General features: G+C 48.8%; 4 protein-coding genes across 9 annotated transcripts in view; 3 read left to right on the top strand and 1 right to left on the bottom strand.

The window, feature by feature from the left end:
* The window catches only part of Spata21 (spermatogenesis associated 21), a 25,279-nt gene extending 11,985 nt beyond the window's left edge, over nt 1-13,294 (top strand). The window contains exons 7-14 of the mRNA XM_032895219.1: nt 2,259-2,713; nt 3,189-3,277; nt 4,789-4,926; nt 7,483-7,554; nt 7,668-7,785; nt 11,913-12,088; nt 12,633-12,816; nt 13,200-13,294. Of these exons, the coding sequence (XP_032751110.1) occupies nt 2,259-2,713; nt 3,189-3,277; nt 4,789-4,926; nt 7,483-7,554; nt 7,668-7,785; nt 11,913-12,088; nt 12,633-12,816; nt 13,200-13,257 (1,290 nt within the window). The 3' untranslated portion in view covers nt 13,258-13,294. The remainder of the gene's footprint in view (nt 1-2,258; nt 2,714-3,188; nt 3,278-4,788; nt 4,927-7,482; nt 7,555-7,667; nt 7,786-11,912; nt 12,089-12,632; nt 12,817-13,199) is intronic.
* A 258-nt stretch (nt 13,295-13,552) lies between these two features.
* On the bottom strand, nt 13,553-38,388 carry Szrd1 (SUZ RNA binding domain containing 1). 5 transcript variants are annotated; one of them, XR_004386995.1, is made up of 5 exons: nt 38,307-38,388; nt 20,675-20,724; nt 18,889-19,143; nt 17,037-17,139; nt 13,553-16,437 (listed from the first exon to the last, which is right to left on the bottom strand). XR_004386995.1 is itself a non-coding variant. In XM_032895200.1 (4 exons), the coding sequence occupies exons 1-4, from the start codon at nt 38,355-38,357 to the stop codon at nt 16,335-16,337; spliced, it is 459 nt and encodes a 152-aa protein (XP_032751091.1). In that variant the 5' UTR covers nt 38,358-38,388; the 3' UTR covers nt 13,553-16,334. The 5 variants fall into 5 exon arrangements, 4 of the variants coding, with proteins under 4 accessions (XP_032751091.1, XP_032751095.1, XP_032751105.1 ...); XM_032895200.1 differs by lacking the exon at nt 17,037-17,139; XM_032895204.1 differs by lacking the exon at nt 17,037-17,139 and having other exon boundaries at nt 18,889-19,140.
* Nucleotides 38,389-46,449: 8,061 nt separating this feature from the next.
* Nucleotides 46,450-106,392, top strand: Fbxo42 (F-box protein 42). Its single transcript, XM_032895194.1, has 10 exons — nt 46,450-46,514; nt 67,369-67,635; nt 70,214-70,330; nt 79,323-79,457; nt 95,098-95,251; nt 96,424-96,534; nt 99,192-99,288; nt 99,730-99,786; nt 101,238-101,354; nt 101,796-106,392. Exons 2-10 carry the CDS (start codon nt 67,386-67,388, stop codon nt 102,909-102,911), a joined length of 2,154 nt encoding a protein of 717 aa, XP_032751085.1. The 5' UTR covers nt 46,450-46,514; nt 67,369-67,385; the 3' UTR covers nt 102,912-106,392.
* A 6,169-nt stretch (nt 106,393-112,561) lies between these two features.
* Cplane2 (ciliogenesis and planar polarity effector 2) lies at nt 112,562-117,924 on the top strand. 2 transcript variants are annotated; one of them, XM_032887967.1, is made up of 6 exons: nt 112,562-113,062; nt 116,025-116,177; nt 116,416-116,538; nt 116,666-116,790; nt 117,130-117,266; nt 117,458-117,924. In XM_032887967.1, the coding sequence occupies exons 1-6, from the start codon at nt 112,951-112,953 to the stop codon at nt 117,705-117,707; spliced, it is 900 nt and encodes a 299-aa protein (XP_032743858.1). In that variant the 5' UTR covers nt 112,562-112,950; the 3' UTR covers nt 117,708-117,924. The 2 variants fall into 2 exon arrangements, with proteins under 2 accessions (XP_032743858.1, XP_032743866.1); XM_032887975.1 differs by lacking the exon at nt 116,416-116,538 and having other exon boundaries at nt 112,564-113,062.
* The last annotated feature ends 7,076 nt before the right edge of the window (nt 117,925-125,000 follow it).

Here is a 125,000-nt window from a genome sequence, read left to right as displayed (position 1 = left end):
AGAATCTGGGTCCTGCACAAGAATAGCCGATTGGGAACGAGGCCCAGTTGATAGAGTTTGCTTGGCATGAACAAACTCCTAGGTTCCACCTGCATACTCCCCAAACCAGGCATGGTGACACGTGCCTGTAACCTAAGCGCTGGGGAGCTGGCTGAAGGAACCCCAGACACTCAAGGGCACTCCCCCATCTAGAAAGTCAAGGCCAGTTTGAGCTAAAGCCAGAGAGCCATCAGAGGGACCCATAGGTTGGAAGGAGAACCAACTACTACAGATTGTCCCCCGGCTTCCACATGTACACCATGCCACCTGAGCCGCCTCGTGAGAATGCACACACACAGATCAGTTTAGAGGTATCCTGGCAGAGCAGCTCATGCCCTTTTTAATCCCAGTACTCAAGAGGCCCGGAGTTCTGGGCAGGAGAGATGGCTCAGTGGTTAAGAGCACTGACTGCTCTTCCAGAGGTCCTGAGTTCAAGTCCCAGCAACCACATGGTGGCTCACAACCATCTGTAATGAGATCCGATGCCCTCTTCTGGCGTGTCTGAAGACAGTGACAGTGTGTACTTATATATAATAAGGGACAGAGTCCGTGGGCAGCCTAGTCTACATAGCGAGTCTGAGACCATGTCTCAAAATCAATCCATTAGTCAATAAATACGTGCATTGCTGAGGTCAACCCCAGGACTCACACTGTGGAGACAACTGATTCCCCAACTTGTCCTCTGTCAGCACATGCATGTCCACATATGTCATGCACGCAAAGACTTTATAAAGCTATTTTGCTGAGGCTCCCCCTCCCTCCCACACCCATCTTCCCTGGGCTTAGAGGCCTGACCTCAAAGCCCTTCCTTCTCACAGCTGGCTCTTTCCTAGTCTCCCTCCGTGGTGTTCTGACCCCTCCTCTGCCATCCGTACTTCTTCTGGAGGACCTCAGTCAGTCCCTTCCGGTGACTCCCAGATCCACATCTCCAAGTCAGACCGTGCCTTGAAACTCCCAGCTCATATACCCAGCTGCCAGACGGAGTGAATTCACTCCTCAGACTGCAGACCAGAGCAGCGTCTTGTACCCTCCACTTCCCACTTACTCCTGACCCAGTCTTCACTTCAGTAAAGGATGCCCTAGCTCTTCACCCAGAGGCTCATGGGAATTGGCTTGACATTGCTGACATTGCTCCTGATTCCTCTGATCCCTTCCCAGTACATCAGCAATCCCTCTCGGCCCTACAAAGCCGTTTCTGAGTCCCCGCCCCCATCGCCTAGCCCAAACTTCTCCCTCATAGAACAAGACCCCGAATCTTCAACCAAGCACGCAAGGCTCTGTGTCTGGCCACTCCGGTGGGATTTCTATCCTGTAGATAGGCCAAATTAACTTCCCTTGGACCTTTGCACATGCTGCCCACTAAGCCTGTCTGTCTCTCCACAGATAGAGCCATGGCTAAGTCCCTGTCAGCCATGGGCACTCTATTAGCATGTTCATATTTTCGTTGTCTTTTGGGGTGGTGGGGGGCTGTTTGCAGTGTTTGCCTGTATGTACCACATGCATGTGGTTCTCAAGGAAGCCAGAAGAGGGCGACAGATGCCCCGGAACTAGAGTTACAGACTGAGGAATGTCGTGTGGGAGCTGGGATTAAAGGTGTTATGCCCAATGGTGCCTTGCTTCGGCTAAAGGAGGAGTGAGTTAGGGATGCAAGCACTCCTATCATCACTGAGGTTTCACGTTCGATCCTTAGCACCGAGAAAAGGCTGCCAAGGAGAATAAGTGAGGGAGAAAGGCAGGTCAGGCTGCCTAGCTCAGGTTATCCTGACTTGGAGATGAGAGGGACCAGATGTAGGCATGGCTGGCTCTAGGTAATGGATGAGAAACAGTATCTGAAGTGTCCATTACGTGCCGGGACACCTGTGTGACCCAGGCATCCAGAGTGAGAAGGTCACAGCTGTGTGGGCTGCTATAAGGGAAATTGGCTCATTCATGAGTATAGCCTGCAGGTGGGACGTGGTGAGTTGCTGGTGGGTCAGAACCCTCCAGATGGGGCCTGGAGTGGTACTCGGAGATTCGGAGTACCTCCTCCAGGCCTTTGGAGAGAAAAGGACAGTTTGAGTATCCCCAGAGGCTCTGCGGGAGGCTAGAACCGCTGTAGGCCAGACTGTCTGTCTGTCTGTCTGTCTGCCTGCCTGCCTGCCTGCCTGCTTATCTGTCTGCCTGCCTGCCTGCCTGCCTGCCTGCCTGGAGGTATCATAGGTGTCCTCCCCTATCCTCAGGAGGAGAGAGATGTTGAGAAGAAGGAGCTGGGCCAAGGGCAGAAGCAACGGCAGCCGGCCTTGGCAGCTGCAGGCACCCAGGGTCCTGTGAACTTCCGACGGGGTTTCATGAAGTGCCTACTGGAGGTGGAGGAGCAGGAGGAAGCCACCCACAGAAGGACTCTGAAGTCCCGGACCCTGACAGCCAGGAGGTCCCCCAAGACTGTGACTTCTGTGCCCACCTCAGGCCCCATCAACAGCTCTGTTCCACCCTTACCTCCGACCCTGCATGAACCTTCCACCTCAGCTCCAGCCACTGTCCCATCCTGGGTCAAACCACCAGCCCCTGGGCAAGCCCCCATCCCTATGGGGACCCCTAGCTCAGTCCTGCCAACTCCTGCCCAGGACCAGAGCTGGAGATGGCCAGAGCTCTTGCCCCAGGGCAATGAGAGAAATCTCAACTATGCCAAGACACGGTAGGAGCCACCTCCACTAGCCTGCCACCTTACCAGGGCCCGGCCTGCAGTCTGTCTCCAACATAGGCCCTTACACTCTGGTCCTCGCCCACATCTCTGCTCATCCCCTTTCAGTCTCCTTTCTGTACTTCCCAGCAGGGTGTCCCCCAAGTTCCCACCCCTTTCCACTCTTCCTCCCTCCCTCCCTTTTCTTTCTGATGCTGGGGACTCATACTAGGCAAGCACTGTACCCCTGCACCGCACCCCCAGTCCTCCCACAACCACCAAAGGGACCACCTGTGCTCCTGTTCTCACTCCCTTGGGTCTCTGTCACTTGTAGCTTCTTGGCATAGTAGAGTCCCTCAGGGAAGTTTCCTGACAGTCTGCTGCCCTGTCTTCCTCTCCCCTGCCCCTGGGGGGCCTTGGCAGGGGCAGGAGCAGGAGCAGAAGCAGGCAGGAGGTGGTTGCAAGCTGTCCTGGGCCCATTCTCCTGCAGGCAGGAGTCAGAAGAGCATGGCCTCTACAAACTGTATCAGAGCTGGGAGGAGAGGACTGAGGAGCACCTTACTCTGAAGCAGGAAGAAGGTGAGCACCTCGCATTATTAACCTGCTACCCCACTGCCCTACACCACTGTTCCACTGTCCCGCACCACTGCCTTCCTGACCCATACTGCTGCCCTCCTGCCCTACACCGTTGCCCCACTGTTCCACACCACTACACTGCTGTCCCACACCACTACATTGCTGTCCCACACTGCTGCCCTGTTGATTCACACTGCTGCCCCACTGTTACACACCATTGCCCTGCTACCCCACTGTCCTACACTGCTGCCCTGTTACTCCACTTTCCCACACCACTGCCTCACTACTCCAGTATCCCATACTGCTGCCCGACTGTCTCACACCACTACTCCACTGTCCCACACTGCTGCCCCACTGCCCCACTTTCCCACACTGCTGCCCACTGCCCCACTTTCCCACACTGCTACCCCACTGCCCCATTTTCCCACACTGCTGCCCTGCTGTCCCACACCGCTGCTCCACTGCCCCACTTTCCCCCCCTGCTGCCCACTGCCCCACTTTCCCACACCGCTGCTCCACTGCCCCACTTTCCCACACCGCTGCCCACTGCCCCACTTTCCCACACTGCTGCCCTGCTGTCCCACATTGCTGCTCCACTGCCCCATTTTCCCACACTGCTGCCCCACTGCCCCACTTTCCCACACTGCTGCCCTGCTGTCCCACACTGCTGCTCCACTGCCCCACTTTCCCACACACTGCTGCCCCACTGCCCCACTTTCCCACACTGCTACCCCACTGCCCCACTTTCCCACACTGCTGCCCACTGCCCCACTGCCCCACCCCACTTTCCCACACTGCTGCCCCACTGCCCCACTTTCCCACACTGCTGCCCCACTGCCCCATTTTCCCACACTGCTGCCCCACTGCCCCACTTTCCCACACTGCTGCCCCACTGCCCCACTTTCCCACACTGCTGCCCCACTGCCCCACTGTCCCACTACAACAAACAGTGTCTCCAGGGGTCAACTGCACTTGGCCCTAGGACATATAAAAGGTGGGCTGCCTCCCCCACTCCCTAGAAGAAGCCTGAAAGAGAGGCAGGGTTCCCCAAGAACCCTACCCATCTTAGACAACCCCTTTCCATTTAACAGGGCCGCCAGCTTTGAATAGGTCCCTACTGCCCATCACACCCTATCCTACCAACAAAACTGAGAAGTGCTCATCTCCCATCCTGGCTGAGGTCTCTGTGGACCCTGTCCTCCCTGTCTCTACTACTCATTGTGGGCTGGCCCTATGAGAATGGGTGTGCACCGTCCTACCTCCTACTCCTTCCTAAGGTCTAGAACCTTGTTGACCACAGCGGCTCCTTTCCTCAGATTTTCTACAATGTTTCACTGACCCAAGTGAATAAAACAGACACTCGAGGCAGCTACCTGTTGCCCTCCTCATAACATGCACTCACAAGCATTCACCAAGCACACCACGCGTGCCACAAAAAAGTCGGAGGAAGAAGAGATGATGTAATGATGATGTTGCAGGAGCGTCCCACTTAGCAACCCTGTCTCCCTTGACAGCCTTCCGAAGCTACTTCGATATCTTCAACGGTCCTGGTGAGGTGGATGCGCGGAGCCTCAAGAACATCTTACTCCTAATTGGCTTCACGTTTACTCCAGCCCAGGTGGAAGAAGCTCTGATGAGTGCTGATGTCAATGGTGAGCCCTGGAGAGGGGCTTCCCCTGCACGAGGCCATGAGGCCACGTGGGCTCCTTCCTGAAAGGATCCCTGCTTGGCTTAAAGGTCTGGGTCAGAGTTTAGTGTCCCTAAGGTCTGAACCCACTGTGCCTGCCTTTTCCTTCCACACTGGGTCTCACCAAGTCTGTAGCAGGCTCTGATTCCAGAAGCTAATGGTCCCCGAGCCACGGTGCAGTGGCAGTTTCTGGGGATGCAGAAGTGACCAGAATTGTGTTGGTGACCTCTGGAATCCTTTCCCTCAGGCCCTACATACCAAGTATTCTTTCACGACTCTTAGACTTCTTCCTTTCTTTTGTTTTTGTTTCTCTGGACAGCATTTCTCCGTGTAGCCCTGGCTGTCCTGGAACTTGCTCTGTAGACCAGGCTGGCCTCGAACTCAGAGATCCACCTGCCTCTGCCTTCCGAGGGCTGGGATTAAAGGTGTGCGCCACCCAAAGCGCCACCACTGCCTGGCAAGCCTTGCATTTCTTTTTACCGGCCTTCTGGCTTTGAGCAAGTCCAGCAGTTTGCTAGGCCTCAGTTTCCCTGTCTATAAAATAGAACCAATGAGCTAAAATGGAGGAAGCAGGCAAAGGGTGGGGCAGAGCCTGTGGGGCAGGAGACAGCAGCTGCTAGCATTATCCGTGTGGGATGTCTGCTGTCAGTGTTCCTGCCCAAGGATAGAGACGTGTAAGACACAGCCCTGCTATCCTCCAGGGGTTCCCAGGCGATAAAGGTTGGCACAGAAGTTAAGCGAAGCGTGGAAACCGTGGTTACGGCACTTTGGAAGAAGGCTTCCTGGAGGAGGTACAACTCAAGCCAAGTGGTGCCAAATCAGTTGTCAGGGAAAGGAGAAGGAAGTAGTAGTCCCTGAGAAATGGGCACGAGACACTTGCATGTGGCAGGGTGTGGCCTGTCAAAGGGAAGGGTAGGGCCACGTAGAAACTGAGTCCTGACCACTGCTTAGGACCGTTCTGTCTGCCACTGCAGACTCCTCACACATACTTGAAGGGGTGCTGCTGAGCCGTATACTGTTAATCTAGGAAGACAAAGGTTCCAGGCCTCAACCCTCACTGACCTAGCTCTGCGTGGGAACTAGGACAAGAACCTTTTCTCTGAGCCCCAGGTCCCACCCGTGGCCAGGGTTAAGTCCTAACTAAGCATTCTCATGCCGGTCTTTACGGATTGGAGATCTCCTGAGTCCACTGTTAAATTAAGCAGCTCAGAGAACAGGAACTGAGTTCCCACTGGCTTGAGCCTTGGGGCACAACGTGGGACAAACTGTCCTGTCCTTGTCTCTCAGAGTCTCTTCTAGAGGCTTTTGGAGACAGTCTAGAAAGGGATCTTACCTGGTTTGAACTTCTTTGGCTTAAGCTGGTGAAGATGCTTGCTGCCTGGGACACTCACGGTGGAAGGAGAGAACAAACTCCCAAGAGACCTCACCTCCACACCTGTGATGTGGCAGGCACATTGGTGCCTCCCCTCACAGAAAATCAATAAAATGTGACAAGAAAAAAAGTTAGATGCCAGGGGTTGGGGATTTAGCTCAGTGATAGAGCGCTTGCCTAGCAAGCGTAAGGCCCTGAGTTCGGTCCCCAGCTCCGAAAAAAAAAGAAAAAAAAAAGTTAGATAGCAGGCTATGGTGGCACATGCCTTTAATCCCAGCACCAGGGAGGCAGAGGCAGCTGGGTCTCTAAGTTTGAGGCTAGCCTCGTCTAGAGTGAGTTCCAGTATGGCCAAGGCTACACAGAAATCCTGTCTTGACAAACCAGAAATAAAAAAGAATGTTGGAACCTCTAAGGATGTGATGGGGGTTGGGAGGCCATCTGTGGCCAGCTAGCAGCACGTTGAACAGAGAAGAACTTGGCCTTCTGGGAAAACCGATTTAGCAACAGAGAGCTTGGCAAGAGATGAGACTATTGGCTCAGTCTGGTGGGGCTTGCAGGGCCCTCAAGTCTAGCCAGAATATTCTCAGGCAGACACCAGCACTCAGTAATGACAGCTGCTGGCCTTTCGTGCGCATGCGCCATGCATGCAGCTGTTAGGACCGTCTCCACTCCATAGAAACGAAAGTTTCCTGGGGCTTGAAACTTAAGCAGGTCGCATAAACGGGAAGTGGTGGGCACGGGCTTTGAACTCACACAGCTGTCTCTCAAGAATGCAAGGCCAACACTGAGTGGTTTTCTTACACTCCACAACAGGGTTGTGGAGCTGGCTATGTAGCCAGGATGACCTTGAAGCATTAACCTTTGCCCCTCTACCTCCAGGTTTATTCGGGAATTGAACCCTTGCACTTTGTGCATGCTAGGCGAACACTCTACCAACTGAGCTACAAAAACCTGTCCTGGCCCAATAGTTTCTAACCCGGAAGACTAATTTTTGGCTTTTCCATCCCACACTTTCTGCTGATTCAGTATCGATGTTACAGTCCTTGGTGGGTGGGAGGGATGTCCGAGAACGCCAGGGTCACTGGATTTCGATACCTGGCCTGCTGCAGAAGGCGGCCCCTGGCCACTCTCATCTCTTTGCCTCTGCAGGAGATGGTCATGTGGATTTCAAAGACTTTTTGGCTGTGATGACAGACACCAAGCGCTTCTTCTGCTCTGTGGGTGAGCGGGGGTCACCCACTGGGCCGCTCAGAGCCGGAAACGGGATCTGGAGGCTGATGGGTTATATTGAGGGGCACCTAAGAGTAATGGCGGCTACTACTTCATGATCCCAGAACAGAATGTCCTGATGGATATGTCGCCCCCGAATCCTTACACACTGTTCTTTGAGATCCTCTCTCTGCTGGTGGAAATGCTGGCCCTGCCAGAGGTGGCCCTAGAGGAGATAACGAAGTAAGCGGGAGTACTTTGTCAGGGGTGGGGTGGGGTGGGGTGGGGCCAGTGGGCGGGCAGCTAGTGCTGTGATAGTTGGAGACTTTTGAGGGTTTGGATTCTCGGTTGCAAGGAAAAGAAAACCCCAATAAAACTGCCTTGGGTGGAGGAGCAAGTTCAAATGATCAGCCAGGGATTCAGGAATGGCTGGATCTAGGAGAGTAGACGATACCAGGAAAGTTTTACTTCTCTACCTCTCCATCTGAGACAGGGTTAGGGGGGTGGCTTGTGGGGGGGGGGGCTGGCTAGCTGGCTGGCTTCAAAGCTCAGCTAGGTTCTCCCAGTGTTAAGGTTAAGGTAATGGCAACCCCACATGCAGTCTTCCAGGTTCAGAGGTTTCAGCCGGACTGCAGCGATCCTTCCCTATAAGACTCTTAGAAAAGGAATCGGGGTTGGGGATTTAGCTCAGTGGTAGAGCGCTTGCCTAGGAAGCATAAGGCCCTGGGTTGGTCCCCAGCTCAAAAAAAAGAACCAAAAAAAAAAAAAAAAAGGAATCATCTTGCATGCCTCCAGGAAGGGCAGTGGGTGCGTAGTGGGTGCTCATCCTCCAGGAAGGGCTGTCGGCGCACAGTGGGTGTTCAGAAAGAGATGACTACAGCCTAAATAAACACGATCATTCATTCTCAGGCTAAAAGGTGATGGACGGAGGTGAAGGCCCAGCTAATCTCACAGAGAAGCCTCTCAACCTTGCCCTCTACTTCCTGTCCTGACTGACCATACTATAGTATTTGCTCAGTCCTATGGTAGGGTTGTCTTGGGCCTTTTGTGTCTTCACACTGTTTGCAGAGTGGCTGCGCCAGGCTGCAGTCCCACCATCAGTGAGAACCCATAGCCTTGCCGGCACGCTGCCAGCTGTTCTCTTGAGCTTTGCCATTCTGACTAGGGCGGAAGATGAAATCTCAAAGTTGCTTCAAAGTGCATTTCTCTACTTGCTTAGGATGATGGAGACATTTTGAAGTCTTTCTTAGCCTTTTTTTTTTTTTTTTTTTTTTGTTTTTTTTTTTGGGGGGGGGGGCCGAACCCCGGGCCTTGGGCTTCCTAGGCAAGCACTCTACCACTGAGCTAAATCCCCAACCCCTCTTAGCCATTTTTATTTCCGCTGAGAACTCTGTTTAGATCCTTGTGTTTTGAGGTCAGTATATGTTCTGGTTATCAGTCACTCCTGTGAGACAGACAGCTGGCAGTCTCTCCCTCTCTGAGGGCTTCCCCTGCTCTCTGCTCTTCCTTGCTCGTGAGGAAGCTTCAGCCAGGATTCCAGCACCGGCTTAAGACAGATTCCTTTTTCTCTGTATAAGCAGCCAGTGCAGTCAGTGGTTGAACCTGAAGAGGTCAGCCAATGTCACTCATTTTTGAGAAAACATCTACAGAACACAAGGACGGCTATCCTCCTGTCTGAGTAGACTGTGCTTCTCTACCCTTGGCGTCTCCTGAACTGTTCCTCCTCTTTCTCACCATCAACGATCTGATATCCAGCAAGGAATCTATGGTTCTTTATGAGCTCATTTGTGAAGGTGCTTTTTCTTGAGAGCAAAAGACCTTGACAAAACACTGGTGGGCCCTAGGAAGCTGTGAGAGTTAAGGTTTTTCTTCCTTGTTAAGACAGGATCTATGGAGTTGGGGATTTAGCTCAGTGGTAGAGCACTTGCCAAGCAAGCACAAGGCCCTGGGTTCAGTCCTCAGCTCCGGGGGCAGGGAGCAGCAGGAGGTGGGGGTGGGGGTGGGGAGACAGGATCTGTGTTATCCCAGCTGGGCTGGAATCTGAGCTCCTCGAGCATCAGAGATTAGGGGTACACCTCAATGTGTTCATTAACCAACGGCCAATCATTTTACGTTTGGCCACGTACATACGTAAGGTAGTCCATGCTTTTGATACTTGTACTCAGAGGCAGTCTACACAGTGTAGTCCAGGGCAGTGGGGCTGTAGAGTGAGACTGTCTCAAAAAATAAAAATTCACATTTCACTAAGGGGCACATGTAGCTTAGGCTAGATTCCGAGTTGATATATAGCTGAGGATGCCCTTGAGGTTCTGACGCTCGTCTCGTATCTCCTGAAGTAAGGGTGTGCACAGCCATGCTTGGTTAGTTTGGTTAAGGCGCCTCGAGTATGCCGGGAAAGTCATCTGACCACCCACCCACCACACATGCTCTTTTTTTTTTTTTCTTTTCTTTTTTTTCGGAGCTGGGGACCGAACCCAGGGCCTTGGGCTTGCTAGGCAAGCGCTCTACCACTGAGCTAAATCCCCAACCCCCACACATGCTCTTTACACTCAGGGCAAACAAGTTCAAGCCATAGGCTCGATGACCCCTACAATTTGTTGATTTCTTTGATCCTCTCACAGATACTTCTGTGGCCTCCATACAAATGCCAACACAGAGACCTCCTATTCCCACATTGCTCCGTTCCCTGTTCCTTTGCATGCCCTTCCCAATGAGCTATTCGGCACAGCCTAACATGTTATTTTCCTGAAATTCTCATCTTTTGCTTCTTTGAGAGTCTTCAAGAGAGTTGTTTTTAGGGGCTAGAGAGATGGCTCAGTGGTTAAAGAGCCACCGGATCCTCTTCTAGCACATGCAGGTTCAATTCCTAGCATCTAAGAGCTGGAGGCAGGGGTATTGGGAGCTTAAGGTCACCCTTGGCTACACCGTGACTTAGAAGCCAGCCTGGGTTACATGAGACAGCCCCAAGAACAAACAGCCAAACATATGCTGGCCATTCACAGGCCTTTGTAGTCTGCATCAGGCCCTTTTCAGGTGTGGTTCTGTGTGTATGCCCACGCTCAGGTACCCTCACAAGGCTAGAAGGTGTCAGGTCCTCTGTAGCTGGAATTACCACGAGTTTTGAGCCATCTGATGTGGGTGCTGGGAACTAAATTTGGAACCTTTGGAAGAACGGGAACTGCTCTTAACCACGAGCCATCTCTCCAGTCCTGTTCTCCTTCTGCATCCCTTCTACCGTAGCACTTCTGTTGTCCATGGGTATACCTTTTTTTGGTTTGTACCAAAGCTTCTTGAGAAACAGTATATAGGAGGCAGGGTTCCTGAGTGTCCACAGCTTCCAGTGCATGTGGTCTTTGTTCCCTAGGTAGTCTAGCTGGGTATAGAAATCTGGTGGGCGTGTCAGTTAGGGAATGGGCCTCCAGTTCAAACCGGACAGTTCATGTCTAGAAGCAGCAGGTAGGGAGACAAAACTGCCCAGGCACCCAAGTCAGAAGCCACAAGAAAGCAGAGGGAGGAGCCAGTGATGTCCTTTAGAGCTGTATGCACTCAGTAAGATAAGAGACACTCCCACCCACCCACTTAACACTGTTGACACTGATCAGGACAAGGTGGCTCATGCATATGTCAGCACTTAGGAGACAAGAGTTTTTAAGATCACCTTGAATTTGAGGCCAACCTGGGCTAGAGCCAGTTCCAGGACAGCCAAGGCCTGTCTCCAAGTAGGAAGGAAAAAGAAAAAAGGCAAGCAAAGCAAGACTGGGCTGGGAGCCTGGCTAGTACCCAGACAGCAGGCGTTCTGACACCACCATAGACACTGCGTCTTGGATGAGGCCGAGCTAGCTGCAGGCCGGGGTTTGAAGTCTGTCTTGTTGTTCTGACGCAAGGACTTCATGTATCCCAGGACAGCCTAGAACTCAACACTTAGACAAGGATGACTCTGAACTGAGCGCCCCCACATCCACCACATCCTGAGTGCTAGGATTACAGGCACGTGCCACCAAACTCAGTTGAGCTATTTACCAAGGCTTCCTGCATGCTAGGCAAGCACTCTGGCAACTGAACCACACTCCCCAGCCCTGCACAGCTGGTTTATAGGCAGAAATGTTACCTAAGTGAAGGTATCAGTAACAGAAATGGTGGGTAATACCACTAATCTGTATGCACATTCGCCCCTCATCTTAGTGGTGGGAGAGAGCCTCAAGTCCAGATGTCAAGTGACATGCGGTGACACAGCAGATAAAACCATTTCCTCATATTTCCTAAGAGGACTGACTGCATCTCCAGATGCAAATGGCCAGCTAGAAGGGGGCTCAGGAGGAAGGGGTAAAACGTCCACAACCAGGCTGAGCTGCTGGGCACTACATCCCTAGCTACTACCAGAAGAAGCTGAAGGAAGGTTCTTCCAAGGCCCGAGAGATGGAAACGTCGATGGGCGGGATTCGGCAAAGGAAGAAGATTCCTTACAGCTCTCAGCAAGTAGAGAACTTGGAAGTCCCAGAACGAAGGGTCCTCAGGATCCTGAGCCGGCTGAAGCAGCAGAACTATGGTGAGGGCCAGTGAGCCGGCCAGACTGGCAAGCAGATCCCTATGTAGCCAAGTTCCCCTAGATGGAGCCCATGGCTTAGCTTGTGGGAGCCATTACCAAAATTGCTGCTGTATACTGTGAAACACCCAGCTCCACGCTTGGACTCTACCTTCCTGCCTTAGCCCAGTGCCACGGCTGTCCCACCAGTCAGTCCTACTTCAAGGTCTTTTGTAGATGTGTCCTACAATCACCCCACTTGCAGAGATGTGAACCCTAGCTAGTATGCTGACAAGGGCAGTCTGTACTTCGGTCCATCCCCAAATTGTGTGCTTGCACATCCTCCTGGGCTAGCTTCTCTTTAAGCTGTAGCCAGCCCTTCACCCAGCCTTCAGCCTTGTATATCATCCTTGCCATCATCTACTCTGCTCAGCGGGTACCAATATCCTCTCCAACCTAGAGGCTCAGATGCTAAGTATTTGCCTAAGCCCACTCTGCTGACGATGTGGCCAGACTAGGATTTCTCCAATGTGGCCATGCTGAGTTCTCTTGCTCCTTCTTACTCCAGCTGCCAACCTGCAGAGCCCCTATGCCCAGGTACCCTGCATCCCACTCTGCCCGAGGCTGGACAAGAAGGCAGTCCGTCGAAAGCAGGCTAGCCATAACCATTCTGTGCTGGATCAGTGTGTCCCCACGAGCCTGGGCCCTGACCTCCATGGCTTCTTCCTCCAGCCAGGACAGCAAGGAAGCAGGTGGGTACTGAGGCCAGAGCCTCTCGGGCCCGTCTACTTGCAGAGGCCTCTGGCCTGGTAACTGGGGAATCCACTAAGACTGTGGGGAAGCTGCTTGCTATGGAAGCCACCCAGGGTAGGGCAGAAACTGACCTTTGTGGAAAGCCGGATACCACTTTCATGGAAGCCTGCGCATCAAGCATCCCTGGACCCGGGACTCAGTGATGCCTACCATCCTCCTTAGAGTGGTGTCAATCCTCCTTTCCTAAGTACGGGAACCTCTGAGTCCTGGGAAACTTAGAAACTGGGAAGAAGCGGGTGTTCCCCGCCGAGTCCTCAGGACTTGGGAACTTCTGGCTCCATTGACTGCTTCTAGAAGCCTCTCCCCTCTCATGTCTTCCCAGGGAACACAGCTCCGACGGTAGAAAGTGGCTTAGCTCCGTGCCAGCCCGAACCCACTGATCCTCGGGAACTCTGGCTCCACAAGTTCAAGGTCTGCAGACAGTAGACAGGGCCTGGACTTGGGAGCTTGCTTTCATGGCCTGGTAAGCCAATAAACACCAAGAACCTCGGCCTCTGTGTTGGACGTCAGTGAAGCCCCCCACACCTCCAGGTTTGAGGCTGAGGCAGGAGCCCTACAGTGATGGCTTTAAGCTAAGTACCCCAGAAACCTCAACCTCTGCCAGAGCAGGGACCCCTCAGGGCCGGACAAGCAGCCACAGTATGAGGTAGGAAGCCAGAAATGAGGACAAGTGTCTGACAAGTTTAAAACATGTATTTAAAATACAATTTATAAAATGCTTAATCTGCCGACTCAGGAGCCCGCGGTGGGGGTTAGGGTGAGGAGCTGCCTGCTACACCAGCAGAGCAAGACTGCAGGGTGCGGCCCTCCCTCCCAGTCCCTTCTGTACAGACGCCCAAGGGCCCGCCCCCTGGGTCATATGACCAGAAGCAGGACCCCAGAGGTTTTCTTGAGTCTCTGCTTACCAGGGAGACTGGATCAGCCCTGCCGGCCCATCCCTGAGCACAGCACCCCCAGATGGGGCAGAGCAGGGTATGGCAGGGCAGGACAGGGCTGGGCGGGACAGGTAGGCTCTGGAAGGGGCTGATGGCAGCAGATAGGGTGTTGCCTCCTGCCTGCAGGTGGGGAGCACCCTGATTGAGGGGACTGAGAAGGGCTGGTCACCAGACCCGGACCCCCAGCTCCTTTGGTTATAGGCTGACATCAGAGTAGTGGCTCATGGGAAGCGGTTAGCTGGAAGGGCTGAGGCCTGGCTCATGGGGTCCAGGAAGAGCTGGGGGAAGGGACAGTACCATGAAGGCAGACAAAGGGGCAGCAGCCTCAGGGTCCTGCCCTTCATCCCCCTGGGGATTTCCAAGCCAAAGCCTGCAACTTACTCAAAGACAGAAAGAGAGAAAAAAGAAAAAAGAAAAAAAAAAAGCACTTATGGAGTTATAGACAACTACAAAAAATGGAAAACACACACACACAAAAATAAACCCCACAAACACACACACAAAATCCAAACCGTTTCCCGCGCCCCCCACCCCCAACACCAGTCTGTTTTCCTTCTTTCCTTCCTTCCTTTAGTCTTGCCCGGCCACCTCTCCATCTAGAAGGCCAAATGCATGACTGCTGGTGGGCTTGGGAGGTGCAGGGGCACTGTGGGCGGGGCCTCCTTTGGCCAGACTGGGATGGGAGAGCCACTCTTGCACGCTCTCCATGTGCAGACGCTGCCTGCCCTTGGCTTCCACTAGAAGGGACCAGGCAAGCAGGGTTCTGCACCCTTCTCCAGAGAAAGGACAGTCTGTCCTTCAACCAAAACCACTAGCCCCTGTGGGCGGGCCCTAGACGCTGAGCTAGCAGCCCTCCTGCTGAGGCTCTGTTCCAGCTCACTCACAGATGGCCCCTGGTTTCAGGCAAGTCTAGGGCTGTGTTGGGGAAGGGCTCTTCCCAAGGGGAAGGTGATGTGGGCCATTGCTACAGGGCACAGGCCAGAGGAACCAAAGGCGGTATGATCCTGCAAAACTCAACACCTTGGCTGCTATGGCTGCCCTAATCCCACACCACACCACCCACTCCCAAACCTGAGTGCTGGTCAGGAGAGGGGAGGCTGTCAGGCTGGCTGAGGGATAAGGCGAAGTGCATTGGAAGAGACTACAAAGCCAGAGAGCACCTAGCGGGACACAGCCGCCCTCTCAAGCCTCTCCCACCAAGAGCCAAAGCAAACCTCCAGGCTCGGGAACAGAAATGGCCTTCATGTCAGCCTTGCTCTGCTAAGGGAAGGGCAGCCGAGCCCTCTGAGGAACCTGTCTGAGGAACCTGTTGGCCATCTGCCTTTGCAATGCAGTTTGTCTTTTCCGATGCTTCCCCAGCTGCTCTCGTCCACTCATTTCACCCAGGCTATGCTCCTGTATAGCCCCTGAGCCAGGACTGTCCATAGACGTGGCACGCCACAGATCCTTAAGCGTTCCATCCAGTCTTGCTGGAAGGGACAGGCCTCTCTACCTTCTGAGCTCTCCAGGCAGAGGCCTGGAGTTCTGGAGCCAGACTCTCTCCTGGGCTTGGGCTGACAGCCAACACTGGACAAGTGTCACCACTGCCTTGCTGAGCCCAGAGTCACTCTGTGCCCTCCTCTAGAAGCAGCAAACCTGGCTGGTAGGGGGCCAGCCCACCCTGAGGGGTGTGGGAAGGGGAAGCTCACCACTTTCCCCATCTCTCACAATACTAACGTGGGGTCAGCCCCTCCCCCAGGCTCTCTGAGCTATCTCTATGCGACTTAGCTGGGACTTAGCTGGAGGAAGGTGACTTAGGCACAGATGCTCATCTATGGGGGGCTCCCGAGCCCGGCCTCTCTTCTGGGTGGCAGTAGGAATACAGAAGCTAAGCTCATCAAAATCCTATTGGTTAATGTTTCTAGCAAATTTCCTAGAAACATCTTTTAAGTGACTACTAAACTACCCTTTCTCAATTAAAAATTCATTAAACTGCTAAACCCCTTCCATGCACTTTTTCTTGCAAATCAGGTATTTGTATTAAACAAACAAAAATAGGAAGAAAAAAAAAAGTAAGGATATTTTCAATGGAACTTACTTTAAGTGATGGCGACATGCACTTGGGGTGGGTGGGGGAGTTCTCATTTGTGTTTTGAAATCCCAAATTAATGAGCATGATAAACTGTTATTGCTGGCACTGGCTTTACCCCAAGTGGCCAAGTGGCACTGTCTGACCCTCTACTCTGAGTCCTTGGTAGGTTCCCCTAATCCTCCCCTAATCCCCACCCTTTCCCTTTCTATTGACTTGGGACAGCCCTTGTCAACATGCCAATCACAGTGGGAAGGGGGGGAGGCAGAGGTCACAGTGCATGGGGTTCAAGGTCACAGTGGGCGGAGCAAGGGGGATCACAGTGCAAGTAAGTCAGGTTATTCCCTCTGCTCAAGTCCAGACGTCTGCCACAGCAGTGCGACCCATGGCAGACAATCCAGGAGGCGGTGGTGGTGGTGGTGGCGGCGGCGGCAGCAGCCTTTCTGGCCTGCATTTATCTGCGCTGTTTGAAGCCTTGTGACCCGTCAGGACCCAACGGCTGTCTGATCACATTACTGGGCTGCCTGCTGTCTTCGGGTTGGGAGATCCTGGTTGGCCTAAAGGAAGATAAAAGGAAGGCTTTGAGGATAGAGAACATGCCCAGATTCATTTGTGTCTGCCACACTGAGTGTGGGACACACGTGCATAGGTGCATATGTGTGGCCAGAGACCATCAGGTACCATCCTCTATTCTCCACTTCTTCAAGACAGGGTCTTTCACTGAACCTAGAACTCACCAGGGATCAATTTAGGTACCCCCACGCCCGCTGTCCCCCATGCCCCCCCACGCCCGCTGCCCCCCAGTGCCAGGGATACAGTCACTTGTAGCCTTGTTTGGATTTTATGTGGGTGCTGGAGATTCAACTGGGGTCCTCATGCTTATCTTATAGTGCAGGCACTATGGAGCCACGCCCCAGCCTGAAGTTCCTGAACCTTAAAATCAACCCATGGTTGAGGCTGGGGATAGCAGCTGACTTGAGCTGCTGTGCCTGCTTTGACAAACAGGCTAGGGCATGCACTTCCCACTTTGACAGCTCCGGTGGGAAGGAGGAAGCGGTCAGCAGCCGCCTTTCAGGTGCCATTGCTTATCTGTAGGCAGACAGACTGTTCCAGGGTTGGGCCCCTAGCCATGAGCTCAGGAGTGAGCTGCACCCACCTGGCTGACTCCTGTTTCCCTCCAAACCACGAGGCTAGCTGCTGACTCCTAGTACTAGAGAAGACAGAAGGAGATGGACTTTCCCACTCCAGACAGGTGCAGACTAAGAGGAGAGAACACAACGGACGTTCCTTCAAAACAACGACGGCACTAGACACGGCGGCGCCTGCCCGTAACAGTGCAAGGGAGGCAGCAGGACCCGAGTGCGAGGCTGCCTAGGCTACACGGTGAATTACGCCAGCTTGTGTAAAAACTTGGTTTCAAAAAGCCAAAAGCAAACCAGGCATGGTGGTGCAGGCCTTTAATCTTAATCCCGCACCTGGGAGGCAGAGGCAGGTGAGTTCACAGCCAGCCTGGTCTACATCAGGGCTAGCCCCTGTCTCGGGAAAGAATAGCCAGAGAAAGCCCTCAAAACTAGAGGACTGGGGTACGCTCAGAGGCTGGCTGCTTGCTTAACAGGTTTGCACCTAAGTGTACAGTCCTCAACAATGGGGGGAAAAGAAAGAAGAGTCTATTGTGGTGTGGCTGTCACTTTAGCATCAGAGAAGCTGAGGCAGGAGAACTGCCAGGCCAGTCCAGGCTACAGGGTGAAACAGTGTCTCAAACACCAAAATTATGGGTTGGCCCTGTGCCTCCGCGCAGTGCCTGCCAGCATATAGAGAGCCCTAGGTTTGACTGCAGCCCCTGCAGGCGGGGGGACAGCTGTAAGCCCAGCAGACAGGAGGTAGGGCAGAGGGATTGACATTCAAGGTGGTTATTTCTACAACACTGAGTTTGAGGCTAGCCTAAGCTAAATGAGAGCCTGTATCAAAAACAAAAACCAGGCTTGTGTGTGCCGGCATCAGCATCCCAATCTTCAACCACATCGTCCTCATTTATTATGTGCAGTGTTCTGTCTGCATGGATGTACACGCACTCATGATGCCAGGAGAGGGCACTGGATCTCATTACAGATGGTCATGAGCGCCAGGTGCTTGCTGGGAATTGAACTCAGGACCTCTGGAAGAACAGGCAGTGCTCTTAACCGCTGAGCCATCTCTCCAGCCCATCCACACTTAAAACCTTTTAAAACTTATTGTACGTAATACATGCGCACCCCAAAGCACAAGTACCTCCACTGTCTGTGAGGGTTCCAGAAACTGAACTGAGCCCAGCTTGGAGCTGGGTGCTGGGATCCTAACGCAGGTCCTCAGGACAGCAAGCACCCCACTGACTGAGCCGCATCTCCAGTCCCCAAAGGCAGGGGCCTTTTTGTTGTGGCCAGGTTTCTCTGTGGCTCTGGCTGTCCTGGACAACTCACTATGTAGACCAGGCTGGCCTGAAACTAACAGAGGTCTAACTGCCTCTGCCTCCTGAGTGCTGGGATTAAAGGTGTGTGCAGCCACTGCCTAAAGGTATGTTTAACAATTACTATTTCATCAGAAAGTAACACAATACAAATCTAAATCTAAAAAGAGTAAGAAAATTGAAAAAGACACAAGTGACAATTACTGCAAAACTCACTGGCCTGGGGCTGCTGGAGACCCAGGCACATACTGGGCTTTTCTGGGGCCTGGGCAGAATTCAGCACCTCACAGTCATTTGCTCACTCAACGCTGGTGGGCAAGGCGGAATGACCCCTCCCCTACTTCTGAGATCTGCCATCAGGTTAAGTGGTTGTAACCTGTGACAGAGCCTGACTCAAAGCCCATCGGCCACCACACTTAACACCTGACAGCGCCCTAGGATGGAGAAAACTCTGCTACTCCAGTGCTTGGCTCTTAAGCTAAGGACCTCAGTTCGATTCCCAGAACCCACATAAAGGTGCCCAGCAGGCTGGTCCTCCCTTGCCACTGCTGGCACCTACACTCACCTGTCGAGGATGGGTTTCTCCTGCTCCTCCTCAGGGCTGGCACTGCCTAGGATCCGTCTCCGAGCCTCTGCGTACTCTGCCTCCCGCTGTGCTAGGGACTTGACAGGAAGGGCTGGCCTGCTGGTGGAGTTGGGGCTGCTGACCACACCGTTGCTGGTGGGCCTCTTGAGGATGCGGATCTGTGGAGGGGGCCCCGTGGGAAGGCTATCGTCTTGAATCACAATGGGCACTTTGGGAGGAGATTTGGATTTCCTGCTGACAAAGAGCAAACACAGCTTCATAAATCCCACAGTGAGCAGAAGGCCCATCTGAGCCCCACGCCCTCCTCGCTGTCTTCTCCCTTCCTACTAACTCTTCACCTGGCCTAGGACCAGACAACTGGACTCCCACACATCAGGCAGGACAGCAGCCTTGCCTCCAGCAAGTACTCCAGAGATCTAAGCCTGCAGGTCACCACCCCGTGGTCCTGGGACTTCCTCTCCACGTGCATAACAGACCCAGCAAGCACCATTTTGCCCTCGAGGCCAAAACATTTCACACCCAAAATTCAGTGACTTTGATGAAAACCCCAGCTTCCTTACAGAGACCAGAGTGTAGGAGGTTGGTGAACAGGGAGCCCCTCAGCCCAGGTCTCCCACAGCATGTGCTCGAAATGAGACAATACACAGTTACCTGCCGTGCCACTCAACCTGGCAACAAGCAAGACAAGATTTACCAAACTCTGCCTTCTGGCAAGTGACCTGTGCCTCTCAAGAGACAGGCTACACCAGACCAGCAAGTTACCGCCACACAAGAGCCTTTGAGCAGAGAAGTCTCCCTTACTGGGGCTCTCTGCTCTAATGGGCAGCGGCGGGGCTAGGATGAAACTGCTTAGCAATGCTCAGAAGAGAAGCACTGTCCAAGGCTGGGAGATGTGCACATCAACGCCAGGTGGCCACAGCAGAGGTCAAACTCCCCAAACACAAAGAGGACCAGCAGCACAGGGAGGGAGCACACAGAAGCCACAGATGAGAACAGGAGCAAGGCGAGAACACCTTCACCAGCCACCGGTGCTTCCCCAGCTCCTGTTCACAACCATCCAGACAAATGCCAGAGCCTCAACTGTCAGGAGGGTGGAAGCTACATGCTCTGTACCAGATGCAAAGGCCCTAGGTGTGTGGGGATGATGGGGAAAGGGTCTGGGGCCCTGGGGAGTAGCTCCTGGGAATCTGCAGAAGCCAGTAGTCTGATCACAACAGCAGGGAGTGTAGACTCCCAGAATCCCCTGGGGGATGAATTAGTCAGTTCTCTGTTGCTTGTTCCTGGGTTACCTAAGCCCAAAATCACCCTCTGAAACCCACTAACCGTGCTACACAATGGTGAGAAAACAATCCTTAAAGATCTCCAAAGAACTTCCTAGAATCTTCTCTTCCAAGATATTCTCATAATACCCTAAGCTGCCAAGCCATCAAGGACACAGACTCTTCATGTCACAAAAGACACCAATACCATAGGAGAAACAACTACCCACACCTTGGAGCCACTGGGCACAGCCACACATAAACCCAAATCTTGTCGCCTCCCTCTTTCCATCAGACAAGGGTCCAGTGAGGCGGAGACAGCTGCACCGGTCTCACCTCAAAGCCTCCATCCAGTGTCCTCATGGCCCGCCTACTGGGAGGAAGTGCTAGCTGCCCAGGAACCTAACACCTAAGGCTACCAGCCAGCTGGAGAACACGGCCTGCCCGGCCTGCCCAGCTCTCCAGTGGCAGAGAGCACGAGCCCTCACGCCAGACAACAGCCTTACCTCTCCTTTTGTGTGATCTTCAGTTTTTTTTCCAACCGTCTGTCTATTTCCTAGAGGAAAAAAATGTATATAAAAGTGGAAAAAAAATCTCTCTCAAATAAAACCTTAAGTCTTTATTTTTCCAAGCTAAGGGCAGTGTTTTCTCTCTTGTCAGGGACTTGGCTGTGCCCTTCAAACAGCCCTGAGGTTTGGGGACCTGGCTCCCTCTGAAGGTCCATCTCCCCTTAGCCCCACGAGCACAGCAACAGCACAGATCATCGTCAAGTGGGTTATTTTTTGCACAGCCTCCAGCCAGTCTCCTGTTGTCTCCTTCAGACTCACTCCAACGTTCTCAACTCATAGCTAACCAAGCCACCTCCCAGCTCAAGTGCTCGAGGGACCACATCTGAGCTCTGCCTCTCCCATCCCCCGAATCTACCCTCCTTGTTTGCACTAGAACAGGACTGAGCTGTCAGTGCCCAGGCCCCACCTGTCTGCAGCCTCCTCAGACCCGGGAGCTCCTCCTCCTCTTCTCAGATCCCACCAGTGCGGTGAGTGCCTGCCCCCTGGTGGTTAGCTCTCCCTTTTACATCCCCTCACAGCCACGTGTGTCAACTAGTTCATAATCTAGCACATGAGCTTTCCGTGGCCAGCACTTAGGGCAAGAAGCCTGCTCTTTGTCTCCATGGAATCTGAAGGTGAAGCAGAGGAGAGAGTTCTCACCAGAGCTGTCACGAAGTCACTATTGTAGGAAAGGTAAGAAACGAGCCTGAGGAAGAGCAGGTGAGACTCATCAATACATGGAGGAGCTCAACTCTCAGCACCTGAGCCTATGGCAGCCTCTACCTAGCAGAGGAACTCCAGATGCCTGCATTGAGAGCACGGAGTCTTAATCCCCAGGCTGTGTCAGTCCCTCCCTCTGACAACCAGAGAGCAGCCAGTTCCTGGAGGGGAAGGGCTATGTACTCAGCAAACGGCTCCCTCAAGAGTGGCCACTGGCTACTTCGCTGGCAGGGGATCTGGCAAGGTCAAGACACTTTTTTGGTTGTGACCACAGTGGATGGTGGCAGTGGGGGCTGTTCCTGGGTGGAGACGGAGTACTGTTAAGTGCCCTGTAACACAGGACTGCTGTGCTCTGCTCAGCACTATGTGCTAATGTCGTGTGGAGACAGTTCAAGCTGGCCAGTCCCATCCGTCTAAAGCTTCCCTGGCTCACCTAACTATTGCCTAGGGAGAGAAACAGTGTTTAGCACAGACAGCTGATCATCATGGAGTGAACCTGGCGTTCAATCCACTGGTAGAGAGTCAGACAATCAGGCCAACTTTCTTTAAGTGTTTTCTAGAAGGTTCTTTCTAAATTTGTGTCTCTTCCAACAATACAAAATTATACTGCCTGAAGCTACCTTTAAGTTTGAGCATTGCCTCTCATTTCCGGCAACACAACACACTGTGCTGGGGAGGCACAGCGAGTCTCCGGGGCACCTGGAAAGGCGGGAAAACCTTCCGCCCTGTGCCGGCTGGAGCACACTGTGCCATGAAAGTCAATGCATACATAGAAGACACGCACAGCAGTAAGAAAGTAGCGAGAACGCTTCTGACAAACACACTGATCCTACACCATGTCAGTTCAAGGGCAAATCCAAACGTCTTACACTAGCCTAATGCCTGCCTATTCCTCCTGCTTTCTCACAAGCAACCTCTTTATTTGTGGGTGCCAGCGTGTCTGAGTGTATGTGCAGACATGTGCTGGTGTCCGTGGAGTCCAGACAGATGATGCAGCTGCACTTAGATGTTTGTGAGCTGCCTAATGTGGGTGCTGGGATTTGAACTTTGGCCTTCATGGCTGAGCAGAAAGTGCTCTTAATCGCAGAGCCACCTTTCCAGTCCCAACCTTCCTTTGCTAACTCCCCCTGCTGATTCCAGTCTCTCCATCTTAACCACCTTCAGCATCTGTGAAATTTAACTTTCAAACAGGATTGAAAGCCAGCACCTGCAACAACCAAGGTAGGAGCGCAGTTTTATTTGCAGGGACAAATATGGAGCAACAAAGGGGTGGCAGATCACAACTAAAGACAGGGACAGGCTACTGCCACGGCTTGGATGACAAGACTTAGCACACTATTTTAAGAAATTCTCAATTCATAATTATTACAGGGGAAAAATATGAATCAGGTGATTCTTACTTTCCTATCACCACAAAGGTCACAGGGTACAGACAAAGGCAAGCTGCTCAGACACCCTGATGGAACCGAGCTTCCTTCTCCTCTAGGGCTATAGGAAGTCATCGGACTGCCCAGTACCTGCACACAGACCTGCATAGAAAGAAGCCTTCCAGAGGACATACGGAGCTAGCTCTGAGTAAACTCTGTCCCATTCTGTCATAATGAGCACATGCTGCATACAGTATTGCTGTTTCTTTTTTTTTTTTTTTTTTTTTTTTTTCCCGAGCTGGGGACCGAACCCAGGGCCTTTCGCTTGCTAGTCAAGTGCTCTACCACTGAGCTAAATCCCCAACCTCATATTGCTGTTTCTTTAAAGTAATACCCCGACCCTGAGGCGAGCTGCTGGCTGGGAAGGTCTTTAGATTTGATGTGGTCATTCCCCAAGCCATCACTGGCACTGCAAGAACTAAAACTGTCATAACAGCCATACTGTCAAGGCAGGGGAGCCAGGGTGGGGGCGGGGTCTCCTGTCAGGTCACAGAGTGACACATCAAGCTGAGCTGCTCTGGTGGAGTGGAGCTAACTGTCCACAGGCTATTCAGGACAGTGAGAAGGGAGCCCACTCTGCACGCAGCTGGAGAGGGAGGGCCCTGCACCAAGTGTCTGTCAGTCTGCTTGCTCATTCTGGGAAACTGAGCCCAGGTACAAGAAGAACAAGCAGGTCTCCTCCAGAGACACAGGCCTATCTGTTGGGTCACATGGGGAAGAATGAGCTTGGAGGGCCCTGCTAACAGCAAGGACCAAACTACCTCTTCCTCTCTCCCTCCCTCCCTCCGTCCCTCCTTCCTTCATTTAAACAATGTCACCAGCCTCCGTGGCTAGGGCAACAAAACCTGCAGCTCTGACCCTGCTCTGAGTAGACCCAGGACAAGGATGAGAGTATGAACATGCATGTGAGCTGAGGGTCGTCTGTGGTGCTGTGCCTTCCCCTGGAGAGGTCTCTGGTGACAGGAGAGGAGACTGCTCTGGAGAGTGAAGTGGATTCCTTTTCTCTGGGTTCACACCCATGTCAAAGATCAGTGCTGAACCCGAATCCCGCATGCTGACAGGCTCTCCGCAGTGAGCGCTGAGCGCGCCTGTGATGCCAGTGTGCGGAGGTTGAGGCGGGCTGAGTTCTGGCTCTTCCTTGGGTCAGTTTCTCCACGGATAAAGCAAAAGATTTCAAAGGCGGAACAACCTAGAAGTAATGCAGCCTACACAAGGCAACCGGGTCTCAGAGACAATGAAAAGGACAAAACCCAGGCTGCTCCCTGGCCGAAGAGTAACAAAGGCAGACAAAGGGGAAGCCTGGTCCGGAGGCAGATGTTTGGGCAGGATGGTCCTTTGGGAGGTAATCGAGTGTCTACACCCCCAGGTGAGTGAAAGCAGACACCACCATCTCCAAGTTCGCTCCTCTGAAGGGTAGCACAGCTTCTCTGGCTGTTGACGCTCTCTAACCTCACAATGATGCTTGTAGAAAGCCTGGCTGGAAGCTGTGGTGGAAGGCAAGAGCATGAAGGGGAAAGGATCATTCGAGGAGGGCAAGGCTATGGAAGGGCCTCACATAGCCTACCTTCTTATTGATATTTTTCGTGTGCTTCGCCTGCATGGACCGTGTCCTGGTGAAAGACCCCCTCCCAGAAAGAGAATTGTACAAGCCCAAGGCCCTCAACTATGAAGTAAAAAGTAAGTTTTTAGATACACAGAGTCAGAACTAAAATAAGCCTGAGAAAGTTCAGATGTGTCCAAGCTTTGTGGGACAAGCTGACCCATCATTTAGACGAAACAGACCATAAAAGAAAACAAAATACAGAAACCAGACTAAAATATGGGCATTGCTCCATGGGCCACCTGGCAGGGAAAAAGAATTGACTGGGATGCCCACAGATACCTGTGCTTCCTGATCAATAAAAATCCTCTTGCAGATTGCAGCCTGTGGACTCGGACTGGTCATTGGGGCTAGAGGATCTCCCTCCTGAGGGAAGATTCTCTCTGAGAGTCTTACACTGGGAAGCTGGGGGTGGGTTTGAGAGGGGTGAGGGGTGGGGATGGAAAGGCAATGCTTCCGCTGTTAAAGCCCTGGCTGCTCATCCACAGTCCAGGTTCAATTCCTAGCACCTGCACGAAGGTTCCAACTGTCCCAGGGGATCTAATGTTCCCTTCCTTCCGCTCTCCACAGGTACCAGGTGTGCACAGTGTACAAACACACCGGCAAAGACACCCACACACATAATAATTGGCAGAGTGGCACACACCTTTAGTCACAGTCAGAAACAGGTGAGCCAGCTTGGTCTACATGGCAAGTTCCATGAGAGCCAAGTGTAAGTAATAAATAAGACTTTGTCTTGACAAATAGATTTAAAAGCTTAACATTTACTGTGTGCACATGCTTGTCATGGAGCACGTGCAAAAGGCAGAGACTATCTCCAGGACAGTCTCTTCTCCCTTCTCTCCTCTCTCCCTACCATGTGGGTTTATGAACCGGTCATTACCTGTGTAGGAACAAGGGAGACAAATGGGACAGGTCTGTGTGAAAGGAAAGGACAATTAAGACCCAAGGTTTGCTCCTGTAACATTAAGAGGTGGCCAGAGCCAGGTATGGCAGCCTATGCTTGCAATCCTAGCACTGAACAGGCTGAGGTCAGATGCTCATGAGTTACTGGTCAGCCTAGACCACATAGTGAGTCCCAGGAAAAGCTGGGCTACAAGATCCCACATCAGAAAAACAAAACAAAAAAAGCAAACAAACAAACACCCTCCCCCCCCAATGAGCTGTAGAGATGGCTTGATGGGTAAACTGGGGATTTGAGTTCCAATCCCTAGCACTCAAGAAAAAGTCAGGCAGTGCTACAAGCCTATACCCTAGTCCCGGGGGTGGAGATGGTCAGATCCTAGGGACCTGCTGGGCAGCTAGTCCAGCTGATATGGTGAGTTCCAGGTTTAGAGAGCCTGTCTTACAGAAAGCATAAGGTAGAGGCTGTGGACCAGACACGGGGGCACAATGTGTAATTTCAGCGCTGGGCTTGGGAGGAGAAAGAGTTGCCATAAGTTCCCAGCCAGTCCTCATGGCCAGACGTCACAAAATTAAAACTGGGCTAGAGACTGCGTGGCGCTTCAGAGTGCCAGCTGCTCTCGAGGAGGCCGAGTTCTGGTATCCACATCAGGTGGTTTACAACTGCCTGAAACTCTAATTCCAGGGGATCTGAAGATCTCTTGTGACCTCTGTAGGCACCTGCATGCATGTATTCATACTGGTTACACAGATACACACACATACAAGTAATAAATCTTAAAAAATAAAAGGGGAGCCAGGCAGTGATGGGCTACAGAGAAACCTTGTCTCAAAACGCTAAATAAATAAATAAATAAATAGATAGATGGATGGATGGGGGGGGCTGGGGAGATGGCTCTGTGATTAAGAGCATTGGCTGCTCTTCCAGGTCATGGATTTGACTCCCAACACCCACGTGACAGCTCACAACCATCTACAATGTAGTCGCATGGGATCCAATCAATGCCCTATTCTAGTACGCACACATAAATACAGACAAAACGCTCGTATGGTCTCGGTGTGGAGTGCAGCATGGAGACCGCCACAGTGCATCTTAGATGGGAAGCTCGGTTAACCTAGGGATGGAGCCCTGAGCCACGCTCACAGGAGACGGTGAGTAAGCTCCCCACTTAGTCCACAAGGGTAGGAGGGAGTGGCTTGTCCTTTCAGGAGCTTGAACTGCTGTTGCCAGTTCTCCACCCCTGCCTCAGTGTCCAGCCAAGACGGTAGCTGCCCCAACCTAGTGCAGAGCTAACATAACAGGACCTTCTCTCGTGACTACTGCAACCAACCTAACCCAGAACAGCCCCATAAACTGCTTCCAAAGAAACTCTGGCCCTAGATTAGAAAGCATCCCCTTTTTACTGGCAATATAGGCAGTAAGTAACTCTTCTCAGATAACTTCTACCTGTCTGTCAGTTTCTGGCTTTCTCTCACACAGTGAGTAGTTCCACAGCTGGGTGGACAGGAAGCACGTCTCCGAGCTGACCAGGCAGGGCTAGGGAACCGGATGTGTGAGGCGAGATGTAAAGAACAACAGGGCTGGACTGGTATTGCCTTTAATCCTAGCACTGGAGAAGCAGAGGTAGGCGGACGTCTGTGTGCTCTAGGCCAGCCTGGTCTATGTAGCTAGTTACAGGCCCACAACAGACATAGGTACCCGTGTCCCTGGTTCAGGGTGGCCAGTGTTAGAATTCAGCAGAACTGTGTTCCTGGTCATGGCATGTCATGGCATGTCATGGTATGTCATGGCATGTCATGGTTCCCAGGAACCTGGGCAGGATTCCGGCTCTTCCTGAGATCCTCAATCTCACTTAGGGACAAAGCAAAGGAATTCATAAACTCAGATGGCTCATGGCTAAATTCCTAGGATATGAGAGCCCGAGAAAGGAGGACTACTATGAATCTGAAGTCAACAACTTCATAAGGAAGAACCCATGTGTAACCCATTTGTAATCACAAGAAGGTTGTGGTGCCCTTAAAGGAGCATCTCTACTGCAAATGTGCAATCCAGAGCTCTCCAAACACCTGCAGAGCCCGTCCTGCATGCAGTCCTACAGTTCTACATGTCGGCCAGCAGCAGACACTGGCTCAGACTGGCTGGGTTGGCGGCCCCATCCTTGGGGGAGTACCCAAAATTCTGGCACATCGGGTTCAAAAATTAAGCAAAGGTCCAAATGGTCTAAATTATAAATACTGATGTATGTGGTTTTGATGCCTTTTAAAAAAATATTACGAAAGCTCACTTGTGGGGAAAAGTGAAACTACATACGGCTAAGTTCAAGCATCCACCAAATCAAAGCATCCAGAGGGGATTAGAGATGGCCACTGTTTGCCTCTGACCGAGTGAGCCTGTTTCCATTCCATCCCCACAAAGCCCTCCCTCCCTTCTCTGTTACTTCCGGAGAGAGAGAAAACATGCCACTTAATTAAGTGGGTCACACAGGTCACAGGATCGGCCCCCTCTGAGGAAGTCTAGGCTTTGTCAGTGCCTTCCCTCTGCGTCCACCCTGCTTCCCTAAGGAGGGAGAGAGCTGGGGAGCATCAGTTGTGGAAAACGTGCTGCAGCAGATGTCGTCAGTCCTGGGGCCTGGAGGTGAGCAGGCCAGCTGGGCTGCTGGGCAGAGCCAGAGAGTGGGAGACATGAGCAAACCACAGAAGCTGTGTGCTGTGGCCAGACCTGTGCATAGCAAGTGACCCTGCCATGTAATGCACAGCACATGGGTCAGATAGAAGCAAGGAGAAAAGGAGCTCAAGAAACTGGGAAGAGGATGAAAAGATTAATAGAGGTAAAGTAGAGGAGACGACGCCTCCCCAAGGGTGACACTGCAGAACAAGTTTCCTTAGCTGTCAGGGGAAGGTTTCCCTGAAACCCCCTTCCCACCAAGGCACACTCAGCTCTCAGGGTGTCTACTCTAACCTGGTACTGGGGGAACTCTGACACTCCCCCTGCCCTAGATCTAGTTATACACCTCTTAAACTGGGGGCCACACTGAGGTCACTATTAAGTGCCAAATGAACACCAGATTTCCCACTTAATTCAGAATGTGAATTAGTATAGTTATAATAGTCTAATGATTAAAAAATTAAATTTTGTTTATTTTATACATTTGAGAACCTACATGGTATGTATCTACCATCCGGGTGTCTGGTGCTTGTGGAGCCAGCAAAGAGCATCAGATCCCTTGAGCGGGAGTTACAGGCTATTTTGAGTCACCACACGGGTTCTGGGAATCAAACCTAGGTTCTCTGCAAGAGCAAGTGCCACTGAGTCGGTTCTAGCTCCGTATTTAAAAATCTTTAACATGGATTACATGATGGAATATTATTACTTTTGATATATAGAGTAAAATTTAAATTATTAGGCTGGGTATGGTAGGTGCTTTCTTTATAAGTTTAAGGTCAACCGGGTCTACACGGCAAGTTCCAGGGCTATATAAGTCTGTCTCAAAACCATAAATAAACAAACAAACAAATGCCAGGAATGATTGACACACACCTTTCATCCTAGTACCAAGGAGGCAGAGGCAGGTGATCTAGGCAAGACAAGCCTGGTCTAATTAACAAGTTTCTAGACAGCTAGAAGAATATAATAGAGAGCATGTTTCAAAACATATCAGACAGACAGACTCCCGTGGCTCACAAGTACTTTCCTCTGAACGTGGCTTTACAGTCTAACAGTATAAGATACAGTCCACCACAGGGGGAGGGCACTGTTTACTGAAGGCCGCAGATCTGCCTAAAGCAAGCAGCACTTCCCAGGTACCCACTGCTGGTGTAGGCCCTGCCTGGCTTCAGTCAAGCCGAATTCCTACTCAGCCAAGGAGTACATAGCTGCCAGACTCATAGATTTTTGAATCCTCAATCCCTCAGCCTCCCAGAAGCACTGACTATCCACAGCTTCTTCCTGAAGAGCTGTTTCTTGACCCATATACTACTCTCCAGAGCCTGTCTCTGCCCCCAGAGACTCTTTCTCACCCTCCTGACCCCTTCCCTAATGGGCAGGTTCCTTTGCTCTCCTGACCTCTCAAGGCTGGAGGTCCCAAAGTTCAGACCCCTCTGCTACATCCTCCTTGGGCTTGGCTTCTTTCATTTATCTGTTTGCTTGTTTGTTTTATTTCAAGATGGATCTCACTATGTAACTCTGGCTGTCCTCCTGCCTCTGCCTGTCAAGTGCTGGGATTAAGAGCCTGTGCCACTGTGCCTGCCTGCCTTTCTTTGTTTTAATTATGGTTATTTATCTTACACAGGTGGAGGTTAGAGGTTAGAGAAGGTGAGCCTTCTCACTGACCCTGAATTGGTTTCTTTTTGAGATAGGGCCTTGCCTGTAGGGGAGACAGATCTTAAACTCACGGTAGCCTCAGCCTCAGCCTCCTAAATGCTGGGATTATACAGACACCTGTTACAGTGGCTATACCTCATCTACTCATCTAGGTCCAGAACTTTACAAACGCTGACAGATATTTTAGACGGCAGATGGGCTCTCCCACTCTTAGGAGGTATAAACCTAAGACTCTGCCCACCCAAGCCTGCTTCTTCCACCATCACAGCAACACAGACTTACAGCAGATCGGGCCAAAGTCCTGGCCACTACAACTACTGGTTGGTTCTGCTTTCAAAATACACACTAAACTTTCTTCACAGTAGTGGTTCAAGTCATCAACAAACCCTGGCTCCTGCCCATTCCACCTGAATTCTCCATGGCAGGCAGAGTGAGACTTAAAACTGACTGTGGCTTCCTGCTGCAAGGCAGTACCACACCTAATGTCCCCACCAAATCTGGAGCCCCAGTGCCTTTGACCTCATGGGCCACTTTCCCTCCCCATTTAGCCGCCACATGAGCCTCCACTGTTCCTCAGACAAACACAATTCTGCTCCAGCCTCGAGGCCTCCAACCACACTCAATGTCCCCTGCCTGGAATGCACTGGTGGGGCACAACTATTTCTATCCTGAACTCTCATCTTTTATTTTGTCCTGGTAATTTTGGTTTTGGTTATTTAAGACAGGGTCTCTACATAGCCCTGGCTGTCCTGGAACTGGCTATGTAGACCATGCTGGCCTTAAACTCAGAGATCCACCTGGCTCTCTGGAACTTAAAACACCCCTTCTGCCTCAGCCTCTCCAAAGCAGAGTTTCAGGTGTCTTGCCATCATAGCAGCCCTTTGACCTTTGACCTTCTCAGACCTAGCTTTACGAAAACGTACTCTGCCCCAGCCATTCGTGCTTCCTGTGCCTCTAAATCCATTTGCCTTTCTCTGTCAAGCGTTCGTATAAAACATATGCCGGGGATGTCACCAACAGAGCTTTGTGAGCAGACACGTCACACTGGGCCCAGGAGCCTAAAAACAATGCCCTACACACCAATCTGCTAACAGTCCTCATGGAGCAATCCTGGAGCTGCCCCAGTTTTACAGATGGAAGAGAACCAATTCTGAGAGGTTATGTCACAACACAGTTCCAGTGTGGACTGGAGCCAGGATCAACTGGGCTTGTCAGTGTCCAAGGAAGTGACTACACACTTTCAAACTGGAGCTAAGGCTGCTGGGGGTGCAGCTCAGAGGCAGAACATGAAGCAGGCCTGGATGAGACTGTTCAATATTCTCTGTTACGCATGTGGACCGCGTGTATGTACTCCTCGGTGGGACAGCAGGGTCTGCAGTCTCGTATGTGGCACATCCTCTGGTCACCATCTCCAATCCCTGCTGCAACCATAGGTGCAAATCAGCCTTGCGGCACACTCAAGAGACAACTTGACAAAGGACACACTAGTGATGGAACCAACCGGCTTCTGCACCAGGCAGGTTCCCGTGAGCCCAGGTTTGTTAAGAAAGGGCCGATGACTTCATGGCCAGCCAGGCAGCAGCAAAAGGAAATCTCTCTTCAGCAGAAACCAGACCCAGTAATTTAAAAGGACCCCAGCTGAGGTCTTGCAGCCCTGACACAATGGAATGCTTGCCTTTGGACACTTCATGGCTCAGTGTGGGAGGGAATCCATGCAGGTCAAATAAAACAGGGCAAAGTCTCTTGCACTCCGCTTTGTGGGTTTGCTTTTCTTCATTGTTTTACTAGTTTGGTTTTCACACAGCACTGGGCAACTGTACGTTAGTACTCAGAAACATGGAGCAAGAGAACCCCTAGACAGTCTCAGGACTTGTGAGCCCCCAGGGTTTGGAGGGCAGTGACTTACACACACACACACACACCCACACACACACACACACACACACACACACACACACACACACACACACACAGCACAGCCCTCACACCAGCCTTCACTCTCCAGCCTCTAGGCCAAACCCATCAATTCAGGTTTACAACGAGAAGGAAGCTAAAGAGGAGGCAGGAAGCTAGCTGCCCCAGATCAGACCTGGCACCGACCCCCAGGCTAAGTGGCTTCTGTGGCCACACTGGGGGTGAAGAATCCATTCTTCCTAAGGAGGCATCTCCACTTCTCCCAGAGACACTGACAAGTGGGTGGGCTTTGGAGACTGAATCAAGTTACAATCACATCACCTCCAATTGTATTTGACCCAAGGGTGCGCTTATCAAGTCCAGCTTAGAATCAATCACTTCAGCAGGCAGAAGTGAACACAAATGAGTCACAAGACAAAGAGGGTCCAGAAGAGAGAGCAACCAGGACCCACAGGAAGGCACTCAAACCTAATCATGAGCAAAAAATATTTCAATCTCTCTTTTCATCAGGTCAAGTGTTAAAAACGGTATTTCAGGGCTGGAGAGATGGCTCAGCGGTTAAGAGCACTGGCTGCTCTTCCAGAGATCCTGAGTTCAATTCCCAGCAACCACATGGTGGCTCACAACCATCTGTAATGAGATCCGATGCCCTCTTCTGGTGTGTCTGAAGACAGCGACAGTGTACTCATATACATTAAATAAACACATCTTTTTCTTTTTTAAAAAAAAAAAAAAAAAAGGTATTTCAAGCCAGATGAAGGAAGGCTGAGGCAGAAGGATCACAAGTTCAAGGCCCACCTGGGCTACACAGTGAGACAAAATAAAGGACTGTCTTGTTTAAGATTTCCAGCAGCCAGCACCTCACTGGCAAGTCACTGTTGTGGGCGTTAAAGCTGCTCACCCCTGTTGAAGCAGGTCAAGCTCAGGTGAGAACACGGGAGAACTTCAAAGAGCCGACAAAAGAAGCACGCTGAAGCGCCTCACCGGTTAATTACCGGTGACAAGCAAACGGAAACAACTAGAACAAGGAGCAGGACCCAGGGGTTCTGGGGCTAGAACTGACCTTCCTTTCTTGGAGCAGGGACAGAGCAACTTCCACCCTCTAGGTTGGTGACGATGAGCACTAAGGTACAGTTAAGGTACAGTCAGACTGACTAGAGTGAGCTCATGCCCCAGTCTCAGCCCTTCCAGAAAAGGGTGGCAGTGTCTGTTCACCAGCGAGCCACGCAAACAGGCAACAGGAGCAGAACCGCCAGCTGGAGGATCTCCAAAGACCCGGAAGCCATGAAGGCCAAGTCTGACTCTCGGGTCCATAAAGAATGACAAGCTGACCTCCACACACTTCAGACAACTCGCCCCAGCATCAAGGCTGCTACTGTCCACATTTACCACTCTTCTGGGAGCAGAATGGCTTACTTCCTGCGTGCAGACGGGACAAGATAATGTGCACACAAACCACTGATGGGACTTGTTCCCTATTTCTGTGGCGTCTGGTTTCTTAATGTTTGGAACCAACAGCCTGCAAGAACAAGATGTTAAGAAGCTGTGTGTCAGAGGCTAGCAGAGTTAAAACTCTGCACAGTGAAATCTCTGGGGTTACTTTCTGACGGCATGCCAGGTGGTGCTCTTCCTGGCCCCCACGGCACTACCCAAGAACAACAGCGGAGGGCTTTGGCTGTAAGCTCAGTGATACATTCCAAGGTCAATTCCTCATACCAGAAAAAGAAAGAATAAATTAGTTTTTAAAAAATTTTGTACTTTGGCACAACCAAAGTATTAAACTCAATCTCCTCCTAGGAAACCAACAAGTCAGTCTCAGTCTTGACAGGAGAAAACTAACGCCCACCAGTGAGGAAAGCATTCAGAAAACTGTGCTTTGTGGAGGCTGGCTACCTGCATCAGAGGGCTGCTGCTCGCCGAGGGGGCCAATGTCCTTTAGAGGAGGGACTATTAAGAGGGCTGGTCCCCAGAACATGTCTGGGTCACTACATCTCCACGATAGCGACTTTCTCTCGCAGGATTTCACCAACGGCTTTAGAGAGACGCTTCTCTCCTGCAGAAGGAAAAGCAAGGCTACAGCCCACGGCAACCATGGCAGCTCCCTCAAGAGCCCAGAGCATGCTGAGAACAGGGCCCCCATGGAGCCCCAGTGAAAAGGACTGAGAGCCACTGCTGAAAAGCTCATTGTCCTTCTTCCTCTGAAGCCACAGGAAAGCAGATCTCTTTCCAGAGGTCAGGTTCAGCCAACTCACAGCCATCATGCCTCAAGTGGCCAAAAGCTCTGGGGAGAAAAAACCTTCAGAGAACACTGCAGATCCCAGGACTCAGGGTTGTGAAAAGAAGGGCAGTGCTGAGGCCTTCAGGCTCAGCAGAGCAGGGTGTCCAGACTAACTCACCTGCTGTCTTGTGCCTACTACACAGCCAACTGTACACTCCAAAAGAAGACAGAGTAAAACAAAACACCTTGGAGATACAGCCACTCCACCCAAGAAAAGGAACGGATTTTACCTCTTCAATGAAAACCCAACTCGCCCTGGCCTCTGCTAGAGGGCGGACAAAGGTAGGGAGACGCGAATTCAGCTTTCCTCCGCTCTAAGGCCAAAGCCACAGCTTCCAGAAGCGAGTTCAAGGCGCCCTGCAAACCTCTCTGGCTGCATCTTTTTCCACTGCGTCCTGCCAACCTTAGCGTCTCCAGCCAGGAGGAAATGCTTGCAGTGTGGGAAGCTCTCCACACCGCCTCATCTGTGTGTGCTGGCCACACCACCACCTGCCCAGCGATCGGACAAGGCGGCTCTATTCAGCTCGACTTTCAAATCTTCTTTTATTTCTTCCCCTCGCCTCCCCCTGCCCCAGTCTTCCCATTTGCCCAGGCTGGCCTCAGCCTCACGACCCTATGGCCTCAGTGTCCTGAGCCTTGTGGTTACAGGTGTGCACCACTATTCTTGACTCTCGGTCTTTCAAGGCTGGTGTGGACATAATCTACACAAGACCCCTGGCCCCAGGCATGGCACCCACTCCTTCACCTTCTACAGTGCTGATGCCTGGCACACAACTGATACAATGTCTACGGACGCTTTCTCACAGGGCCAAGCATCACTGGCAGGGCAATGTCTGGACAACTGGCTCACAGGAGTGGAAAGTAAAAATGCATTTGAATTCTCAACCCAGAAGACTAGTTACCTAGTTACCTTTTTAACTGGAAGACATTTATCGGGCTTGGAAATAAGCTCAGTAGTAACCTCTTGCCTGGCACATATGAGACCCTGGGTTTCATTCTTGGCGCGGGCAACACATAAAGGATAAAGGGCCGGGGAACTGATAGTGGAGGTGCACAGCTATGATCCCAGAGGCAGGAGGATCTGAGTTTAAGGTCAGCCTGGGCTTCATAAAGACCCTGCTTTTAAAAAGGAGCTTAAGGGTGCTGATGGCACGTTCAATCCTGGGAACCCATGTGGTGGGAGGAGAGCCAATTCTTCTAAGCTGCTCTCTGACCTCTCCACATACCAATTCCCCAAAGCACACACACGCAACAATTAAGTGTGGAAAAGATACATGTTCTTCCCCTTAGCTGCTTAATTTGGGGGGGGATATCAAAGGAAACTCTGGGGGTTCAGGGATACTGGGAAAGGTCATAGTGCCTCACAGCCACCAGCCTAGCTCTATCTCTCACCCCCTTTTCTAGTTGAGGTGGTTTATCAACAAGGGAAGATAAGTCACTGTCCATGTATTTCTTTTGTCTAAATAACTCTGTGTTTAACTAGCTTCAAACCATCACTACCGAAGCTGAGTGTGGTGGTACACACCTTTAATCTGAGTTTGAGGTCACCCTGGTCTACGGAGGGAGTTCCAGGACAGCCAGAGCTACTACACAGAGAAATCCTGCCTGGAAAACCAATCGCTGATCTACTTTCTGGGGCAGGAAGCTGTCTTCTAATTACAAACTACTCCTGTTGCCACTAGAGACTTGATGAGGAGGACAGAGGCCACAGGTCAAAGTTCAAAGCAGATGAAGACTCACCTCAGGGTACTTAGTGCCTGTGCTTAGCAAGCACAGGCCCTGGGTCTGACCCTCAGTGCCCTCCCTCCCTATCAGTAAGGTGTGAATCAACAATGACTCAAGTCAACATTTTCACATCCCCACCACTCGCATTTCTAAAGAATCATTTCTCGGCAAAAGGCACACTATACTCTCTGAACTGTCTTTAGAGTATGGCTGTAATCCCTCAGGAGGGAACACGCAAAGGAGCCACTGTACAGTAGGGAAGCAGTCACAGACGAAGCAGCGGCTGGTTAAAATCCACCCGAGGTGACCCTTCAAGCCAGCCCTTCCACCAGTGCACACCACACTCTACCCCGGGAACTTTGAAGACACTCAAGGGGGAAAAGTGACGTCAGATCTGACCCAGCCAGAGCCAGCGCCACAGTGCTGGAGGGCAGGGATCCTCTGGATCTGCAGAGTCTGGACACTCAATTTTACAACCAGCCAACTCCCAGTCACTGATCTCTCTGCTTCCACCTGTTTCCTTCTGCTTATTTGTTTGTTTGTTTAGGTCTTTCTTTTTTGGAGGTCAGGCACATTCAAAACTCACTACCAGAAGGGAGACAAGGTAATGTAAATCCAAGAATGTTTACACCAGCAACCACCTGCCCCTCAAAGACACCATAGCAAACATATTAAATATGAAGGCCAGCGGCTGGAGGGATGGCTCAGGGGTAAAGAAGTCTGCACTGCTCTTGCAGACTAGGGTTTCCTTCCCAGCGCTCCCATCAAATGGCTCACAATGGTCTGTGACCCCAGCCACATGACTTCTGGCATCCTAGAGCACCCACACACCCACGAGCAGAGAATGCACACCCTCACTTTCTCTAGAAATAGTCAGTGGTGCGTGCTTCCAATCCCAACACTGCCCTCAGGAAGCTGAAGCAGGCAGAGCTCTTTGAGTTCCAGACCACCTGGTCTACAGAGCAAATTCCAGGACAGCCAGGGCTACAGGAAACCCCATCTTTTCAAAATAAATAAAATAACAAATACATAAAAATCAGAAAAAAGTGTTTTTGTTTTAATCTTTTCTTTTTTTTTTTTTTTTTTTTGGTTCTTTTTTTCGGAGCTGGGGACCGAACCCAGGGCCTTGCGCTTCCTAGGTAAGCACTCTACCGCTGAGCTAAATCCCCAGCCCCTCTATTTTTTTTTTAATGCAGGAGGTGACAAAAGGGGTGTCCGGGTGACAATCCTCCCTCCTAGTGGCAGGCCATAAATGCCTGTACCGGAAATTGTGCATTTTCTGGCATAAGTCACTATTGCACACATTTCCTAACAGGCAGCACACACTCGAAAATATTGGTGGGATGAATAAATACCTAAATGACACTTGTTACTCCCTAAAAATCTTATTTGCTGCTGAGTGTGATGGCGCACGCCTTTAATTTCAGCACGCCAGAGGCTGAGACAGTCAGATCTTTGTGATTTTGAGGCCAGCCTGGTCTACATGTGGTGATTTCCAGGACAGCCACGGCTACATAGAGACCTTGTCTCAAAAATACCAAAAGCCAAAAGAAACTCTTTCTTGATTCAAGGGGAATGTATTCCTTCAAATGCTCGTTAATGCTAAGTGGGAGAACATCACCAATCTTTCGAGAAATGCTGAACTAGTGGAAAAAACTTCGAGACCAAGTTTCAACATTCCTGTGAAGATACAGCACTGCTAGGCTGGTCAGAAGCGTTAGGGGCAGACAGACCCAGCTCCTCCTCTATCCTTGTATATGTGACTCCCCACGCATAAGCTTTTGAGGTGAATGTCACCGGAGCCCAGCCCAGCCCAGGCGCGGACACATGGTCACCAAAGAGACATTTCCGTCTCCACGAGGGTTAGCGTCGAACTTCAAACTCTGAAATTACCACGATAAACACGAACCTAAGAGACAAGGTTTCTACTTGGGAAAATATTTTCCATTTCCTATAACTTTTGGAGGCAAGCAAAAACTCCCAAATCATACCGATCGGTAATCTCCCCTTCTCCTAGCAGGCATGAGGCTTTCTTACAAATCACACCCATCTTCCCTTCCCTCCCCTCCACCCAGACGAACGTAGTCCGAGATCCTCCCCACTGCGCAGATCTCTGGGTGGGTCCCGGGGAAGAGCGGATGCTTGCAGAGTTTAGGGGAGCTCCGCTGAGATCCCCGGGAGACTCGGAGTAAAACTGAAAGAGGAAAAGGGAAAGGAAGAGAAAACCCAGGCTCGCTCACCGGGGCGGAAGGCGCACAGTGGCGGGGGATTTCGGCCCAGCGCCCAGTGGTCCCAGAGGACACATGGTTGCTTGCTCCCCGCTGTCTCGGGGCCTCCTCCCGCTCTTCCTCCGAGCCAGGCACGCCGCCCGAACCCCTCCCTCACCAGACAGAGCACAAGAACTTTAAAATGGTCCCTGGGGCGCGGGGACTAGAGAGAGTTGCCTCGGGGTAGAAGGTGGGGCGCCTTGAGCGACGCGCACACCGCTGGGCGGAGAGGCACCCGGCAAAGGTGGAGGGAGAAATGGAACGCGGCCCCTTTAAGAGGCCTTCGCGGCGCTCCGGGACCGGGGGCCTCTCTTCCACCTCCCGCCCGGTGTGGGAGACCCTTCCTTGGGGAAAACTATCCCCAGACCCGCTCCCGGGAGGCTTCCCTCACGCCAGGTCCGCCGTCCCTGCCGCGGGGCGGCAGCTCCTCCTTACCCCGCTGTCTGCCGCCTCCTCCCAGCTCTCAGCGACCTCCTCATCTTCCATCTTACTCGCCGCTTTCCCTCCTCCCCCAACCCCTCCCCGCGCCTGCGCCTTGAAGCGCGCTGGGTCGCGGGCGGAGGCACGCAGGGCTTTCCTCAATGGACCACGCCCCCTCCCTCACTCAGCCCGGAAGAGGCTACAGACTAGGCCCGCAACTAGTCTGGTCTGCCATCTTGGAAAAGGGCAAGGAAGTCCGATAGATCTCCATCTTTTTTGATGTCAACACGCTCTCTGGTTTACTGAATGAGAGAGAGTTCAAGTGACGTTACCTGCTCCAGTTCCGGAACTGTGTACTTTGGAACCATCCTTTCTTAGGGCAGGCAATGGTTGAAAAAAACTTTTCTTTTTCAAAATTTGAATCTCAAAAGAAAAAAAGTGAGTCTAAGTTTATCTAAGTTAACAGGTTATGCGTTTGTTCTACAATATTCTCAAAACATTTCTATAATTCAACAAAGGATTAAGAATTGGGCTGGAGAGATGGCTCAGCAGTTAAGACTGCTCTTCCTAGAGGTCCTGACTTCAATTCCCAGCAGCCACATGGTGGCTCACAACCATCTGTAATGAGATCTGATGCATTTTCTGATGTGTCTGAGGACAGCTACAGTGTACTCATATACGTAAAGTAAATATTTTTTTAAAAGCATATTGTTTAAAAATATCTCTCATACATAAAACATTGTATTGTTTCGATTTGATAGAGTAAAATTATCACTTTTTTTTCTCATAAAGCAATATTCTAGGAGCTAGAGAGATGGCTCAGCCATTAAGAGCACTGGCTGCTCTTGCAGAGGACCCAGGGTCAGCTCACAACCCTCTGCTAACTTCAGCTCTGGAGCACAGAATGTCCTCATCTGGCCTCTGTAGGTACCAAGTATGCATATGGTTCACAGGCACACAGATACACAAAATATGGCCAAGGACTTTAATCCTAGCACTGGGAAGGCAGAGGTAAGTGAATGTCCATGAGTTTAGGCAAGGCCAGCCTTGTCTACATAGTGAGCTCGAAACTAGCCTAGGCTACATAGTGAGACCCTGCCTCAAAGTAAATAAATAAAACTCTCCAAAAATTGAGAACAAACATCGTTTCAATGACCCGACACTGCTTTGTGTCCCCTGTGACTGCGTTGAAATTTTTAGTTAGGCTCCCTAGGACCATGGCACATCTTCCACTGACGTTAATCAAGACCCATCAGTGTGGTGAGATCATTGATTAAAGAAAAACGATAAAGCAGCAGGAAGAAAAAACTGGAAAAAATGACAGCCGAAGATGGTAAAAGCAGGGCTGCCCCGACAGTGCTGGCACACGCCTTTAATCCAGCACTCAGGAGGCGGACGCACTGGAACCTCTGTGAGTTCGAGACCAGCCTGGTCTACAGAGTGAGTTCTAGGACAGCCAGGGTTCTATAGAGAGAAACCCTGTCTCAAAAAATTAAACCAAAAGGAAACAGAATGACAACGCACCTTATTATACTAAAGAGTCACAACTCGTATCTATATGACCTACCTTAAAAATTCTAAGGGTTTTGACTGGGGGTACAGGGCTGGAGGTACCTCGCCTGTCTGTCTCACCTCTCCAATCCTTTCCCCAAACACAGAAGGCAAAAAGCGAGCGTCACGTGTTTTAATGTCAGGGACATGTTCCTTACAGTTAGCTCTATTAAAACATGCTGCGGGGTAGGGGCAGCATGTGGCTGTATAATCAAGTTAACTGACTTGGAATGTGTTTCCCCCGTAGTTTTAGGGTGCCATTAATCTTAATAAAGGAACGATTTCCTGTTGTGACATTTTGCTAGGCAAGCGCTCATTTTGCAGTTTGTATTCTTAGTGATTATAATTGCAACCACATGGGTAGAACCTTCTGCTCTACACCGAATACTGTATACCGAAGACTTTCAAGATGATTTCTTTCAAGATATTTCTGAGTCCAGTCTCCCACCACCACCACCCCACCCTGGGAGGGTTTCACTATGTATCCCTGGCTGTTCCAGAATTCACTCTGTAGACCAGGCTAGCCTGACCAACTCACAGGGATCCACTTGCCTTGAACGTGTGTGCTGCCATGCCCAGCCTAGATTCCAGTTCATGCAATCAGGCTGCTTCTTCTTGACTCACAAGCACTTCGAAACTCAAAGAACTATCTCAGTGTCTTCAAGAATAAAGGATGTTGCTCTCTTGCTCTTGCCCTCTTGCCCTCTTCCCCTTTGTCCCTTCTCTCCCCATTCCCCTCCCCCCTTCCCTCCACGTGCTCATGGCCGACCTTTACTCCCCTCTTCTACTCTTCTTCTCTCATGAAACCTCTCCACGTGGAAAAAAAAAAAAAGAATAAAGGATGTCATATTGTCCCATCTTTGGGGGCTGTATTTACTTATGAGTCTTCTGTGAATTCACGTTTTTTTAACGATATTTGGCTTTTTAAGATTTACTTATATATGAGTACACCGACATACCAGAAGAGGGCATTAGATCCCATTACAGATGATTGTGAGCCACCATGTGGTTGCTGGGAATTGAACTCAGGAACTCTGGAAGGGCAGTCAATGCTCTTAACCACTGAGCCATCTCTCCAGCCCTTGTGAATTCATTTGTGTGTGTGTGTGTGTGTGTGTGTGTGTGTGTGTGTGTGTGCTCGTGCAAGCCAGAGGTCGCATAACAGGTGTCTTCCTTGATCACTCTCGATATATTGAGGCAGGGTGTCTTACTGGAACCCTGGCCTATAGGATTCAGCTAATTAGAGATGTCTCTCTCCAACTCTCAGTTCTGTTCAGGGGTTCCAGGCATGCCCTCACTGTCTTTTATGTGGTGCCGGTGATCGGAACCCCAGTCTTAATGCCTACACAGCAAGTGTGTTACATGGTGGCCTCTGAATACATTTTTTGAAGCAATTCTCTCGGAAACAGTGAAGTGAATGAAACTCTTAACACCAACATTTGGAGAAATGGACACGTTTTCAGCCTTGTAGTTACAGAGTGCGGCCAGCAGAGGGAAGCAGTTTCTTATAATTTCTCTATGGCAGACAACCCTAAAGGCAGGATGATTTTTAGCTCTGATTTTCAAGAGAATCAGAAAGACATAAATCTTGGGAATAATTTGAGGGTGCTGCCAAAATAATCTTTGTTCCATTTAAGTGAGCAGCCAAGAGGCTAGCAACCCCTTGAGACCTGAGGCCAGCCCTTTCTTCGGTTGGACTGTTCGCTTCTCTACAAGAGGGGGTGAAGGGACAGAAACTTCACAATTAAGGCTGCAGGGCAGTTTTGTTTTCCAAGGGGAAGCCCCAAAAGTTGAGATCGTGGCACGAGTCATGTGTTGGCAGAGACCCTAAAACACATGCTTCTGTTTCTGGCAAAATGTCTTTAGCCACAGTTCACGCTTGGCTTGTATGCTAGGAAATTGCCTTCGAACCAGGTGTGGTAGGAATGCGAGCTCAAAGACCACAGTGAGACTGTCGCTGGCATAAGCTGAGGATGTGTAGACAGGTAAGGTTTGAGTAGTGGGCACACGAACAGACAGGAGTGTGCCTGTACTCACCCATACACATGTAAAAACAAAACTAAACAAATGAACAAAAAACTTAAATGCTTGGCTTCATGTGGTTCTCTCTCCTCCCCCCTCCCCTCCCTCCCTCTCCCCCCCCTCTCCCTCCCTCCCCCCCCCCTCCCTCCTCTTGTTAAGCAAAAGAGAAATTGCCTGGCAGAGCTGATGCATGCCTTTAAGTCCCAAAACTCAGGAGGCAGAGGCAGGCAGATATCTGAGTTCCAGGCCAGCCAGGGGTGACACAGACCCTGTTTCAACAAACAGACAAAAAAATGCTGATACTGAGTCATCTTAAAAAATATATACATTTCCCCCCATTTATTCTCACCTGTAAATCTCTGGAAAGACGTCAGGGGGTTTAATAGAAGTTGATTTGGTGTGACCAAAAATATCTGAGAGACTAATAGGAGGCTTAAAAAGATTTATTTTATGTATGTGAGTGCTTTATCTGCATGTACACCTGCATCAGATTGCATTACAGAACCACCATGTGGTTGCTGGGAATTAAACTCGGGACCTCTGGAAGAGCAGCCAATGCTTTCTTTCCTCCAGCTACCTCGTTTGTTCCTCTTCTTCTCCCCCCCCCCTCTTCTTTTTTTTTTTCTTCTTTTGGATATTGGGTTTCTCTGCATAGCCCTGGCTGTCCTGGAACTCACTCTGAAGAACAGGCTGGCTTTGAACTCACAGAGATCCCACATGCCTCTGACTCCTGAGTGCTGGAATTAAAATCGTGTACAGATCTGAGGATTCTAAGGCAGGCTCTGCACTACTGAACCATGCCCTCAACTCCAGTTTCCATTGTATTATACTTCCTGTTTCGCTCTTGAATGCTGTGCTATGTGCATGTATTACCTAACCTAAATAACTAAAACCATAAGACGCTCTCTGTAGTTATTTGGACAGACTCTAAGGAAAGCAGGTTTGACTTACTGGACCCATCTGAGCGCCATCCATCCTGGTCTCAACCCTGACCTCTCGCCCTGTCCCCCATTCTCTGCCCCAGGCTTTGTGTGGCCGAGAGACAAATCTGAACCATTATCATATATTCCCTCCCCTGTTGGTTGGAGGTCATAGTCAGTTCCCCTGATGGTCCAGGTCGCATGGAACCAGGCTTAGCCTCCGGTTTGTCAGAACTCTTTCGGAGTTCAAGAGCCTAGGCTTTGAAGCGACAAGACCATGTAACCTTGAACCCTGCCTGTTTTGGTGAGCTACTTAACCTGGAGAAGACTGTTTCTCCATTTGTATAAGGGGCACAAGGGTGGCACCTGGGTAGCAGTGTTAAGTACCTAATAAAATGAAATTGAGAGAGGCTGGGAAGAGAGAGGGCTCATTGGGAACATGCTTACAACACAAGCATGAGGAAGGACTTAAGTTTAAATGGACAGGGCCTACCTAAATCTGAGCATAGTAGCATCTGGTGTCTGTAAAGGTCGCTGTGATTGCAGTGTGCCTACCGTGAGACAGGAGCATCGCTGGATGCTTATGGGCCAGAGAGCCCTGTCTCAACTGAGGTGGAAGGGAAGGACAGACAGCTCAGGTTGTCCTCTGATTGCTACACACATACCGTCGTATTTACACATCGTAAAAATAAAAACTATCGGAGAACGTGAACTGATTAGTATTAAATAATTCGCTTTAATAACTTTTATATGTATTGCATTGAATATGAACATATATTTATTGTCTTTCTCATAAGAGCTCTTTAAGTATCACAGACCTTGTTACTTTTAGTTACGTCACAGGCTGGTGAGATGGCTCAGTAGGTAAAAGCACTTGTCAATCCTGACAACCTCAGTTCGCTCCCTTGGAACCACGTGGTGGAAGGAGGCAGCCAACTGCTATGGGTGGGCTGTTCTCTGACCTCCATCCTCTCCCCTCATATACACTCTCAGAAATATGTTAAAATCTCGATATATATATATATATGTTTATATGTAGGCTGTACACATATACGCGTGTATATATGTCAGACTCATGCTGTAATCCCAGCACTTGGGAGGCTGAGGCAGGAGGGTCACTTTTAAATTCAGAGTCAGTCTGTTCTACATAGGAAGTATAAGGCTATCCTGTTCTACAGTGTAAGGCTTCTCATCAAAAGCCCTCTGAATGGGCTGGGTATGATCACAGTGCTTGGGAGGTAGCGGTGAGAAGATCTGAGTTGGAGGCCAGCCTGGTCTACAAAGAGAGCTCCAGGAAAATTAGGATTACACAGTGGGACTCTATCTCAATAAAAAATCCAAACAAACAGAAAGACATGTCACATACTCTGGTGCATAGTAGGTGTTCACTAAATATGCATCCACTGAATCCCCTTAGTTCTCAAATTCCCAGTTCATCATTCTTTTATTCAACAAATATTCAGTGAGTCTCTACTGGGTGCTAGTCTGTATGAGATGGTTATTCATGATAAAGCTTTTTGCCAAAACAACAAAACTCCGTGTCATCTTTGAGCTAAGGGTAAAATGGTTCTGTATTTGAACTCTAACATGACCTAGCAGTTCCCCCACCCCCACCCCCAAGTCAATGTTTCTCTGTGTAGCCCTGGCTGTTCTGGAACTCACTCTGCAGACCTGGCTGGCCTCAAACCCAGAAATCCTCCTGCCTCTGCCTCACGAGTACTGGAATTAAAGGTGTGTACTACCAACACCTGGTAGCAGTCTTGTTTTAATTATTTTTTATTTTGTTTTTATTTGTGGTTTTGTGTGTGTGTGTGTGTGTGTGTGTGTGTGTGTGTGTGTGTGTGTGTGTGTGTGTGTGTGTGCTGGGTGGGTGGTGGGTGCCCAAAGAGGCCAAATAGGGTATCAGATCCCCTGGAGCTGGTATTAGACAGTTGTGAGTTGCCTGAGGGACTGGCAACTGAATTCAGGTCTTCTAGAGAGGGGCAGCTGGATCTCAGCCCAGCTTGAGTTTTTAGCACTTGTTTATAATTTAGATTACAGGGCTGGAGAGATGGTCAAGATATGTGCTGCTCTTGCAGAAGGACCCAGGTTTAATTCCCAGCACCCACATGGTGGTGGTGGTGGGTCACAACTGCCTGTAATTCCAGTTCCAGGGGATCTGACACCCTCTTCTGGCCTCCGAGGGCACCCACCCATGTGGTGCACACAATATGCTCAGGCACACACAATAGTCACGGTCTATATGTTCACAAGTGTCAATGAGAATGAAGATCAGAGGGCAACCTGTGGGAGTTTGACATCTTTCTCCCTAGAACCATGTGAGTTCCAGGGATTGAACTCAGGTCTTCAATCTTAGGGGCAAGCACCCTTACCTGCTGAGCCATCTTGAAGGCCAAGTTTTTGTTTGTTGTTGTTTTTTTTTTTTTTTTTTTGTTCTTTTTCTGTTTGAGACAGGGTCTCATTATGTAGACCATGCTGGCCTTGAATTCAGAAATGTACCTACCTCTGCCTCCCAAGTTTGGGGATTAATAGTCAACTACCATGCCAGGCCAACGGAATTTCTTAAGTTAGTTTCTCACATACTGTGTGCCAGAGGTTTTTTTTTTTTTTTTTTTTTTTCATTTGAAGAACATTTTTTTTTTTTTTTTTTTTTTTTGTAGATTGAAGTTCCTCAAAGTAGTTTCAAACACCTGATCAAGTAATTCTTGCCCTTAAACTTCCTGCATAGTTGGGACTTCAAGGAGGGTCGCCAAACCTTGAGGCGCTTCTGAGCCTATGTTTCATAGGCTACTAGTCTAGGAAGGTCTACTTTATCCCAGGGCTATTTGCTTGAAGTCTCAGAATGCTCCGATTGCACAAGGGGTGAAGCCCTTGAGCTCTCTGTATCTGGCATTCCCTTAAACCACACCTGTAGGGATAGGTTCTAGAAGGTTCTCACCTACACACAGCTTTCTTGAAGTGAGACTTTGGCGGGAGTGGGACTCTACTCCTCGGTGATGGCCACAGTGGGAAGCAAAACACACAGGCCTGTTTCCTCCCGGGCTCCGATCTACATGGGGAGCTTTGAGACTGGGTTTCCTCATTAAATTAAAAAAAAAAAAAAAAAAGGTGGTAGCAACAAAGCTGCTACTACAGTTTCCAGATGCTTCTAACGCGGTGACATCTAAAAGGCACTTCCATTAGCCACTGCCCTTTCTCTATGCTCAATCTGTAGGTACCTGGGGCCACAAATGACTTAGTCTAAGGTTCAACCTATAGGTACCTGAGGACACAAATGACTTAATCTAAGTCTGTAGCCTCAAACAATCGGGAAAATAGCTCAGGGACCGCCGATTCCAGACAAGAGTCCTAGGAAGCTCCGCTCCCTCGGCCCTTCTCAATATGGCGCCGCCCAGCGGCCACCGCGCGAAGGCCGGCCGCGCTGACGTGTGTGCGCGCGCGCTTCCTCCGCGCCCCGCCCCGGCGCATGCGCATTGCGCGCTGTCTTCTCCCAGTCTGAGCAGCAGCGGCGGTGGCATCAGGGACGGCGGCGGCGGCGGCGGCGGTAGCCGCGACGGCGTTTCAGTGGAGGAAGATGGCGGCTCCGGGCGACCCCGGGTTCCGCCAGCTGTGAAGATCCCCGGAGCACAGCAAGCACCGGCCTGAGGCAGAGCGGCTGTGCTCTGGCCCTGGCTCCTTCGCCACCGTCACCGGAGACGCGAAGCCGAGAGCGCGGAGCGGGCTGGCCCAGGTGAGGCCTCTCCCGGTGCGGGGCCGCGGCCAGGCGCCGACGCCTCCTGCGCTTTATGCCTGGGGACCCGGGGGCACCCCGAGTCCGGCGCGGGCCCTGTGTCCTGCGCGGGCGTGGGTCTTGGCGGGCCTGGGGTCTTGCTGTCGTCATCCTCGGCTTCCCGGGCTGAGGTGGGGACAGGCGCCCCTTTGCAGCCACCCCTGGGATGGGTGCAGACCTGTGCCCTCTTCTCAGCAGGGTGGTCCTGGGTCCTCATCCGGGCCGGGAGAGGATGCGTGGCCAGGGCAAGAATGGCTTTCGGGGTGTCATGGAGCCTCACCCCGCCCCCTGAAACCCTTAAGTCCTCGGTGAAGAGCGGGAGACCGCTGCCCTCCCGAAATGGGGCTGCGGCGAGGGGGCCGGCGTCTCGGAAGCTGCAGCTGCAAAGAGATGATTTTTTTTTTTGGAATTGGCTGACGAAATGAAACACAAGCAGTTCCTTCCCTGACCCCTAGCCGTTTGAGTGTTCTCTTAGGAGTGGGAACTGCAGCTCTCCCGGCTGGAGACAGCAGTCCACGTTGTGACTGAGGAAGGCTTGCCCTGGTGAGAATTGTTTGTGGAGAGAGAACTGTGGAAGGTGGCAACGAGTTTGTAAATCAAGAAAACCACAATTGGGTGAGATCCCGATAGTATCAGCAGAGAAACTTCAGATGCTGGAGTTGGTTGGAAACCTTTGGAATAAACCGATTGCTTTGTCTGTTGGATCCCCTTGAGTTTTAATAGGAAAATAAAAGCATCGTTTTGTTTCTCAATGGCCAATTCGTCTGCACTTTTCTGTGGTAGCGTTCCTATGGATCTAGATGCAGAACCAGACACATTCCCGGTTTTCCCTTGCAGGAGGCAACACTGGACCATTTTTGTTGTTTATTTATTTTTCTCAGAACTTTTTGTTGTTGTTGAAACAGTAGTAATTGAGACTTCGGTTTCGTTTCTCTAGGGTAGAGAAGATGTTTGATGCCGGGTGGCCTTTTCATTGAGCAAGAATGGCTTCACATGGAATTGTGCTGTTGTGAATTGTTGGGGCCATCTCTTTTGCTTGGACACACCAAATGTCTTTTGTAACACCTCGGGTTTTGCTTGTGCTTAAGAATGATGACATCATGGATTTAAAGGGACAAGGGAAATTGACGAAGAGATACCATCCCTTAGAATTCAGTCTGCAGCTCTTAAAGCTGGACAGGGAGGGATACCCCTTGTATCATAGTTCTGACAGAGTATTCAACTGTCTAGTCTGGTTGGCTGTCCTTTCTGGTGTATGTTAATCAGTTCATATCCCGTAGCTGTTTTGCTTTTGGAATAAACTCAGTTTAATATAGCATCCAATCTACATTGAGCCGTGGGAGCTTTATGCACTTCGCTTTAATGGCAAGTATTAAGTTAAAATGACAATTAGTAAATTTAATATCAGCTAGCTCTTTGACCGTTTTCCCCTTTCTTAAATCATTTTTTTTTTAAACAGAAGTGGGTAGACTTCCTTAGTTTCTTAGCTAGAGATGTAATTGAGCCAAGCAAGGGTAGGAAGTTGGAGGGCCGCTCTGCCTATTAATTTGCTAATAGAGGATCGCAGGATCGGTGGTGGTTTGACATCATGCTCTTTGCCATCCTCTGTCTCGCCGCTGTGCCATGGCATCAGGTTTGGGCGGAACTCTGGGGCATCATTTACTCGCAGCATTTTGCCTTATTTCCTTACCTGACTTAGGTACAAAATGAGAAAGGAGAAACAGCTGGGGCTGGCTCGTTTGTTTGTTTTAGGTTTATCTTTTTTTTTTTTTTTTTAAGTTTACAGGTATTCTTGCCAGTGCTCACCTGTATGTTCCCATTTGCATCCCTAGAGCCTTATATCCATCCCCTGGGAACTGGAGTTACTGATGGTATAAGCTGCCATGTTGGTGCTGGGAATGGAACCTAGGTCAGCTAGAAGGGGAGCCAGTGCTCTTAACTCTTTATCTAGCCAGCCCCTGGACGCTTTTGCTTTTAAAGATTTGTTTTTATTATTTAAAAATTTTGTGTGTGTGTGTATATAGGGGTGGAGAAGGACAGGGGAGGGGGGGGATCTCCATGTGTTAGCAGAGGCCAGAGGTATCAGGTCCCCTGGAGCTGGGCTTACTGAAGGTTGTGACCCATCTGGTTTGGATGCTAGGAGCGCACCTTGGGTCCTCTGCAAGATCAGAAGGCACTTTTAACCCCTGAGCCATCTCTCCAGCCCTAGGATGCTTCTTTAGTATTTTATTCTTAGTTTTATTTTATTTTGTTTTTTGAGTGGGTTTCTCTGTGTAGCCCTGATTATCCTGGAACTTGTAGACCAGGCTGGCCTTGAACTCAGAGATTTGTCTGCCTTTGTTCCTGACTGCCACATATTAAAGGTATGTGCCACTAATGCCCAGCTCATAGGATGCTTCTTGGTGTCCAATATAATTTTATTTATTTTTATTTTTTAATATTTATTTTTATTTATATGCGTACACTGTAGCTATCTTCAGACACACCAGAAGAGGGCATCAGATCCCATTACAGATGGTTGTGAGCCACCATGTGGTTGCTGGGAATTGAACTCAGGACCTCTGGAAGGGCAGTCAGTGCTCTTAACCGCCGAGCCATCTCTCCAGCCCAACAATTCTTAATAAAACCCAAAGCTCCTCGGTTCAATAATAGGATTCCTACTTTATAAGATAACTACGTGGACAAAACGAGGCAAGGTCTGTGAAAGTGCTCTGAGAGATCGCACCCTGAGTATGTGAAACAGTTGGTCATGGCAGTGCGACCCTCGGAGGCCACAGAGGCAGGCGGATCTCTGTGAGTTTGAGGTCAGCCTGGTCTACAGAGTGAGTCCCAGGAGAGCCAGGGCTTCATAATGAGACCCAGGCTGTTAAAAAAGCACAGTACAAGAGAAATAGACTATGTATCTTCAGTAAAAAGGTCCTCTATGTGTTGAGGGAGGTACTGACTATTTGTAAGGACAGCTTTTTTATCTAAAAGTTGTCTGAGGCTGGTTGGAAAGCTGGACGAGAAAATCAGTGTTTATGGTAGTGCAGTAAGTGTGCTCCTCCAACCAGGGGGGAGCAGAGCTTTGCCTAGGCCGTTACTCATTTCTTCCTCCCTTCTTTATTGTTTATTTTTGCTTGCTTGCTTTCTTTCTCTCTCTCTCTCTCTCTCTCTCTCTCTCTCTCTCTCTCTCTCTCTCTCTGTCTCTCTTTCTTTCTTTCTTTCTTTTATTTTATTTATTTATTTTTTTTGGAGATAGGACCTCACTATGTATCCCTGGATGTTTTGGCGCTCACTCTGTAGACCAGGCTGGCCTCCAACTCACAGAGAGCCTCTGCCTTCTGAGTGCGGGGACTGGAGAAGGCGTCCCCACCTCCTAGCTTGTTTCTTTACAACTTTTTTAGATTTATTTTATATGTTTTTCCTGCGTGTATGTATATTCAGCACGTGTTTCTTGGTGCCCTCAGAGTTTAGAAGAGGGCATGGGACCCCTCCCTGCTGCCGCCCCCACCCCTCAACCCCCGCCTACACACACACACACACACACACACACACACACACACACACACACACACGGAGTGGTGGAGGGGTGTGAACCATCATGTAGGTGCTGGGAATCCAGCTGTTGTTTATTTCTTTCTTGTCTCTCATGCTAGCCCGGGTCCTCCCCATCCTCCTCCTACCTTCTCTAGGGCTGGGATTTTAAGTGTGCATTGCCATGCATGGCTTAGGAATACTTAAGTCTTTGTCCTGAGCTCTTTCCCCTTTTATTCATTCACCGTCATGATGCTTCCTACACAGCATGCGTGCCCCAGTTATAGCTTCTGAATTGTCAAAGATCTAACAGCCTCAGGAGAGCCTTTCTGAGTGAGTCACAGGCCCAGGCAGCAAGCATTCGCACAGTGAAAGTTTGTCAGATTCTGCATGAGGCAACTTCAGAGTGACACTTTTTTTTTTTTTTTTGAGCTGGGATCGAACCCAGGGCCTTGCGCTTGCAGGGCAAGCGCCTACCACTGAGCTAAATCCCCAACCCCAGAGTGACACTTTTTAAAAAATGCTTTGGACAAACAGCACATGAGGCATAGTGTTTTAATTGCTGCAGCGGCGGTGTGGTGGTGGTGGTGGCGGTGGCGGTGGCAGTGGCAGTGGTGATGGCGATGGCGATGGTTATGGTGGGTGTGCCAGGGATTCAACCCTGGCCTTGCAAACAGTAGTCAAATGCTTTGCCACTGAGCTATATGCCCATCCCTGTTTTGTGTTTTTATTTTATTTTATTTTATTTGTTTATGTATTTTTTAGTGTGTATGGGTCCTTTGCCTACATGTATGTCTGTGAGCCTGGTGCCCCGCATTGGGTCCTGCGATACTGGGGTTACAGAGGCTTTGAGCAGCCATGTGGATGCTGGAGTCCGACTTACTCAGGTGTTCTGGGCAGTGCTCTTAACTACCGCTGAGCCATCCCTCCAACCCTCTTTCCTCCCCCATTTATTTGCTTGTTTTGTTTTTGTCTGAGACAAGTTTAGTGATTCCCCAAGTTGGCCTGGGACTTGTTATCTCTCCTCCTGCCTCCCACTCTCTAGGTTGGGATTACAGACATGTGCACCGTGCCCAGCCCTGCGTATTTTCACAGGCCTGGAACTCACTGTGTAACAGAAGATGACTTAGGACTCTGATCCTGTTCTTACCTCCTGGTGCTGGGTTTATTTGGTGCGGAGGATCCAGGTGTGGGCTGTGTGTGCACACTCATCAAGCACGCTACCAGCTGAGCCACATACCCAGCCACTCATTGTTGTGTATTGTGACAGTTCGTTATGTGAAGGAGATGACCTATTTATAAGTCATTTTAAAATCATAGGGAATTAGGGGTTGGGGATTTAGCTCAGTGGTAGAGCACTTGCCTAGCAAGCACAAGGCACTGGGTTCGGTCCCCAGCTCCAAAAAAAAAAAAAAAACATAGGGAATTGAGTGCATAAAAATTTTTTTAAAAAAATTTTCCCCAATGTTATTCTGTTTTGCTTCAGAAGGTGGAAGGCATTGTGTGGTACTTTGGGATGATGTGTTTTTACTCTCTCTCTCTCTCTCTCTCTCTCTCTCTCTCTCTCTCTCTCTCTCTCTCTCTGTGTGTGTGAATGGTAAACGTAGGTATTATGTAAAACTTTATTGTTGTGGATTGTAGCTTAGCTCAGCTAACTCACGTGTCTTCCTTCTCTGCCTCCCTGCCTCCCTCCCTCTCTTTCTTCCGAGTTGAACCAGGGACTTCTTTGTGATCTGGTCACTGCCCCACTCCACCACTCTACCATTGAGCTATGCTTTCAGCCTGGACAGTTTTTACATTTCAACATGGTCATATCCAGATATCCAGTTCTGGGATAGTTCCTAGCAATAGCAGGTAATGTTCCCTAGACATGTTACCCAGGCTGGCTCAAACGTTCCTTTCTTCTTCTTTTTAAGATTTATTTATTTATTATATACACTCTTCAGACACACCAGAAGAGGGCATCAGATCTCATTACAGATGGTTGTGAGTCACCATGTGGTTGCTGGGAATTGAACTCAGGACTTCGAGAAGAGCAATCAGTGCTCTTAACCACTGAGCCATCTCTCCAGCCCTCCTTTATTCTTTTAGAAGGCAGACTAGTTAGATTGTGGTGTTTTCTTTTCTCTTCCTAATAAAGTTTATTTTAAAAATCTTTTAAAAGCTCTCTTTCTCTCTTCCTTTTCATCTGTCTCTTCCTGTCTTTCTTCCCCTCTGTGTGTGTTCGTGTGTCTATGTGTCTGATGGGACCCGAAAGTCACAAATTGGCTAGACTGGTTGTTGGGCAAGCCTCAGAGATCCATCCACCTGCTGAATCCTGGGACTACAGGCACCTGCTGCTCTGCCCTAATTGTTGTGTGGGTGGTGGTCTGAATTCAGGTCTTCATGCTTACATAACACTTTCCCACTGAGCTATCTCTCGAGCCTTAATTGTGCTAAGGTTTAATTCGGACATTTCCAGAGGTAGGCTGTGTAAGTACCTGATGTGTACATTTAAAATGTTAATAGATAGAATAATTTTGAGATTTTTGACAATTTATGGGTGAACTTGGAAAATGCTGTGCTACGAGAGATAAGCCTAACTCGTAAGAGAAAATACGGTATGAATCCATTCACAGGTGATTGACAGTAGAATGGGAGCAGCCGTGTGAGAATAGGATCCAGAAGTTGGGGCAGGCAGGGGAGACTACAATTGATGAATGTGGGCTGTCTGTTTGAGATGGGTCCTGTGCACAGTGAGCAAAAGGACTTATGCCACCAAACTGTGTTCTTCAAAACAGTAGTGAGCGGCATAGTTCACTACAAGAAAAGGTTTTTTTTTTTTTTTGGTTCTTTTTTTTCGAGCTGGGGACGGAACCCAGGGCCTTGCGCTTCCTAGGCAAGCGCTCTGCCACTGAGCTAAATCCCCAACCCCAAGAAAAAGTTTTAAAGGGGTGGGGAGGTGAGACTGAAGAAAGAGGAGACTTGCTAGGCTCAGTCCCTTGCACCCAAACAGTGGCTAACAGTTGTCTGTAACTTGAGTTCCATGGGACCTGATCCCCAATTCTGGCCTCTGAGCGTGCTGCATACAAGCAATATACAGATACAGTAATGTAGGCAACACATTAATTCACATAAATAATAAATCTAAGAAAGGTGTTAACCAGAGTTGAGGATGTAACTCAGTGGTACAGTATTTGTCTAGCATGCACAAGACCCTAGCTGGGCGTAATCCTCAGCACCCCCTCTCAAAAGAATGAAAGCAAAAAACAAGTCTGGGCTGGAGCGATGGCTCAGTGGTTAAGAGCTCTTGCAGAGGACCTGTATGGGGCAGCTCACAACTGCCTGTCACTCCAGGTCCTTGTCCTGACTTCCTCAGGCACCTGCACTTGGTCCTGCACAAACACATAAGTAAAAACAAATAACATGTCATGCTAATGGCCTTAGGTTTTCAGAACAAGGGTTCAGGGGGTTGTTTATTTTGACAGGTTATTTTTTGCTCACTGTGGCCTGGAAGTCATTTACTATGTAGCCCAGGCCTAAAATTCATTTTTTGGAGACAGGGTCTCACCATGTGTTTTTGACTGGCCTAGAACTCTCAGTGTAGATCAGGCTGGTCTCAGATTCACAGAGATTTACCTACCTCTGCTTCCAAAGTGTTGGGATTAAAGTTCTATGCCATCATGTATGGCTGGCATCTCATATTTCTAATACCAGCAGTCAGGAGTTAGGGCAGGAGGATTGATGTGAGTTGGAGGCCAGCCTGGACTACAGAATGAGTTCTAGGACAGGCAGGGCTACCCAGAGAAATCCTATCACACCCCCACCCTTTTCATCATGTTGGGGAGGAGTGTCTGGGAAACCTACTTTCTGATCAGTGTTGTTAAAACAGCTGGCAGAAGGGAGAGAGCAAACACTGTTCTAGCAGTTTTATATCTTTTATTTAGTTTTGTGGAGTCATTTGAGAACACTGCTGAATGTGACGGGAGCAGTCAGTGGCTGAAACAGGAGGATTGGCGTTATGGGCTATATCCCTCCGTGATTGAGAGCTTGGGCAGCACGGCATGTCCAGGACCAATGCCCCAGTGCTGAAAAAGAAAACCAGAAGAAACAGAAAGGACTTGGGGTGCCTCTGACTACTTGTTTGCTAGTACAACCCATGCTGATGCACTCTGGTTATCTCGAGTCTCTCCTGTTGTGAGTGCTTTCTGGTTTTGTTCTAACTTTCTTAGCTGCTTAGGATTGAACTCCGGACCTTTGATATGGAAGGGAAGTGTTTAACCACTGAACTAAACCCCCATCCTATTTTAAGCTTTGATTTATGTCTGTAGCTTTAATGATGTACCAGGACTAAATGTGGTGTCGTATATCTGTAATTCCAACACTTGGGAAGCTGAGGCAGGAGAATGGAGAGCCAGTGGCTTCACAGACCTTGTCTCAGAAAAACAACACCAAAACCCCAAAACAGAAGCATGATAGTTGAGTCCTCGGGTCCTAGCTAAGTACATCGTCCTTCTCTTGTATGGCAGTGTCGTGGGACGGGTGGGCTTGATGTTAGAATCTGTAACTGAGCTATCGTAGTGAATGAGAGGCAGTGAGATGGAGTGTGCTGGACACTGCAGGCGCTTAAACCCGGGACTCCAGAGCAGAGGTGGCTCTAGAGTGAGTGCTGGGGCAGGCAGGGCCGCACAGGAAACCCTGTCTCAACAAATCGAAGAAGAAAAAAATTAGGAGGATTTATTTTCAGTAGAGCATATTCTTATTCTTAGTTGTGGGTTCTTTAAAGAATTTATCATGTCCTTCCATCTGTCTGTCTTAAGGTGCCAGGATGTAATCCAGGGCCCTTTGCATAAGTAAGTGCTTTGTCTGTCTGTCTGTCTGTCTTTCTTTTTTTTTAAGTTTTTAGGTAGCATGTAAAGTACTGGGATTTCATTGCGACATTTTCATATATATGTATCATTTATCTTCTCATATTTGCCCCCTGTTCAAATATTTATTTCTAAAATGTATTTTTTTTTTTTTGAGAGTATGTGAGTGTGGGATGCCATTGTACAACCTTTGGGAATTGGTTCCCTTCCACCCCGTGAGTCCTGTTGATAGAGCTCAGTCCTCAGGCCTAGTTGTCAGGTGACCCTCACAGTGTTGTTGACCTAAAAACTGGCCAGCACGGAAGGAAGTGTGTATCTTACTCGTCCTTTAAATGCTGACCCTTAAGCCTCAATTTCAGCATTGCCGACTGTAGTCATTTCTCTTTTCCCACCTGGGAAAATATAGTATGGGGTGACACAGAACACTGAGGACAGTCTGTGGTGACATTTCCCATATATCTGGACATGATACCTTTGGCTTCGATTTTGAGATAGTCTCATTCGGTATACAAGACTGGCCCTGAACTTGGAGCAGTCCTTGTCTGGGAGTATGTATGAGCCACTGGCTGGACATGGTGTCTTTTTGTTTGTTGTGTTTTGTTTTGTTTGAAACAAGTTTCTCTGTGTAGCTCTGGGAGTTCTGGAAGTTACTGTGTAGACCAGAGATTCACCTATCTCTGTTTCTCAGGTGCTGGGATTAAAGGATGGCTAGCCCCTGTATTATGAGGCTTTCTTGTTACCTTGGAGCAAAAACCTGGCAGTGTTGTTGCTGCTTAGTTTCTTCCTGCTATTTATTGCCTTGTTCTCCACTTCATTGGCAACCATAGCAATGAGGACAGAGACATGGGTTTAATTAGGCAGGTGATCAGTGGGTGGAGTCTAACTTGTGAGGCCCTGAGAAGCAGGAGCTGTCTGTAGGATAGGCCTGGATTGGCTCTGCTCTTGTAAGGCCGCCTTGCTCAAGTGTTCACATAGCCCTAAGACCATTGCTATCCTGCCTAAGAGGACAGAGGTTAGAAGGAAAGCTCCATTAGCAGAGGGTCCTACCATACTCCCAAGTGGAGAGGGATAGTTTAGACACACAGATGGCCAAGAGAACAGAGGTGGAAAGAGATCTGAGAGTGTCTGAGGAACAGGAGTTCACTGGCTGAAATGAAATCTGTGGGAAAGGCCACTGATCTCACTGTGGGTAAACCCTAGGCACAGCATGGTAAATACTGTCTGACAATTTTATTTTTTGTTTGTTTCGAGAGTGTTTCTCAAGTAACCTAGGCTGGCCTAGAACTCCAGGTCTCTGTCACAGCTTCCATACTGCTGAGATTACTGGAGTCTATCTCCTTATGCCTTTCCCCTAACCAAGCAGCAGAATGCACCAGGAATTCCTCTAATTCAGTAACTCATTTAATTCCGACACTACCTGGAGGTAGTTTCAAATACCCAGGTTGAGTGTTCAGCACTGTAGAGTGACCCCACCCCAGATGCCAGCAGAAAGTCTGGTTTCTCACAGAGTCTTCTCTGGGTCACAGAGCCTCCACGGACACTACATGTGTTACTTTACTCTAAACATTCCGTTTACTACTGTGTTATGAAGGATACCGGTGCTGGATTGCTGGGTGACTGCTGCAACATGGAGAACTGTGTGCGTTTGGTCCCTCAGCCAACTAGGTGTGGTCCACACAGGCCTGACAGGGTTGCTAGAATTTGCTGAGTGCCAGCCTAGCCAAAAAACACTAGCTTCTGGGTCTGTAAGGGACCCAGGAATATGGCAGAGAAGGATAGAGGAGAAGCCTGTTCCTGGCTCCGTGTGCATGCACAAGCCACACAAGCCACACAGGCATGCGCGTGCACGTGCGCGCGCACACACACACACACACACACACACACACACACACACACACACACACACACACACTACAGGCTATGGGTAAATGGGAATGCCTACAGTGAGTCATGTGGGAAGGTACACATGTTCCTCTGGGCACACCTCTAGATGCCTCTACATACTCAGTAGTCTGGAATCTCCCCAGACACAGAGTTCTTATTTTGCTTCTGTGTTTTTTAGGCAGAATAGTATTTAGCCCAGGCTGGCCTTAAACTCACTGTTATACACAGCATGACTTTTGAGTTTCTGATCCTACAGCCTCAGCCTCCTAAGAGCTGGGGTTACAGGCTTGTCCACCATGTCTAGTGCCTTTTTGAGTTTAATTGATTAAATCATTGGCTGTTGGTGATCAAGTTAGCAACTGGAGGGTTGGCATAGTAGTCTGACTTTTTTTTTCTTGTTTTTGGAGCTGGGGACCGAACCCAAGGCCTTGCGGTTGCTAGGCAAGTACTCTACCACTGAGCTAAATCCCCAACCCCAGTAGTCTGACTTTTTAGTCATGCCTTAACCTTTCCTATAATCAGTCCCAATCCTGAAGCTCGTAGGGCTTCCAATTAACTCTTTAGTACAGAAGGGGTCTACTTTGGAAATTCTCCTGTTTTTAGAAGTTATGTGCCAGGAAACAGAGGAAAGTCCAGTCAAATATTTCACAATTGTCACAATCACACAGGGATCCTTAGCATTCAGCATCTCAAGGTTGTATTTTACTAGTAGTCATTAGCATTAACTTCATCAGTAAGACTTCACAACCAAGCATGGCAGTACACGCCACTGTTCCCAGCACCGGCGAGGCAGAGACCGGCAGATCAATGTAAAGTTTTGGCCAGCCTCAGCTACATATTAAGTTCCTGCCTTAAAAAAACAACACATGTCCTAGAGAGGTGGCTCAGCAGTTAAGAGCCCTGGCTGCTCCTGCAGAGGACCTGGGTTGTATTCCCAGCACTCACGTGGTGACTTACAACCTTCTGTAATCCCAGGTCCAGGGGATCTGATGTTCTTTTCTCTTCTCCACAGGCATCAGGTACACATGTGCACACATAAAGATACATGCAAGCAAAACACTCGTACACATAAACAAAACAACAAAATGGCATTAAAATAGACCCCGGGAGGGGCTGGGGATTTAGCTCAGTGGTAGAGCGCTTACCTAGGAAGGCGCAAGGCCCTGGGTTCGGTCCCCAGCCCCAAAAAAAAAAAAAAAAAAAAAAAATAGACCCCGGAGCATGCGCAGCTGACAGAGTGCTTGCCGTGGGCTTGCTCCTCAACACTACAAGAAAGACAATTGATATTGTCTTTATTGCTATTGATAAACACCCGTTAGTGTGTTAGAGAGGTGAGGTTTTAAAAGCGATCCGGCTTCCTGGTGACACCCGATGGAGATTAGCCAAGGCTAAAGGTTCATTGGTATTCAATGTTTACAAAGCTGAAGTTGCTTGTGGAAGGTGTGCTTGAGATGTGTGTACAGTCCACTGATGCCCAACTAGTGTCCGTTTAAGTTACGTGTGTAAATGGAAGAGGTAGTTGAGGCCACTGAGCTACTGAGGTGTGTTCTAGGTGAGGGCGAGCGAGGCCGTGGGGCCTGTTATAGCCACCTCAGATCTGCATATTTTATTACAAAGCCCTGCAAGTGTGCCGTGTGTATGACTGTTTTCAGTGAGAAGATGCCTGAAGATTACCTTACTCAGTCAAGCACCCTGTCCCCTACCCCATTTACATATTTAAGGATAAATATTGTTAAATGCAGTAGTTCTGAAGTTTTTCTGCCCTTTGGGTTCCTTCTGCCTGTGTAGCATATCACTTGAATGAGGCTCTAGGAAATGTTAGGAGAGAACGTCCCCTGCAGCACTGGATGGAGTGAGCACAGTGAACTAAGGGTTTGAAGGACACAGGTGGACGAGTGAGCCGCGCCTTAACCTGCACCGTGAAGCACGCACGGGCCGGGGGAGGTTGCGTTCCTTTTCTCCATTGGCATTAGACTAATATTACTTGAGAATCTAATAGTAAAATACCAAGCTCTGTGGAGTAATTTTATGAAACTCTGTGATTTGACTGTAGTAAGGTTTCATTGATATAATCAGTTGGAATTTATTAGATAAAAGTAAAATACAGTGTTAGTTAAATTTTGTTGACGATCTAGGACTGTCTGAATCATATAGTGAGACAGCTGAACATAGAGGCACAGGCAATCAGGAAGCAGAGGCAAGAGGATTACAGGTTCAAAGCCAGCCTGGAGTATTGGATAGAAAACAAGTCTGAAAAAGAAAAAAAAAAAAAAAGGCACTGTTTCTAACCCCTTTTGATTTGTACTGTATTTTTACAACCACAGCCTTCTGTTTAAAGTTATAGTTACGTCAGGTTATTACAAGTAGAATTATCCTGTACGTTGCATATTTGTACCATGTGTTCTTAGATACAGAAATTCAGGGTCAGTGGTGGCTATTTGGGTATGGGCGTTTGCTACAGGAGCCTGGCAGCCCAGCCTTCCTAAGGTGGAGGGAGTGCTGTCCTCTGACCTCCCCTCTACACACCTCTACCATCAGTAGTAGATTTACCCACTTCAGATTTGGCTCCCAGGTGTAGGGGAACAAGCCTGTAATCACAGCCCTTTGGAGGCTAAGTTCAGGGGATCATGGGTTCAAGACTGACTTAGGCTATGGGAGCTTGTGGAGAAAGCCAGCATCTCCATTTTTGGCTGAAGATATAGCTTACTTAGTGATGGCTTCGTAGCAGGTTCCCAGTTCAATTCCCCAGCACTGCATAATGGGGAAGAATATAGACCTCAAAAGAAACAGAAGTTTGGACTGGAGATGGCTCAGTGGTTAAGAGCACTGACTGCTCTTCCAGACGTCCTGAGTTCAATTCCCAACAACCACATGGTGGCTCACAGCCATCTGTAATGAGGTCTGATGCCCTCTTCTAGTGTGTCTAAAGACAGCTACAGTGTACTCATATATAATAAATAAATCTTTAAAAAAAAAACAAGTTTAAGAATTACAGTATAATTGTGATTTTTCACAAAGCACAGAACATTGAATCTAGAATGCATGATTTGGAACATGAGTATCTTCACTGTTGAAACCTGTGCCCTTTTCTTAACCAACCTATACTTGGTGGTAGCAAATCCTTTGACTGCTCCATATAGACAAAGAGGGTGGGCGGCCTTGAGGCTGCCCTGTTTTTACAGCCCCTTGAAGACCATTGTAAAATGGCATGATCTGGGACTGGAGGGAGAGCTCTGTGTTTAAGCAGTGGTTGCTCTTCCAGAGGACACAGGTTCTGTTCTTAACACCCACATGGCAGCTCATGCAGTCTGTAACTCCAGTGCCAAGGGGTCTAACTCTCTCTCTGACCTCCAGAGGCACCAGGCACACACATGGGACACCAGGCATACATGTGGTACATAGACATACTTTGTAGAGAAAATATCCATTCATAGAAAATATATGCATTTTTAAAGATTTGTTTGTTTTATTTAGGAGTACATTGTAGCTGTCTTCAGATACACTAGAAGAGGGCATCAGACCTCATTACAGATGGTTGTGAGCCACCACATGGTTGCTGGGAATTGAACTTAGGACCTCTGGAAAAGCAGCCAGTGCTCTTAACCTCTGAGCCATTTCGCCAGCTCTAAGGTTTTTTTTGTTTGTTTGTTTGTTTTGTTTTTTTCTTTTTCTTTTTCTTCTTCTTTTTTCTTCTTTTTCTTTTCTTCTTCTTTTTTCTTTTTCTTCTTCTTCCTTTTTTCTTTTTTCTTTTTTTTGGAGCTGGGGACCGAACCCAGGGCCTTGCGCTTGCTAGGCAAGCACTCTACTACTGAGTTAAATCCCCAACCCTGCACTTTTAAAAGTATGATTTGACCATTGTGCCGCTTGGTTGACATTGTAGCACTTTGCAGTCTGAGGCAAGATGATCACAAGTTTGAGGCCAGTCTAAGCTATCTAAGTCTAAGAGCTGTAGGTCTGGAATATGTTCAAAGTCTGTCTCCAAACGAAAAAGAATGCTGATAGGTAATGTGAGGGCATACTTTATTTTCCTATTTTATTAAAGGGAATCTAATTGGGTAACAGACGTGTTAACCACTGAAAAACACGTTCCTGCTGACATCTGTTATTAAATATGGGACGCTTTATAGAGCCACCCTGTGGTGTCTGTGTCAGAGGAACTCGGTTTGCTAATAGAAACTGTACAGCAGCAGTTAGGCCAAAACATTCTATTCCTGGACATTTGGGGGCTTAAATCATTGACTGCCAGGAGAGGAGTTTCCCAATTAGAGCTTCTGTTGCTATAGATAAGATATTTTAATATCATGTGTGTGGCCAAAACATCTGTTTGAGTGCCAAGTGGATTTTACCCTTCTCTCTAGTGCAGTTTTTCTAACTGGCAAATTACTAGTTTAAAAAAATAGCAATTTAAAACTCTCCCATCCCCACCTTCCCTTTTGGTGCTCTGAAATCCTACCTGGTCAGCAGAGCGGGGTTCAGCACATCCGTCCAGCGTCTTTCTTACCACAGAGGGCAGGAGCTTCTCCTTTCCCACTGGAGCCGCTCAAGCTTGACAACACGCATAATTTATCATACGCCGCCCGCCCGTGCTGTTGCTTACTTATATGTCTTTGGGTTTTGTTGTGTTTCAGACAGGGTTTCTCTGTGTAGCCCTGGCTATCCTAGAACTGGATCTGTAGACCCGGGTGGCCTAGAGCTCACAGATACCTGCCGACCTCTGCCTCCTGAGTGCTGACATTAAAGGTGTGAGCCACTGTCAACTGGCTCTGTTAACTTGTGCTTAGTGGAGTCGTTCTCTCTGTACCTTCTGTGAGATCCAAACGTAGTATTCTAGTAATTGCCACAGTTTAATGTGTGCGTGTGTGCGTGTGCGTGCTTCAGTATATGCCCACTGCAGTGGGCGTCAGAGGGCAGCTTTCAGAGTTGGCTGTCACCTTCCACTCAGGGATGAAACTCAGGGTCTGGTTCGTATGGCAAGTGTTTTTACCATCTCACTGGCCCTGAACACAGTAGTTTAGTTCATGTACATGTCACATTGATACTTGTTGACTGCATAAAATAGAGTAGGATATTTTCTTCTATAAATTTTCCAGTTTCTGTCATTTTTCATTTGACTTGGTGCAAAGATAATGGTGGTGGTGATGGTGGTGGTGATGATGACGATGGCGGTGGTATATTCTTTTTTTTTTTTTGGAGCTGGGGACCGAACCCAGGGCCTTGCGCTTCCTAGGCAAGCGCTCTACCACTGAGCTAAATCCCCAACCCCGGCGGCGGTATATTCTTAAGGCTTACTCTAATCTGTTATGATTGTGTATAGATCTTTTGTCCAGCAGTGTTTGTATTTTTTTTTTTTCTTTTTTCTTTTTCCCCGAGCTGGGGACTGAACCCAGGGCCTTGCGCTTCCTAGGCAAGTGCTCTACCACTGAGCTAAGCCCCCAACCCCGAAGTGTTTGTATTTTCAGGAGCAATGTTGTCTTTAGCTCACACTGGCATCTCTGAGGTGGGAACTTCCTGAGCTTACAACAGCATCTGTACAATCATGATAAATATTTTTTGAAATTATGAAGAGCAAGCTAGATTCTGTTCTCGATCTTCACCAGCATTTTATTTAAGTGAATCAGCTGAGTTTCAGTTTTTTCATGTTTCTTTTTTTTTAATTCATTTATTATATATAAGTACACTGTAACTGTCTTCAGACACACCAGAAGAGGGCATTGGATCTCTTTACAGATGGTTGTGAGCCACCATGTGGTTGCTGGGAATTGAACTCAGGACGTCTGGAAGAGCAGTCAGTGCTCTTAACCACTGAGCCATCTCTCCAGCCCTGAGTTTCAGTTTTATCTCTGTCTGTCTACATGTGTGTATGTTCTTTGGTGTATGTGTGGAGATAGAGAAACTTGTGGGAACTGGCTTTTTCCTTCTACCCTGTAGGTTCTGGGGACTGGACTGAGGTGATCAGGTTTGGGGTAAAGTGTCTTCTACTCACTGATCCATTTCACCTTCTCTTCAACTGCATTTTTGAAACAAGAGTCTCTCACTGAAGCTGGATCTCACTGATGTAGCTAGTGTGACTAGTCAGTGACTTCCTGGCAAACAAAACATTGGCATTATCAAACAAACAGGCAAACACTCCCCCTCTTCCTGCTCCCCTCTTTAGAAACCAAATAAAAAGCCAAAAACTTTGGAACTCAAGAGAAATAAAAGCTGTTAGTTTTGGCCAGCTGACTGCCTTGGCACTCGGTGATTTATTGGCGTATCTGCTGTATTTTGATTCAGTTTCTGTTATGAAGTGAAGTCAGCACTTGGGATGCTCTGAGGACATGTCTGGAGACCTTGTGCTCATGAGGATGCCCTGTAGAAGGCAAAGTGACCCAGCTTAACAGCTGGTCTTCACATTCTAGGTCTATTGAGCTGACTTCCAATTGTGAGTTTCCCCAAAGACCCATCACTTTGGGGAATGAGGAGTTCTGGTGAGGGTGAGAACTTGTCTTCATGAAAACCTCGTTCTCAGGGTCAGTGTGGTTTACATGGGAAATGCTGTAAGCCAACAGAAAACAAAATGAAAATGAAAACAAAACTTGAGAGCATCAAAATGCTTCCTTCTCCTCAGGAGCTCTGAGTAATGACTGAGGAAGAGAAAAAGAAGCTGTGTGAATTGGTGCAATGCACAGTTGCCAAGGAAAGGTATCTACCAGGCCTGTGCCCAGGGCTGAGCTGGCAAGCGTGCCTCTGGGAGCATGGGGCTGATGTTTCTGTGGCCCACCAGACAGTGAAGCTCCTTAAAGCTTACCTATGGCTGTGTGAGCCACTGCTCAGGGGTGCTGACGGTGCTGTTAGAAGGTTCAGAATGCGAGTAAACTGCTTTATTGAGCCGACAATGCACTCTGCATGGGAAATAGTGAGAATGATCTTCCATAGCCTCCTCCAGTTCAGTTCTGGAGCTACCCGGGCTCGTTGGTCAGCACCGTGCTGAGGATGGTGGCTGGCTGGGTTGGAATTAGATGTGAACAGTGGCCTACTCAACAGGTCTTTTTCTTTAGTGAGTTTGTACAGTGAGGCTAATGTTAACTCAGTAAGTGAGAGAAGGGAGTCAGTCTTGTGTGTATGCAGAATGAAAACAGAAGTAAAACACTGTAGAAGAGCCAGGGCCTGACAGGAGGGGAGAATAGGAGTAGTAGGAGAAAAGGGGGAATAAGCGCAAAAGACAATCAGGTACCTGCAAAGCAATGTGTATACAAGGCAGGGTTATATCCACAGGAAGGAAGGAAGGAAGGAAGGAAGGAAGGAAGGAAGGAAGGAAGGAAGGAAGGAAGGAAGGCAGGAAGGCAGGCAGGCAGGCAGGCAGGCAGGCAGGCAGGCAGGCAGGCAGGCAAACCAAACCAAACCAAACCAAACCAAACCAAGCCAGGCATGATAGCTCATGCCTTATAATCCTAACACTTGGAAAGCTGAGGCAGGAGGATCAGTGTGAGTTTAAAGACAGTCTGGGCTACAGGATATCAAAAAACCCAAACCAAATCAAATCAAACCAAACCAAACCAAACAAACAAACAAACAAACAAACAAGGGCTAGAGAGATGGCTCAGAGGTTAAGAATGAATACTATTGCTGCCAGCAGCAGACAGAGATCTCTGAGTTCAAGGCCAGCCTGCTCTACCTGCTCTACAGAATGAGTGCTAGGGCAGCCAGGGCTATATAGAGAAGCCCTATCTTAAAACAAAACAAAAGTGCATATTACTCCCACAGAGGACCAGAATTCAATTCCTACACTGGGAGGCTTCAGGGGATCTGATGCCTCTGGTCTCCTTGGGTACCTTCACTCCTATACCCCACACAGAAATATGTAGATCCATAATTAAAATTAGATAATTTTAAAAACATAAAACTAACACCATAAGGCTGGCGAGTTGGCTCATAGTGGTTAAGAGAACCCACAGACTAGTCCCAGATGTCTGTGACTACAGCCTTAGGGATCCAGGGCCTTTTTCTGACCTCTGTGGGCACCAGGCATCAAGTGCTGCTCATAGATACAGTAGACGAAACATACATAGACATTAAAAAAAATAAAACAAAAATACCAACTAAGCCTAATGCTCTTTGCACTTGTGTTTAAAGAACTTGGGTTGGGCTTGGTGCCCTTGGCAGGCAGAGGCAGGCAGTTCTCTGAGGCCAGCCTGGTCAACATCTATGTAATGAGTTTTGGGATAGCCAAAGCTGTTCCACAAAGAAACCCTGTCCAAAAAGCCAACCCCCCCAAAAAAGAAAGACAATTTAAAAAGCTACATTCCTTGTGAAGGATCTAGCTGAGCTGTTGCCTCTTTGAAGTCTGCAGAACTTTGCAGTGAGTCCTCTTGAGTGATCCTCAGCCAGCCTTCATCAGGTAGTGATGCAGGAGCTCCATCCTGTCTGTCCTTCATCCCATCTTTCTCACTGGCTGCCTCAGAAAGCTGTGTGAGAGAGGCTTGCTCAGCTTGGCATCCTGATCTGGTATCTCCTCTTGTGAGCTCCCTGCATTCCTTAGAGAATTTACTCCCACTAAACCTTTCTAGTCCTGATTCTGCTAAGCACCTTCTCCTCTCAGATTCTAACTGGAACCTAATTCTCTTTTTGAGCAGCCTCACTGAGTAGCCTGGCTGGCCTTGAACTCACTGTGTAAACTAGGCTGGCCTTCAACTCACAGAGATTCCCCTGCCTCCTTATCTCCCCAGTGCTGGGACTAAAGGTGTGTACCACTGTTCTTATATAAATGGCAGTTCCTTCTTGTTTTACTGTTTTTACCTTAGGCTGTGCACATGCAAATGATTCATTTGCCTATGTGTATGATATAGAATTTTCTTTCTAGAGGTTTCTGGGAGTAGAGTTTAGCGCAGAAGGAAATTTTGATTATCTATAATATCTCCATTAGAAATAACTATCAACAAGAACATATTCTGATCAATTCTTGTGAAGTACATGAGTATTCAGTGCATGGCTTCTTCACAGACTGAACACTAGTTCCCGATTAGGAAGCAGAATTTTACCAGCACTTTGGAACTTTGTATGTTAATCACTGTTCTCACTCAGAGTGGCATAAATGAGCTTTGCTCTGGTGTAAATGGTCATGCAGTATGCACTTGACCCTCTCTGTTAAATATTTCTTCTGAGAGACGTAGGGCATGTGCCTGTCATTCCTGACTTCATAGGTTTCCATTGGGAATGACAGTTCTTATTATTGGTTCTGTTGTTAGGCATTTGGGTTTTTGCTTGTTTATTTGTTTTTATTGCCTAGATTTATCATGTTTTCTGTTGTCCATATTGTTTTATGGTTGGCAGTTTAGCCAGCTAAGCCTGTTCTTAGAAAAGTTATTATTTTTTTTTAAGATTTATTTATTTTATATATAAGTATACCATAGCTGTCTTCAGACAGCACCAGAAGAGGGCATCAGATCCCATTACAGATGGTTGTGAGCCACCATGTGATTGCTGGGAATTGAACTCGGAACCTCTGGAACAGCAGTCAGTGCTGCGCCATCTCTCCAGCCCAAAAAGTTACTATTCCCTAGTTGAATTGTCCTATGTAAGGGTAGGCACTCTACTACAGTTGAACCGTACCCCTTCTCAAACTGATCTGTGTAAATACATGTGTTAGAGTATAAAGCCTCCGACTTCTGCCTCAGCCTCCCAAGTGCTGAGATCTCAGGTGTGCCACTATGCCTGTCTTAAAGCTGTGCTTTCTTTCTTTTTTTTTTTTTTTCCGGAGCTGGGGACCGAACCCAGGGCCTTGCGCTTGCTAGGCAAGCACTCTACCGCTGAGCTAAATCCCCAACCCCAAAGCTGTGCTTTCTTAGCTCCTGTCTTCCCAGCAGTCTTCTATTCGTTTCTAGGTCCCAGAGTTAGTTTTTTCCTTGTCAGTGGAAGGTTTTGGATCATTGGCTGTGTTCCCTGCACCACGTATTAGTCAGATCTCTGAGTTAAAGGAATTATGAAAGAACAGGTTTTCCAGGTTGCTTTTGCTTGCTTGAGATGGTTCCACTATACATAGTCTTGGCTGGCCTAGTACTCACTATGTAGACTTTAGGCTGGTCTAAAAGTCACAGAGATCCGCCTGCCTCTGCCTCCCACGTGCTAGAATTAAAGAATTAAAGGTATGTGCTACCATACCCAGTTGGCGGTGTTTTGTTTTTTATTTTTAATGCATTTTAGTGTTTACCACACATGTGCAGTCTCCATAGAAGCCAGAAGATGGCGCTAGGTCCTCTGGAAATAGAGTTCAGGCTACTGTGAGTGGCTGTGTGGCTCTGGGAACCAAACCTGGGCCCTTTAGAAGAGCAAGTCTCTTAACTGCTGAGCCTTCTTTCCTCTCCAGTCTTCTTGGTTTAAGGTTATATGGGACTTGTGTGCCATTCTAGGGGGAGGGAGGATGCGATGGGCTTGGTATTTGAATTCCACCTATCAAATTAATATGGACCCAACCAGTATGGGAAGGTGCGGAGCAGTTTCATGCTGTGCGAAGGGGACCATGGGCAACTCAGGGGCTCAGTGTTTGTGTGCTTCTGTAGGCTGTACACTGATGTTTACTTCTTACCCTCTAGAGCTTCAAGTGTGTGTCATGGCCAGCTCCTCAGACAGTGAAGATGACAGTTTCATGGCCGTGGACCAAGAAGAAACTGCACTGGAAGGGACAATGGAGCAAGATGAGGACCCACACCCAGTATTGGAGGTTGAGGAAACAAGACATAATAGGTCCATGTCTGAGCTGCCAGAAGAGGTTTTGGAGTATATCCTGTCCTTCCTCTCACCATATCAGGAACACAAAACCGCAGCTCTGGTCTGCAAGCAGTGGTATCGGCTTATCAAAGGTACAAGTGTTTTAAAGAGATGTGTGTGTGTGTGTGTGTGTCTGTCTGTCTGTCTCTGTGTATGTACATGTGTGCAGGTGCCTATGGAGGCCAGGAGAGAGCATCAGATCCACTGGATCTTGAGTTACAGGATCTGTGAGCCACCTGTGTGGGAGCTGGGATTGAACTCTGTCTCCTACAAGAACAGCGAGAGCTCAACCACAGAGCCCTGGCTGCATCCATTCTTAGTGAGCAATTTAGCTTTAGACTCCTCCCTCCCTGTCTTCTCTAAAGACATTGTATTTAAAGAGTTGAATTTAGTATTAGATAAGTTAACACAGTTTTCTTCCTGTCTTGGTTAATTTATGAACAGCTAGAATATTAATTTAGTATTTGCATCTATATCTGTATTTTATGTACAATGCCTGGTGCTTGTGGAGGTCAAAGAGGGCATCAGACCTCCAGACAGAACTGGAGTTACAGATAGCCATAGGCCTGGTAAGTGTGTCTGTTAACTGTGACTGTGTATATATGTATGTGTTGTATGTACTTGTTAGTGTGGGTACATGTATGTGAGCGTATGTGTGTGGCCACCAGAGGTTGACTTTTAGTGTTTTTCCTCAATTGCTCCTGACCTTCATTTTTTTTTTAAATAATTTTTATCCCCACTTCTAGTGGGGATAATGGAGATATTTTAATATATGCTTAAATATAAAGGAAAGAGAGAGGTGTGCTGGAGAGATGGCTTAACATGGCACATGGCTTTAATCCCAGCCCTCAAGAGTTCAAGGCCAATCTGGTCTACAGAATAAGTTTTAAGACGGCCAGGACTACACAGAGAAATCTTATCTCAAAAAAACAAACTAAAGCAAAGTATGGCTTCAATGAACTTATTCATTAGAATGAGTATTTTAGAAAAGTAGATTTTTCTAGAAACATGATTTTTTTTTTTTTTTTTTTTTTTGGTTCTTTTTTCGAAATACAGTTTTTTATATATCTCTGAAGGTCCTGGAACTTGCTTTATAGACCATGCTGATCTCGAACTCAGAGATCCACTTGCCTCTGCCTCCTGAGTGCTGGGATTAAAAACATGCAACCACCATGCCCAGCGAGTATTTACTTTTTAAAATCCACTGCATGCACACATGTGCTTTGTGTATAACCTGGGCTGGACTTGAACTCATGATCCTACATGTCAGCTCTCTGAGTACAGGAGTTACAGCCTAGCATAATGCTCTATTTTTAGAGGAGTTTTAGGTTCACAGCCAATAGTGGTGGGCATGGGACTTGCCGTCTACCTGTGCCCTGCACAGAGACGGCCTCCTTCCTTGTCAGTACTGCCTACCATAGTGGTGCCTTGTTGCAGCTGTGAACCTGTATTGGCGCCTCCTGCCCACCCAGAGACCGTCCTTTATATGAGGGTTCAGTCTTGGTGGTTTCCGGTATATAGATGTACACGGCTATCCTGATGTGTGTTTACCATTAGAGTAAAGCTCTTCACCTACGTTTGTTTATCTTTGGATGAGACAGGGTCGCAGCACGCTCGCCTGGCTGGCTGCAAACTCACACTGTTCTACCTGCCTCTGCCTTCCTAAACCCTGGGATTAAAAGTGTACACCACAACTCCTGGAATGCTCCTAACTTAAAAAGTTGTTTATTAATTCTATATGTGTGTGCTTACCTTCAGTGTATGTATGTGCACACATATGTGCAGGTGCCTGTGGAGGCCAGAAGACAGCATTGGATCCTCCGGAACTGGAATTACAGATGGTTTTAAGCCACTCAACAGAAACAGAACCTGGGTCCTCTGTAAGGGCAGCATGTGCCCTTAACTGCTGCACTGAGTCTCCAGTCCCTAAGCTCCTAACACACTTTTTGTTTGTTTGTTTGTTTGTTTGTTTGTTTTGTGTGTGTATGTGTGTGTGTGGCCTGCATGTATGTCTATGTACCACAAGTGTGCCTGGTGTCTGCTGAGGCCAGAACCATGTGTTGGATCCTGTGGAGCTGGAGTTTGTGAACCTCACATAGGTGCTAGGAATCGAACTCAGGACCTCTGGAAGAGCAGCCAGTGCTCTTAACCACTGAGCCATCTCCAGCCCACTCAAGCTCTTAACCTTTAAGAGACAGTTCTTAGACATATTCAACGTCTCATAACCTGTTACGTAGTAATCTACTTATATGATCTCGCTTAACTGGAGAATTCTGATTGTTATCCAACCACAGATGCTTTTTAAGCAGCTGTTGTGCTGTAGACAGTGCTTTGTCGTATTTCTTCACAAAGATGAGTCATTTCTCAGCCCCTCTGCTTTGCAGTAAAGGCTACCAGTTTCTTTATTGCCTCGTGGTAAACATGAGGACAAGGATGATCACGTGACCTGATGCAGTAACTCTCTTAACTGTCAATGGCTTGATAAAAGCAGTTCTTTCCATTTTGACATTCCTTGGTTGTTTCCTTTCTTTGAACAAAAATGAGAAATTTCGACTTCCTCAAAACATTGATGACATATACTGTGATACAACAGTTTAAAAAGACAATTGTAATGATTTCCCCTTTGAAGTTAGTATCTAAGCTGATGCCTTTGGTTTTTCTCATCTTTAGGTGTAGCCCACCAGTGTTACCATGGTTTCATGAAGGCTGTCCAGGAAGGAAACATTCAGTGGGAGAGCCGAACTTACCCTTATCCCGGAACCCCCATCACTCAGCGCTTCTCCCACAGTGAGTACCCACGGTGGCAGAGCAAGTCCCACACTGCCTGTGCTGTGTTTCTAGAAATGGTCTTGGAGGCATGCCTTTGTCTGGCTTTTTTTTTTTTTTTTTTTTTTCTTTTCATTTTTTTTTTTTGAGCTGGGGACCCAACCCAGGGCCTTGACCTTGCTAGGCAAGCGCTATACCACTGAGCTAAATCCTCAACCCCCTTTGTCTGGCTTTTAAGTGAAGAGACGGTAAAGTGAGAGTTCCTAACAGAATGAGGAAGAAGTGAGTGTGGACATGAGGTATGGCCTGATGGAGAACTCAGCGGTGCAGAGCTTGCCCAGGAAGGCCCAGGTTCAGTTCCGTCCCTGACACCTTGACAGATACAGTGCTTGTTTTTTTTTTTTTTCCGGAGCTGGGGACCGAACCCAGGGCCTTGCGCTTGCTAGGCAAGCGCTCTACCACTGAGCTAAATCCCCAACCCAGTGCTAGGGCTTGTTAATATTACATTATGCTGTTTAATTTGATTGTACTCCTGCTTCAGCTCCTGAAGGTGATGGTTTCGGGCATGTGCCACCATCCCTGTCTAGAGTTTGAGCTTTTGGTAGGAAGGAGCATGTATTGGTTACCCAGGCCATAAAAAAGCAGCCCTAAAACGTAGCAGCTTAAACAGTATTTCTTACCTGTTCTTGAAGGTCTGAGATTTGGAGATGGTCATGATTTCTGATTTAGAAGTGTCATTGAGAGAGGCCTTAGGGGTTTTTTGTTTTTTGTTTTGTTTTTAAAGATTTATTTATTTCATGTATATGAGTACACTATCGCCGTCTTCAGACACACCAGATCCCATTACAGGTGGTTGTGAGTCACCATGTGGTTGCTGGGAATTGAACTCAGGACCTCTGACCACTGAGCCGTCTCTCCAGCCTGTGGCCTAAGGTTTTTACTGATAGAACCTGTCACACTGTCAGCTGCTTACTGTGTTACTGAGAGGGCGTCTGAGACAGAAGCTGGAATATTCTTCACAATCTCTGAACTAAGTGCACCTCTTCTGTTCTATTTTCTCGGTCACACAGAGATTGACAGGAGTTGTAAACACTAGTAGGTGAGGCTCCTCAGTGCCACCAGCCCCCAGATCTTTTGCTATACTTGTCTGAAGATGTTTCTTGCTTTGGTGTTGGATGAAAGTAGACCAAGGAGACAGATGAAGGGAGCTACCCATTCACTAATGCTGCTCAGGAGGGGACGCCAATGAGCCCTCCATGGGACTTGATGAAATCAGAACTGTGAGTGTGTGACAGTGAAGAACGCTGGTGTGTGACAGCGAGGGCTGGTGAGATGGCTCAGCGGGTGAAGGGGCTTGCTGCCATGCTGTCATTACCTGAGTTCCATCTCTAGGAGCCACATGGTGGAAGAAAGCCAACTCCTGCTGGTTGTCTGTTAACTGAGAGTTGTCCTCTGACCTCCACACTTATACTGTGGCTTATGTCTCCTCCCCCAGTGAATCAATCAATAAATGTAATGGGAAAAAAAGAGAATAGTGGAGTGATAGTGTCTTGACCCTTGTTGAAACACCAGCAGTTTACCCAGAGCTGCTGAGCTCTTAAAGCCATTACCAGCACAGTGCAAGAGAAGTCTGCCAAGGTGGTGGGGGCAGGAGGGCTTCAAGACCAGTTGGGCTGCCTAGCAAAACTCTGTCTCCGAAACAAAAAGCACGTACCATCATCATCATTGCTGTTCTGTTCATACAAGTTCTGAAGAGGTCTCAACTGTTTCTGAAGTTTGCAGGCCATGACTCAGAATGGCTGGATTAGTTGTTGTTCTTTCTGTCAGGAACCATATTTGATCAGTGTGTGTTACTACTACAAATAGTAGGAAAGATGCTGACAGGATTTCTGAATGCTGGTTTTTGCAAGGCTGGGGATCAAAATCAGGGCCTTTTCCTGAGGGCAAACTCTTTACCACAGAGCTGTGTCCAGCCCTAAGACTGTCCCGCACACGGTGAGTGTAAGGAGAGTGAGTCTGCCTATGTCAGCCAGCTTTGTGTGAGCAGAGCAGCACACTGGGAGCAGTCAGCTTGTGAAGGGAAAGGGCTCTTACCTCAAGCTGCTGCACCTCCCAGCCTGTCACTGTGATCCTCTGGCAAGGGCAGCTCATCATGCTGTTTGAAATCCAGGAAGGAGTCATAGGTAATTTTTTTTTTTAAAAAAGTTTCCACATCATTGCTTTTTTCTGGTTCTGACTGACAAACTAAAGAGGACCATTATAGAAAAACAGGCATAGATTAAAAATTAAGAATTTGAGGGCTGGTGAGATGTCTCAACAGATAAGGGTGCTTGCAGCCAAGGCTGACAGCCTGAGTTTGATCCCCAGAACCCACATGGTGAATGGAGAGAATCAAGTCACAAAAAATTGTCCTCTCACCTCCACACACGCACCTTGGCACGTGTGTTCCTACATACATGCATAAGATTAGTGAGTGAATGCATGAATGAATAAATAAATGAATGAATGAATAAGATATTTGTTGTTGTTGGTTTTAGAGACAGGGCTTCTCTGGGTAGCCCTGGATATCCTGGGAATTGTTCTGTAGACCAGGCTGGCTCTGTAGACCAGGCTGGCCTCAAACTCCGAGATCCACCTGCCTCTGCCTCCCAAGTGCTAGAATTAAAGGTGTTTGCACTACCACTGCCTGGCTAATAAATGTAATTTTAAAATTAAAAGAAAACTAAAGGATTTAATCTCTCCCCCTTGGTTCCTTCCTTTTTTTATTCTGTATCTATTTTTGATCCATCATTTTTATTTCTTATCCCTACTTCATGTTGGTTCAAGATCTGCATTTTTAATTCTTCACTTATGTTACCATGGAGATACTGGATGTTTCATACTCATTTAGCTAAAAGTGGAGCTCAGCCCCTACCCCCCAACTTTTTCCCTTCCTTAATTTAGTGAATGTCACTATCATCTTAGATACACAGGTTTGAGGTATTGGATTCATTCTCAATTCTTGCCCTCAGGATACAAAGCTGGACATGGTAGTCTGTTTGTACTTTGTAGAGTGAGGAGGATCAGGAGTTCAAGGACAGCCCCAGCTACTGAATGAGTTTGAGGTCAGCCTGTGCTACCTAAGATTCTGTGTAAAACAAAACAAATAGCCAGTTTCTGTTGTGCCTCGGATCTTTTCTGTTTTCCTTTTCTTGATTGTTAACCTCAGGCACTCAGTGCAGGCCTCTTTTCTTTCTGTGGTGCAAGGCAAGCCTGAGTCTAGTTCTGCCCTCTCTCCCTCTGAGTGTCTTCTTTCTGTCTCTCCACTTCTACCTGGATGGAACTAAAGCTAGACCCTACTTCCCACAACAACAGAAAAAGCCACATGGTTCACACACTGCCCTGACCTCTGCACTGCGGAGACTACACTTTCCCTCTGCTCTTTCTGAACACAGGCACCTTCCTCACAGTCTCTGTCAGAGAAGCTTTGTCAGCCCACAGCAAAGACCTTTACATCTGGGAACCAAGGTCCCCGAGCTTCTTACCCCGTTTCTTTATTTGTAAGATGTATGTGGCAGATTCTGCTTATGAAGTGTGGTTGAGAAACAATCATAATGTCCTCCAGTGCTTGTCCCTTGTCACTTAACTCCCATATGGTAGATGTCCTTGTACTTCCTAGCACCTAGTTCAGAGCTCGTCTAGAGTTACTGTGCCTTTGCAATGAGAACTCACTCCACACACTTAGATTCATAAAGGAAAAAGCTCGTTGACATAATGAATGTTGGCTGTGGCTGGTGCCCCAAGAGAAGCCAGCCTCAAGCAGATGATCTCCTAGCTTATGTACATCTTAGGCATTTCACAGACTCTGTCTCCTTACATCTCTTTCAGGTCCTGGCCTCTGCTCACACTTTGAACAATTTAGGCTGAGTCAGGAGACTGCAAGTCTAGCTGCTTAGGCAGATGGGAGATCCATACAGCAGAGATATTGCCAGAACTGTTTTAGCGCAAATAGTTGTCACTCACCTTGTTCACCTGATAGAGTATGCTTTTCTCAAGAAAAGAACTGAGGGACTACACGGTAGGCCAGAACTTGACATTGGCTGTGACCATGTGTTGATCCGGGGATGGGCCGGATGGCTTGTTGAAAGTCAGAGTGGAGCCTTCGGCAGGTTGCTTCTGATGAGTGGACATTGGCATCCTCACTCCTAACCCCTTCTGCCTCTCATGGCCTGGTCAGGACTGTGCTTGTCTCGGGGGCTTGGGAGGCAACTCCCTAGTTAAGTTCTCTTTGAGCCACATCAGTGCTAACGGATTTTAACCATTGTCAGGGTGTGTGGGCTTAAGCAGCAGCAGGTGTGGTTTAGCAGGGAAAGGTGCCACCACCAAGCCTGAGGTCAGTTACTAGGACACACACAGGAGAGAGAACCAACTCTGCAAGTCATCTGGCTTCCACAGATGTGCTGTGGTGTGCTCGCATGCACGCACGCGCGCGCACGCACACACACACAATTAAAAAGAAACGTTAAAAGCCATAGGCATAACAAATACATGTCAAGTACAAGATCCTTCCTATGTTAAAAGCCTGGGACAGAAACGACAGGTGAAGTTTCACTTGGTGGATGTCTGCAAGTCTAATCATGACAGTCTTGGTTAATGGCGGATTCTCTTGACAGATTACTATAGACAATTCCCAACACCGTAAGCCTCGAAGTGTTTAGGCTTCTCATACAGTCAGGTAGTTCCACACACTGCTGACCTGGCACCTGCAGGAGCCTGCAGGCCCAGGCTGGATCCACACCCTTGGCTGTCCTGAGTTATATAATTACAGGCCTTATCAAATATGTTCCAGCTTGTAGCTGGGAGACACATGACAGCATAGTCTCTTCCAGCATGGGATACATGCCTCAGGGCCTTTCCCTGGTGACAGGAGGAAAACACGAAAGTCTGAATGTAAAGAGTGTGCAGCTCACCCAGGGAACTTTTGGGGACTGTTCAGACATGGTAGAAGACCTGTTTCCTCGAGATCGTGCATCTGAGACGATTGTAGTTCAATAGAAAATTACTGTGGTCAGTGGAGAACTGTTGGCTTTGCGTGCAGTTAAATTGTGGCTATGCCTTTGCCTGGACACTGTTGAAATTTGAGATAAGTGTCTGTTATAGCTGTTCATGGACAAGTTTGGGGATTTAACAAGTGGGACACATAGGCTCTATAATTACAATCTTAGTATAGTATTCACACTGCTGTGAGCTCTGACTGCTGCAACATCCCAGAGGTCTAGATGTTCTGGAAGGAAAACCTATTTGGGTGGAGAATGTGAGGCAACAGCAGGACTTGGTAGGACAGACCTGCTTGAAGTCCTTATCTCCTCGGGCGTTCCCTCTGCTGTCACCACGCAGTGTCTCACCCAAACAGGCAGTAAGTGGAGTGAATGGGATGCTTGTTGGACTGTTTGAATCCTATTTTCTTTCTGGATTTTGAGGAAGAGTCTTGCTATGTGGCCCTGGCTGGAATTCATTATTTGGACCATGTTGTTCTTGAGCTTATGACTAAGCATGCCTGGTGTCCAATATGTAGTGTACTCTTGTTCTGTTATATCTGAGTTCTAACCATTGTGTTCCAAGTTGACTCCTTTTCTCCCCAGCTCACTGGTCACTCATGGTTCAGTACCCTAGCTGTTGGCCCTGTTTCCTGCTTCAGAAACCTTTGTTTGTTCAGAGCAAAATAGGCAAGTGCAGCTCGCACTATTTTAGTATAGGATTAAAATACATGTGAAAGACCTCATGGGGCCCAGCTGACTGGGTTTTCAATCCAAATAGAGGAGAAGAATGTTTGCCATCTCTGAGAAATAAAGACGCCCTGCTCCTTCACTACGTGAAGGAAGCTGCTGCTAGGAGTCTGGGTAGACTTGGGGCAACATAAGCTGGACTTGACAATCCTAGCAAGGAAATCAGGGACTTCCTTTATTTTACTTACTGTATGTGTGCACACTACCAAGTGGTTCCTGGGTCATCAGACCTGACAGCAAGCATCTTTATCCACTGAGCTGGCCTGGATAGCTCTGGCGTATTGTCAGGTAGTTCCTCACGATGGCTCTATTACTGGAGTTACTTGTCCACTGCACGTCTGATGAGCCATGTGCGTAACCCTAGTTACCTGTATTCCCAGTGCGCAGGAGGCTCCTCACAAGCTCAAGGCAAGCTTGGGCTGCAGAGCGAGACCAAGGTAACCTGGAGTTGCTGAGTGTCCTTAATGGGAATGGAGATGTAGCACCGGGAGTTGTCCTCACGCCTTTCAAGCCCTTAACTGAATTGTTTGTTATTTGCAGTTCTTACAAACGTGAGCAATGGGAGTTGATTGGACTCTACTTTTTACTCTATTTATTTACATTACTTTTTTTTTTTAAGATTTATTTATTTATTATATATAAGTACACTGTAGCTGTCTTCAGACACACCAGAAGAGAGCATCGGATCTCTTTACAGATGGTTGTGAGCCACCATGTGGTTGCTGGGAATTGAACTCAGGACCTCTGGAAGAGCAGTCAGTGCTCTTAACCACTGAGCCATCTCTCCAGCCCCTATTTACATTACTTTTATTTTGAGTTAAGAGCTCACAGTGTGAGCTGGAACTTGCTTTGTAGAACAAGCTACACTCTTTTTTTTTTTTTTTTTTTGGTTCTTTTTTTCGGAGCTGGGGACCAAACCCAGGGCCTTGTGCTTCCTAGGCAAGCACTCTACCACTGAGCTAAATCCCCAACCCCACAAGCTACACTCTTAAAATAGACTTTCTTGTTGTGAAGACAAGCGGGTGCTGGGAATTGAACTCTAGTCCCCTGGAAGAACACCCAGTGCTTTAAACATTCTTTTTTATGTAGCGTGCTCTGCTGCATGTGCACTTGCATGTCAGAAGAGGCATGCCTTTATAGATGAGCCACCATGTGGTTGCTGAGAGTTGAACTCACAACCTCTGGAAGAACAACCAGTGCTCTTAACTGCTGATCCATCTCACCAGCCCCAGAAGGCTTGGTATTTAGAGACTGGGCATGGTGGTGCACACCTTTAATCTCAGCATTTAGTAGACAGAGGCAGGAGGCTCTTTGTGAGATCTAGGCCAGCCTGGTCTATGTAGAGAGTTCTAGGACAGCCAGAGCTACATAGATTCTGTCTACAAATAAACAACACCCCCCCCCCCAAAAAAAAAAACAATCAAAAGCAAAAACCAACCCAGAACATTTAAAGCTCCTATGTCACTGGAGTGGGTGCTGGGTGAGCAGTGAGAGCCAGTATGTCATAGTGAAGCATTTTTGTTGTTAATGCAGTGACAGCCATGTGGTCATTTGCTGCTTTACTGGGGTTACTGGGGCAACTAACAGAGCACATGGCTTTATTCAGCTGGTTTCTGACATGGCCTGGGTACGAGCTTACTTAGAGGCCTGACAGCTGGCTGAGAGGAAAGAGACTCGTGCCTCACACAGCCGGCGCACACTACTGCTGTAACTAACCGCGGCAGCAAATGCAGGCTAGGAACTCGAGGAAGTGGCATAGCAATTACAAAGAGACCTTGAGAATAGTGTCGAGCTAGACTAAACCACAGCCAAGCACGAGCATCTCAGGATTCCTGATTCTTTGCTCTTTGCCCTTCCCCTCTGTGACACCAACTGTTGGGTTCACGTGAGAAAAGAGGGATGGTTCTCTAGCCTGTGTGCCTGACGTGGACATGGGGAAGGAAGCTTGCCCAGTGTCTTCCTGCAGTGAGGTGGTGATGTGAGGCTGCAGGGCTTGTGTTCATCGCCTCAGATCGTCTCCTCAGATCAGCACCGGGATGGCAGAGCTCAGCTGTTCTGCTCCCATTGAACTCTGGATTAGGTTCCTCTGGGTTTATCTTGCGGATGCTCCTATGATGAGCGTGCGATCAACTACCCGTGGCTCTTCTGTGGCTTTGGTTCTTTACTACTGATTTAGCCGGTACCAACCAGCATGCCCGGGCTCAGTCGCTTCAGCTTCTTCCTTCAGTTGCTTTGGGCCTGAGCTGTACTTCACAAAACCCATCTTGATTTAGGCACAGTGGTGTCTGTGTGGTGTCCATGGTGCTGGTTAAAATTGTTTTCACACTTGATGTTGTGTTTCATACAAGGCTTTGTGCTTTAGGTTACATTTGGAAATGCAGAACTTAGAGAAGAGTCTTTAGAGGACAGAGGAAGGGCTTTTGTGGAGGCTGGCTTGCTTTGCCCTAGGGCACCGGGTGTAGTTTACATTAGCCAGAGTGACAGAAGCCCCACTCCGAATGCCACCCTCTGAATGTGCGTTGCTCTTTCTGGAATTATGTCATCCTGCTCTGTGATGCCGTTGTTGGTGTGCTCCATACTCAGAAATGGAACGGCTAGGGCTGGAAAGATGCCTTGTCTGCAGACGAGCACTGTGGGCTCCTCTAGAAGACTGAGGTCCACGCATTTTTTTTTTTAAAGATTTATTTATTTATCATTATATATAAGTACACTGTTGCTGTCTTCAGACACACCAGAAGAGGGCATCGGATCTCTTTACAGATGGTTGTGAGCCGCCATGTGGTTGCTGGGAATTGAACTCATGACCTCTGGAAGAGCAGTCAGTGCTCTTAACCACTGAGCCATCTCTCCAGCCCAGGTCCGCACATTTTTATGGCAGCTGATAATTGTCTGACTCTAGCTCCAGGGGAGTCTAACACCCTCTTCTGGCCTCCATGAGCACTGCACATACATGATGCGCATGACATACACACAAGAACGAGACCCTTACACATAAAAGTAAATGTTTAGACATTTTTAAATAATAAAAAAGAAATGTCCGAGGCTTTTCTCTGGGCTTTTTTTAGTGATAATAAGATACCGACCAGTCTGAAGACACGCTGCTAAGGAGAGAACTTTGCTGCCTGGTCCAGAGCTATTGAATGTGTGGGATAACTGAGTTTTGGGAAAAAGTGGGTTATGGGTAAATGTTAACGGTATCTCAGAATTAAGCTGCAGTCACTTGTTTGTTGTTTTTCTTTACCCCGTAGGTGCATGCTATTACGATGCCAATCAGTCTATGTATGTCTTTGGAGGCTGTACCCAGAGCAGCTGCAATGCTGCCTTCAATGACCTCTGGAGGCTCGACCTAAATAGCAAAGAGTGGATTCGACCGTTGGCCTCAGGTAAGGGATGGACCGTTGGCCTCTGCCTTTCCACAAAGGACTTCTTGACATATGTTACAAGTGTCCCATGTTCTTTGTCACATCTGCTGTGTAAACGCCTAGGGTCATATGCTTATCTAAAGCTTTGCAGTAAAAACAAAATTATAGGTGGTGCACGTCTTCAGTCTCAGCACTTGGGAGGTCAAGGTCAGCCTGGTCTACATAGAGCGTTCTAGGGCCGCCAGGGCTACATAAAGGGATTCTGTATAAATAAATAAATAAATAAATAAATAAATAAGCAGATAGACAAACACGTTTGTGCTTTATTGTCGATATTAGTATTGGAACCTGTCCAGCATCACTGTGGCACTATGTGAACCATGGTGTGGTTTTCTCAGGTACGTGCACAGGTGTGATTTGTGTTTGGAATGAAGTTGAAGAACAGAACAGAGTCGTGAGAACCATAGTTGACTGACAGGCGCTATTGTCCCAGGCTGAGGTCTCTGAATAACACTTGTTCTTGCCAACTCAGATATTCGGGGAGTGTATGGGGCGTGCCTCTGCTGGTTACTCAGGAGTGTGGGGAGATCTCATAGTAGGTGCATTCCTACCAGTCCCAGGATGGCAGTATTACGCTGGAGAACAGATTCCTTTTCTCCTTTTGATTTAATCTTTTCTTTAAAAGACAACAACAAAAAACAGTTGTTTTTGCACTCGTGAGGCTGTCCTGTCAATTTGCATGTCAGTCATGAGATTGGAGGTGCTGGTGCCATGGAGAAGTTGAGCCCCTGGGGTGTTAGATGCTCCCCTTACATTCATTGGCAGGCTTTCCCCTAACTCTTCTTCACTTGGCTTTTCAAAGATGGAGCTGAGTCTCGGCGCCAAGGAGACTTGTGTTTTCCTTGGGCTCTTGTCATTTACTTAGACCTTGCCTTGCTAATTGGCTTAGGTTGGGTCAGTTTGGCCTTTTAGGAAGGACACTGGTGAGGAGGCAGGAGCTTCACTTCTGGCATGACCTCAGTTCTCAGTGACAGTGACTTACCGCACCTCTCAGACGTGTGGACTGCGTGATCCTGTCTTAAAGGCTGGGAAGCCAGTCATGCTCCCTGCGCTTACAGAACTGCTGCTGTAAGGCTGTGGCCAGAGGCTTAGCTCTTCTTCCACAGATCTAAGCGGACAGAGCAGGAGCACGCAGGCAGGGTTATTGGAGCACTCTGGGGGTGGGCGGGTGGGGGGTTTGTGCAGGGCTATATGAAAAGTTGAAAGCATGGCTAAATGCTGCCGATTTAGGGTTCAGGATTTTATGCTGACTAAGGACTCCTTTTTTAGTCCCTTTGTTCCCTATACATGTAAAGAAGCATTGATTAATAAGTGTTTGAAGTCACAAAATTCTTTTTTAAAAATAACATTTATATGCATTTTGCCTATGTGCATGGATGTGAACCATGTGCTTGCTTGTTGGATCGACTAGAACTGGGGTTACAGATGGTTGTGAGCCACAAGGTGGACACTGGAGTTGAACCCCAGTCTTCTGCAAGAGCAACAAGAGCTGTTAACTGCTGAGCTATCTCTCAGCCCCTGGAGCTACCGTTTGTAAAATGTAGAACATTGAGGCTGGAGAGATGGCTCAGTGGTTAAGAGCATTGCTGCTTTTTCAGAGACCCAGCACGTACAAGGTGGCTCACGGCTGTCTATAACTCCAGTCCCATACGATCCAACACCCTCTCCTGGCTTCCACAGGCACCAGACACATACGTGCACAGGCATACCTGCAGACAGAACACTGATATACATTAAATAAATAAACACTTTGAAAATGTAGCACCCTGTGGCCACTATACCTGGCATCAGGTCGAGGCACCATTTCTGAGCACCCTTGATTGTCCCAGTCTCAGTGCTGGTTCTGCTGTGCCATGTAGCCTCCCTACACACCTTGCTAATCTGCCGTGGGTATTGTTCCTTTCTTTGCAAATGGAGCTCTGGGCTGGGGACCTTCACAACTTCCTTTAAGAAACACATGAAACTTTATTCTTTTTAGTGAATCACTAAGTTTTGTTGTCATATAAAATTTATTTTATTTCCAGTTGCATGGGGAGGGTTTGTGCTTATGAGCACCAGCGCTTGCAGAGTCCAGAAGAAGGTGTCAGATCTGCTGAGCTGGAGAGTAGGAAGTTTTGAGCACCCGGCATGGATGTTAAGAGCGAACTTAGGGGTTGGGGATTTAGCTCAGTGGTAGAGCGCTTGCCTAGGGAAGCGCAAGGCCCTGGGTTCGGGTCCCCAGCTCCGGAAAAAAAAAAAAAAAAAAAAAAGAGTCTTAGTCTTCTGCATAAGCAGAATGTGCTGTCTCTCCAGCCTGGCAAACCATTAAGTGTGAAGACGATGCTTTGAAATCCCCATAGTAGCTGGGGTGGTAATTAAGAGTCTGCATAGAGGATAGTCACTGAGACCGTTCTCTTTAGGTTGGCTGATTGATTGGTCGGTTGGTTGACTGTCTCTTGTATCTCAGGCTGGTCTTGAACTCCTGATCTTCCTGCCTTTGTCATGTGCTAGGACTATGTTTGTTTCCTTTTTAAAACAAGCTATTGAATGTTTACAGTCATCTTTTATAGAAGTGCCTTAAAAGACTGTAATTGCCATCTCACCCTAACTTTTTAATTAGAGCCTAGTGTCTTTAAAGATTTATTTTATGTATATAAGTACACCATTGCTGTCTTCAGACACACCAGAAGAGGACATCAGATTTCATTACAGATGGTTGTGAGCCACCATGTGGTTGCTGAGATTTGAACTCAGGACCTCTGGAAGAGCAGTCTGTGCTCCTAACCACTGAGCCATCTCTAGCCCTGAGCCTAGTGTTGTTTCCTGGATATCAGAAGAGAAAGGAAGTAGATCAAAGAGAAGAGGCTGGAGGTTATTACAGTAAGAGCAGTGTGGGGTTGTGGTCTAGAGTCATGGTGTGGAAAGAGGATCTAGTGGATGGCTTTCGGCTGGATCTTTACCTGGAAATACATTTGGTGGATTGGATGTAGGAGAGAGGGCCAGCCAAGGCACAGGTTCACAGCCTGTGCAGCTAGATACACAATAGAACCTGTTTTGAGGGTAGGATACATAGTAAAGAGAAGTGTAGGTTTGGCTCTTTTATGTTATTAATCCCACTAAATCTGAAGCAAGCTTTAATTAAATACGGCCAGGATGATAGATTCTAGCTAGACCCATCCCAGAGTTCCTAGAAATGCCATGAGCTACTACATTAGCCAGGTACTTGTAAAGGCCACCCACTCTGTCCAATCGGGGGCAAGCATACGTCCTGACATACTTCTGCCTGCCTATGATTAAGTACATCCGGTGCAGTCGGGTCAGCCAGACTTGTTTAAGGAAGTGAAACATGTGGTTGTTAAAAGAACAGCAGCCAGGGTTGGGGATTTAGCTCAGTGGTAGAGCGCTTGCCTAGGAAGCGCAAGGCCCTGGGTTCAGTCCCCAGCTCCGAAAAAAAGAACCGAAAAAGAAAAGAAAAAGAGCAGCAGCCTCCAGCATCCCTAGAAGTGTGTGTCTTTGGACACGTGGCTGCTAGTGATCTGTAGGTGAGAAATGGTGCCAGCTCAGAAAGGTACGAGCAGGGTTAGAGTCAGCTTGAGTGGTCCGCCAGTGGTTTGTAGAGTAGAGGGAGAGTGAGCTGCCAAGAGGCGTGGCATGGGACCGAGAGGGCGGGGAGTGTGTGCATTTGGTATATTTTGCCTATGTTTGCCCATGTCTCTCTGTGTGTGGGTTTCTATGCATTGGAGAGCTGCCACTCACGAAGGCCAGGGTGTTAAAGCTGGAGTGACAGGGATAAGCTGCCCGACGTCAGTGCTGAGGGTTGAACTCCGATCCTCTTGAAGAACAGTAGGTGCCACTGAGCCTTTTTTATTTTTTCCTGTATTTTGAGACAGGATACAGGATTTCTCTGGAACTCACTCTGTACAGCAGACTGACCTTGAACTCATACATCTACCTGCCTCTGCCTCCTGAGTGCTGGGATTAATTACAGGCATGCACTACCACCACCAGGCCATTATTACTTTTTTGAGACAGGGTTTTACTGTGCAACGCTGGCTACCTAGAAATCACCATGTAGACCAGGCTGGCCTTGAACTCATAGAAATCTACGTTGCTGCTCTCCGAGTGCTGGGATTAAAGATGTGTCCCACCAGCCCATCGAGGCTTACTTGCAGTTTTATGGCGGTTCATCTTCCAAGTGTGATGGTGAATACGTGATCCTCATACTTGGGAAGCAGAGGCAGGAGGAGCACTGCAAGTTTGAGGCCACCCGGGTCTTCATAGTGAATTCTAGGCCAGCCATCACTATGACTCTATAGCTTGTCTGCATGCCAGGGACAGTGGTCTTCTAGAGGAAGTGACTGATCAGACAGAGTGGGGAATTGTCAAGTGGAGGAGTTGAGCACCCGTGGATAGGAGTATGGGTGTTCATGCTGACCAGTGGGGACTGGGGCGGACTTTGTACTGATTGTTTTATCACTCATGATCTAGTGGAAGGTGAGAGGAGAGGAGTCGTCGGAAGTCATGTGAGTGAACCTAGTCTTTGCCAAGCAGTTCCAGGAAATTAACTGACCTTCTAGAATTGTACAAAGGAGGCACCTTAATTCCTAAAGAAGTTGGTTTGGCTTAGCCTGTGTTTAATTCCCAGAGTGCATAAGCTATTCTTTAAGTGTGTGTTTCAAAGGACTAACACTTAAACCAGTTTCTCAAATAAATTACCTGTGATTCAAAATGAAGCTGACTCCGACACCTATTTAATAGCAACTGTAAGTCACACTGCCCTTCCTGTTGCTTTAGCTCAAGATAAAGTTATTAAGTTAGCATTTGAGCGTTCTGGCTTCAAAACTTCCTAAAGATTACTCCACTCTCATGTGCAAAAAAGGAGAGAATTTGAGTTGGTGAAACATGTTTCCTCAGTTAGAAGCAGCTTTAAATACTGTGCTTCTGGAGTCTCTGAATAGTAACGCTGTGGAGCTAACCCGTCATGGCTTAAATAGCCCTGGGGCATCATTTGATTTTCCCACCACTTTCTCCCATAGGATCTTCCAAGGATTTTTGTGAATCCCATCCCAGTTCTGTACCTTCACATGGAGTTCCCAGTCCTGGCTTGTGGGTTCAGAATCTTGTTTTAGAAGAAAGCCCCACATTCTCACGTGTCTTGGGACGTCTTAGCTTCTGTGTCCCTCCTAGCTGCACAGAGAAGTAAGGCAGACTGTACTCCTCGACAGTACAGTGGCAGACCACCCTCATGTCCACGTAGTCTTTAGTCTAACACACGGAGTTGTGGATGGGGTGATGGATCTGGGGGGTGGGGTGGTATATGTGTACATGCCAGTGTGAATACACAGAGGTGTGAATACACACACGGAAGCCAGAGGAAGGTATCAGGTGTCCTCTATCACTCTGCCGTTGAGACAAGGTCTTTTCTTAAACATGGAGTTCACTTTGGGGGGAGGGGGGCAGGTAGGCTGGCAACCAGTGAACCCCAATAGTCTTCCTGTCTCTACCTCCACAGGACTAAGATTTTAAGTGTCTTAGGACTCTACCCAGGTTGTTGCCTGAATCTGGGATACCAATACAGGTTCTCACACTCGCCACAGTAAGTGTTCCTAACCACTGAGCCACCTCACCACTTCCTGGATCTGCAATTTCAAAAGAGACGAGTGTGCCAGCTAGATAGCCCAGCAGTACCAAGATGATGGATCCTCAATACCCAAAAAGTAGAAGGGGACAGCCAGTTCCCGCAGGCCTTCCTCTGACCTCCCGCCGGAGGCGCATGTGCACATGTACATCAGCATAAAGAAAAATAGGCGAGAGAACTCTTCTGGGGTTGTTATGAATCCACCTAGTCCTAGATCCCTGAGTTATAGACCTCTGCGAGCTGCCGTGTGGGTGCTGGGAATGGAGCCCATTCCTCTGGGAGAGCAGGCTTTGCTCTAACCACTGGGCTGTCTCTGCAGCTCTTAGCCCCATTGCTTTCCCTTTTAATTTAGTTTTGTTTGTGAATGAGAAGACTTGGTTCTACCTTTAGGTTTGTTTTCTTTTGTTTTTTCTTTCTTTTCTTTTTTGTGGTTACCAAATGCATCCATTACTAATATGTCACTGGCTCATCCCGTCATCATGTGACTCTGAGTCATTTAGTCAAACTCAGGAGCCTTTGATATTTTTTTCTTATTTAACATGTCACTTAAACAAGACAGTGTCACTGGAAATAAAGCAGACTCCTCAGCTTTCAGAGCCTCCTGTGCAGCACTGCCCCTGTTCATTCTCAGGTATCCGTCCTGTGCTTTAGGACACATTGAACTTCATTTTGTATGCTGTCTTATGGGTCTCCGGTGCCATCCAGATGTTAACCTTCTATGAACTTGTAGAAATCCATTCCAATTGTGGAAACACAGGTTTTATCCTGAGGCGCTTCTAACTTTCTCAGTGTGCTGGTTTGAATAAGCCTAGCATATTGGAAGACTTGGCTCATAGTCTGTTGTGGAAAAGCTCACCTGCTCTTGAGAGGAAGATGAGCACTGTGATTGGTCATGTATTGACTTCTGGGTAGGAGACTGCGTCTTCCTTCAGAGCTCAGGTCTCCTGGACCTTGGGAAATCAGATTGAACTTCCTCCCTAGAATCTATATTTCAGACAGGTAGAGCCCTAGAACTTTCTCCACCAGTAACTTTATCTCGAGTGTGGTTCTACTCTGTGCCCTCTCAGCCAGCACCTTTGTACTGTGTGTGTTGAGTGCCTTTGTATGGAGTGCGGCTCTACCCCATGTGCTTTTTTTGGGCACCATTGCTATTTTAATACACTTTCTGAAATCTTAAAATGATATTTGATTGGTGTATGTCAGTGACAGTGACATACAAACTGTATTTATGTGAAGAATGATTTTTTTTTTTTAAACTACACTCGTTGGGCATCGGTGGTGCATGCATTTAATCCCAGCATTCGGGAGGCAGAGGCAGGAGGATCTCTTAGTTCATAGCCTGCCTGGTCTACAGAGTTCCATAACAGCCAGGGCTGCACAGAGAGAAACCTTGTTTCAAAAAACGAAACAAAACAAAAAGCCCCAAACCCTACCTTGTGGTGATGCAGACATGAATACTCCATAGCACATGTATGAGTGCAGAGGAATTTCTGAGTTCTTTCTCCGTCCTCCATGTGGGCTCCAGAGATTGAACCTGGGACAGCGAGTATCTTTGCCATAAGAATTATCCTGCTAGCACCTAAGCATGGCTTCTTGAAAACCTCACTCCAAGAGGTTTTGACTCTGACAGTTGTTTACTAGTTAAAGTACCTACGACATCACGGAACCAGGATAGCAGAATGCTCACAGACCACTGCCAGTTACGACATTAACCATTTAGTTTTGTTTCAGGCAGGGTCTCACTTCATAGACCTGACTGGTCTGGAAGGCACAGGTCCGCTTGTCTTTCACAGGAGTGCTGGGTTTAGAGGCACAACTTCACACCTTGCATTTTTATTTTTTATGTTTTTAGATTTATTGGCTTGGTGGGTGGTGGTACTGGAGGAATGGTATCTTAGTTAGGGTTTTATTGTTGTGAAGAGACACCATGACCAAGGCAGCTCTTATAAAGGCAAATAGTTGGTTGTTGGAGGAAGAGTGTCACTGTGGAGGTGGATTTTAAGGTCCTATGGTCAAGCTTTGCTCATTAAAGAGAGACCCTCCTCCTGGTCCTGTGGAAGATAGTGTCCTTCTAGCTGCCGTAGGATCAAGATGTAGAACCCTCAGCTCCCTCTCCTGCACCATGCCTGCCTGGACACTGCCATGTTCCCACCATGATAAGAATGGACTGAACCTCTGAACCTGTAAGCCAGCCCCAAGTAAATGTATGTCTGTGCCTCTGTCCCTTCTGCTTCTGTCCTGCATTGGCAGGCGAGCTTGCTCTGTCCTGTTGGGAGGCAGTGGGACACAGTGGGAGGAGCTCATGTTCAGGCACCTTTCATGGGGTAGGTCTGACTTGGGTCAGCTCCTGCCTGCCTTCCGCTCGTTGGTGGGCAACTGAGTCCCAGGTATACAGCATATGCTTGTGGCTGGCTCAGAACAGAAGCAGGGGAAATGTGCTTGATTCAAGGACTTCTCCACCGGGGTTGGGGATTTAGCTCAGTGGTAGAGCGCTTGCCTAGCAAGCACAAGGCCCTGGGTTCGGTCCCCAGCTCTGAAAAAAAGAAAAGAAAAAAAAAAAAAAGGACTTCTCCACCATTCATCACCAGCTCTGGCTTCTCCTTACTTTGTTTACAGACACAGTTTATTCTTCTTGGGGTGGCAACTTTGCCTTGTTTTCCTCTGGCCTGATGTAGTCCTGGGGCAGTGTGTGTGCCTGTGCTCTCGGGGTTTATGGGGAAGAGCAGAGGAATTCTTCAGACTGAGGTTTTTCTAGAACACGTGCCTTTGGAAGTGAATAGTATTCTGTGCTGCGGGAGAGAAGGGCAGGACCTACCCCATAGAGAACCGAGTAACCTTTGGTCCTCTGGGGACAGTGAAAAGACCAGCATGGTTCAGGGCTGGTGGGGCTTTCCCATTTCCCCAGGAGGGAAGGCCTGTGACTAGCACATTGTCTTCTCTGTGAGGGGAACTACTTGAAAGGGCCTCTGACTGGGACTGCAATTAACACGTTATCAGATGCACCTCTCCTGCCCCAGAAAGAGAGCTTGCAGTGGAGACAAGGAGTCTTCCCTGTTTTTCATGTCGTTAATTTCTAGCTGGTAAACGTCGCCCTGTTCTGCAGTGATCTTTCATGTGGCTTTGTTGGCACGGAACAGCGCCCATGGAGTTCTTTGTGTTCAGGCTCCTGGCTGGCTTCTCAGGGCAGGTACTAAAGTGTTTGCCACTGGGACATTCCATAAACGACTCGGGGTATTTTTAAAGGCATGGGTGTGGGCGTAAGAGTGAGAATGTGTACTGTAGTGGGCTATGGTGCACATGCCTGTGTTCATCACTGCAGAGCCTGAGGCTAGAGGGCTGAAGCAGTCAGTCTCCCTGGCCCACAGAACCCGTAGGGATCCCATCTCAAAACACCAAGCCACATAGTGAAACTTTCTGAGACTATATATCTGTATCTGTACCTCTATCTCTATCTCTATATGTACCTGTCTGTCTGTCTAGCTCTTCAAGCTCTCAAGTCAGTGACTTCTTACATCAGTTGATCATGTGTCTGCTCTTGTCGAAACTGAGGCATACAATAGAAAGACGGGGAAATTGGAGAGACAGGTTTACACTAAGAAAGCCAGGCATGGTGACACACATACCTTTAATCCCAACACTTGGGAGGCAGAGGTAGGTGGATCTCTGGTTTTTATGCTAGCCTGGTCTACAGAGCAAATCCAAGAGCACCCAGGGCTACATAAAAAGACCCTGTTTAAAAAATATAAAATATGGGCTGGAGACATGGCTCAGTGGTTAAGAGCACTGACTGCTCTTCCTGAGGTCCTGAGTTCAATTCTCAGCAACCACATGGTGACTCACAACCATCTGTAATAGGATCTGATGCCCTCTTCTGGTGTGTCTGAAGACAGCTACAGTGTACTCATATAAAATAAATAAAGAGAAATGTTTGGATTTATCGGGTTGTGATTGTGGCTGCTGCCTGCAGGCTGTGTCATGGTCACAGGGAGGCAGCTCTGTCCTACCATGGGAGGGCCCTCTCATCAATAGACTTCCGTGTGGTAGGTTTCAGTGCAACAGATGTTTCCAGAAGAAGTGGCCCCTCTGTCCAAGTATAGTCTGTTATTGGGAGACACTGAGCAGCTTGTTTCTGCACCGTGTGCCAAGCAAACCCTCTGGTGTAAAATAGGTGACAGATGACAGCTCTCCCTCCAGTGCCCAGACAGACAGAAGTGCTGTGTTGTCCTGTGAACCCCGTGTACAGTGCCTACAGCAGCCAGAAGAGGGCACCAGAGTCCCTGCGGCTGGAATTAGTGGCAGGGTGAGTGCTGGGACCTGAAGTCAGGTTTCCTGGGAGAACAGTGAGCACTCCTAACCAGTGCACCATCCTGAACCCCAAAAGGACAGTGTTTACCCCTGGCTTCAGGGCACTTTAGATCATGCCCTCTTTAAAACACAGCAACATGCAGTTAAGCATATGGGAACCTATAGCTGAACTTCTTTTTTTTGCTTGCTGAGTTTCTTTTGAAATCATTAGCATGCTATTGAGTTCCGTTCTCAGACTTTACCTCTGACGTGTCCCTAATGTCTAATCCTAGATCAGCTTTCAAAATCATGAACTATTAACAAGTCACATGTGTAGCTGGAAGTCTTTTGTCTAGAAGTCAGTAGTGGGAACAATCTGGGTTTGCTTTTATTTATCTGGCAGTAGCTATACATGATGGTGACCAGGGAAATACTTGCATATTAAAAATATTAATTTATTTTAATAACCCTTTAATCAGAATTTTTGTCAAGCAAAACCCATATTGGACTTCTGCCATTATCCAATTATTGAAATGATAGTCACATGCATATAGTTACATGCATAATAAATGCATATAAGGGGGCATGAATCACTATGAGTTTGTATGGATTATAAAAGGGATTAACAGCCAGGTATGGTGACGAATGACTTTAATCCCAGCACTTGGGCGGCAGAGGCAGGCAGATCTCTTGAGTCTGAGGCCACCCTGGTCTACAGAGCCAGTTCCTGGACAGCCAGAGTCATTATACAGAGAAACCCTGTGTCTTAGTTAGGGTTTTACTGCTGTGAACAGACACCATGTCTAATATAACTATTAAAAGGACAACATTTAATTGGGAATGGCTTATGGATTTAGAGGTTCAGTCCATTATCATCAAAGCATGAACATGGCAGCATCTAGGCAGTCACAGTGCAGGAGGAGCTGAGAGGTTTACTTCTTGTTCCTGAGGCAGCTAGGAGAAGACTGTCTTCCAGGCAACTTAAACAAGGGTCTTAAAGCCCACCCCACGGTGACACACTTCCTCCAACAAGGCCACACCTCCAAATAGCACCACTCCTTGGACCAAGAATATTCAAACTACCGTTCCCTGTCTTGCAAAACCAAAATCAAAACAAAAAATAAAAATAAAAGGGATTTGTTAGAATGGCTTACTAACTCATCATAGGGACTGGGTGGCCCACCAGTAGCCATGGAATACTAGAGAAGGACACAGTAACTGCTGTGTCCCCTGAGCCAGATGCCTCAGCAGACTGAATCTGGTGCTGAAGGCTGGAGGACTTCTGGAGACTTATTGGAAGGTCTGATGTCAGCCGAGGATGGAGGCGGTGGCATCAGAGATAAGGACACTGGCCATCAGCACCAGTTCCCAGGGGCTGGAAGTAGTGTCTGTGCTGCCATGGCCAGCAGGAGGGTAACCCTGACCCTGTCCTACATTTAATCATGACGTGAGGGCATTTCCAGAAAGGGTTATCTGAGAGCAGAAGGCCCTCAGAATGGATGGCACCCTGCAGGGACAGGCCCTGTATATAGAGAAAGCACTGTCACCTGCACTCTGCCTTCCAGACGGACTCCATTCCTGGACCCACAAAATGAAAGGAACCACAGGTATCCTGTGCTCTCAACACAAGTGTGTAACCACCACACACCCGCGTGAATAAGTGGAGAGGAACTGGGTTCTGTTTTTATTTAAATATTAAAAGCAAGATAACAAGCGTGTTTGTTGAGACTATGAATGAATTTTGAGAAAGTAGTAGGCTTGTGACATTTGTGAGTTCAGCCTACCCCATCAATCAAGAAAGTGCCCTTCCGACTTCCCTACAAGCAGGCCAGTGGAGGCATCGTCTCAACTGAACTTCCTCTCCCAAATGACTCTACCTTGTATGGAGTTCAGTGTTGATTCTTTCATTTGCTCAGGAATCTTACTAATCTCCAGAAATAGAGTCTATTTCTGTTTCTCAGTGTAGATGCTGTAGAGTTTTATACAGATTACCAGGTTTGTATTGCAGATTGTGTTTGAAGGCTGGGGAGAGTGCAGTAGTCGACAGCAAACACTGCTCTTGCTGTTCAGTTCCCAGCATCCATGTAGGCAGACCACAGTGGCCTGGAACTGCTTCATGGGGATCTGATGCCTCTGGTTGCACTCATGTGCACACATCCATGTGGACACACGCACACACACGTGCACACATGGGCATGCCCACACTTACATAAATACTAAGATCAGTTTAATAAATAAATAAAAGTAAGAATTGCTCTTTGGATTGTTCCATCGTGTGGCTGTTGGGGAGACCTAGTGGCGTAGAGCTTCAGTTTCCACATTGACTGTAAACCCTATCACCAGGTCTCGGATGAAACCCGCGTGCTCGTCTAGAGGGTCCAAGTCACTGAGTCACGCTGCAGTCTTTTAGCCTTTTCTTTTAACTCTATTGATTCTTTGTGGATTTCACATCATTCACCCTGATCCTCGTCTTCTCCTCATCCCTCCCTCCGTAGCCATCATTCACCTATGCAGTCTTTCCCCCAAAAGAAAACAAAAATACAGCTGTGGAAGCTGCAGTATGTGATGGTGTGTCACCAGGAAACTGTAACTTGAGTTTTTCAAAACCTATTTTTTTAAAGATTTATTTATTATATATGAGTACACTGTAGCTGTCTTCACACACACCAAAAGAGGTCATCAGATCCCATCACAGATGGTTGTGAGCCACCATGTGGTTGCTGGGATTTGAACTTAGGACCTCTGGAAGAGCAGTCAGTGCTCTTAACCGCTGGGCCATCTCTCCAGCCCTCAAAACCTATTTTTAATGGACGTTCTTAAACTCTTTAACCTTCCTTGTAGCCCACCCACCAGAGATAGTGGAAAAGAAAGGATATGGGGGAAGTGGACCTGTTTAGAAAAGTTCTTTGGAGCAGCTCCAGCCTGTATTGTCTGGAAATCGGCAGTTCAGTTCACAGGTCACCAGTGGCAGCTCGATCCACTTGCAAACACTTCACGACACACCAGCAGTCCAGTTCAGTAGAGTTGGGACCGCAAACACAAATCAGCAGCAGTGGCACTGCCCAGCAGAGACAGCCAGGTCTACAGCCAGGTCTCAGCCTTGGCTTGAGTCAGCAGGAAGGACCCAGAGGGACACCAGGACAAGTTCTCAGCTGTGGCTCTCTCAGGGAAGCAAAGATCAGCGAAGACTTGAGACCCACAAGCATTGCACAGCTAGCTGTACCAGCAGGCCAAGTCTGTCTCTATGGAGTCTGTCACTCTCCAAACATCAGGTGTCCTCCAAGGGTCTCATCTCCGCACGTGCATCTGTCTCAGCTGACATCACTGTGCCAGTCAGCCCAGGTCCACAGAAGTGGCAAGAAACTGCAGCACACCACCAGAAGTTTTTTGGAGCATTTCTCTCTATAGAGCCCTGACAAATGGAGCTCAACTACTCATGTAAGGTGGACCAATACATGGGTGTTGGTAAGCAAAGAATCTTCATCACGTGTCCTTTCACGTGCTTGATTTAACAACATCCTCTCTCCTATGTCTGCTTCAGCAAAACGTTCTTTCACAAGTCTGCCTTAGCCTTTCACACCTGTGTCCACTTCAGGAAACACTCCTTCACATGTTTGTCCCAGCAAAACACCATCCAGCTGACTTTCCAAAGAACCCTTAAGTAAGTTCCCACTTCAGTACCCTTTTACCTACATCTTTTCTTGCAGATGATGGTTGCAGTGAGTCATTGGTCTGTGTGAGGCCTCTGGCTTCTGCTCCCTATCAGTACTGGAACTCCTCTCTGATAGCCTGTCGTTGTCCTGTGTTGTGGAGATCTTCATCCAGCACTGCCCAGCTTAGAGGTGGGGCCAGCCCACCCCTGCCGCTGCCCAAATGAGGTGGGGTGTAGGACTGGGGCTCCTGCTTAGCTCTCTTTTCTTGTGTGAGACAGGGGTTCTTTGTGTGGCCAGCTATCCTGGAGCTAGATCTGTAGGCCAGGCGGGCCTTGAACTCTGAGATCCTTGTTCCTCTGCAGCTCCAGTGCTAGGATTAAAGGCAGATACCACCACCACCTGGCCTTTCTGTTTTTTCCCTTTAAAGATAGGATCTCACTGTATAGCCTGGCCTGTTAGACATTTTATTTGTGGGGTTTGTTTGTTTGTTGGTTTCTTTCATTTTACCCATAAGTTCCAAGTGAGTTGCAAGGGTATGAAACTTTGTTTTGTATTTCACAGAATGAGTCATTTTGGAGTACAATAACTCTGAACTAGATCATTAAAATACAATGAATTGTTAGATTTCTCTAGTTGAGCTAAGCAGCCTTCCCTAGGGAAGGGAAATTATTCAACGAGAAGCAGTTATGGACTGAAAACAGATTGTGGGCTGGGGCTATGTCTTTTTTGTTTTGTTTTGTTTTTGTGTCAAAGGGAACCCTGGGTACCTTCCCCAGCAGCCCATAGACTAGGCATGGTCAATTGCACCTGTACGAGGCACACGACAGAGACAGTAGGTCAGAAGTTCAGTGTCATACTTAGCTACATAGCAACTCTGAGAACATCCTGGGCCACATGAGACCCTTTCTTAATAGTTTAAAAGAAAAAATTGCTGAATGATGTTTGCTCATACCTTTGCTCCCAGTACTCGGGAGGCAGAGGCAAGCGGATCTCTGAGTTTGAGGCCAGCCAGGGCTACACAAAGAAACCCTGTCTCAAAAAAACAAAAACATAATAAATTTAAAATTTTCTTTTATGTGCTTGAGTGTTTTGCTGGCACGTGTATCTGTGTTCCATATGTGTGCCTGATGCCCATGGAGTCCAGAAGAGGGCATCAGGTCCCCTGAAACTGGAGTTACATGTTGTGACCTGCCATGTCATTTCTGGAAATTGAACCCTGGTCCTCTTATCTGCCTGGTAGTTTTGTTTTTTAATATTCCAGTATTTTCTGACCCATAGATATTGGGACAGATTACTTTGACCACACTAACAATGAGATACCAGAAGCGCAAGGCCCTGGGTTCGGTCCCCAGCTCCGAAAAAAAGAACCAAAAAAAAAAAACAAAAAAACAAAAAAACCCCAATGAGATACCAGTAGGGGTTGGGGGCGATAACAATGCTCATATCAAAACAAAAAACTCTGGAAAGGTATGTCTGTCTATGAGAGATGTGTCATCTCAACACGAGCCATTTCTTTCTTTTCTTTTTCTTTTAGATAGGGCATCATGGCGCCCATGCTGGTCTCAAACTCTGTGTGTAGTTGAGGCTGCCCTTTGACTAAGTTATGACAGGGTTGTATCTCACTGAACCTGTTGTAAGTTGAAAGTACACTCAGTATACCTCCCAGACACGGCAGCACAGCCACACAGATGGTTTGTAGTGCTCACCATTCTTTCTGTGACCGTGAGACTTGAGGTGAGGTTCCTCTATTACCCAACATTCTCACTAGCTGTGGGCCATTGTAGCTCCATATGTAAGGTGAGCCAAGTAAGTTGGGACCTTTTGAGATGGGCGTCCTTGCACTCCACTTTCCCGAGAAAGCTGAGGACCTCTCTGTGCTGGGTATGAAGATGTATGAGTCAGTAATGGGTCCCGTAGACCTGAAAACTGAGCTTTTCCCCCTTACCCTTCTGCTGGGTGACAGACATTGCCCCCTTCTCATCCTTCCAAGGAAAGGTGATCTGTGGGTATGCTCCTCAGTCTAACCCGTGCTGTTGCTTTCTCCTAGGGTCCTATCCTTCCCCCAAAGCTGGGGCCACTCTGGTCGTGTACAAGGACTTGCTAGTGCTATTTGGTGGCTGGACAAGGCCAAGTCCCTATCCCTTACACCAACCAGAGAGATTCTTTGATGAAATTCACACGTACTCACCATCTAAAAACTGGTAAGCCCCACAGATAACCTGTTCTGTGTCTGGAAGAAATGGCTTCATTGTGTTGTATTTTAGTTATTTTGGGTGTATGTGAAGGGCAGAGACTATCTGCAGCCATTTCTCTCTTCTAACCTTGTGAATCCTAGAGATCACAAGTTCAGGCTCGGGGACAAGGGCCTTAGCCCACCAGGCTGTCTTGCTTCCCCCCAAATGGGCTTTAAATCAGTGGATTCTTTATTTCTGTGTCAAGAACCTCTTGGAGGGGCTGGAGAGGTGGCTAAGAGTGCTTCTGGTCTTACAGAGGACCAAAGCTTACTTCCCAGTACTCTGCTCCAAAGGATCTAACACACACACACACACACACACACACACACACACACACACACACCAGGAGGAGGAGGGGGGGGGAGGAGGAGGAGAGGAGCTGAGCTCTGGTTGGAGAAGGAGCCTCCAGCTTCTGCAGCTCTCCTCTGGGAACACAGGAGCACGATGCACACAGGAACCCTGTGTGCTGCCACAGTTTCAGGCTGTTTCTCAGACATGTCTGTCTTTTTTTGTTGTTTTTGTTTAGTTTCGTTTTTTTTGAGAGAGGTCTCTCAACATTTCCTTGACTGTCCTAGAACTCACTGTGCAGACCCAGCTGCCCTCAGACTCACAGAGGTCCCCCTTCCTCTGCCTCCTGAGTTTGTTTTGTTTTGCCTGCATGTGTCTGTGTGAGGGTATCAGGTCCCCTGGGATGCAGTTACAGACAGTTGTGAGTCACCATGTGGGTGCTGGGAAATGAACCCAGGTCTTCTCTGGAAGAGCAGCCAGTGCTCTTGACTGCTGAGCCATCTCTCCAGGCCCTAGACATGTCTGTCCTTATGACAGTAACCATCAGTCAGATAAAATGACAGAACGTCCTCAGCAAACCAGGCTGAGGGAGCCACCAAGGCAAATCTTGTCCTATGATGGTCTTCAACTCTTCCTTACCTGTTTGTGGCCACATTGTGATCTTGCCGTGGATGTAACTTGGAGAAGGAAGCCCGTGGGAAAGTTGTGAATACCCTGTGCTGTGCCCCCAGCTTTGTCCTGTCCGTGTCAGTGGGAGGGTGGCAGAGTGTGTCCCTAGTGGATCACAGCTTACACATTGAAGATGGAGCAGGCGGTTCTGACTTCTGCTTCCTTCCCCTGCTTTCCATTAGGTGGAACTGCATTGTCACCACGCATGGGCCTCCTCCTATGGCTGGCCATTCCTCCTGTGTGATAGGTGACAAAATGATTGTCTTCGGTGGCTCCTTAGGATCCCGGCAGATGTAAGTATTTCCAACTTGCTTCATGCTAACCAGAAGGTAGAGACTCCTGTTCATAACAGGGCAGAAAGGTGAAGAAGGCACAGGCACGTCTGACACAGCTCTCCTGAGCCCATCACTTACCTCACCCCAGCATTAGTTCTTCAGTCCCTCCATCCATGTCAGTGGCTGAAATATTTGCTCCATAAGCTCAGCATTAAGACTTTCTTTTTTCATTTCTATTTATTTAATGTATGAGTGCTGCATATGCATCTGTAGGCCAGAAGAGGGCACTGGATCCCATTACAGATGGTTGTGAGCCACCATGTGGTTGCTGGGAATTGAACTCAGGACCTCTGAAAGGGCAGCCAGTGCTCTTAACCGCTGAGCCATCTCTTCAGCCACAAGAATTTCTTTCTGTTTAAAACAGTGGGATCATGTTCTTGTGAAGGCTCTTTCTTGATCTGTGCCTATAGAAGGCCATCTTTCAAGAAGCAGGATGTTGGGGTTGGGGATTTAGCTCAGTGGTAGAGCACTTGCCTAGCGAGCCTAAAGGCCCTGGGTTCGGTCCCCAGCTCCAAAAAAAAGAAAAAGAAAAAAAAGAAAAAAGAAAAAAAAAAAAAAAAAGAAGCAGGATGTTTCATTGCCCAGCTCAGACCCTTCAGAAGAAGGGAAAAGGTATATTCACAGGATGGGTAGAAATTGTGGACTCTCCAAATGGGATAGGAGATTGGGAAAGTGGATTAGAAAGAGGAAACTAGGGCTGGAGAGATGGCTCAGCGGTTAAGAGCACCGACTGCTCTTCCAGAGGTCCTGAGTTCAATTCCCAGCAACCACATGGTGGCTCACAGCCGTCTGTAATGGGGTCTGATGTTCTCTTCTGGTGTCTGAAGACAGTGACAAGACAATGTACTCATATAAATAAAATAAATATTAAAAAAAAAAAAAAAAGAAAGAAAGAGAAACTATCAGGTAGGCTGTTCCCCAGCCACCACCTTCTGTATCACTGCCTGTCCTGTGTTAGAGTCAGGACAGCAAGTCCATCTGTATCATTGGTATGAATCAGAGCCACAGGAGTGTCCTGTATGCCCTGAATACAATGGGAGGTTGACGAGCTATCAAGAAAATCTTTGTAGCTGGTCATGGTGGCACACCCCTTTAATCCCAGCACCCTGGAGGCAGAGGCAGGTGGATCTCTGTGAGTTCAAGGCCAGTCAGGGTTACATAAAGAAAGCCTGTCTCAAAGGAAAAAAAAGAAAGTAATAAGTGAGTTGTTGCAGACCCAGGCTTGCCCTGTGACAGGACCCACCAGCTTCGTTTAAAATAGTTATGGAGGAGTTGAGGGCCATCCTCGGCTATGTAGCAAGTTTGAGGCCAGCCTGGGGTATATGAGAATCTGTTTTTTTGTTTTTGTTTTTTTAAAGCAAAGCAATACAAAAACAAAAATGTAAATTAAATATAAAATATTTATGGAGAAAAACAAAAGGAACTGCGCTGTAGAGAGAGGGGGCTTAGGGTTTAAATTTAAGAGTATGTGCGTGCTTGCTTTGCTTTGCTTTGCTTTGCTAGTGCTCGAGTGCGCTCTCTCTCTCTCTCTCTCTCTCTCTCTCTCTCTCTCTCGCTCTCGCTCTCGCTCTCGCTCTCGCTCTTGAGGGACAGCCATGCCAAGGTCACCCTGCCCCTTTCCTTGCACGGGGAGTTGGTGTTTTGACACAGGGTCTCTGACTAGCCTGGGATTTATGTAGACCAGGCTAGTGACAAATTCACTGTGATCCTCCTGCCTCTGCCTGGGACTATTGGAGTGTGACACCACGCCCATCACTGCTACCTAGTGGAGATAGCAGCTGGTTCCTGATGATCAGCTTTATTGGCCTCTGTGAAGCACTCTTTGTCCTCATCAACAGAGCCTTTTAAGCTCCTGCACAATGAAAGATGCCTTCAGAGCCATTTTTCTTTCTTGTGGTTTTGGTTTTAGAAGCCATCACTTGACCAGGACAGACTGCTACTGACAGACTTGTTCTTTGGATCCAAAGTGTGGCTGTGCTCAGCTCAGACTTTATGGCCACAGAGAAACAAAAGGTTGAAAGGTGTCAGGACATTCAGTGTTGACTATGTACTGAGAAGCCATTGTAATAGAACTGCCCCCTCTAGTGCCCTCTCCTCACCCCTCCGTTTTTTTGTGGGGAGTTTTTTTGGTTTGGTTTGGTTTGGTTTGGTTTGGTTTGGTTTGGTTTGGTTTGGTTTGGTTTGGTTTGGTTTGGTTTTGCAGAGACAGGGTTTCTCTGTGTAGCCTTACTGCCCTGGAACTTTCTGTACACCACACTGGCCTTTAACTCAGAGATCCTCCTGCCTCTGCCTCTGACACTGGAATCAAAGGTGTGTGCTACCATGCCTGCTTTCTGTCAGTTCTGTAGAACAGCAGTGTTTCTAGTGTTTCTGTTTCATAAGAGAGGACACAAAGGTACAGAAAACAAAGTTTCTTGTGTAGGCTGCAGAGGTCTTTCTTCTTCTGAAGGCCCTGGACTCTGAGGAAACCGTCTCTGAAGACTCCTCCAGCCCAGACAGGCTGTGTGTGTGAAAATGGTGGAAGTCTACCAGCTGGGCACAGGCCAGAAACTCTCAGCCAGAACTGTGCTCTCTGGAACTCACAACCTCCTTCTGACTGTGTTCTTACCTCACAGGAGCAATGAAGTCTGGGTCCTTGACCTGGAGCAGTGGGCGTGGTCCAAGCCGAACATCTCTGGCCCCAGCCCTCACCCCCGAGGTGGCCAGTCTCAGGTGCTAAAGAGTTTAACTATTGAGCAAGCACTGTAGTATCTTTGTGGAGTGTGTCCTGAGTGAGGTGAGGTCCCTGTGCAGTGAGCCAGAGAGAGAGTGTGCGTGTGTGTGTGTATGTGTGTGTGTGTGTGCGTGTGTGTGTGCGTGTGTGCGTGTGTGTGCACAGTTTCTATTGTGCTGTGTTACCTACAGTGGCCTCTGGGGGTTTTAGTAAGAGAATTCTGCATTTCTGTGGTTAGCATACTTGCATGGATACTTTTTCAAGGAAGAAGGTGTCCTAGGGTCGTGAGTTCAAAGGGATGGAAATACATGGGTTGAGTAGAGACTGCAGCTGGGATACTCACTTGGGAGCTGGGCCTGATGTTGTGTACGTCATGGAAGCATGGGAAGTCAGGAGCCTGGGTCTTTGTAGATTTATTTTAACTTTGTTTGTTTCCCCAGATTGTTATAGATGATGCAACCATCCTGATCCTTGGTGGCTGTGGCGGTCCCAACGCTGTGAGTATTGCAGTGCTGCTTGGTCGAGCTGCTAAGTCTGGAAGTGCCCTTGTCCTGCTTGCTCAGTCAGACAGAATCCTCCTACACCATGCTGGCTTTGAGTACACAGCTTTTATATTTTCTGCCTTTTTCTCCATTTTTTTTTTTTTTTTTTTTTTGGGAAGGTGTGTGAGAAGTTCTTAAGAGGGCTGGAGAGATGGTTCAGAGGTTAAGAGCACTGACTGCTTTTTCAGAGGTCCTGAGTTCAAATCCCAGCAAACACATGGTGGCTCACAACCATCTGAAATGAGATCCAATGGTTCTTCTGGTGTGTCTGAAGTGTCTACAGTGTACTCACATACAGAAAATAAATAAATCTAAAAATAAAATAAAGGAAGAGAAATATTTAAGAAACATTGGTTTATTATAAAAATATTCATTTCTCAGTTCTTTCTATTCCTATTTTTCCTTTAAGTTCTAAGGTTTTCCAATATGATTTGTTTGGGGAGGGGGACAGTGGAATAACAAACAGGAAGATGACTGAAATCCACATGGAATTTGCTTAAGTATGCAGACTGAGAAAGTTAATGTCTCCAGTCTCTCTCTCTCTCTCTCTGTCTCTCTCTGTCTGTCTGTCTGTCTGTCTCTGTCCCTCTCTCTCTCTCTCTCTCTCTCTCTCACACACACACACACACACACACACACACACACACACACACACCCCAGTTGCAGTTGGCACAAGGGTCACAAGAACAGTTCCATAGGCCAGGGCAGTCAGCAGCCATGAATGAATGAATGGAGGCAGAAGTCATAGCTGAATGAACACCTGAGGGTTAGGATGTCCACCCTGCCAAGCCCACACTTTACACCAGGCACCACAGCCTTAAGACCGTAGTTCTGTCACATGATGGATGGGTGGGTGGGTGGGTGGATGGATGGATGGATGGGTGAATTGATGCATGCATGGGTAGGAGGATGGATAGATGGGTGAGTGGATGGATGGGTGGTTGGTGAACGGGTAGATGGATGGATGGGTGAATAGATCGATGGGTGGGTGGGTGGATGGATGGATGGGTGAATTGATGCATGCATGGGTAGGAGGATGGATAGATGGGTGAGTGGATGGATGGGTGGTTGGTGAACGGGTAGATGGATGGATGGGTGAATGGATCGATGGGTGGGTGGGTGGGTGGATGGGTGGGTGGCTGGGTGGATGGTGGGTGGCTGAGTGGATGGGTGGGTGGGTGGATGGATGGATGGGTGAATTGATGCATGCATGGGTAGGAGGATGGATAGATGGGTGAGTGGATGGATGGGTGGTTGGTGAACGGGTAGATGGATGGATGGGTGAATAGATCGATGGGTGGGTGGGTGGGTGGATGGGTGTTAAGCAGTTGTGAGTGAGAGACAGTAGTTGTGTGTGCTGGAGCATGTGCCAACCCCAAGTTCTGTTCTTGGTCCTTCTCTCACAGCTGTTCAAAGATGCCTGGCTGCTGCACATGCACCCGGGTCCCTGGGCCTGGCAGCCACTTAAGGTAGAAAACGAAGACCATGGTGCCCCGGAACTGTGGTGTCATCCAGCCTGCCGGGTAAGTAGGGAATGAGCAGCCAGCAGGAAAGGCCCTGAACTACAAAACTGAATTAATTTGTTAAACTTCAGGAGACATCTTTACAGAAGTAGAAAAGAGTTTGGAGTCACATGCTCTGTTAGTATTTCCCACGTCCACGAGCTGCTTGGTAGGAGAACATCATTTTACTTTCTAGCTTTAAGGATCTATTTGTCTGCAGCCTGCTCCCCAGGGTCCCTCAAACATACGCCCCTGCTCCACAGCCATAGCTGATAACCTCACACTTAGCAACAGCCGTTCTCGTCTACCTGCCTTCCTAGCCACCATGACTGTTACTTTCCTCTCCATGGAGCAGGCCTGCAACACCTGCCGGTTCCCAGTGGCTGTGTTAGGAAGTCTGACAGTTGCATGAAAGATCAGAGCTAAGGGCAGGGCTGTGAGCACGAGTCCTTTCTCTTCCAGGTGGGACAGTGCGTGGTGGTCTTCAGCCAGGCGCCCAGCGGGAGAGCGCCCCTCAGCCCCAGTTTGAACTCTCGCCCATCACCTATCAGTGCCACTCCTCCAGCCCTGGTTCCTGAGACCCGAGAGTACCGCTCCCAGTCCCCAGTGAGGAGTATGGATGAAGCTCCTTGTGTTAATGGCCGCTGGGGAACACTGAGGCCCAGGGCTCAAAGGCAGACTCCCTCAGGTTCCCGGGAAGGGAGCCTCTCCCCAGCCAGAGGAGATGGCTCTCCCATCCTCAATGGTGGAAATTTGTCTCCAGGGACAGCAGCTGTCGGGGGTGCTTCCTTAGACAGCCCTGTGCAGGTGGTATCTCCCAGCACTCCATCCGCCTCTGACGGGTATGACCTAAAAGTAGGGCTTTCTCTAGCCCCCCGGCGAGGGTCTTTACCAGATCAGAAGGACCTGAGGTTAAGCTCCATTGATGTGAATTGGGACCTGAAGTCTGCATCCACTAGCAGTCGTGTGGACAGTACAGACAGCAGGACAGTTGCGGGGAGTGTAAGACACCCTCCCGAACAGACCAATGGTGTTCACACCCCACCGCATGTGGCCAGTGCCCTTGCCGGGGCTGTATCTCCTGGTGCCCTGCGTCGGAGTTTGGAAGCCATCAAAGCGATGTCATCCAAAGGCCCCTCAGCCTCAGCAGCACTAAGTCCTCCTCTTGGGTCTTCTCCAAGCTCCCCTGGGAGTCAGAGCCTGAGCAGTGGAGAAACAGTACCCATCCCCCGCCCAGGACCAGCCCAAGGAGATGGTCATTCCTTACCCCCCATTGCTCGCCGCCTGGGCCACCACCCTCCACAGTCCCTCAATGTTGGCAAGCCCTTGTACCAGAGTATGAACTGCAAACCCATGCAGATGTATGTGCTGGACATTAAAGACACCAAGGAGAAGGGCCGGGTCAAGTGGAAAGTATTTACTAGCAGTTCTGTGGTTGGACCTCCTGAAACCAGCCTGCACACAGTGGTACAGGGCCGAGGAGAGCTCATCATATTTGGAGGGCTCATGGACAAGAAGCAGAATGTGAAGTACTATCCAAAAACCAACGCCTTGTACTTTGTGCGAGCAAAGAGATAATGTGTTCAACACCCCTTCCCTTTCTGTGTCTTTTAATTTGGAATTTTGCAGTGTGCAAACATTTGGACTGAGACTTGGGAAAACAACATGACTCCCATAAACCAAAACTCCAATTCCATGCCTAACTTGCTCCAGGCTGGGATTAAATCCCCACTAAGGAAAAGATTATATATATACAGATATATTATATAGCCAACTCTGTTTACAAATAAAGGCGAGATCTTCCTCCTGGTTCAGATCAGCTGTTTCAGTCTTAGTGGAGGCAATGCTGGCCTTTTCTACTCTGCTGGTAACTAGAGCAGGAAGTAAGGGAACAAACAGCAGTAACTTCCCACAAGAAGCTGAAGAGCCCCGTGATCTTTCCGTGGCCTTCTCGGAGTCAGAAACCATGGCCTCGACGGGACACCAAGGAAGAGGCTTCAGATGCCGCGCTGTAGGATCAGAGTCAGGACCCGTGATGGCTCTGGAGAAGCACCCTGTGCCTGGTCCCTTCTGCCCTCTGTGATCCAGAGAAGTCGCCCAACAAGAAACACTTTCCCACGTGCTGGAGTCGTGCTGAAACAATGTCATAGAGCCGCCATCCCTCCGTCTGCCTCCTGCCTGTCCATGGTCTTTTTGGGTCCTTTCTACGTGTCTCAGCAAACACTCAGTGTCGATTAGGGGATTTTCTGACAATCGTGTTTGGTTGCAAGTTGCCAAACCATACTTGTTTTCCTTTTAGAACTGGGTCCTGAGAGGTCTGTCCTGTCTGTAGGCTGCTCCCTTTCCTTCTGTGGTTTGGTTTGGTTTGGTTTGGTTTGGGATGTTTTGTTGAATTTTTTTGTTCTATTTGGGGCATTTGGCCTTTTTTTGTTTACTCATTTAAAGCACCAGAACTTTATCACTTCTTCCTCTCTGACAAAACTCCAGTGTCCACAGAATTCAGACATTTTAGAGCCTTCCTGGCACCCTCAGGGCCCGTTGGGATCGACCCACGCAGTGTGCTGGTCTACACCTGTGACCCTAGCACTCAGGGCAGAGGCGGGATGATTTCAGGTTTAGGAAGCCTGGATAATGATGAGACCCTCAACAAAACAAATTAAGATGCCAGGATTATTTTAACAAAATCTGTGAAGCATCAAAAGACACCTTTTATTTTTTTCCAAGGCAGATCTCACTACGTACCTCACAGATCCTCCTGCCTCTGCCTGTCACTTGTGACACCACCCTGTGTGCTGTGCTGTTGACAAGTGACTGGCCTGAGTATCATGTCCTTGACGTTGGAGATACACACTGACCTGGGGGTAGCTCCGTCCTTCATGTCGTCTTGTCCCTGTGTCCCCCAAACCAGGACAGTGGTTGGTTTGTTTTGTTGTTGTTTTTAATAGAGAAAGCTATAAATTAGTGGTCTCTCAGCCACAGCCTGGACACAGGAAAAATCAAAGTAAGATTATTTCAAATGACAATGCAACTCTGGTTTTGGTGGTTTCTCATCAGTGGGTAAAGGATTTTTATTTTGCCTTTAAAACAGAACTTGAAACAACAACAGCAGCAGCAGCAGCATCACCCCACCCCCGGCAGCATCTCCCAGGCACAGGGCTGCTGCAGCTTGGCCTAGCTCATGGCCAGCACTCCACCTATCAGACCGACAGACAAGTGTGTCAGTCTGCTCTCAGCTGTTAGCTTTGCTCTAGTTATCTTGGCAAGAGCGCGCACGCACATGCACATACACACACACACCCCAGTCTCGAAGCCCCAGAAAGGGCTGGCTCTAGAGGAGGGGTATGCACTCTGGAGCTGCTCCCAGGGGAACACCCCTGTGCCTACTTCCTGCGTGCCCCACCACTCCAGCTCCCTGCTCTGTTGCTGCTGCCAGTCCTTTGGCCAAGACTGTGGGGTCTTGACTCAAGAGATGAGGCCAGCACATAAGCAGCCTAGCATTCATTGCTGAACCCTCTTTGTGGTGTTTGCATGTGGATGGCGCCTGTGGACTTGGTCTCTACTTAAACATCAACTATGAGGACACCTGAAAATTCAGAATCTCTACTTTGTAGTCTTTCTCTTTCCCTGTGGCCTTCCTAAGCTGGTTGTCAACTGTTGATTCTTCGACTTTTCCCAAGTAGACAGGCAGGAGAAATAGTAAGCGATGCGAAGCGATGGGTTCCTCTGCACTCTGGGGTCCTGGGGCACTGCTGAGAGCCAGGGGTCTGCAGTCCCTCCTGAGAAAACAGATCGAGTCTCGCCTGCACCCAGCCCTGTGGGACTTGGTGGTCCCTGAGCCCTGTAGATGTTGCTGTGGGAAGCAGCTCAGCAGTGGAGATGGTGGTCTCCTCAGCCTCATGAGGCTGAGCGTTTACTACGACTTCCAGTATCTCAGCAGAGCTCAGCATCCCCACACCACCATCAGTTCAGATTTAACTACGACCCCTTTGACACGATACCAATTTTGTCTTAAAATTCACCAAGAGACATGAGACAAAATATTTTGTTTGAACCCTCAGGAGCACCTAAAGAAAATATTTATCAGTATTTAAGTATTTAAAAATACATCTTGTTTCTACTTGAAGCTTTAACCCTTTCCATTCCTGCAAGTGTGCCTTTGAGAGCCCTCGGTCATATTAACGTCAGCCATTTTGTTGGCCTCCTGTGAGAGTTCTGGACGCTGCTCTGCTCCTGAAAGAGCTTCCTGTTCATGCATGCTACACTGTGCAGCAGAGAACATTCGTTTTCACTCCTGTTTCTGCCTTTCTTCCTTGCCTGGGATGTGGGCTCCGCCAACCCCGCCTTCTGATTTTAATGTTTGAGCTCTGGCAAGCACTGAAACCATCAACTGTGGAGGAGTGGTCTTGGTACTCCCTGAGGAGAGGAGAGGAGAGGAGAGGAGAGGGCAGGGCAGGGCAGGGCAGGGCAGCACTGCAGGAGGCTCAATTGGAAAGACAGGAAGCTGCTGCAGTGGAGCAAGGGGACCCTCCCTTCATTTGTCTTTTAAGTTCCTTCTGCTTTGCTTTCTCCCTTCCCCTTCAGTCTGTCCATCTGTCTGTCCTTGTCCTCATGGTGACTCTGGCATGGTGATGCACTCTGTTTGCATTATCTGTGGTCTCACCAGCACAGACGACAGCGGGGAGGATCTGAAGGAGTCCAGGGTGAGGAAGCCTAGCCTCAGGGACAGCTCTGCTGTCATCTGCAGGTGGCCTCTTGCTGCCCCCATCCTTGGGAATGAAAGCCAACCTCTGGCTCCACTCTGCTCGCTCTGCCCCCTCCTACCAACCAGGGCTCCCGTCAGCGCGCACCCACCGTGCCCTGGCAAAGCTGGTGCTGTGAGTGATGTTTCCCATACAACCAGGGGTGCCGGCGGCGCACTCCAATAGTCATTTTAGGCACATCACAGTGTAGGAATGAAAATGGATTCCATGGATATTTAAATCTGTCAGTTTCATTTTGTTAATGTTTTCCCCGATGACTTTTTAGCAATTTAACAAATAAAACAACAGACTGAATTGTCTTAACTGTTCTATTAGTACAGGAAAGAAGAGGGGGGATCCCTGGGGTGGAGGGCAGTGGGAGGAAAGAGGGTGCTCAACAAGGTGGTTTGCTGAGTGGGAGTGCTGTCCCTGTCCTCACCTTGCCTGAAGGACTTTACGTTGCAGATCCTCAGTCTCACCCTGAGGTGGAAACCCAAGGGAGGTGAGAGTTGTAGAGAGGGCCAGGACAGCCTTTGCACTGACCTGAGCAGGGGTGAGGACGGGCAGATAGGATTTAGATACCCTGGGTATAGGGCTCACCAGCTGTGGTGTAGTTGTTTCTGCCCTACAGCATCAGGATGCACTGGAGCAGTAGAGGAAGTGGCCTAGTGTGGTGTTCGTGGCCCATATAGTACTCCAGCCAGGGTGGCTGCCTTCACTTCAGTGTAAGTTACAAGAGAGGGAAAGGGAGGGAGGGAGAGAAAGAAAGCGAGCAGATGCACCAGCCCAGGTTGCCACCCTGAACCTTTATATTCTGGGAATCTGAAAAAGGTCCCTAAAAGCAGTGGGCTAGAATACCCTTGGTTCTGGGCCACCCAGCAGGCTGGCCTTGCTATAGGGCTGCCATGCATACCTGGGGCCGCCCCTCGAATCCACATCCTCCCCATAGGGAGCTCCCCTTTGCTGTTATAAGCCCATCTTCAGTATTGGTAGTGGATGTGGGGGGGGTGTGGTTGCTCCATTGCTAGGAGTGCTTGAGTGGGGACTGATGGGTGGCAGGGGAGAGAAGGGTGACAGCTAGTTCACCAGAAGATTAGAAATAAGATCTCCATGCCCTTTCAACTCTTGAATAGATGTGATTACCCGCAGCGGCCACTTGAGGGAACCCTAGGAAAGGCTTTGAGTGCATCTGCATGCTCGCTCTACAGCAGTGGGGAGAGAGAAAGGAGAGTTTACCCATTGTTTTCCCTTTGAAACCCTGACTGGCTTCCTCCCTTTCCAGCCGGTCTTAACCTGTAACCAGCTGCATCAACCCCAGGCTAACCCTTACAAGACCAACACAGCAAATCCTAGCGTCCTCCGTCCCAGTCCCCCCTATGATAAAGTCCCTGAAACTGAGCTGTGGGCCACAGGCTCTGTCAATACACACAGAGCCAGAACTGGTGTCTTTAATAGACCTAGACGTCCTGGTATCATGTCCCTCCCTCACCAGGAACCCTGCCTGCCTGCCTACCTGCTGCAGGAGAGAGGATGGGGACTGCTGGAAACAGGAAGACACGCTCTGCTGCCCGTGAAAAAGGGTGGAACTGGCCCAGGGATCCTTGAGTGTTTATTGACCCTCACCCCAAGGCAATAGGACATACTAGTAACCCAAAGAAACTCACCCCTGTGGGGCTTACAGCTTCCTCAAGAGCCTTTCTTCACCCCAGTAGCAACGGAATAGAGGAACCACTCCATTCAAGCCCAGCTAGTGAGCAGTGAGTTCACTGGGTCCACGTGTAAAAAAGTGTGAGTGACCCCCACCCCAGACAGCGGAAACACGGAAGAGTCTCACGCCAGCATAAAGGATTGCCTCCCCAAAGCTGCAGAGACAACATCTACTCCTTAGTTAATTTTCCTCCTATATATTCTGTTTGGCGAGATTTGTACAATCGGTACAGTTGGGTGAGTGTGCAGGAGGGAGTGGTGGCTGGGACCTCAGCTGAAGGTCTTTCTTGTGAGGGACTGTCGACAGACCTGATCTGGAGGGGTCTCCTCTGTAGTCTCAGGTACTCTGATTAAGCTGTAATGGCTCTCACACTTGGCAGACAGCGTTCCACACCAATGTTACAATCACAGTCCATTCTATGTGGCAGGGAACGCTCATAACCAGAATCCTAGTAGGAGGAGAAAGTCTGGTCTCAGCACTGAAGCGCTCAGTGCAGAGTTCTCCCTGAAGCAGAGTGGCTGTGAGTAGGTGACCCCTCCTACTGTGAGTCCCTGGTATTAAAGTAAACCTCCCACAACACTGAATATTAGCCCCAAGGCTGGGGGGAGCAGGAGATAAAAAAAAAAAAAAAAAAAAAAAGAGGGGCTGGAGAGATGGCTCAGTGCTTAAGAGCACCAACTGCTCTTCCAGAGGTCCTGAGTTCAATTCCCAGCAACCACATGGTGGCTCACAACCATCTGTAATGGGATCTGATGCCCTCTTCTGGTGTGTCTGAAGACAGCTATAGCATACTCATATACTTAAAATAAATAAAATTAAAAAAAAAAAAGAGGGAGAGACTGGGCACTTGAGAAGCTGAGGCTGGTGGATCACTGAGTTCAAGGACAGCCTAGTTTACATAGTGACTTCCAGGACAGACAGGGCTACCTAGGGAGTCCCTGTCTCAAAAATAAACAAAATTAAAGACCAGGAAGAAGAAACTTGACCGTTAACCTGGAAATTATGGAGCTGAAGTAACTGATTCAGAGACTCCTGAATGAGGCAGGAGGTGGTGTGTGTGGTGCTTCCCCCACCCCCCCAGGGCCTTCAGTTACACCCAAGATCCTGTGCACACTGAAGCACACACTACCATTGAATAAGCCCTGTAGATGATGAAAACGCGTACCCACATCTTTGTCGCACGCCTTTGGTCCCAGCACTCAGGAGGCAGAGGCAGGTGGATCTCTGAGTTCAAAGCCAGCTTGGTCTACAGAGCGAGTTCTAGGACAGTCAGGACTACACAGAGAAACCTTGACTCAAAAACAGAAGGAAAGGAAAGGCAGACTTGTTCTAATTAGTTCCCGCCCTCTGCCAGAGATGGTTCTCACCAAGCCACGCCCCCAGCCCTTACCAGCTTCAGAAGGAGAAATCAGGGCCTCACCTGGGATGGTAGCAAGTGCCAGTAGAACCAGGGCACATGCTCTAGTACGTCGAGCAGCCCTTGCCAGAGCCTGTCAGCGTGAGCCAGTGATGGGGTCCTTCTAGAGCCTTGAGAAGGGCAGGCTGGATCTGCATAATGAAATGAGATGTTGAGCCCCGAAACTGGGGTGCATGAACCAGGGGGAGATGGTATTGGGGAGAAGACATCAGGGAATGTGGCGAGTGTGGAGTGGCTGAGGAGCACTGTCTAGTGTGGCGTGTGCAAGATTCTGGGCTGAACGTGTAGCACAGTGGGCAGGCGTGTAGGGAGCAAAGCGCTCAGCCTCGTGACTGAGTGGAGCTGCTGGTGGAGGAGGTTACTGAACAGCACCCACCACCGCGCTCAACGCTCAACGCGTGCATTGTGTCTGATGCTTGGCAGGTGGCACCCCGCCCTGTGGACTTTACGCTTGAGCCTGGAGTCCGGAGCAAGGGCCAGATGAGTCTATAAACAGCAAAGCAGAGAGGGTGCGCCCGTGGGGCTGGGCTCTTCCAGAAGGATTTTAATTTTTTTTTTTTTCCGGAGCTGGGGACCGAACCCAGGGCCTTGCGCTTGCTAGGCAGGTGCTCTACCACTGAGCTAAATCCCCAACCCCTTAGGATTTTAATTTTTAAATGTGTGTGCATGTGATATTTATGGAGGCTAAAAGAGGGTGATAGATCCCCTGGAGCTGGGATTACACACATTTGTAAGCCACTAGATGTGGGTGCTGGGATCCAGCCCTCTGACAGACTGACAAAGCAGTAAACACTCTTCATTGCTAAACCATCTCTCCAGCCTCTCTTATTTCAAGTGTGCGTGTGTGTGTGTGTGTGTGTGTGTGTGTGTGTGTGTGTGTGTGTGTGCCTGTGTGTTTCTGCATGTGTATTGTGTATGCCTGTGTGTGCATCTGTGTGTGTATATTTCTGTGTGTGCCTCTGTGCCTGTGTGTGTGTGTGTGCCTGTGTGTGTGTGTGGTGTGTGTGTGCCTGCCTCTGTGTGTGTGTGCCTGTGTGTGCATCTGTGTGTGTATATTTCTGTGTGTGTCTGGGTCTGTGTGTGTTTGTATTTCATAGATGCACATATGCCACAGTCAAAAGATAATGTGTGATCTGTCATGTGGGTCTCAGGAATTTTGTCTCCCACTATGTGGGCCCCAGGGATCAAACTCAGGCCATTATCAGACTTGGCAGTGAGTGCTCTGACCTGTGGAGACTAACTACTACCACATATCCTAACTGATCCCAGGAGGCCTTAGGAGAGGCTCGTCTCAGCTGAGAGCTGACTGTGGAGAAGCTGTCAGAAGACCAGGTAGAAGGAACATCAGACATCAGGAACAAAGGCCGTGCTTGCTCTGTCTGTAACTAGGGAGTCCCCACCCATCCAGGAGAGCATCCACCTCTGGTCAGACCACTCACATCCTACACCCACCGTCCGGTGAGCTAAGTCACCTCACTGGCCTCTTTCAGAGCCTTTTTCTCTGATACTCTCTGCTCTGCACCTCCTTTCCCCCACAGTCAGGGGATCCACTAGCTATCCAGTTGCTGGAGGGTTGTCATGATAGCAGGTCGGTACGTTTGACTGAAACAAGAAAGAGGGTGGGCGAGCAGCAGAAGCCACCATGGAGGTCTACACTTGGAATTCCAGCACCCAAGAGGATCAGGAGTTTACCAGGCTGATCTGGAGTACGTAGTGAGAGCTTGTCTCCAGAAAAGGGAAGGACCCCACATCGAGGTTGGCTGTTCAGCCTCCAGCTGCACGGAAATACTTCTCTGTCGTACGAGCCCCCAGTTTATGGTGCTATCAGCATTCCAATACATGTGTTAAATGTGCGGACTCCTGTCCCCCACTAGCCAGACCTGGGCAAGGCTGAATGTGAAGCCTAGAAACCCAAAGACAATTCAGATCTAAGCATTCCCGGCCTGTGGCGAGAGCTGTGAATGTCTATGGACAATCCTGACTGGGCAGATAGTTCCCTAGCACTACAGAAGGGACCTCAACCCAGGAGCATGCGCAATGGGTTCTCTCTGGCCACAGAGTCCTGTAGGAATGACTTCCTCTTGTACTTCTGCCTTGCTACCCTGTAAGCCAGTGAGTGAAGCACCCTCTCTTGCACAGCTCCTCCCTTCCCCACCTCTGTCTGCCTCTTGTGGGTTTGTGCCCTCCCTGCCTCCCACCCCGGGTGCTATTAGCTTCACTGGCACCTTCTAGGTGCCGAGGGTGAGGTGTTGAAAACCCAGAACCCAATCTGGCTGGATAGATAACGTGTCAGGTAACCCAGGCTGCTGAGTCTTTTTCCACCGACTAGCTGGATTCCAGCTACTTCGTCTGTAGTAGCAAAGACATAAAACTGCGTATATAGAGATAAATGTTCAGACTCCAGGGCAAGCGGCCCTCACAGAGCCTACTTAACTCATGCCTTACAAAACAGTGACTGGCTCTCCTGGAAGATACTGTTCAAGATGCTGGTGAAGATAACAGACACCTCCCAGAGTGCCTCAGACCCTCGCTCATCTTGTCCAGCTCACACGCATTTACTGCCATCTTCGGGGTTGCTCACAGGTCCGGGCTGGAGCATCCAGTCCCAGGGTAGGACTTCCAGCTCACCCTTGCTTCCCCAGCACCAACCAGACGCTGGGTACACAGTGGGGCTTGGTCCTTGTTGAATGACAGGAATGAACAAATCTATTAGTAGACAAATGGCTCTTTATTCAGACCTCATACAGAGTCCCTTGACATCTCAATCCAGAGGTCTCTGACTCTGGACCTGCCGAGCAGGATCGATGAGGCTGTAGTGTTGATGACAGGCGCATAATAACTAAACCCGCTGAGCTGTGCTGCCCAGTACTGTGGTAAAGAACCCTGTGAGGGTGGATAAATAAATAAATGACCAGATACAGTGGCACACGCCTTTAATCCCAGCACTGTGAGAGGCAGAGGCAGGGGAATCTCTGTGAATTCAGGGATAGCCTGATCTACAGAGTGAGTTTCAGGACCGTCAAGGCTATTACATAGAGAAACTCTGTCTCGAAAGGAGGAGGAGGGCAGGGGGAGGGGGAAGGAAAGGGGGCGGGGCAAGGGGAGAGAAAGGACAGAAAGGGAAAGGAAATAATGTCCACTTTGTAGAAATGGAAACAGAGGCGCAGAAAAGTGAGGAAGCCTCCTTCCTTGAGGAGATGATCATGTTTGGTAGGAAAATATGAGCTCACAGTGGTAAAGCCGAGTAAGATCCTGGGAGGAGCTGCAGACCTTGCAAAACCTCCAAAAAACCGGCCTGAATTCAGGAACCCCTCCTCCGCCTGCGTCGCCATGGCAACATTCCTGCACATGCGCTTCGCAGACAGCTTCTAGGCCTGGCGGAAGCAGGCTCTGCAGGCAGGGCAGAAGAAGGGCGGGCTTTTAAAAGATCATCTCCCTGCTGGCGGGGACTGTGAAGGTTGGTGGTCCCGGGAATCGGAATTGAGGGAGTAGAGGCGAAGCGGGCCTCAGAAGGAGATAAGGCAGAGGGGGCTTGTGGAAATACCTTCCCAGGACAAGGATGGGCTAGTTCCCCAGAGAGCAATGAGGAAGAACAGAGCTATGGAAATTCACCTTCCGGAGGGGGATCCAGGTTCCAAAAGAAAACCGGAGAGAGATTAAGGCCACGGGGTCGCCTTGGGATAATGGTTGCCCCTCTCTCCACTCCTACTCCCAGTATTCGGACACACCCTTACCTTGCTAACGTGCTCAACCATGGCTAGACTTCCCTTGCACGGTTCGGTGATTGTCCCAGACTGGCATGAGACGGTCGAGGGCAAGGAGTACTTAGCCTGCATCCTGCGCAAGAATCGCCGGCGGGAGTTTGGTAAGCACCGACCCCCACCTCACTGCGCGCCACCGGTGTACTCTTGACACTTCCTGGGGCGGCAGAAACAGATCTGTGGGACCTGCCCCACAGCACTTCTCACCATTGAGGTCTCCTAGGTGCCGCACCTCTAACCTCTAGTCTCAGCCCCCTTTCCCAAATTTCCTTACAGCTAATTCCGCCAACAGAGCCAGGAACATGGAAACAGCCCATCCCTGCCAACAGCAACTGTCACCAGAGATGCTGTTGACTGAGTCCTCACTTAGGGTCATGCCCTCTGCTGGGCACTTTGCACAGCAACCTTGCAACCTTGTTTTAGACAGGGTTTCGCTATGTATCCAGTACTCGTTATTGTGTATCCAGTACTTGTCATGTAGACCAGGCTAGCCTCAAACTCAAAAAATCCACCTGGCCTTTATCTTCTAAGTGCTGGGATTAAAGGCATACTCCATTATTCAACTTTTTTCTCTTTTCTTTCTCTCATTCTTTCTTTTTTATTTTTGGTTTTTCTTTTTTTAAAAAAAGATTTATTTTGTGTATATCAATGTTTCGTCTGCATATATATCTGTAAACCAGAAGAGGGCATCAGATCCCATAGAAGGTTGTGAGCCACCATCTGGGTTCTGGGAATTGAACTCAGGACCTCTGGAAGACCAATCGGTGCTCTTTTGGTTCTTTTTTTTCCCCGGAGCTGGGGACCGAACCCAGGGCCTTGAGCTTCCTAGGCAAGCGCTCTACCACTGAGCTAAATCCCCAACCCCCAATCGGTGCTCTTAACCACTGAGCCATCTCTCCAGCCCACTTTGGTTTTGGTTTTTCAAGACAGATTTTCCCTGTTTCTCTGTGTAGTCCTGGAACTCACTCTGTAAATCAGGCTGGCCTCGAACTCAGATCCACCTGGCTCTGCCTTCGGAGTGCTGGGGCTAAAGGCACGCATCACCATGCCCTGCCTCTCCAACGTTCTATTTATTTCATGTATATGAGGGCTCTGTCTGCATGAAGGCCTGCAGGCCAGAAGAGGGAATGGTTGTGAGACACCATGTAGATGCTGGTAATTGAACTCTGGAAGAGCAGCCAATGCTCTTAACTGCTGAGTCATCTCTCCAGTCCCTATGTGCAGGTTTTAAGAACTTAAAAAGATCCCAAAGAGTTGGATGGGGGATTTATTTGTAGTAGCAGAAAATACTTTTGCTTATATTTCCCTATTAATGAAGGACTTGTAAAATACCATATTTTTATGTATGAGTAATTCAGATTGAATAGTAACAGTATCAAAACAAAACAAAACAAAACAAAAAAACATTTCAAGCCAGAAGGTGGTGGCACATGCCTTTAATCCCAACACTTAGGAGGCAGAGGCAGGCCAGTCTATGAGTTCTGAATTCGGGGTCAGCCTGCTCTGCAGAGTGAGCTCCAGGACAGCTAAGGCTGCACAGAGAAGCCCTGTCTAAAAATTTTTAAAAGTATTTAAAAATCAAACTTAAAGGGGGGCAGGGGGACTGGAAGAGCTGGAGGGATAGCTCAGCAGTTAAGGGTACTGCCTTTCCGGAGGGCCTGGGTTGAATTCCCAGCATCCACATGGCAGATCACAACTGCCTATCTCTCCAAACACAGGGATTCAACCCCTCTGTCCGGCCTCTGCAGACACCCGGCGTGAGTGTGGTATGCATTCACCAGGGCAGGCACTCATGAAAATACGTGCAGAAATCTTTTTTTTTTTTTTCTTTTTTTTTTTTTCAGAGCTGGGGACCGAACCCAGGGCCTTGCGCTTGCTAGGCAAGCGCCTACCACTGAGCTAAATCCCAACCCCAGAAATCTTTAAACAAAATCAACAGCAACAGGGGCTGGAGAGATGGCTCAGTGGTTAAGAGCACTGGCTGCTCTTCCAGAGGTCCTGAGTTCAAATCCCAGCACCCACATGGCGGCTCGCAACCATCTGTAGTGGGATCCGATGCCCTCTTCTGGTGCATCTGAAGACAGCGACCGTGTATAAAATAAACAAACAAATCTTTAAAACAAAGAGCTTTGTGCTTGGGGGGGGGGGTCATTGAGGTGGCTTAGCCATGAAGTGCTGCATAAGGTGGGCAGCCCGGGGTCCCCAGAAGCCATGATAAGGCGGAAGGAGAAAACAAGTCTCACAACTTCACATGTGTAATGTGACATGCAGACACACACACACACACCCCACAACATATTATACATAATAAATGCTTAATAGAGGAACCCTCACATGTGAAGTTTTGGGCTAATGATGGCAGTAACGACGATTTGTAATAACTCACTCAAGAAAAAAAAGGGGGGGGGGTTGGGGATTTGGCTCAGTGGTAGAGTGCTTGCCTAGCAAGCAGAAGGCCCTGGGTTCGGTCCCCAACTCTGAATTAAAAAAAAAAAAAAGCACAAGGGGCTGGAGTTCCCAGCATGTACATGGTAGCTTACAACTGTCTGTAACTCCGGTCCTAGGAAATCCAGCACATTCTTCTGGCGTGCAGGCACCAGGCACACACGTGATATACAGACAGGCATGCCAGCAAAGCACCCGCTGTTTTGTTTCTTTCTAAGATTTATTTATAGTATGTATGAGTGCTCTATCTGTATGTACACCTGCAGGCCAGAAGAGGGCATCGGATCCCATTACAGATGGTTGTGAGCCACCGTGTGGTTGCTGGGAATTGAACTCAGGACCTCTGGAAGAGCAGTCAGTGCTCTTAACCGCTGAGCCATCCCTCCAGCCCCAACACCCAGAGTTTTAGCTGTGTTATCCGAGCCACCAGCAAGTCTCCAGAGCAGTTGACAATGAGAAGCAAATCAACTGTGAGATCCTAGAACATCTCTATGGATCCCTGGGGGCAGAGCTGAATGCTGAGAACCATGCTGTCTAGTTAGCTTTTAAGATAGGGTGTCCCTCCCAGGGTCTGAGCAAGTGCAGAAGGGACTTCCTAACTGGCTTCCCTCCTTGCCACAGGGTTGCTGGAACGCCCGGTGCTGCCCCCTTCCGTGGTCATTGATACTGCCAGCTACAAGATCTTTGTGTCCGGGAAGAGTGGCGTGGGCAAGACAGCACTGGTAGCGAAGCTGGCAGGACTAGAAGTGCCTGTAGTACACCATGAGACCACTGGTGAGTGGGTTTAACCCTCAGCCTGCCCTTGGCGGCCTTCCACGGGATGGGGACAAGAACCTAGCCCCGACGACATTAGCGGGGGTTGGTATATAATCACGCCATTCCTCCTTGGGAAGTCATGTGGTTTGGATTGGTACTGGAGACAGTGGTGACCACATGCTTCAGGTCTAGTTGGTTTAAAGGTTCAAGACCTGCCCGTGCCACAGTTATGTTTCTGATCCATCATATGTCCCAGGACCTTTGATATCTCCCTATACAAGCATCAAGACTATTTTCTCCTGGCGGGGGCCAACTCTTCCTGGTCTGCCAAGGACTGCAGAGGGAGACTTTATTTCCCAGAGTCTGAGGATTCTCCCAGGTCAGGGTCCTTGCCTTTCACGTCAGCGTGGTGGCCCACAAGGTGGAGCTGTATCTTTTCTTCTTACCCCTTCCCAGTCCCACCCCCCCCATCCCGCTTCTGAATGGTGGACCCCAATTCTCCACAGGTATTCAGACCACTGTGGTGTTTTGGCCAGCCAAGCTGAAGGCCAGCGGCCGTGTTGTCATGTTCCGTTTTGAATTCTGGGACTGTGGGGAGTCCGCCCTCAAGAAGTTTGATCACATACTGCCGGTGAGCTGGGCGGGTGGGCCTCATTGGGCTCTGGGTGGAGGTCGTCGTTGGAGACCCATCCTCTACAGGATCCTGACTGGAACGTCAGTTACCTGAGAACGGGGCTAGGCTGCAGGGCTCCGACTGGCACCGGGTATTACATCCCAGCCACTCTCTGCTCTGGGCCTCAGTGTCCCAGTCTGGAGAAAGTCTGGGGTTGCTACTGATTCTTCTTGGGGCCCTGAAGCTAGTCAGAGGGTTCTGGTCCTGTGTGATTAGGTGGCCATGTAGCAGTGTGCTGTTTGTCCTGTGTGATTATGTGGCCACGTGGCAGTGTTCCATCAGCCTCTCTGTCCCTAGGCTTGTAAAGAGAAAGCGGATGCCTTCCTCTTCCTCTTTTCTTTCACTGACCGTGCCTCCTTCGAAGACCTTCCCGGACAGTTGAGCCGTGTAGCCGGTGAAGCTCCCGGGGTTGTCAAGATAGTTATTGGTTCCAAGTATCCTTTGAGTGGCCCCTAGGATGCTCTCCTGGTAAAGTACCTGTCCCCCTGTGAGGCCTGACCTGTGGGTTTCCATTCAAGGGTGTCTAGAATCTACCCCTAAGCCCCTGGGTATGGTCTCTTAAGAGGCTGGGTCTGATGGGGTGGTGAGCAGAGCCTTTTGGCTTGGCACCTTAACCCTCCCATAGGTTTGACCAGTACATGCATACGGATGTGCCGGAGCGGGACCTCACAGCCTTCCGGCAGGCCTGGGAACTGCCCTTGTTTCGGGTGAAGAGTGTGCCAGGGCGGCGGCTGGCAGATGGACGAACCCTGGATGGGCGGGCTGGGCTGGCTGACACAGCCCATGTGCTCAATGGCCTTGCAGAACAGTTGTGGCACCAGGACCAGGTGGCAGCCGGCCTGCTCCCCAGCTCCCCAGAGAATGCTCCTGGATGAATGGTGACAGCATCCTGAGTAGAGACTGGTACTAGTGATCCCCACTTCTACCCTGAGGACCAGCTGGGAAGGGCCCTCACGTGGTGATGAGATGGGGCACGAGGCTCCAGAGTTAAAAGGCACCCCCCCTGCCCTTCACTCTGATGCAGCACCCACAAAATGGTGATGGGGGTGGGTTCTCAGATGGGCCCTGTTGTAACTTTAATTTTTTTTCAAATCCTGTTTTTAATGATGGTTCTTCAATGCTTTAACCTCCCTTGTAACCCCCACACACAGCAGAAGTAGTGGAAAAGAAAGAGTTTAGGGGAAGTGGACCTGTTTAGAAAACCTTTGGAGTAACTCCCATCTGTGTTGTCTGGAAATCAACAGTTCAGTCCACAGGTCAGCAGCAGCAGCTCGATCCACTCGCAAACACTTCATGGATGCACCAGCAGTCCTGCTCAGTAGAGTCGGGTTAGCAAACAGGAATGAGCAGCAGTGGCACTGCCTAGCTGAGACAGCCAGGCTTCAGCCTCGGCCCAAGTGAGCAGGACGGACCCAGACAGACACCGGGAGACGTTCTCAACGGTGCCTCTCAGGAAATCAGAGGTCAGCGAAGACTTGAGGCCCACAAGCATTGCACAGCTAGCCGTACCAGCAAGCCAAGCTCTGTCCCTGTCACTCTGTGAAGTCCTATTTATACCCTCCAAACATCACGTGTCCTCCACGTGCCTTGCCTCACATGGGTCTTGCCTCAGCGCATGCATCCAGTCAGCCGGAGTCCAAGGAAGCTGTAAGAAACCACAGCACATCGCCAGAAGGGTTTTGGTGCATTTCTCTCTATGGAGTCCCGACAACTACAGCTCAACTGTGCATGTAAGGCGTACCAATACATGGGTGTCATTAGCAAAGAATCCTTCATCACATGTCCTTTCGCGTGCTTGAGCAGAGCATCCTCTCTCCTGTGTCTGCTTCAGCGAGACGTTCCTTCTTGTGTTTGACTTACCCAAACACCGTCCAACACGACTGACTTTCCTATGAGCCCTTAAATTTCCACTTCAACAGGCATCCAAGGTTTCAGAGGTGAAAACAACCCTTGGGGCTGGAGAGATGGCTCAGCGGTTAAGAGCACTGACTGCTCTTCCAGAGGTCCTGAGTTCAAGTCCCAGCAACAATATGGTGGCTCAAAACCATCAGTAATGGGATCTGATGCCCTCTTCTGGTGTGCACTTATAAATAAATCTGAAAGAAAGAAAGAGAGAAAGAAAGAAAGAAAGAAAGAAAGAAAGAAAGAAAGAGAAAACAACCCTTATGCCAGTGGATCAGGCCTCTCACTGGCTTCCCCTGCCTATCTTGCTTCTACCCTGCAAGAGAGGAGACACTGTGCTGGGGACCACCTCTCTTCTTCTGGGATACAGGACCAGAATGTGCAGAAGCTGCTGGGTGGGCCAAAGCTGCTGGGTGGGCCAAAGGGAGGCCATGGCTGAGTCCTGGGTGGGGCCTGAGTAGATCTTACTTCCTGGCCAACCTGGGCCAGTCCAAACGTTAGCACGCCAGGTCTAGACTAGTGTGGCATGGTGGACCATGCCAGGAAACTCAGTAAGGTAGAGTTAGAGTGGGTCTGAGTCCCCGGACACTTGGGGTACTACTGAGACAGAAGTCAGTTCCCTGCTCCCTGCCAGATTCCTGGCCTGGGACACGGGCCACAGTTCTCACATAAGGAACCATGACCTGTGGTCACATAGGCCCAGAACAGAGCTCTCCATGCTAATAAGGTACCTAGAGGCCCTGAGAGTTTAGCTAATAAGCTTCCCTTCCCAGACATTCCTCCCTGGAAAAGGTATTTAATCTCAGGTACCCTGAGAAGTGGGTACCGCATCCATTTTCCACAATGAGCAACCAATAAACAGTTTGGAACCAAGGATTGTCTCTTTGATCTGTCACCACTATGGGGAGCATGAAGAAGGCCTTTGCCTACAGAGTCTCTTCCTAAGTCTCCCACAGAAGGCCCATCTGCACCCCCAGACAACTACTTCTACCCTCGTCAGTAAGCTAAGCCAGAGCTCTTGGCCCAGGCTAGACACTGTCCTCAGCCGGAGGGCCCCTCAATGGTCCTGGCCCCATTGCTGGCCCATGGGCCCCTGACACTTAGTTCCCAACATCTCTGTGCGGTTTTCTAGCAGCAAATAGATTCCCCGGGAGTCAGGGAATACCAGCTTCACCTTTCCCATAACTCAGACGGTGTTTCCCCAGCCCCCAGAGTGGTGTCTTGGCGCTGCCCTGAAGCCTAGCACCTGCCCAGCAGTGGCATCAGGGTAAGCTCAGTAAAGCTCCAAGTTTTGCCTCTCTAGGGACCCTGCCCAACATCGGAGTGGAACTCTAGGAGCCAGACTAGGAGAGGGAGGAGTGTTCGGAGTTGGGGGCAGGGCTAAGAGTCAGGGCAAATCAACAGAGGGATAAACTGGGTGGGAGGTGGGAGGTGGGGTGGGTTAAGGATGGGGACTAGAACAGTATGGGGGAGCGCTCAACTCTTCTATGAAAAAAGTACAGGAGAGGGACTGAGGGATGCTTAAGGGATGGTCCATCAGGAAGATGAAGGAGAACTGAGTGACCTTGAACTGTTACAGTGGTCCACACGTGCTCAGCTGACACACTGTCGGGGGGCTGGGTAAAAGCAGCCCACATTCTACCCAGGTAAAGGTTCAGCCTTGTGCAGCGTCAAGATTAGGTGCAATGACGTTGACCGTCGCTGAGGTCTTGTTTTGTTTTAGAATAGCTTCTGTTCATTTGACCATTTCATACAGTGTATCTTGAGCTTGCCTGCCCCTAACTCGCCCTAACTGCCTCCCAGCACATCCCTCTCCTAGCTTCATGCCCTTCTTTGTAACCCACTGAGTCCACTGATCTTCCTGACTTGGCCAAGCGCAGGGAACCATAGTTACGGTGGGCTCCTGAGTGCAACAGCCATTCCATGCCCAGAGGACAGCTTTTCACAGCGCTCCTCCCCCTCCTTGGTTCTTTTTCTTTTTTTTTTTTTTTAAGATTTATTTATTTATTATATATAAGTACACTGTAGCTGTCTTCAGACATACCAGAAGAGGGCATCGGATCTCTTTACAGATGGTTGTGAGCCACCATGTGGTTGCTGGGAATTGAACTCATGACCTCTGGAAGAGCAGTCGGGTGCTCTTAACGCTGAGCCATCTCTCCAGCCCCCCTCCTTTGGTTCTTACATTCTTCCTGCCTGCTCTTCTGCCTCATTCCCTGACCCTGGGGCCGAGCTGGGGTTGGTGGATGTGTCCAGTTAATGCCTAAGCCCTCAGCAGTCTGACTAGTTACAAATCTCAGCATCAACTGCTACCCACTGCAGAAGGGGGCTTCTCTGGGCGAGGTCGTGGGCAGCACTGATCTCTGGGTATAAAACAAATAGGCCAGTTTTTAAAAAGACTTATTTATTTAATGTATATGAGTACACTGTTGCTGTCTTCAGACACACCAGAAGAGGGCATCAGATCCCATTATAGATGGTTGTGAGCCACCATGTGGTTGCTGGGAACTGAACTCAGGACCTCTGGAGGCGCAGTCATCTCTCCAGCCCTTAGAAGGCCATTTGACAGCATCCACTTAACAAAGCAACAGTCCAAGGCTCCCACCAAGCCTGTGACCTCCAGAGCCTTTGACCAGGCTTACAGTACCAGGCTCGAACCCCTCCTCCTCCAGGGCAGACAGACCTCAGATCCAATCAGAAAGTGACCAGTTACCTGGTTACTCCAGAGCTCTCACGGCACTGTTCCACCAGTGCAGAGGCCATTTTTTTTTTTTTTTTTTTGGTTCTTTTTTTTTTTTTTTTTTTCGAGCTGGGGACCAACCCAGGACGGTTTCCTAGGCAAGCGCTCTACCACTGAGCTAAATCCCCAACCCCACAGAGGCCATTTTTATGATAGAGATGAGTGTCCTGCTCAGAGGTGGAGGGGGTGAGAAGGGACTCGGTCCGTCAGGAACCTCTCTCCTTATCCGCCTTACTCACCAGCTGGGCTGTTTAAGAAGCTGTTTATTGGGGTTGGGGATTTAGCTCAGTGGTAGAGCGCTTGCCTAGGAAGCGCAAGGCCCTGGGTTCGGTCCCCAGCTCTGGAAAAAAAAAAAAAAAAAAAAAAAAAAAAAAAAAAAAAAAAAAAAAGCTGTTTATTCCTGCCCACCCTCCTTCTCTGGTCCCTTCATGCCTCTTCTGTCTGGGGCAACCAACACCTGCAGACACAAACGTAATGACCGGGATCTCTGGGTTCTACAGGGGCACTCATACTCCACTTTCCAGGGACAGCATTTTCTCTCACTGGGTGAGATATCTCCAGATAGCCCCTCCACCCTAACCACACCAAGGAGTCTGGAGAAGTCTGGAGCAGTCTCCCATGAGCCTCCTCCGCCCTCTCCCCAAGAATGCTACAGCACCTCCTGTCCCGATTCTTGGGGCGGCCAGTCCTGGGGAACCTGCTCCACCCTAACACCTGGCTTCCCAGGAGACCGTCCTGACCTCGCCATGGGGACTGCCGATGTTCTGCTAGCACTCAGCCTAGGTGCATGCTGTAGGTAGACGAGCCATGGGTTCACCTCAGGGATGGAGTCTCTCCAGGTGGCTCAGCAGTTCAGAGCACCGGCCACTCTAACAAAGGACTCAGGTTCCATTCCCAGCATCCATATGGCGGCTCACGGGGCTATGTAACGCCAGTTCCGGGGGGCGCAGCATCCTCTCTGGTGTCCTCAGGCACCAGGCACACATGAGGCGTTCAACTGTACATAGCTCCAGTTCAACGGGGTTTGGTATGTGAGGACAGCAGGTACAGACATGGTGCACATACGTACATGCGGTGTATACACAAAATAAAAATCGTAAAAACAGATAAATAAATGCTACAACCTTGTTGTGTGTGCTCATAAGGGACACACTTGGTGATCCATTCAGACCCTCACAACAGCCTGCAAGACACCATTTCCTGGCTTCTGACTGTTCTGGCAGACTGGCCCCTGAGTAGAACACATTCACTCACACCCAGTCTTCATACTGTTTTCTGCTAGAATTCTCTTTCCTCAGACATTATGTTGATTTAGATTTCAACATTACCACCACCTTTATAAGTGTTTCCTTCCTTCCTTCCTTCTTTCCTTCCTTCCTTCCTTCCTTCCTTCCTTCCTTCCTTCCTTCCTTCCTTCAAGATTTGTTATTTTATTAACACAAGTACACTGTGGCTGTCTTCAGACACACCAGAAGAGGGCACCAGATCCCATTACAGATGGTTGTGAGCCACCAGGTGTGGCTGGGATTTGAACTCAGGATCTCTGGAAGAGCAGCCAGTGCTCTTAACCTCTGCGCCATCTCTCCAGCCCTCATAAGGGCTTTTTTGATCCATGTAATCCCTAGAGGCCCTGTCCCTCAAGTTGGTGTGTATCATGATTTCCTATGTCTCAGCTCTTATGGGTCAACTCACTTGTTAGTGTTTATTGAATATCTATCTTCTACCACTAGAATGAGCTCCGTGGGAGAGACCGGGTACGTGTGTGTGTGTGTGTGTGTGTGTGTGTGTGTGTGTGTGTTGCCAATCGTGAGAGCAGAGACCGGGGGTGTGATGCCAACCGCTTTTCTGCCAGTGCCCAAAATAATCTTCAGCATGTGGAAGGTTCTTAATAAATGGTTGTTGAGTTAATCCATGGATTTCTGATCTCTCTCTCCATCTATCACTAATCTCCATCTGTCGTTAATCCAGTCAATGGTTCCTGCTTTCAGGAAAGCAAAAACCACTCGTTCAAAAGGGAATTTGATACGAGGTTCGTTGAAATTGGTGATGGGAAACTGAAAAGGCAGAAAGGGAATTGAGGTAACAAAGTCATGTCAGGGGTTCCCTCTGGGCTACAGCCGGTAACAGACATGGCTTTCCAGAGTGACCTTGACCCTGCACACGACCCATGGCCCTGACCACACTAAAGTGTGTCCCCTTCTCCGTTATCCTTTTTAGCACCATTTCATCTTCCAGGCCTCAGGTCACTGTACCTTTAATTGTTTTAAACTTTATTTTTAATGATGGTTCTAAAACACTTTAACCTCCCATGTAGCCTGCCACGTACCAGAGGTAAAGAAAAGATATGGGTGGGGTGGGGGTTGGGGATTTAGCTCAGTGGTAGAGCGCTTGCCTAGGAAGCGCAAGGCCCTGGGTTCTGTCCCCAGCTCCAAAAAAAAGAAAAAGAAAAAGAAAAAAAAAGATATGGGTGGGGTGGGGTATGGGGGGTGGAGAGTGGACCTGTTTAGAAAGGTTCTTTGGAGCAACTCCTGTCCGTGTTGCCTGGAAATTGGTAGTTCAGCTCACAGCAACACCTTGATCCAGTCGCAAACATTTCATGGATACACCAGCAGTCCAGTTCGGTAGAGTCGGGTTAGCAAGCAGGAATGAGCAGCAGTGGCACTACCCAGCAGAGACAGCCAGGCTTCAGCCTCAGCTCCAGTCAGCAGGAGGGACCCAGAGGGACACCAGGAGAAGTTCTCAGCTGTGCCTCTCTCCAGGAAGCAAGGATCAGCGAAGACTTGGGACCCACAAGCATTGCACAGCTAGCTGTACCAGCAGGCCCAGCTCTGTCTCTGTCATCACTCCGTGGAGTCCTATTTATACCCTCCAAGCATCACGTGTCCTCCACGTGCCTTGCCTCAGCACGTGCATCCAATCAGCTCTCGTCCTTGGAGGTGGCAATGAACTGCAGCGCACCACCAGAATTTTTGGGGCATTTCTCTCTGTGGAGTCCTGACAAACGGAGCTCAACAACCCATGTAAGGCCAACCAACACATGAGTGTTGTTAGCAAGGAGTCCTTCATCACGTGTCCTTTCACCTGCTTGCTTTAGCAGAATGTCCTCTCTCCTGCATCTGTTCCAGCAAAACGTTCCTTCACGAGTCTGCCTTAGCCTTTCACCTGTGTCCACGTTAACAAAGCATTCCTTCACGTGTCTGCCACAGCAAAACACCAACCGACTTTCCAAAGAACCCTCAAGTTTCCACTTCAGGTAACAGCCACTTCCTCGTAGTGTCTGTCCCTGCAAAGGATTCCCCAGGCAGGAACTACTCACATCTATGGTTCTCGACTCCATCAGTACACAGACCTTGTCTGGTGTGTTCACTGAGGGATAGCCAGTGTCTGCCGCAGACTTATGCAAAGTCAACTAACACTCGTGTTCATTAACCTTTCTGCTCATCCATCCATCCTCATATCCACCAACCATCTAACGAGATTTTTATCTGCTCAGTGGTTCACTCATTCCCCTCATCTACCCACCCAC

This window comes from Rattus rattus, chromosome 1 (genome assembly GCF_011064425.1).
Source record: "Rattus rattus isolate New Zealand chromosome 1, Rrattus_CSIRO_v1, whole genome shotgun sequence".
In the NCBI taxonomy this organism is placed as follows: Eukaryota; Metazoa; Chordata; class Mammalia; order Rodentia; family Muridae; genus Rattus; species Rattus rattus.
Note: the sequence above shows the minus strand (reverse complement) of the source record. Positions and strands in the feature narration are given on the sequence as shown.

Excerpts from the sequence above, each read along its gene's own strand:
- Szrd1 (XM_032895200.1), bottom strand. The coding sequence starts at position 38,357 with ATGGAAGATGAGGAGGTCGCTGAGAGCTGGGAGGAGGCGGCAGACAGC. Across the intron at positions 20,725-38,306 it reads AGGAGGCGGCAGACAGCGGG|GAAATAGACAGACGGTTGGA; the intron begins GTAAGGAGGAGC and ends TTTTTCCTCTAG. Across the intron at positions 16,438-18,888 it reads GAGAAACCCATCCTCGACAG|GCCAACCAGGATCTCCCAAC; the intron begins GTGAGTGTAGGT and ends ATCTTCCTTTAG.
- Fbxo42 (XM_032895194.1), top strand. The coding sequence starts at position 67,386 with ATGGCCAGCTCCTCAGACAGTGAAGATGACAGTTTCATGGCCGTGGAC. Across the intron at positions 67,636-70,213 it reads GTGGTATCGGCTTATCAAAG|GTGTAGCCCACCAGTGTTAC; the intron begins GTACAAGTGTTT and ends TCTCATCTTTAG. Across the intron at positions 96,535-99,191 it reads TCCTTAGGATCCCGGCAGAT|GAGCAATGAAGTCTGGGTCC; the intron begins GTAAGTATTTCC and ends CTTACCTCACAG.
- Cplane2 (XM_032887967.1), top strand. The coding sequence starts at position 112,951 with ATGGCTAGACTTCCCTTGCACGGTTCGGTGATTGTCCCAGACTGGCAT. Across the intron at positions 116,539-116,665 it reads GAGTCTGAGGATTCTCCCAG|GTATTCAGACCACTGTGGTG; the intron begins GTCAGGGTCCTT and ends AATTCTCCACAG. Across the intron at positions 117,267-117,457 it reads AAGATAGTTATTGGTTCCAA|GTTTGACCAGTACATGCATA; the intron begins GTATCCTTTGAG and ends ACCCTCCCATAG.